The sequence below is a fragment of the Chlamydotis macqueenii genome, chromosome 4, assembly GCF_036417535.1.
Source record: "Chlamydotis macqueenii isolate bChlMac1 chromosome 4, bChlMac1.mat, whole genome shotgun sequence".
NCBI lineage: Eukaryota > Metazoa > Chordata > Aves > Otidiformes > Otididae > Chlamydotis > Chlamydotis macqueenii.
In genome coordinates, this window is record NC_141559.1 from 64,217,128 (window position 1) to 64,320,454 (window position 103,327).

At 37.9% G+C, this 103,327-nt stretch overlaps 1 protein-coding gene across 2 annotated transcripts; it reads right to left on the bottom strand.

Moving 5' to 3' along the window:
- Window positions 1-18,635: 18,635 nt before the first annotated feature.
- Window positions 18,636-87,308, bottom strand: STIM2 (stromal interaction molecule 2). Of its 2 annotated transcripts, XM_086746771.1 has the most exons (13): window positions 87,044-87,308; window positions 48,828-48,958; window positions 37,029-37,143; window positions 28,892-29,003; window positions 28,080-28,195; window positions 26,521-26,698; window positions 25,424-25,601; window positions 24,652-24,819; window positions 24,336-24,436; window positions 23,808-24,046; window positions 20,119-20,320; window positions 19,695-19,843; window positions 19,133-19,310 (listed from the first exon to the last, which is right to left on the bottom strand). In XM_086746771.1, exons 1-13 carry the CDS (start codon window positions 87,243-87,245, stop codon window positions 19,273-19,275), a joined length of 1,929 nt encoding a protein of 642 aa, XP_086602897.1. In that variant the 5' UTR covers window positions 87,246-87,308; the 3' UTR covers window positions 19,133-19,272. The 2 variants fall into 2 exon arrangements, with proteins under 2 accessions (XP_086602896.1, XP_086602897.1); XM_086746770.1 differs by lacking the exon at window positions 19,695-19,843 and having other exon boundaries at window positions 18,636-19,310.
- Window positions 87,309-103,327: the final 16,019 nt, after the last annotated feature.

A 103,327-nucleotide genomic window follows, 5' to 3' on the forward strand; every position in this document is an offset into this window, starting at 1 on the left:
TTTGACACTATTGGAAAAATAAGGCAGCTGATTTAGGCAACAAGAATTATTCACACTGGGGAAGTATACATCATTAACCATTTTTTGTTTCTTAAGCTGTTCATGTGCTGTAGATAGAACAATTCTGCCACCTAGAGTAAAATCCAGGACCCAGATGAAAAGATTTGGTGAACATACACTATCTGCTTGACTGATTTGAAATGGAAGAAATACCTTCCATGGCAGATAATGAAATGCAAATATTACGGAAGTATTCATTTTTCTTAAAAATCATGCTACAAAATATTTAGTAGGCTGCTTGCTATCAAAATCAGAAGCATTGCCAGAGAACTAGGTGAAATATATGATAAGTACAGTTGAAGTAATTTACATTTTTATTGGCCCTTTCATTACACACATCTCCAAATATTTCCAAAACTTCACAAAGTAGTCATCCATTTCCCCATACAAATGGGATAGAATTCCCTTAACAAGGTTTTAAATTAGGAATTGGTCTATTTGTGCAAATCAGGAAATCATAATCCAATTTAACAGAAAAAGTTCCAGTTCATATATATATATATATCTCTCACATTTCCAAATATTTCTATTTCAGGCCAAAACCTGCTGCCAGTTGATATGTAAAGCGCTGTCCATTAGCTGGGAGGGAAGAAGTGAGGTAGCAGCAAGCCAAAGCGATTCCTTACAGAGAGCTGATGATCTTTAGTTTAATTTATATAAATCTAGGATTTTAGCATCTTATTAATATGGATTAATGCATCTAACTCCAGTTCTCCAGCTCACAAGGGTGAACAACTGATGTCTCCTTGGATATGAATCTGTGGTTTTAAAGATTCAGATAAATTTAAAGCAATAAATCATCCTATTCGGAGTGCTGAAAGGACATATGCTGAGCTCTTCCATGAGCAGTTATGTCAAAGTAGCAAATAGCACATAATTTTTCCTCTACTGACTGAAATACATTTGTCATCATGGTAGATGGAGATTTACTTTCAACTAAATAGACTAAAAATATTTTTTTCCTGTAGGTTCTCTCTCTCAGACAGAGGAGGACACCCTATGGAGGGTATACAAGGTTAATCCCCTGACTCACCAAGTGCTGGTTGAAAGGGGTGGGACAAGGAATCCCTCCTGTGGCAGGTTCTGCATGTGATCTCCAGATCACAAAAAGTCTTTAAAATATTTGTTGCTAGAAGCCAGGAGAGTTTGCCAGATAAAGCATCTGTCTCTTGCAGTTCTCTTCCCTAAACACCTGCTATTCCTGGGCACTAGATAGCGAGGTAGTTGGACCTTAGCACGACCCATCACGGCCATCCTCATGTGCTTGGTTTTGCGATAGGAAAAGCATCAAGAACAAGCTCTTGCCAGAGTTAAAAATAGTCTGTGTTTATTGGCAGTAATACGTTGCACCGGATGCACATAGCACACTTCATCTGAGAATCTAAGTGTTTTGCAAACATTAATTAAGCTCTGCACTACTGTTATGATTCACAGAATGCCATTATCACACCCAAGGGATGCAGGAAAGAAAGGCATTGAAGCAAAGCATAACGAAGTGAGCCCTTGAACGCACAATGACTCTGGTTCCATTTCAGATGACATCAACCTACATACGTCCCAGGACAAACAAAGTCAAGTCAAGGATTACTCACAACAGTATTTCATTTTTATATGATTTATGAAGCATAGATACTTTTTAAAAAGTACTAGTTTCTTTTGACCATTCTTTCTTTTCTAGTTACTTGTGGGATTATATATTATTAACATCTCCCAGTCCTCTTATTATTTCTGTTTATTCTGATCTCTTCTCTTGCTAACCCTGAGTACATTCACCTTTCTTTTCAAATCTGCTAGTCTTGGCCTACTTCCAATCATTTGTCCTTTGAGTATCACATTTCCTCCAAACACCCTATCCCTCAGGTTCTTTCACTGACATACTCCCCCAGATGTCAGAGAACATTTTCCTCTCTGAGGCTTTACCACATTTCCCAATACTGCACTAATCATTTCTGACTCGCTGGGGAGCAAACCACTTTCTGTTTCTGGGAACAGGCAGTAAATAGACATAGTGGATCTCCGGAGTGGAGAGCAACAATCAGCATTTATTGTCCTCCACTACTTCCTTTCTTCTCATCTCCATTAAAGCAGAAACCTTGATGTCAGAGCACCGCAGAGATGCATGGAGCTCTGCCTGGGGATGGGCGATGAACCAGCTGACGGGTCAGAATCATTGAGCAGATCATAATCGGTAATGCTGTAGTGAGTGTCTTCTACCAACCATCTGATCAGAAGGAAGTATTGGATTTTTGCAGCCTTCTGCAGGCAACTGAGGAAGCCTCATATGCACAGCCTTGGTCCTCATGCAGACTTTGACCACCCCAGTGTCTGCTGGAGGAACAATAGAGCAGAGCACAAGCAATTGAGGATGTTTCAGGAGTGTATTAACGATGATCTTCTAATACCAGTGATCAAGCAGCCAAGAAGAGGAGATGTTCTGCTGGACTTTATACTTGTAAAGAAAGAAGTACTGGTCAGGAGTGTTGTGATTTAACCCCCGTAGACAGCTCAGCCCCACACAGCTGCTCACTCATTCTCCCCACAGAGGGATGAGGAAGAGAATTAGAAGGGCAGAAGTGAGAAAACTCATAGGTTGAGATAAAACTTAATAAGGGGTGGAAAAAGAGGGGGGGGGGAAACCACCAACAAAATAAAGAAAAAAAAATATGCAAAAGCAATTGCCTACCCCTAGACAATTGCTGTCTAGCTAGTCCCCAAGCAGAAGCAGCTCCTGGGAAATTCCCATTTTATTGCAGATAATAATGTCATATGGTACGGAATATCCCTTTGATCAGCTGGGGTCAGCTGTCTCAGCTGTGTCCTCTCCCAACCTCTTGTCCACCTCCAACCTACTGACTCTAAGGGGCAGAGTGAAAAGCAGAGAAGGTCTTGACACTGTATTAGCTGCATTCAGCAACAGCAAAAACATTGGTGTGTTATCAGTATTGCTTTGGTCACAAATCCAAAATACACACCACACGGACTGCTATGAAGAAAATTAACTCCATCCCAAGTCAGATCCAGTATAGGAGGTGTAAAGGCTGGAGGTAGCCTTGGCTGCAGCAACCATGAGGTGTGGAGTTCAGGATCCTGAAAGGAGGGAAACAAAGCAAATCGCAGGATCCTGAACTTCAGGAATGCTGACTTGGGCCTGTTCAAGGATCTGCTTGGATGAGTCACAAGGAGTATAGTCTTGGAGAGAAGAGGGGTTCAGTACAGCTGTTTCATTTTTTTCAAGGATCACCTCCTCCAGACTCAAGAATTTTCCATCCCAATGTACAGAAAGTCAAGTCAGGTTGGCAGGACACCTGCACGGATGAACAGAGAGGTCCTGACAAAATTCAGCTATCAAAAGGAAACATAACAAGAGATAGTAGCAGGGACAGGTGACCCAGGAGGAACAGAGAGACACTGTCCAAGGGTGCAGTGATGGGGTTAGTATGCCAAAGACCATCTGAAGCTGACTCCAGTGAGGTACATGAAGGGCAAGGCTTCTACAGGCAACTTAAGGAAGACTATGGGCAGTGTGGGCCTGCTGAATGGGACACACAGCATATGGTGACAGCCAGCATGGATAGGCCTGAGGCACTCAATGCCATCTATGGTTTGGTCCTTACTGTCAAGATCTGCCTTTCAGGAATCTCAGGTCCCTGAAATCAGTGGAAAAGCCTGGAGCAAGGAAAACTTACTGTCAGTAGAGAAGGGATGCACCCAAAAGTGCTGAGGGAGCTGGCACTGTCATTGTGAGACCACCATGAATTACCTTTGGAAGGTCATGGTGACTGAGGAAGGTTCCCGGGGACTGGAACGTAGCAAGTGTCACATGTTCCAGAAGGACAAGGAGGAAGATCTGAGGAACTACAGGCCAACTGATCTCACCTCAAACCTTGGCAAGGTGATGGAGCAAATAATCCTGGAAACCATTTCCAAGCACATGAAGGACAGTGAGGTGATGAGTCAACATGAACTTACAAAATAGGAATCATGCCTGAACAGCCTAATAGCCTTCCACAATAAAGTGAAGGGCTCAGCGGAGGAGGAGTGGCAGATACAGTCTGTCTTGACTTTAGCAAAGCTTTTGACAGCCTCCCATAACTTTTTTATAGACATACTAGTAAAATGCAGGCAAGTGGACAATAAAGTGGACTGAAAACTGGCTGAACTGCCAGGCTTAAACTGGTTGTTGTGATCAGCAGTGCAAAGCCCAGCTGGAGGCCAATCACTAATGTTGTATCCCTGAGGCTGATACTGGGCCCAGTACTGTTTAACCTCTTCATTAATGAACTGGCAGATGGGGCAGAGCACACCAACAGCAAGTTTGCAGATGATAAATGAATGGGTAGTCTGGTGACTGAATAAAGTGAAAATAAAAAAAAAAAAAAAAGGGAAACTGACTGCTGCCCAATATGTTTCAAAATCAACATATGGAAAGAGATCAGAGATTCTTACACATTCTCAGGAAACGTACTCTAACTGCAATCCACAAGCAGGTTAAGCCATCAATTATCTCACCCAGAATAAGGTCTCAGCACTTTTGAAATGCTAGGTGGGCTTACTGAGCATGTTGGATTCCAGTGAAGTCAAGCTACACGACTTTTTCCAGGACAGGAAACATGAACTCCAGAAACAGGGACTATGCTTTAGCAGAGTATGTATGTTAATGTCTTCAGCTAATAAGCAGCAATGACAGGATAAGCTTGAACATTCCTCTCATATTTTTGTGTAATCCATTAGAGCTTTTTAGTATAACTAGCAACACAGATGTGAAATACATACAGAACACTGCTGAAAGTCTTTGTGATGGTTCCATGCCACTTACGCTCTACATTCTCAGTACATTTGTATCTTTTCCTTCCCCCCCATCACATCACTTCACGAAACTCCCTGATTAAGATGAAGGAAGGTCAAACCTGCTTTTTATATTATACTTTTTCCTAGCTTTCCATTTTACTTGCCACTCACTTTCCTCCCCCCTGCAAATGAATATATTAGAGTATCCTGAAAGACAGAGCAGAGTTTCATGTAGCTTTGAAAATCAAGACTTCTCTTTGCAAGAGAAAATGCTTAGCTCTCAGAAGAGTTTTATCCCTTAACCTGTTGAATTATTAATATCTAGAATTCAGAACAGAACTTTCAATTAACAGAAGCTTAACTCATTCAACCCCTTGCAGGAAGCCAGTCACTATTGCCTTTATTTTACAGAACAATTGAACTAATTAAAAGTGACAAAGCAAGTAAGTGACAATAGGAACTAGATTTCAGCTTCCTGTTTGAAGCCTAACTATGTGTATCGTTTATTTGTGTTCATTAAAGCAAAGATCCAAAGGTACTACCGTTGTCAATACTCATCTCTGAAAGACTAGAAAACAATAGAAATCTTTCATTTCAAAGTGAAGATAGACAAAACAATAGATTTTTTTTTCACTTGAAAGATTCATTGCTGTAAGAGGGAATTTATATAGCTCCTTAGCTGCGTATTTATTTTATACATACATCCGTATGTCTATATAAAACCACATACACACAGTTAGTTGAGTTTGAAGCAGTCAATGTACATTTTCTTTTAAGGAAGTTTTTTGTTTGGTTGGTTGGGGTTTTTTTCTGTCTTATTACTGTGAAGATTGCTGTGCTAGGAAGTAGCTATTTCATTTAGACTGAACCGGGCTGAGCTGCTCTGGGTTGGGTCCTCTCAGGTAAGGCCCTCAAAATGTACAAAGCACCATCAGTAGCCGTCTAGGCAGAGCGATCAAATACTAACTTGGAGTGCACTGAGAAAGCTCAGCTGGGGCTGCTTTATCTGGCTGCTGAAAAACGGAAAAGAACAAAGTCCTACCAGTTCATTAAAAGCAGCTTTGAAAGATCTGTAGTTTTGTAGAGTATTTCCAGAGCAGCCATCACCACATAAGGTGAAGAAGGCTGTGTAAAGAAAAGTTTCTGAATCAAACTTCTTGATGGTTGTGAGCAAGACATTATTGTTATGTTTTACCACTAAAAAAAAACAAAAATAAAGACCACCACAATACCTCATTTTCACTAAGGACAGGTAAATGATTTGCAAAAGTGCAGAGTATATGTAACAGTAAGTTATATTCTTACACTATAAAGACACAAAGTACAGTCTTATACATAACAGCCATTTTCTATGTATTTCTACAATCTGATTCTACATTGCTGGGGCGGGGGGGAAGTATGAATAAAAATTCAATAATTGAGGTTTTGGTTGCACTTCCAGCACAACTTAACAAGAATTTGCTAGCTTCAGCTGACGGTATCATGATACCAGGGATGAGGGTACAGGTGTAATAGAAACATTAGTAATAATCTTATTGGAAGACACTTCTTTTGGGAGAAACACCCAAGGTAACTTGCATGAGCTATAATTTCAACTTGGCAAGTTGATGAAGCACTATTTAAGTGTTTCTAATTTATGCAATACTATTTCAAACAAACTTAAAACCCACGGGTGTTGGTAAATCTTTCTGGTGTCCATACCAGTAAGCTATAATTGGAAGTATGCTTGAATTTTTATAAATTCACAATCCAACAGCATTTTCCTGAAATGTAATACCAATGCGATCTTTGAATTCCTGCCTTTTCTATTATTCTCTCTCTCTCTCCCAAATTCTTCATTGCTCAAACTACACTCTACAGTATTGATCAAAGCAGGTGTCCTTTCCTGTGACAATCCCCTCTTTTCTTGCATGGAAAAGCATCCCATGATAGGACACACAGATTTCCCTGAAGTCTTCAGCAGGCAAATTAGGAATGTGATATATCATGAACACAGCAGTAAAACAATGATTTACTAGCACAAGACCCACAAGAAAAAAAAAAAAAAAAAAAAAAAGAGGAAACAGCTAGTTTTTCAGCAGTTTAGGCTGCATTTAAAGTGAGGGAACTATTAGTTTAATTTCCAAGTCTTTCTGTTCAAATGAACATTTGACTTCCCCCAGACAGGGAATAGAGTAAGAAATAAAAGGCTTTTTCACAAACAGCTAAGAAATTGAGCCGCCTGCCTAGTTTATATAAATTCTTTGTAGAGAAGTCATCCTCTAATGTGCATACTAATTTTCCCTTGTGAAAGGGAGCAGCAATAATAACCAACAAGTTGAATGTTAGCATATTTGCGACCTAGCTGCCAAATCAAAATGTGTGAATTACAGTGCTGCTTTCTCCATTGATGTTCAGAATTTAACATATGCCAGCTCACACAGTGCTTAGAGATGAAGAGTATCTTTAAAGGGGTGGAAAACATACATCCCTTCTCCCTCCGGAACAAAAGAAGAAAATTAATGTTTGGTTGTAATGCAACAAAATCAATCACAGCTCTTTGATAATAGGTTTGTCTGAGCTCCCCTGGAAAATAGGACACTTGAGAATTCTTAACTACAGTAGATACAAATCCAAAATAGCCTTTGGAGTTGCAGCAAATTAGTGCCAAGCAAGGCTGAATTATTTCCATACAAATCTCAGAACAGCTTGGTTCCAGAGGAATACTGAAAGATCTGGCAGAAGCCAAAAAGGCGAGATGATCACTTGGACCAAAATACATCACCTTTTACTTACAGATGTGTACAGTAGGTAAGCAGCATGGGACAAGTATTCTTCCCGAGCTTGGCAAAGGGTATGTCTGAGAACGTAGAGAAAGGAATGAATGAGTATGTGTTATTAGGGAATCTCACACTTAATTTCAATAGCTCTAGATAAGAGAACAGAATTTATTTCACTTAATTTCAATAGCTCTAGATAAGCACCAGAACTGTATTCTCCAGTACACACTCAGGAGCAAGGCATGGGAAAGTACATGGTCTTTATCTTTGTTTAGAGAAAATGCCACCAGGAGTTTCTGCATTTGTACAGCTCCCCTTCACAGGGCTCCTGCAGGTCCTTTATTTTTAAATTACAGGACCTCCAGATAATCCTCAAATTATCACCATTCAGTGTTACTAATGAGGCTCTAAGCAGACACGTGGAGGAGCCCAATTTGGTTTTCTCTTTAGCTTGCTCTAATGCTGAAGAGTAGACTACATCTCTCAACATGAGTGATTCAAAAAGAGCAAAGTTAGCTCTTACAAGATAAATCAGCATTATATCAGCTAATTATTACCTTGCACAACTGGTGATATTTTAGGGGTCTTTACCACTGTATTTTCTACACACTCTATTCCAATCCTGACATCATGCATGTTCAAGTTGATTAGCAGCTCAACATCAAATTCTACATTGGGCTGCCAAGTCTCTTTCCCAAGTTCTAAATTACATCTAGATGTAATGCATTCTAGGGATGAAGTAGTTGAATTTCTAACATACATCTATCAAAACTGATCATCTAATCACTCTTCTACACTTGTTTACATACATTCCATCTTTCCCATCTTTAATGAAGTTGAATATCAATAAACCTAACATGGAGCCTTGAGGTGCCTTCACTGTTTCCATCAGCTAGGCAAGTATGTTTCTTAACTCTTGTTTGCTGTGTGATGAACACTTTCTTTTGTAGCCCTTTGCAAGAGAAACTACTATGTTTTCCTTTATTCACACTACTTTGGGATGTTGAAGGACTAAGTAATACTAATTTTTTCTTTTCAAGAAAATAACCTGATTCAAGACTGCAGTAACTAGAGCTCCTTCAAGGATTTTCCTTAATTTATATTGGCATGATTTAGATAGAAAAAAACCTCAATATTTTGATGAATGAGAATTTTTTCCACTCTCTGCAGAGCTTCAACTAGTATCGTTGTCTATGGCTAACATTAGCAATGGCACTGAGTAGCTTCAGGAGTTGCCTCAGACACGTATCCCTAGCAACGCCCAGTAGCTCTGGTCAGACCTGCCAGGAATGAAATAATCCAGGTTCAACAAAACAAAGTTCCGATAAAAAACTTCGTACTTGCCAAAAAAAACCCTTAGGTTTGCCTGTAATATGAGGAGATACATTGACAATAGCAAAGCAGCAGAAGTACCCCAGGCCTGACTTAGACAATGGAGGTTGCAGAGGTACACTTAAGGGCATAAATTGCACTGCAGAAACTTTGCATTACACAAAACAAAAAGTCTGATTTACTACAAAACATAACTTCATGTTGAGGTAGATGCTGGGAGTCATGAGTTGAGCAGTTTACCAAAAGAAATCAAGATCACTGATACACAACTAATTGTTACATTCAGATATTTTATGCTAGAAAATTTGTCTTAAAAGGATGTGTTCTCTCCTGTTTGAAATTTCTCAACTAAGGTTTTTGAGCTTGGGTTTTTGTTTTGCTTTTTTTTTTTTTACTTCTATATATTAAATTTGGATGTTTAGCTGTTTACATTTTCATTCACAATCCTCTTTACGATTTTATCTCTACACCTTAAAAACAGAGTATATTTCATGAGAGCAGGAGTAAGTAGGAGGGGAAGAGCGCTTCAGCAGTTACATAGGGCATTCAAACCTCCCTCATGTATACCTCCTCTTTCCAATCATTCATCCAGACTCCTGCATTTCAGAGAACACACAGATAATGGTACACACTTTCTCCTGTGCCCATCCCCAGCCTCTTTCTTCATCCACAGATGTATTCACATGCCTTCACACAACAAGTTGTGACTTAGTAATAGGAAAATATTCCAGAAATTGTAAGCCTCCTCCATGTAAAACAAATGAGAAAAATTGGAGAATTTGGAGCTTTTACAAGAGCTAAGTAGTATACAAGACAACTGGAAATCCAGCATGACGTTCAGAAATTACTTCCAGAATATTATCAGCTACTAACTGAAAGATAAGACGCCTTACAATACAGACAAACCTTGGCCTTCAGAATTTAACTATATTTTAGATTCATGAGTTCACCATTTAGCTTCATCTCGGAAACAATGGGGGAAAAGTGATAATTTTAAGTACAGAAGAAGGGAAGAAAGAGGATTGAAGCAGACAAGTACTGCAGCATTAAGCTGACAGCAAACTCAGCTAAACTTTACTTCGAATACACAAATTCCTTGAATAAAGAAATATTTTTCCACTGTATAGCTATGTTAGCAGATCCTTAGCACATCCTTATAAGGCACTCAAAAAGAACAAGGGAATATGGGAGACCTTTATGAAACTGACCTAGAACTGGCTTAACCAGGAGCACTCTATCCCTAGGAACAGCTCAATGCCAAAAGGACCTTACAAAGAAATTACCTGTCCCATTTCAACTCTATTCCACCTCCTCATCTCACGGAGGGCAAGCAGGATGCTCCAGAATGTCACAAGCAATACCATCACCCAGTGGGGTCAGTTGAAAAGTCTAAATTTGGCAGGGTAAGGAAATAGACTTGAATTCAATAGTAATCAAAAGCAGCTCATCCAGGGGAAAAAAAAATAAATAATAATCTGACTTCAGTGACTGAATACCCAGCTTGCTGAAGTGGTTAATTAACCAAAGCTCAGAAGTATTCTGTGGGATTAGAATGCTCTGTGTTCCACTTGTTTGGTGCCAAATCTCACAGTAAAATAAGATCTTTCTTATAAGCTATGCTATAATAGCTCAATCAAAATTTGCAGGAGAAATTAATAATAGGTCCCCAGCAGGAAGGTATTTAGCTATCTGAAGATGCACAGTTGCTTTAGGCTTTGCCAGTCTATATGCTTTTTTCCAGAGATAAACACTCCACACAGTTTAATCAAGACCACTAACTGAAGTGAAACCAGCAACCAACTCACAGACACACAAAGTTATTGCTTCTGAAGAGGGCCATATTAGACAACTACAACTGAAAATAATTTATGTATAGATTTAATTACTAATATCCTATTTTTATTGAGGAAAAAGTAACTAATTTATTTTGCATTGTAATTTTTCTAAACAGGATTCACATCAATCTCATGGTCCACACCAGTATTGTCACTCACTCATCTCACTGCAATCTTGTCACCTCCGCATAGGTGAGACTTTTGGTTACAAGAGAAGCCATTTTTAAAAAGCTATTCATGATGTATAGCTAGTGCTTCTTCCTCGTCTGAGTTGCTACATGTTGAAAGAAATATTAAACAACAATAAGGAGGGATTTTTTTGGTGTTTTTTTTTGTTGGTTTTGTTTTGTTGTTTTTGTTGGGGTTTTTTTGTTTTTGGTTTTTTTTGGGGGGGGGGTGTTTTGTTTTTGTTGTTGTTGTTGTTTGGTTAGTTGGTTGGTTGTTGTTTTGTTGTTTTTTTTTTTTTTTTTTTTAGAGAGCCACAGGTTCTCAAACTAATCCTCAAGCTCAAAATCACAAGGCTATGCATTATTCCAACAGTCACTTGAAAAGGCTTTTCTTCTTGTTTGGAAGAAAAAAAAACCCAATCCCAAATCTTCAACACAGAATGCAACTTCAAGTCAGAAAGACTTAAAAGTCTTACTGCTTTCTCCAAGCAAAAGCAATAAGACTCAGGATTTCCAAGCCTAACTGTAGCACCCTACCTGCCAAACAAAACTGCCTCCACCTTTCCCTTCCCAGTAATATTGCTGTCAAGCTTTAATAACAGCATGAAGCAAAGAAATATTAGCCAAAATCCTAAGTAGAACAAAGAAAATTTATCTCAAGTTAAAAAAAAATAATAATTTAAATAAAAATATATCAAAGTTTATATACTCTGAGAACAGTCTACAATGAAATAACATTACATAACATTTTCACTAACACAGTTTCACTTTTCAAAATGGAAGTCAGATTTATTCAACATTAAGTGTAACAACACATCAGAAATCAATATCCACTTGTAAAATAAAGCAAAGTAACATGAATAAACACAGGAAAATACTGTCTGAGACTCTCCAAGCAGGACATTTCTCATAAGACTCACAGGGGGAAAAAAAAAAGAAGAAAAGAAAAAAATATTTTTATATGCAAACAGACTCAATTCCCCAAAACTCAGGTTTTTTTCCAGTTGTAAAGCAATATATAGCTAATGGGAGGTAAACTAGAAAGGGGAATGAAATGCATCATGCTGTACAACACCAAAGAAATACTCCAACTGCATTTGTGTACAGCATTAACAACATGCAGTAGATGAGGTTAAAAGCAAGTACAGTGTGCATATATTAGAGAGACAGAAACTAGTCAGTCTGAGGGCTTTGTTTCTTATTTTAGTTCAACTAATGAAAACAAACAGAAGCTAAGAGCAAACAGAGGAAGAGCAGAATCTGCATGGAGAACATCTCTTCCTAGAATAGTAAAGCATCTTAAGAAAGATTTAAACTGTGCACATATTTTCTTGTCTTGGTCCTCTTCTTGCTATGTCACTGAAACATACTTAGATCCAATGACAGGCTTTATGCAAATATCTACATTTTTATAAAGCTGTAATTAAACAAAACAATGCAAGTCATTCGAATTCTGCTGATCTTTTAAGTCAGACATTAATATGCTGAACACTCACTACAACTCAATGTTATTTAAATTAAAAATAAAAACAGGGCAAGACATCTCCCAAATAGCCTGCTGAAATGTAGGGTATTTTAATTATTTTTGTTGCTTGGAGGAGAGCAATGTGAAACTCTACATGCTACCCAATTCATTTCATTAAGAACTGTTTAAACAATTCTTTTAGACAAAAAGCTAGGATTTTTGTTGGTTCTAGTCAGGTCACAGCCTAACAGATTTCTCTTGACAGTCTTTTTTTTTTTAACCAGCAATTTTTTTAAACAAACTCCCAAGATCTCCTACAGCTTTATGTCAGCTAGTGAAAAGCAAGCAAGCATAGTGCACATGCAAGTTATTAGAATTAGATAGCCAAACATAATTAACTACAAAGTTCCAAGCAGTAAGTACATCTACATTCCCCTGGGGAGACTCGGTCTTACTGGGAGATGGATTTCAAAGCTAATAAAGAACACAGGTTACCTTGTTCACTTCAGAAATTCTCTGCCTTCCCACCTGAAGGCTTCCAGGAACCCATTCTACCACCTAACAAGCTAGGACAAATACTCAAGATTCCCATTCGTTTCAGAAAGAATGGACTGACAGCTGACAACTGAAGATTGACTTTTGTAGGGCTGGACATACTGACCTTAATTTTAAATGAATTCAAGTCTGAAAGTAATTGTGCAGCATCAAGTTAAGACACAAATAAAAAACAATGGAGAAATTAAGAAAGATTTTACCAGTCATACGCAAATTGCACCAGTCAATGCTGTACCTAGTTCAACTGAAGTACAGCAATGTTTCTACAACAATATCCAACCGTGATCTAGTCTTTAAAAAGCAACTATCTACCATGTATCTATTAATAAATCTCAAATTAAAAAAGATATTGTATTCTAAACATGAACATGAATCAACTATCAGTACCTGGTTTTTTTTTTTTTAACAGTAGAGGGATCAAAGAACTGAGCTGAATTAAAATAAAAGGAATGTAAAGGAGAAAGTCTTAGTTCAGATGTCTTTAGCACATATTAAACCAAAACTGACTAAGATACGCTACTGAAATCATTATCTGAAACTGCTCAGAGGTCTTGCAATCACCTAAGTTAGTGCCGTAACTACCAAGTTTAACGTTGGGTCAAAAATGGAATAGAAATATGAAGGTAATGCCCTGCAGAGTACGTCTAAAGAAGAATTTTTTTTTTTTCCCCTTGGATAGAGTTACTGATCTGAAAGCTTTGAGACTGAATGTACCTCTTATCTACAGCAGTGTGAGTCGTGAGCATTCCTTAGTCTTCTGACTTAGGAGCAGATAAAATACTTCTGAACTGTTTTTTCATCCTCTGCAATGAGCAAGAGGAATTTTTACCCTGCTCAACTGTGCTTTCCTTAACACCTAAGCAGAGACCAATCTTCCCACTTTCATTTCAGTGAAGCATTAAATATACAGAACACAAACACAATGTGGTAAACTTGAGATTGTTGTAGAGAAAAAAAGGTAAAACAAATTCATTTTATTTCTGAAAGACTGAAGTGGACTGACAAGTACTGCCATCTTGCTTACGTCATGTCAGATGCAAGAGCAACTGGAAAAACAGTTTAAAGGTTAATATTTTTACAATTTATATGAATCATTGCATTCTGTTTATGCAAGAGAGGACTAAGTGGAGTTTCAGCTCAGCACCATCTCTACACAGCTGGAAGAGAAAGCTATCTGTTGAAAATGTGTATGACACTGTTGAACTGCTACTGAAGCCATAAAGAATGGTTACCTAAACATTTACACGCTGTCAGGCAGTCAAACTCTACTGGCAAAAGCCTTTTTTGGTTATTGGTTAGAGCAACATCTGTGTTTAAGTCACTAGTAGAAAAGTTTACCAGTACTTAGAATCAAACAGCCTTAGCAGGCTTAACCATTATTCAATGAAGATGCAACATCCAGGATTAAAATGCCTACAGCAATTCAGGGCAAGCAGTGTGCCAAACGTGAGATAGTAATACATCACTTCAGTCAGTGCAACTGGAACAGATTAGAAAACTCTGTTCACCCTACTTAACATATTGTACAAGGAAATAAGCAAATAGTAAAGAGGTCCAAGAATCAGTAATTCCTATATTTAGCTTAAAATATGATTTTTTTTAAGTTATGCATTGAGTTTATTTACATTCTTCTCCCCTGCTGGTAAGTAAATGAACAATAAATGCTTCTTTGCATACATTATAAAATTAAGATAGTAATCCCTCTCCACCAATGTACCTTGGAAATTGAATGAAACTATCCTGAAGCTCTAAAAGCTGGAGGTATGAGAAATACTAATTAGAGTTCATCTCTCTCCTGTGCATGCTGTTTTCTGATATATTGGGAAGCAAAAGGGCAAAATTTTGAAAGCTTCAATTTCTAATTAATTTTATCTTCTTAGGCTTTCAATCAGTTGTTAAGTTAATGCGTAACTCAAGCTGGCATCCATAAATACCATAAAGTGGAAGGTAATCTACTACCTAGTTACCAGTGAAGTGCGGAAAGAAAAGCTGACATATGCCTGGAACTGCCAATGAGCAACTTTAAATTCCATCACTGAGCTGGGAAAAAGATTCGACTGTTTTATAAAGTCCACCCTAAGCTGGTCAAAAGCATTCCTCATGGCAACCAGAAATACCTTTCCTAAAATTTTTTATGCTGTTAGGAAAGAAGCGTCACAAAGCTTTACTAAGAATTGTGGAATGGTTTGGTTTTCCTCAGTTTCAGAAGAATTTGGAGTTATAGAAACACACACTTGAGACTTCCTCCTTCTACAGGTGAAAGGCTTAAATGGTAACCTCTTCATGCAGAAGCCTTTTAGGCAGTTTCCACAAAGAGGCTGCTGTCCTGACAAAGGACGCCAACAAAATACTTAAGCAAAGATTCTCATCCCCTGAAAAATACTGGAGAATCAAAACAAATACTCTGATGACAACCATTCTGAGTTTAGAGCTTAGGAAGTGCTCAATCATTTAAGGATGATGACACTAGGTGACTGTCTGGAAGGACTGACATGTCTCACAGAAATCTTATTGGCTGGAATGCTGGCTGGACTCACTGATGGCCAGACAGTTCAAGTTACACCCTTAAGCAGAGGGGAAACAGAGGACCTTTTAAAGCACATTATCTCACTTCTGAGATGTTGACATATGCCAGGTACTTCAACATGAAGACTGGATTTCATGTTTGCCAGTGAGGATCTACACTTTAGAGTCAGACAGTGCTTTCAACACACCTTAGCAAAAGGACGCTAACAGTTTGAAGACAAGCATTTCTACAGTAGCCATAGTAGGAGCAATGCAAGTCACTTAGATCATGGGCAAATTTAGGTGGCAAGATGTACAAGGGGTCTATTAAAATAATTTTTTAAACCCCCAACTCTATGAACTTAAAATTACAGTTTGTACTCCAGCACACAATACTCATCACTTCTGATCATATTAACGTAAGCTTTTAGTTCTATAATTTTTATTATGTAGCAGCTATAAAGTTACAGGACAGCTCGTGTTAAACTGAGTGTTGAGAGCAGTCTGTGCTCCAAAGGTTTGCCATTTTGAAGCCAAAATCTATCACTATGATCATCTCATTTGATTTGTTAGCACAATGCATAACTGTTTTTTCCCAGAAGATAGTTAAATTGTGTATTTTAAAAAGATACTTAACACTTAGAAAACTCACAGCCAATGAAGAGTCAAACACCTCCTCTATTTCAATTCTTAGTTATACTTACTATAGAAAACAGAATTGTCTGGTTTGGCTTCTCAATATTTGAACTTGCCTGACTTTGATGGTAGGATTAAGCAGTGCTGTCCTCCCACTCCTCAGTACCAGATTTTTTTTTACATGTAAATATTTACTGTCCAGTATGAAAAGACCACTTCATCTTCTTTGGTAATAATAGAGACAGATTTCCTCAAACCTCACACTGCAAGATCTACTTATCCAGCCTCAGATGTTATTTTAAACTCAATTATTGCTATAGCCTTCCTAAGTGCAGACATCAAAATTGAGCATTTTTCTGGTAGTACTCTTCTCCATGCTGTTTAGGAGGCAAAGTTAGTTCCCTACTTTTGTGTATTTATTCCCTTTGTACATGTCCAAGCACTTCTTCAGGCTTTTAACTACAACTCTGAAGGCTCAGCATCGAGGTTGTTCTCTGGAACAAGTCTTTTTGCATCACTGCTTTTTTTTTTTGTCTACCATGTACAGAGTGTACAATCTTTGTTCAAAAGAGACCAGTGTTACCTTGTGATGACTTTTTTGGCAGCTGTAACTGTTCAATCCGATGATTCAGAGAATACTGGAACAATATAATGTTCTCATTATTTTCTAGTCCGCTAATTTTCCTCTTCTCCAAACTTTACAAAACAGTTGATTCCCCTTACGCTTTTCTGTATACATGACACAATCATTCTTTGTTAGACAGTAAAACTCTGGATTCCTTCAGTTCTCTTAAGGAATTAATCAGTGTAGTAGAAGTTTTAAGGTACTTGCATATGTAAGGTTTCCACCCCGTTTTCTAATCCTCCTCTTCTAACCATTTCACTACTCACAGTAAATGCTTCTGTTAACATCACCACAACTTCTTGAGGACAGAACTAACACATCAGTTATGTACAGTGGAACTTAAATAGAAAGCGACAGAAAAAACATGTACCACTTGATTTCAGCTAGCTACAGGTTTTGAAGGCTCCTTACTAGAAAAAAAATTAGGTAGTCAGTGAATTAATTTTCTCATACAGTACAGCATGTACGTATTGGCAAGGAGTGGGCCCCTAATCACAGGTCCCTGGCAGTGGCACCTGTTACTGGGGCAACTAGAATATCCCTACGGAAGAGCTGAAACTGTTTAGTCATCACCGGGTAAATTGCTTGTGTTCACTAGAGCAAGAAGTATTTCTTTGGAATGTACCTCAAAAGAAATTCCTGCTCAGTGTTAATATTTTCAAACTGAATAAAAGGCACTGTTGCTCAAGCAGTACATTTGTTGTCTCCAACTGTTTAAAAAAAAAATTTAAAGATGGTTTTGAACAAATAGCTACCGTTGCCCTAAGAAGGCTTCCTTGTTACCTTGTAGTGATTTTACCTCTCCCTATAAAAGCTTAACACAAAAATTGCTTTTATCTGAAGTATGTCGAGTCTCACCTTTATATCTATCTTTAGATCCAAAATTATGAGTTAGTATAACAGTATGCATTATAAAATTATATCATTTACTTCAGACATGTCTGAACAGCTAGATCTTCAAACTATACAAAAATAAAGTGTATGAAATCTTACAAAAGGAGGACATTAAGACATTAATAGCTAATCCAAAAAATATAACAACTTATACACAGCAGTAAGCATAAGCAATGTAGCCTACAACAGCTTTCAATTAACAGGACCTCTGAAATATGTCTGAAACAAGCATTAGCTAAAATTGGAACATTCCCAAGCACAATAATGTTTCCAATTTATTATCTTTGCACAGTACAAGCTTTCACAAACCAAGTGTCCATTGTCTGTCAGTCTGTAAACAAAAGCTAGTATCCCCCCTTCTCATTTTAAGAGGGTGAATATTTTCAGTCCTCAGTCAAGTTTCATATCCATCACTTGCATAAGGAATCAAGAGCTTCTTCTCTTGTTAAATTACTTTTTTTTTTTGTCATACAGCCTGCAGTGAAGTAAAATCACAGTGAAAGTCCTGGGAAAAACATGATCTTTACAGCAGGACTTGAACCATTCTAATAATAAACGCATCTAACAAAGCTTCCCATAATAAAAGCATGGCATTTCCATTTCCAGAAATCAAGTCAATTAGAAATCCTAAGTTCTACTTAAAAACCCCGAAAGATCTAAAAGTGAAAAGATTCATCTTCTCAAATACAAGTCTTACAGTTTCACTTGCAGAGAGACTTTTCCAGTCTGTAAAACAGTAGTGCAATTCAATTAGTTTTACTTCTTTTGTTTTTCTTAAAGTCCAGTAGATAAATGTCCTAGCTCTATGGAAAGATAGGAAGATGCTCCGGTAAACAAGAAACTTTGGCAAGCCCAGGAAGGCTTACTAGTCCATTAAAGCTTAGAAGTCCAAAGTGGCTTAAAAATGGTTTACGAATAAAGAAAAAAAAAAAAATACCCAACAAAACTAAATTTAAAAAAAAACTAAAAAAGAATCTAAAAAAAAAAAAAGAAATAAATAGGCAGAAATGAATGTAAACTGTCTGAACTTTTTAATGATTTCTCATTGACAGCTGGCACGACCTTTGACAGTACAGTCAGTTAAATATAGTTGACCTACAGAGCATTCCATAAGAGCATCCAATCTGGAGTGCTCAAATGGAATTACATTCCTAAAGATTTAAAAAATAGAGTTCTTATAACATTACTATAGGTTTCTTCTGCCCACCTCACTTACACTTCTTCTTAAAGAGGCTTTTTATTTTCGATGGCTTTTTGTTTTTTTCATCATTTTGGTACAGGTCCTGTGGGATGCTACTTATCCTAGGAACAGAAGCAGCATCATGACTGGGTTTACTATCACTGCCGGCTGAAGAACAGGAGGTGTGCCGAGGCTTTGGGGCTGGGATCCCAGTTAAAAGCTGATTCATGCTGCAGGACTTCTCCAGGATTCCGTTATAAACTTTGCTTGCAGGACTAAAGATCATGCTCTTAGTTTCTGCCATGCCTACACAGTCAGGAGAGCCCCTAGAAATATCTGCAGTTAGAGAAGAGGAGTCTCCTGTAGATGATTCCTCCAGGGAGAAGTCTTCTGGGGATACTTTCTGAGGAGAAAGTGTCTGGTACATCTCAAGACTTGCTGGAGGAGACTGCTTCCTTCCAGTGGATGAATTTAAGGAGTCACATTCCGAACCTGTTTCCTGTACTTCCCTGAGTCAGAGCAAAGAGAGTAGAAAACAATGAAATTACTATTTCCCTTCTTGTGGTTAAAAAGGAGATTAATTTATAATCAATAACATTAGTCTAAAAGCACCACCCACACTTTTCCTTAGTAGTTAGTTAATAAAAACATTAAGTTAAACATTTTAACTTAAAACTCACATTACATCATTTTATTATCTAAACTTAAGATAATTAATTTGTGCGATCTTGTTTTTGTGGGCAGCAGCATTTGCCCAGAATCAGTAATTTGTATCTCACTTCAAAGAACAAAAACTATCTTTCTGGCACGTCAAGTCAGAAAAGTTATGAAATGAAAGAAGGAGATTTAAGCCTATCATATACAAAAAGTTTCTTCAGGACAAGTGTCCCTACCTTTCAACAAGCTCATTTGCTCCTTCCAAAAGGAATTTAACCTTTTCCTATGAGGCCATGTAACAAGAGTAGGTACACGCTCAACATGCTGTAAGAATTGTGTTACCATCCATCTTCTCTTCGCCCAGTAGCTGACATTGCTTTTGATCCTAGTTTCAGATGTAAAAGCCAGTAACATATTGTAATGGAGAATCAGGGTTAGTTCAGTGCACCCTGGATTGTAACATTACTTAACTGTATATGACATGCTAGCTATTTACATACACATACCAGACAAGAACTCTCTCTGATCCATGTGGACTACATTAATTTATATTATCCTACAGATTACTTTAACTTTTGGCTTGGTTCAACCTCTAATTCTAAACTGTTAGTCTCAAATAATCCTATCAGAGTTCCAAGTGCTGTTTGCTAATCTCCGTACCATTGTTTATCAGCAGAGAAGTAAATGGCTTCCTCCTCCTCTTCAGTTCGATAAAGAGCTGGGCAGCTCGACACAGAAAGGATGTCAGGGTCAGGGGAGTGCAAAGCATGCTGAGACTGTGGAGATGATGGCACAACATTGCGTCTTGATCGACACAAGCTACTGCTTCTTGCCAGTGTGCTGGGAGGTTTTACAATGGACCCTGAGGCAAAGAAAAAGCAAACCAAAACTCTCCAAGTGACATTGATGTTAACAATATCTACTCTGAAGACTAAATAGCAGGTATCTGATTCAGCCACAGTGATTCTGAAAAAACTTTGAAATTGCTTGACTGTTTAGAGAGAAAAAAGACTGGCAGTCTTTCACCTTATACATTCTCCAGTTAGATGAAGCAGCTAACCAAGATGCAACTGCAGCAGTTTTTTGCCTGCCAAGTACTACTCTGACCAAGCACACCAAAGCTCTGGCTTACTACGCTCTCTTGAGAACAAAGAGAAAGATTCTACAGAAACTCCCAGCCTTTTATAAACTAAAAATAGCCGTGCTGAAACTAGTATGTTACACAATATCCTGCATTTTACTTGTGTGGTGATTTAGAGCTTAAGAGTATATGTAAAAGTTTTGCAATGTAGAGATACCTAACCAAACAGCCAATTGAAATATGTTGCACTAGTTGAAAGTTACGCTAGGTATCAAGGACCAATTTAATTTATATAACATGATAGAAAAAATATATCATTCTACCTCATTTTAATCTCAGGAATTTCCTATTTGACAGCACTTTCTTTTACCAGGCTAACTATGAATTTCCGGAAACAAAAATACTAAAAATGGGTGGAGACAGCAATACAAGACTTGACCAGGAAAGTATCTAACAAAGCGACAAACTATAATGTTCCTAATCTAATTCCTCCTGCAAAAGATGATTAGGCAGCAATACTTCTATGGAAATAAATCTATAGATCTGTTTTCAGGCTAGCTGTTGTTATGAGCCTCAGCATTTCTCACACCCCTCCCTCAAGCTGTCCCAGAGAATACATCACTGCTTAGGTAAGACAGACCATACCCTTACTGATGCTCAAAATGTTTACCAAACAAAACACACTGTCTATAAAAATAATTGGATTTTTTTAAAGATGTCTAGCCTGACAAAACGCATTTTATTCTGAGATGCCCATTTAGCATCAGGTAAATTACAGTTTCCTTCCTGGAATCTCAGGAAAGGTTGAGTTGTCGTTCTGCTTTTAGTGCAGGAAATCACAACTTTCACAAAACAGCAAGTAACTGCACCTTCGCCAACACTTGGACTTTGCTTCCTGCTGGGCTGAGCAGAAAAGAAAGGTTTACAAGTCCCAACATGACAGTTGTCATGTAACTCAAACTTTTGATTTTACTTTCTATGAACTCCCTACTGACCTGAAAAGCAGGTGTTGGCAGCTCAAAAAGAAGCTTGTGTCATTACAAAAATATTCCTTAAAAAGCAAATGTGAACTGAGATAGGAGAATTAGAACCCCTTTAGGAAATTTGTACTATGTGTGCCGGTAAATCAGATGCCATCCTACTTGCTGGTGTGAAAACGAACAAGATTGCACCATCAGTGAATTTTGAGAGAAGTTACAAGCACTTTGGTTCCTTGTAGGTGTATATGCACAGTATGATGAAGGATTCAGCTATGACAATTTAACATGTAGAATTTTTTAGTACAAATGAAACTCAAAATCAAAGAATCAGCTGAGACCTTATCAGTCAATAGAAAAGTAGAAGTTTCACTATCACCTTCCTGTAATGACTTTGTTCCAGTCTCGTACATCTGTTTCTTTTTCCCCTTTTGTTCTTCAGCTCAGAATTGATTAAAAAGATCTAATACTTCCCACCATTTTAGCTTATCATCCCAGCTGCTGCAGCACAAAGAAACCTGTCTGGAAGACTTCAAATTTTGTCAGTCTTAAGAGACTGAAGGATGTCGCGGCAAGGTAACAGCTCAAACAGTTCACTTTAGGTCCAGACACTGAAACAGTCTTGCTCATAACTGACCTATCCGCATACTGATTTTGGCTGAAGCCTCATAGGTGAGACAAGCCATTTTGCTTCTGTCCTTCCTCATGTGCATGTCATTTTTTGTCTAAAGGATGGGAATAATTTAGCAGTTACCAAACTAACCTATAATAATTTGATTCCTGAACTGGTTTCAACAACAGATCAGTTAGCATATTTTCCCTCTCTTTCCCACTCCCAAGTGTTTCCACAGTTGTTTTTTTTTAGTGAATATAAATTTTAAAAGCTAGTAAATTAAGGAGAAGCCATTTCCTTCATGTGATCAACAAAATCAGGCTCTCATGCCTTACCAAAATTCAAAAGAACAAATTAAAATTTTTGTAATATTACTAAGATTTTGATAAGTTTCATCACTGATTAAGACAATATCCATTAGCGAAATACTTCCAAATGAACTGAAGATTAAAAAAAAAAAAAAAAAAACCACCAAAAAACCTCATAATTGCAACAGCATGCAGTAAAGTTTCAGCTAAGTCTGCTCTTACAAACTGTACAGTCCTTCACTAATCATAGTTCCTCTGAACCAACTTTGCTCTCTGGCTTCAGTTCCGTGCAAGACCTGAATGAGAAGAGTTGCAAAATCTTCACAATGAAGAATACTACAGAGAAAGTATTCTTGAAAAGTGATCAGAACTTGCAATAAGTAGTGCTGCAAAGGGGTTAATGAACTTTTCAATGTGGCCTGTAGAAAAAAGGTTGGTACATTCAGAAGAAAAATGTGTGCCCAAGGCAAACTAAGCAAAGTCTGCAGTAGCAGCTATTGTCCTTATACTATTATAAAATACAATTCTAATTTCTTCTGAGAATCTCAAACTTGGAAGAAAAATGTACACACATGAGACAGTTTTCTTCCCTACTCATTCCTCAGCTTGATATTGCTTGTTTGAATAGCTACATAGGAGCTCATCTTTTTGATTTGCCTCTAGAGTCCTGTTAATCACAACTTCCATGAAACAAGCTCTTGTATTGACGCAATGACTCAAGATACGAGGGTGGTCCGATCCCCAGTGTATATTTTTTGATCATAGTTCAACCAAAGCTAGATTTCCATCTCTCAAGCACTTAGCCTCTCTGCCTCACACTCAAAACAACTCACTGTATCCAAACATAAACATTCTGCCTGAAAGCTTCCCTTAGACAACAAACGGATTTTGTTTCAGCCGCTAAAGAATGTTTGAAAAGCTATCTAGCATGCGCCATCTCAAAGGCTGAGATCTTCCTAGTAGCTCAAGGGACCCTACACTAGCTCCATCCCTCCCATCTGAAAGATTAAATGTGCTAACAGAAATTACTGATTATAAATTTCTCTCTAAGTGGCAATCAAAGTATGACAAGCAGACTTTCAAAACCTTAGCTGGATTTGTCCCCCACCCCCAACTGAAACAGAATAAAAGCTTTTTCTTCATGTTATCTTTATTGCAAAACCCAGGTTTCAGTTTATGCAAGTCTAAAAAGATGCATCTGAAATGCAATGAAAGACAGAATCTTTCATTCATCTGCAATGAAAGATAGAATTTTGGTCCTTTTGACTTTGATCCAATCCTGTTTGATTTCAGCACCCTTCCGCCACCTGACTTTAAAATCCCATGCCTGCACAACTTTCCCCTTTCTTTTTACTGAGCTCACAACTTACCGTGAAACTGTGAAACTATTGGAGGAGTATCTTCATCTAAGTCATCAACTCCCCCTGCAATTGGGTAAGGAGGAATGGAAACTCGAGGCATAACTACCCAGCTGTGATCAGAGTAGAGAGAGGAGGTCAAGCTTGGTAGCCCAGAATTGTGTGCTATTTGAAAACCACAAATCTTCTCAATCTGTTGCCATCGATAAAGACGCTCTCGCAAACATGTCGTCAACTCAGAGAGTGCTTTCCTGAAGAAAAGCACACATTAAAATTACATAAGCTGTTCTTAATCATAAAGCAACACAAGTGCAGTCATTCTAGCATACAAGAAAATTCATCAGGACTGTCCAGATGTTCACATTTTAGTATATTTTAAACTTTTACTTAGAAGTGCAAAATCTCTAACACTAATATATTTTAAACTGTTTTACTTAAAAGTGTAAAAACACTAAAAGACTAAATTCCATAACTCTCAAAATTCCATTGTTCCAGGAATAAATAGTCACAAAAGAATATGCATCCTGGTAATAGTCTTACTTTGCTTCAAGGATTTTATGGTCCACTTCATCCAGGGAAGAGCTGTGTGCAACATGTAATGTTCCAAATACAGTGCTTCTCTTCTTTTTTATCTTTTCTGCCTAAAAAGCAAGACAAAATTAAATGCATAAAACTAGAAGTTATATACCTCACACAGATGACAAAACATTAGCAACATTGACATGTACCAAACAACAAGTCAGAGAAGAAAAAAAAATATCCAAACGCTTATCTGAATAATTTGTATTTACTATTTCATATATCTAGCAACAGATCAGAAAAGTCTTTAGAGTACCTGAAGAGTAAGAGTTAGTACCTCATCTTTGGCGATTGCTAACTGCATTTCTGCATGTTGTCTTTTGATATTGTAATACTGTACTTCAACTTCATGTGTTAACTGAAGCCACTTCTGTAAAGCCTCAGGAACAGACCAATTACTTCTCAGCTCAAACTCCTTCTCAGCCTTTTTTAAAGCCATGCGAACCTAGCAATCAAAAAGAAATAAAGGTGTCACCAAAAGTATCATGAGAACTGACAGCAGAAGAAAGTGAAATAGAAGCACCTTTATACTCCAAAGCAACATACTAAGGCTTTACAGAGCTTTGGTGTGTGCCAATTGCTGTCAGGAAGGCAGAGCAGGCATTTCTGAAATATAGCATATGAATTTCCATATACTATATTATACTTAGATTTTTTTTTTCCCTATGATAGATAGTCCCTAACTTGAAGCTTAAATATTTTTGTAAGACACCATTTTTAGTAAAATAAATCCAGTTTATTGCTACTCAGAACATTGAGACAAAGCTACTATCTCATCTGATAAGACAGAAAATAAAGCTTTTGTATATATTTTGTTCCATGAATCAAACAACATTATGATAAGCTAACATACTAGGTTATGTCTTTTCATAGTTTCAGGATTATTTTACTAGATAATGGCATGACTGGCAGGCAATCATTAAGTGCTCTTAGAATTTTTCCATTCAAATCTAGCATTACAGAAATGCTGCTTTAAACACTCCTAAGGATCTAATCAAACAAGGATTAATTTAAAGCAAACATTAAAATCATAAACAGTTTGCAGGTACCTGTACTAGCTCTTCCTCTGCATATTTGAGCCTGCTGAGCTCACATTCAGCTCCCTCCCTCAACTCCCTTAGGCGATGAGCTTCCCGTTTTGCATCATTGATCTCATCCATCATTTTGCGCTCCAGATTTTGCTTTTCCACAGCAACATTTCTATTCTCTTCTTGTGCTTTCTCAAGCCTTCACAATTGAACAAAAAATATGAGAAAATACACAGTATATTTGTTAAAAGTTGCAGTGTTCAGGAGAAGAAAATATATTCAGCAACAGGGCAAGAGGCAATGGGTACAAACCAAAACACAAGAGGTTCCACCTGAACATCAGGAAACGTTTTCTCACTGTGAGAGTGACTGAGCACTGGCACAGGTTTTGCCCAGAGAGGTGCTAGTCTCCATCCCTGGATATATGCAGAAGCTGCCTGGACATGGTCCTGCAAAACCTGTTCTAGATGATCCTGCTTGAGCAGGTGGGGCTGGATAAGATGACCTCCAGAAGTCCCTTCCAACCTCAACCATTCTGTGATAATAGACTGCAAGCTTCATAAAACAGCAGCAATCACACCACACAATGTGATGTATAGACAAAATATGCAAACTTACAGGTGAACCTTCATTAAAAGTGTAATCAAATACAAGATCAAAATACAAGTCTTCATAGACAACTGAGTTACAGGTGCACAGAGAAGACTATCAACTCTGACATTGCTAAATAAGGAACAGAAAGTGATCAGTCCAGGTCTGTTTCAGTTTTAAGAGCTTAAAAACAGAAGAAATGTTCTCATTTCCATGTATGTAAGTATTCCAAAGTAAACTGCAGTTATACGAAAATAGCAGTACATACTTCTAAATCTGTATGTAAAGAAGATTGAACCTCTATTCTCTACCTTCATCGTTAAGTTAATACTGTCTGCTAAAATACCAAGAAGCAATTTCTATCCAAAAACTCATTGTCACTAAAATCACAATTTCCATTCAAAATAAAGATGGAGAAAATCAAAAGGCAGCTTAATGCAAATAATTTATGACTGTAAAAGATCTATATTTGTATTCAATCTCAAAACAAAAGGGCAACTAAATATTAACTTTTTTAGTTTTTATACCTTTCCTGCAAGTCAAGAAGACTTTGCTCTGCTGTCTGGAGACTTTCTAAGTCCTTCATCATTTTTGTAATATGTTCTCTCGAGGTTCTGTTCTGTGTATATGCAAACCAGCAGCCTCCAAAACCAATAACTATAGAAACTGTTAATATAAAATCCTTCATCCAGTTGTGAGGGGGACCTGTGCAGAGAATAATATGATTAACTAGTTTAGTGGTCCAGATAACAGAATATGCACTTTTGTTTGTACCCACGGCCTAAAAGGTGACAGAACTTGATGCTAAACAGAATTCCAGCTCATCCATCTCAAACCATCTTCAATAACTACCTTTCAACCTTTCTAATGGATTCCAGAGCATTTTCCATACAACATAAGCAACTCTGCTGTAATACAATCTACTTATCTATACTAAAACATACATTAGATTGAGGAAACCTTAGTAAATTTTTACAATACATAGTATGTATCTTCATTTAAAGGAGTTAAGAGAGAGCTTCCCCAATTACACTTTATCAGTCCAATAAGAACTTCAGCTATGTTTGAGTAAGTTCTTTCCATTCTATGCCCTCTGGAATAGTCTATGCTGAGTTTAAAATGCACTTGTACAAAATAAAGTAGATTTTTAAAGGGTAAGTAGTTAATAGGAGCCCTTTTTAAAAGCAAAACCTGGATTGTCAAAGTATTATATCCAAGATTCATATGCAGTTCTTTGTTAGTATAACTTTTATAGTCACTTGCACCTTTGTAAAACAAACATTTAAAAGAGTTTCTGCTAGCAGTAAAGGTATAATGCAAACAAAAAGTGCTTCTTTTCCCCCAAAATCTCCAGCTCAGATCCATCAGGCTAACTTAGATCAATCAAGCCAGCTCAGATCTGGCCTGACTTCTGCAAAATCATTCACTAGTCTCTGAACTGACGACCAAGCTCTGGAAGGGCCTCCCAGTTCAGGAATACTCGATATGCGCAACAGATCTGTAACCATGTACAAGTAAGCATGCAGACCACTGGTGATGTGGTAAGGAAATACCTGCTTATGCTAAAATGCGTCAGATGTGGAACTGCTACATTAAATTTAACTGCACTTAAACTCAGGTCTGCACAAAATACACTAGTATTGTATTTGCACCACTAGCTCCTTTTTTCCTCCTTGGGGAAGGTTATCCCCCCCCTCATTTCAGCATCCCAGTTTACATCGTCCAAGCTAATTGGGAAGTGAATGTAACATTAGCTACAAGTGTAATTTAAACACTGAAAAACATTTAAAGGACATTTCTTGTGACACAAAAGCCAACATCCATCCCATCCATCCATCTGTCAAGTGGGGTTATACTAAAATTTCTACATAATCTTCTACACAGAAGCAAACCTTTGTCCTGATTCCAGCATCTTGACAACCTTTTTTAATTCACTGCCCTGTTTCACAACGCATGCCAAGCAATCCATCAGTGCATCCACAAAATAGATAAGCTGTCCTACCTACAGTATCAGGTGTCACTGAAAGTATTCTCTATTCAGTTCTTACAGATAAGAGACAAGAAAAAACTCCAGAAAGTTACTAACGTGTGAGAGGTCCAAATAAAACAACATCCAAGGCTTTAAGCTGAAGCTTCTGTCTATGGCTTCGGTCAATTATTTTCAAGTGAGAGATCATGAAAGCATGTTCATTTACTGCTATCCTGTTAATGATGAGACAAAACATTATCTATTCCACAAGCAGTCTATGGAAAGAAATACATCAATAACATTCCCCACAGTTATATAGATTATAGTTATGCAATTAGAGTGACAGATATAATATAATGCCAGTAGTGCTATTAAAAAAAACCAAAAAAAACCAAAAAAAAAACTCACACAAAAAACATATCAGCGCATACCAAAGGAAGAACATCAAATCATTTCCCTAGTATTTTCTTTCTGGAATAATCATGAAATAAATGCATTTATCATAGTTAAATGTAATGGCATATTTGCAGACTTTTGACGCCAACTGTCTGAAACACATGCAATACTCAAATTTAGTAGTTAGGCTCAAGAAAATGGATTCTACAGATAGTTTTGACGTATACCTATACAATAGACTGGAAGTTGTTCAAAAAAGTTTGATACCATACATAATTATGTGATCATCGATAAAAGCTTCAAAGGCAAGAAACAAAACTAAGATGAAAGGAATGACAAGAAGCATTTATATTTTGAGTTATTGTCAGGAAAAAAAAAATGCAGCCAGCTCTTCAAAATTGCAAGGATGCTTCTTTTTTATTGTATTTGACCATATCTTTTTAGAATTCAGATTCATATAGTTGTTTCCACATACAGACTGAAGCAGCACCCTACAGGGAATTATTTGAAACGAATCCAGAAGAAATGGTCACCTGGGAAGTGTTGTTCCATTGACATTGCTGTCTCTAAAATTCTTTTCATACTGGGGCAATTCAACAAATTCTGACAGCCACTGAAGAGTGTCCTCTTGAGTCCAGTTATGAACTGGAAGAAAAAAAAAAATCCATTCATTATCTTTAATTTTTATTAGAAAATCAATAGGAAGACATAGAAGACAAACAGTAGAAAAGCAGGTTACAATCAGCAAGAGGGTTTAGCCAAGTATAATTGCAGAAAAATTAGCAATAACATTCACCAAAGTGTTTCTGGCATTTTGCCTTTTTCATTATGTGCTTTTTCAGAGGAAGCTTAGGCAAATTATAAACAAACAAGCATGGAACCAATAGAAACAGTTCTTTATTAAAAACTCCACAGACTAATTTAGTGTTTCGCTTTAGTTTAAATCAAGACAGCATCTTGTGACTATTATCTACTTAAACTGATCTCAGTCTCAGTCCTTTTGTCCTTGCTACTCTTGCAGAACTAAACACATGTCAGCAGGTGCTGTAGCCATTTAAGGCAACGTACCAAGATCTTTCCCAGGATGATGGCTTAAGAACTTGTTTTTACAAGAATCTTCATAGAGGTTCATGCCTACTAACCACAAAATGGGAGCAGAGAAGAGAGGAAGAGAGGAGATTGGAAAAAAATACTGAAAGGCAGCAGAAACTTAACAGGAAAACAATTAAATCTGTCTCAAATATGCCCAAAATTATTTAAATATGTAGAGAATAATCAGCAATCTTCCTGCATAACAGCAACATAACCTTTCATGGCTACAGATGCTCTAAGAAAATAAGGAAATACTACACATAGATTTTACAGAAAGGAAAAGAAAAAATCCCACACATTTCTGGCTCTGACAGGCCAGCTGCTGCAGCTTACAGCTTCACACTGACAGAGCTGAAGGGAAATTGTTCACTCCATTTATAAAGTCTGCAAAAATTTGTCTGCACATGAAAGAAAAAATGACAGCCTCCTTCTGGACAGACATATCTTTGCATGAACAAATATCTTTTTCTTTAAATATTGCTCTCCCTGAAACTACTTGCATGTGACAATGATGGGCAGAGATTTCTTTAGAAACCTTATCACAGGGACACATCCTCAGTGGTGAATTTTGACAGTGATCCTTTAGAAAGAGCTGCTGAAAGCTTGGCAGGTAACCTGCAGGCAACGGAAATTTTTATGAGTTCAAATTCATATTTCAGTTCACACTGAAACTGAAATAAGGACTTCTAGGTCTCTTGCCTACACTCAGTGTAGTTGAAAACTAAGCTTAAACATTTCATATTTTCGCCATTCCAGATAACCGGAGACAGAACGCATTTCACAAACCCACTTATAGCTTTAAAAAATAAACTCACAATACAAACCACCTGTATTCTATCCATATGAACGGCTACATCTCCTTCCCAACATGATGTTCCCTTTCTTCCTCTGCTTTTGAGACATGAACTGTTTTTTCCAGGTGTTGATCTTGCAACAGATTCAGTTCTGTCATATTATGCTAAGCTTTCATGTAAAATGTTTGGACTTTATTTATAAATAGATCATTTTCACATTGCAAAGCTTCTGAACTATTTTGTGAATAACAAGTGATCAGATTTACAAGTCATTCTAAGCATCTGAAAAGGGTGGCAAGACCATCCAGAAAAACATGACCTTAACTGCAGTCTGGAAATATGTTCATGAACTGATCCAAAGCAAAAGTATTGTTTTGATGGAAACAGGAGGGGGGGGAAAAAAAAAAAAAAAAAACCAAAAAAAACACAACACCTAAAATAGTTACGACACACTACAGACTTTACCACTGCCAGCACAGAACATGCAATTTTGAAAGCTACACAATTCACTGAGTTTATAAATTGAGGGGGAGGGAGGAAAAAAAATATTGAGTTTTACTTCTACTGCTGAAAGTATTTTGTAGTCACTGTCAAAATCTACTTAAATTTGTACCTTTTTGTAATTCAGTAGTAATTTGAAACATATTATCATGTAGGAAATGAGGTGCATATCGAAGCTGTTTACAGTGAAGTCAATCACATCTGTCCTACTGCTTAGACTGATGTGATGTTTCGTTCACAGAATATTAGGGAAATTTTCCCAAACAAACCAGTTATATTTAGATAATGAACAGTAAAGCATTTTTTCCTATCACTGTATCAGATACCTCCACTAGTTCAGAAACTGCTAAAAAAAGCAATCAAAGTCTATTCCAAACTAGCATCAGAACTTGTACTTTCTATATTCATCTTACATTGTTACCTGTTTACATAAAAGTTAATATAAATTACTTTTTGGTATAAACTACAATATATACACATATATTTATACATACATATATAAATATATAATTCATATACAGGGCTCAGTATTGTTGTCAGTTCTGTTTAATATTTTTATCAATGATCTGGATGAGGGGATTGAGTGCTCCCCCAGTAAGTTTGCAGATGACACTAAGCTGCGCAGGGAGCGTTGACCTGCTTGAGAGTAGGAAGGCTCTGCAGAGGGATCTGGACATGCTGGACTGATGGGCTGAGGCCAACTGCATGAGGTTCAACAAGGCTGGGTCCTGCACTTGGGTCACAACAACCCCATGCAATACTACAGGCTTGGGGAGGAGTGGCTGGAAAGCTGCCCAGTGGAAAAGGACCTGGGGATGTTGGTTGACAGCTGGCTAAATGTGAGTCAGTAGCATGCCCAAGAGGCCAAGGCGGCCAGCAGCATTCTGGCTTCTATCAGGAATAGTGTGGCCAACAGGACTAGGGAAGTGATCGTGCCCTTGTACTCAGCACTGGTGAGGCTGCATTGTGAATGCTGTGCCCAGTTTTGGGCCGCTCACTACAAGAAGGACATTGAGGTGCTAGAGTACATCCAAGGAAGAACAACAAAGCTGGTGAAGGGTTTAGAGCAGCAGGTGAGGGAACTGGGGTTGTTTAGTCTGGAGAAGAGGAGGCTGAGGGAAGACTTTATCGCTCTCTACAACTACCTGAAAGAAGGTTGTAATGAGGTGGGTGTTGGTCTCTTCTCCCAAGTAGCTAGCAATAGCATGAGAGGAAATGGCCTCAAGTTGTGCCAGGAGAGATTCAGATTGCATATTAGGAAAAATTTATTCACCGAAAGGGTGAACACACTGGAACAGGCTGCCCAGAGAAGTGGTTGAGTCACGATCCCTAGAGGTATTTAAAAGCCATACAGATGTGCCACTTAGGGACATGGTTTAGTGGTGCAATTGCCAGTGCTAGGCTTACGGCTGTACTAGATGACCTTACAGGTCTTTTCCAATCTAAATGATCTGATGATTCAATGTCGTGTCCTTGTAAATGACAGTTCACCATTTAAGCTAAGCATAATCAGTACAGACAGTCAACTTGTATTCTGGGATTTCACAGTCTCAATCTCTCTCATATTTCACAAGAAATGTATATTTAGTATGTAAACTAACTCTGCATTAGCAGAATTTCAGTGTCAGTGCCCATAAATTGCCAACCTATCCTCTCTTTCCTACAGTAGCACAGTGGAGCCCTGGGAAATGGATTTATATCAGTGAAAACTTTCAGACTGCTTATTTTTGTTGATATCTTCTCTATGCTATATATTGGTAAGAAGTACTGTTTAACTCATCTCCAATAAGACCTTATGACCAACATAAATGTTTATTCTACAACAGCAGACAGTACTGTGAAGCAAACTGGCCTTTCTTCAGCAGAACCAGTTATAGCCTACTGAAACATGACACAAGACAAGTGGTACACGCAGGTGTACTGAAAGTCAAGCAGGCCAGCTGAAATTATCTCAATCAGCACTGCCAATTAGAATGTGCCAACTCCGACTAACTAGCTGAGGCTGGAACTTTTCCTTATTTTAAACAACCAAAAAAATACAACACTTCAGATGGTGGTGTAGCAGCTGACAATTACTTTACATTAAATGCATATAGCATTAAAGAGTCATCATTAAATCCTTCCCTCTCACACCTATTTTCACAAATAGCTATCTGCCTTAGGCAGGCAGATTTAGAAGCCACGGTGTTTAGACCCCAATGCAGCACTCAGTCTATAGACTTGCATCAGCTTTCTATTTCAGATCACAAGCTTGGTGGGTCTTTTTGGTTGTGAGGTTTTTTTGTTTGGTTGGTTTTTTGGGTTAGTTGTGGGTTGGGTGTTTTTTTTGTTTAAAAAAAAAAAAAACTACGGTAACAACATGCCTGAAGGTGAAGACAGCAAAAGCAGCTTCAAACCAGCCCTGTATGAAAGTTGTTCCTTCCTAATGGCTGCTATATATCACTTTTTCATGTGAAATTTATCATGTAGCACAGTGCCTCAGGGCAGGGAGGCAGAAAGTAAAACAACATTAGAGTATCAGCCCCAGTACTCCTATGGGCCTCCTCCTACTCCTTTCAGAAATCAAATTACATTTACTGGGAATATTTCATGGCAAGGAGTGAATGATAGCCGTACACTAGGCTTAAAGGTGAGAACAGGCTGAATAGACAATACAGAAAAATGTAAGATTGTTCTGTATCAAGCACATAAAAGGATTCAGAAGTTGGTTTTGTTTTAGCAGGACCTTCAGCAACATCAGCATGAAATATGCTGCCACCAGTAGGTTTTCTAACAGCATGAAAAAGCAAGAGAGGAGTGACCCTGACTATCTTTTTGACAGTTTAACATTACAACTTGTGTTTCCTTTCACACAGAAGGGCCAGTTTGCAGTACTGTACCAGTCCTGCCTAGAACAGCACGCAGCATTGTGTAACTCAGCCTTAGCCACGCCCTGCTTGTACACATTTCCGGCCTTCAGATATTTAAAACCTGAGACACCGAACAATTAAGAAACTGCAAGGCAACCTTAACATCTTTGTGGCATGCAGTTTAGTCCCAGTTGCTGCAGACACACCAGTGCAACACTACCTCTGAATACAACAGGTGATCACACATACAAACATAAAGTCATTTTTTTAATCTTTTTATACCAAATAAATAAGGTACCACACTTTAGGTCACCTTCTACTTTCCACAGAGAAGGAAAGAGTTAAAGAAAAAAACACCCACACATACAAGGCAGGGAAGAAGCAGTTTTGTACTATAGGGCAGTCTACAAGGCATACTAGACATTAAAGGTCACATATGCCAGAACAGTAAAGAAAAACTAGGTTTTTTTAAAGCAATTTCTAAAAACTAGTTTTTGCTAGGACTCAGATTAGTTTGACGATATTGAAACATTAATGAACTCCAGGTTTGACCACTGCAGTTTTACTTTGCTACAAAGTCAGGTCCCAAGGGACAATGTTACATCTCCAAGAATGCAGCACCCTACTTATTCACCAAGACAGGTCAGAGAGCTACCCAGCTGAAGGCTCCTGCACTGATGTTTCAGACTCCCTTACTATTGAGGCTAAATACCTATATATTTCTTTTCAAACAGCAAATTCATATGACTTCAACCCATTAGAGTGGCAAAAAAAAAAGAGAAGGCAGATACAATTGAGACACAAAACTTTCAAAGATAATTGTACAAAGACTGCTATTCAGACATCAAAACAAATGTTCATTTGTCACCTTTGCTGCACTCCTAGCTACCACCTCTTCAAGGTCCTTGTAGAAAAAAAAGAAATATATACTGAAGATGCACCTTTGATTTTAACCCAACAATAACTAAGATACTTAAGAATAGCTGAAAGGCTCTGTGTATAAATACTGCATAGTTAAAAAGAAAAGGACATAGTCAAACCAAATACCATACAACAAGCATACACCAGCATTTACAGAAAGAATAGACACACACAATACTAGAAGTCAGAGGACTATCAGTAAACAGTGTTTTCTGTGCTTTAAATACTATGCTAGTTCCTAGCCATTCCTCTAAACAGTGTTCTCTCTGTAGAATTAATTATGAGATTTAAAAATGTAAATGGTCACAAAACACATAAGTAACATCGACTAAACCAAGTGACAGTCTTGTTTTGTACTAAAGGACTCATTAAAACTGTGTGGCAACACAGCAACAATAGGGTAGATGCTTGATTCCTTCCATGCAAATAAAACCTATAGCAGCCTTGAAATTCCTCTAATTTGCACAAATACACACTATGCCTTAAGGATTCTGCACCAGGTGGGGACACCAAAAGCCTGTCCAGTGCCTTAAATATCAAAATGCAACACTCTGAAGCTTTTTATTATTTTATTAGGTAATTTTTAAAGTTTTGAATGAATCCTCAGGGTTCCATCCATTATACAAGACCCTTCTCAAGCAATTACTTAAAAAAATAACCTGTTTTTCTTAATTCTAAAAGTAAACACCAAAAAGCAACAGTGCACTTGCTATACCATAAACCGTGTTTTCACATTTTTCCCCCCAAACCTAATGTCTCACATTAGCAATATCTTAAACAGAAAGCAATGTTAAGCTATTTGACAAATACTTGAGACAATCACTAAAAAGGTAAGCTTTATGGGAAGGAATGAGCAATTCTACTCAGTATAAACTAAGCAGCAATAGATCCAGAAGACATTTCTGCATAAGCACTAACGGGCACTGTCAAAAGCACTATTTAGAGCTTGTAATTCTCATACAGATACCTCAACAGACTACTTAGCAAAGTTTCAAATTACTGATACTGTCATTTACACTACCTTCAACCCTCTTGTTTAATGCTGTCAAATTCCATTAAACTGGCACTATAAACTATCAGCACGTAAGAAACAAATAAATCAAAATTGCTAAAACATCTAGAAAGGAAATGCAGTATTTCCCACCTAGCCTAATATTAAATGAAAGGAGTTTATTATTTCAGAGGCTTCATTCTTTCTACCAGTCACCAGACCACTACTAACACCGCTTGGGAGTCTCATTCTAAGGGCCTCCCTGTGGTGCAACTTTAGTTTCCTCAACAGGATACACAGCAAAGCCATTATAAGCAGACACAATAAGACCAGACATTCCTCTCAAAACCTTTTGAGTCTTACTCACTCTGCTCACTACATTCAAGAAACCTGGAACAAAGATATACAACAGACAAATTAGATACTTCCGAAATCACTATAGCCCAAATTTTTGAAGTAATTCATAAGTTAGACTAACAATTGTAGGGAGATAATTTTCTCTGATAATTTAGTTGCAAAATTTTCATTGAACAAGATCTTTACTGAATAAGCATTTATAGGAGTATTTGAAGAGATGAGGCCAAAAATTGCTGGTTAAAACATAGTTATTTACTACACAGCAAACACTTAACCAATATAAACACTTAACCTCAGACTGCACTTAAATGACTTCCTACATCAGCAGAATGAACCAATGGTGTGTTCCTAGTTTCATTCCTCTTTTGTTCCTACTTTTAGTTGTTTATTAATATCAACTTTTAGATCTCTATATGCTCACAATTAGCACAACCTCTTCTGAATGGTGTGGGGGGAAAAAAAAAAATTAAGTATTTTTTGCCTAACTCCTCTAACATTCTGGATCACTGGAAATTTCTTTTTTAATCACTGCATCCTGGAATGTATTTGGCAATTAACACTGTACTGCTCATGAAGTATTGTCTTTTGATATTTGAAGTATTTGGCTCAATATATCTATTTCATTCAAATCAAAGTGGGGGAGGGATGGTCGTATTGAATTGTCAGCACATTTTTTCCTGTATCCCAAGTTTAAAAAGATTTTCCAAAATGCTTTGGACTAAGAATTCTAGCTTTTCAAAGCCCCCCAAAAAAGTTTACATAGAAGTGCAAGCAAATTGGACTTTCTACTTAATACGATGTATAACAAAGGTTTAAAACCAGCTTGACAGCAGCCCTTAGTGCTTACTAAATTAAAAACATACTTATCTGGAATTCAGCACTTGCAACAATTACCTTCATAAATTATGACCTTGTACTGATGAGTGTGTAGACTAGCTTAGTTTACTATATACTCAGCACATCAAGAGAAAATTAACACTAGCCAAGCTGAATGAGTTTTTAGTCAGGTTTATGTACACCTATAAATAACAATACCAAAACAGATTCATGAGGATGCTTTAAAAGAAGTCACCTATTTACTACTGTAAACGACTTGATGGAAAAATTGTTGAATTACGTTTATTTCAATAACCACTATCATTTTTAGCTACTCTTCTTCACTTACCTTCAGACGTTTTCCAGCGTTTCCACAGATCCTCAATGGTGATATGTTTGTCTTCTCTGTGCAAGTGACTATGTTTATTAGAGGCATCCTTGTATTGCATATCTTCCCTTAGAAACTGAAGAAAAGGGAAAACATCATCTCAAATGCCAAAATAACAACTTCTGAACAGAAACTACAAGAAAATCAGGCAGAGGAGAATCTTTATTATCTCTTCCTCACGCAAGCAACACGCAATTCATATAAGTTGACTACATCAAACACTCAGCAAGTTAAACACACTTACAGGACTTGATTTTCACAATGACTAAATCTTAGAAAAAACGAAGGTGCAGTTGATGGCATAGTAGGTTTAACATTAGTATGCCTTAGATTTACAGTGATTCCAAGAAGGCACCACACAAGACACACCGTGTACTTCTCTAGTCCGAACACATTTAACTAACTTCCCCTACTTGAAGATAAGGCCAGGTAAGATTTGAATGAAAATGGGCCAGTCATTTACGGATGAGTATTGCTATACCACTTAAATGCAACTGCTTGAGGGGTGAGCAACAGGTCTTAACTAAGTATTACTGAAGTCTTTTGATTAGACAACAAAAATTTGACTTTTATTTCATCAAATTAAAAAACAGAAGTAATCCTAGGGACAATTTTCTTTTTGCTAATCATTCCCTCAGTGATTACACTCTAAGCACAGAAGCATTACACAAAGCTGTTTCATTTGCAGCAATTGATAGGAAGCCTATGTCAAAATACTACACTTTGCCTTTTAGTAAACATGAGAAAAAGGAAGATCCTGCAATCACATCATATATAGTAGTGTTGTATCAGTATTTCAAAAGTCACTACAAACGGGTTCTCCAAATACATACAAGAAAAAAAAGCACTGAACTGTAAACTCCATTTTATTTTTATTTCACACATGCCTAGAAAAGTTGGAAAACAGATTGGCAAACCACCTCCCATTAGTAGTGGAAGCCTTTCAAAGATATTGCTGCAGATATTAGGAGTAAAAATGAATCACAGAATATAGAAGTGTTAAGAATCAACAGTAATTACAGATTATAACTTTAAAATAAGGAAACTGCCACTGACACCAATTTGCTGCTAGAAATCCCCTACCCTTTCCATCTCCATCTGGGAATCGAGGTAATAGAGATAAGGGAGATTAATGAGATAATTTTTATTAATCGCAGAACCGTAGCCGCATAGGGAGTGGGACCCCAGAGATCTTATAATACACATTTGTTAGAAGCTAGCCTAGCATATCTTTAATACAATGGTAAGTCCCAAACACCCCCAAATCCCACCCGCAGAAATAGGCCCTGAGCCATCACTTTGGAGCCAGGAAAACCAAGGAGCATCGCGACCTGTTCTCAAGACCGTATATGGAGATTTCAAGGAGGAGTTTGACCAGCGAATTTGAGGAGGGGGCGTTTTGACGACCACCGAGACCACCAAAAGACCCTCGACTCAAAAGACTGGGCATGCGCGAGTGGGTGGGGAAATGATGTAATGGTTTCTCAGAAAATTTATGTTTATGCATATTATTTCTTGGAATTTAATGAATATGTATAATTAATGTGTATTTAACCCGTGCTGTTGATCAAATGGGTGCGCAAGCTAGGTGGAGCGATCCCCCGTGCGCCCAGCGCTGCAATAAAGAAGTGCCTGCTTCTTAACTTCTCATTGCTGTTAAGGAGTTTTGTTCCAGATTTCGGTAACAATATCAGTCCCTAAAAGCACAGCATGAGCAGTCTCTGAGGGTGGGGACCTTAGTACTAGTACCAGAAGACTAACATGAGAGCTAAGTACTCTTCCACAGATTGCTTGCGCTTGCTTGCTTCAGTTCCTGAAGGATAAGCTGCTCAAACAAAAACAGCTTTAGATAGTCATGACAGCTAACTCAAAAAGCAGCTTTTTATATGGCTGGTCATACGTCATCCTTCAAGCAGAGGTGAGGAAGAATGCCAAGCTAGCAATGCACTGCAGAAGACTCCACTTGTTAAAATTTAGTCCTGGTAATAATTTATCTGCAGAGCTCCTCACATAGGCCCCATTTCTAAGAAATCTAGAGATTATATCATTCAGGAAACTGCAGGCGAGACTGAAGAGTAGTCATTGTTAAACCATAATATTAACTCTTAACAAAAAAGAGACAGTATATGGTAGCAGATATATGCAAGGAAAAGCTAACACATCCCTTTCCCCTTATTACTATTAGGAAGTAAGGGAGTCTAAAAATATGGGAAGGGATTCAAGTTTCTCCTCTAACTGCTAGACTTGGGATAAAGTATAGTTGCCTTCCCTAGTCCAATCACACATATCTTTTGGTTCCAAATACAGATTGGATGCAAACCTTCTCTCATTCATCTACCAATTCAAAACTTTTTTGATTGTCAGACATCAGCTTCCCAAAGCCTTTTGATTCCTAAAATAGCTCCATTTAGCCCATACAAATTGCATGAGCATTTTTAACTACTCTTGCCTATGTATATGAGAAAGGCATACATACACGTAAGAAATATAGAAGAAATTTATGAATTATATGAGAATATTTCAAAATAGCAGCCTGTTGGGGCAGAGGTAATTACAGAACTTCCAAAACACCACGGACCAACTTCCAAAACACCACGGACCAGCAACTGTAAAAAGGTGCAATAAGCACAGAAAAGAACTGATTGCTGCAACTATATGCAAATGTAAAAATATCTGCTGCATAACCTCTGTGGCATATTCCATAGTTCAAGTGTGAACTCTGAGTACTTCCCAAATTGGCACAACTACCATGAAGTTTCCACAGCTAACATGCAATGTGAAATCAAAGGTGGATTATCTTACTCATTCCCACTCCATGTTTACTAAAGGATAAACTGAAGAAAAGGAACCAAATAATAAGAAAACAACAAAAAAATATTATCCACTAATATATCTAAGCTTTTCCAGACTAAATTACAGTCTCAGAGTTGGAGCACCAGTAAAGTACTGATGTCTGGCCGCCTCACCTTTTCCCTTCAGACTGCAAGTACGTGCTATCAACTACGATCCCCAATGTGTCTTTTGGGAACTTGTGAAAAATGTAATAAAAAGACCGAGAAAACTATATTATAGGTCCCTCCCTGTAAAGACTATCTCCCTTCATATGGGGATTCACATACAAGTTACCGCTCACTCTTCAGCTTTCTAGTGACCGGTGACGGCCTGCCCTTGGAGACTCCAAATGTCAGGTGCGGACATTTGTTTTTAGGCTGATCAAGTTTCTGAAGAAGAACAGGATGGAATAAATATACGCTGTATGTAAAGGTTTTGGCACATTTTGCATCTCCTCAGCTAAAACTCAGACTTCAGATCAGTTTTGTTCTTAAGAAATAAATTTTTTCTATCTTTACTGCTAGCTGTCAGCAAAGGCCGTAAAATACTTTAGGACAAGAATGTTTGAACCGTTACAGGTGCTGTCAAGGAAAATCCGAATTGCTGCTAACAACACTATATACAGGGTTAGCAATAAAGAAAATGAATATGCCACCTGAGAAACAGAAAAGCTTCAGGGTGCTATGTTTCACCCCAAAGCACTATAAGGTACTATAAGAAAGAATTCTGATTTTAAAAATGGGACGGATATAGGTTCCCTTGGCACCCAGATAAGCAATGCAAATAACAGTTTATGGAAAGCTTGCAGCATTTCACGTCATTCTGCTATAGAGCCCGCAGAGGGAGCAAGAGTTAAGGTATGAACTCCCGCTCTCACCGCACTGCAGAGCACAACCAGCCACGGTAAAAAGTTAACGGGGAAAAAATGAAAAGCGCAATTTCAAATGTCATCTTGAATACAGAAAACAAACACAAGTTCAAAGCACAAGATTTCCCAGGAGAGAACAACGACAGTGGAAAAGATCTGTTCTATGCTGACAGACTGTTTAGACTACGTGACTAAGTCCCTTTTTTAAAAAGCAGACTGACAACACACAAACTTGTTGCATTTAGTAATCAGTACATGGCTGCTCCTCAGAGGGAGAGATTATACACTTATGAGAATTTGTTCAAGAAAAGAAGAGTCCCTCTTTTGTTCAATCCTACCCATATTGCACCCAGATTCTGTGAGAATAACCACGATGACTTCCTCTATGAGGTTCTCTAACAGCAGATGGTCACAACGGTACAGTTAGTGTGCACAGCTAGAAAGAGGCTGTCATGTTTCAAAGAACGCATGAATTTAATAATTAAGAGATACATGATATCATCAGACATCTTTCTTTTGTTTAAAAGATCTCTGTTTCAAAACTGGCCTAATATGGAAGTTCTCCTTTAAGAAAAGGCATTGTGTCCTAAATTGAATAAAGCCATAAAAACAGAACAACTCTGGTAAAAAGAGAGAGGATTTTTCTGTTCTTTGTCATGGCAGCTAATCTCTCTTCTGTCGCCCTGGTCATTAAGTATACAAAGAAAAGGTTAGAAAAATAACTCTAAATAGGGAGGTTAAAAGAATAAGCTCTAATAAAAAACATCTAAGGATTATCTTAGCCAACATAATTACTGAAGAGGGAGAAGGCCTTTTAAGACTACAAAGTTGAAACCAAGAAAGCAACAGATAAGTTACTCAAAAACTGTGTGAAACAAAAAAAAAAAACAAACAACCCCCCCCCCCAAAAAAAAAAAAAAAACCCCACAGTTTGTCAAAGTAGTTACTTCAAAAACAAGTAGAGAAAAAAACCCGCCACATCTAGACTCTAAACTGGAGTTTGGATACCGAAACTACCATAACAACTGTGCCTCTACAAAAATTCACGTCCCAAAGCCCAAGGTTCAGCAGTGTAATAGGTGGAGAAGACATTTTCTCCACTTGTGGAGCCCTGGAAAAGAGTTACAAGGTCATGCACACCACAACCTTCCTTCCTCTTCAGAAAACCTTTAGTACTGGAACATTCACCAAAATTCAGTCCACTCTTAACCATAAACTAATTTAAAATAAATAAATAAATAAATGCCACCAAACCACCAACCTTTCCAAAAGAGGAAAAAAAAAAGACACATCAAATTCCAGTGCCAGTTTGTCATGGAGAGAACAGTTACAAACTAAAGCTACATGCATTAATACAAAAAGTTGAAATATGTTAAAATATAAAAGTTGCAAGAGATGCTTGCTCCTTGAAGAGCAAATGAACAATTGCATAATTTTGCAAACACCAGTGCAAAAGTAAAAGTAACTACACTCACTAAATGCAGAAGGAAGTACTCATATGCTATGTTTATATTTTGTTCTGGGTGAACGCTCAAATTTATGATTTTCAGTTTCACCAACTTAAAATAGATGCTCTGACAAGTTTACTTTAAGAGCAATTAGTAACATCTCCTAAGTATTACTGTCTTACTTGAGCAGCTATTCCTTAAACAGTGTTACTTCCGTCAGTTTTATTCCTTCAAAAGAAAATCTGCAGAAGTTACAACTTCAGTTTTCTTATACTTCTACCTTCAGATACAGCCAGTCACCATGAGACAGCATTTTAGTACATTCCCTCTCGTCTACTGCTACCAGACCTGTTGCAGCTACTGCAGTGTCACACTTATTGATGAAGTTATGATGGCAAGTGTGCTTTCAAAAGGCAACATATTACGATTCAGGTATGACAGCACTCAACTGTCTACACTCTAGAAACAGCTTCCAAAGATGTTACACAGTAAAACAATAAAGTGTATTTAAGCATAATAGAAACATTACTAGAAAAATGTAGGACAGCCATGAAAGTGTTACCAAATACATCTTAAGTAATCTACAAATTCTATTGAAAAAAGATTATTGCAGCTCAAAACAAAGTTGTAATTATTCTACTGCAAAGTAAACTGCAATCTCTTCAAAGCCAAGTCAGAATTTCCAAGGGGGCATTTCATTGTAGCAGGACTAAATGCCCGCAGTGCTACATAAACAGGTGCAGACAGCTACATATTAGCTTAAATACCTCCAAGGAGGCAAGGCATGAGGTAGGTCTGATCCAAATCACATTGGAACAGGTTTCTATGCAACTGTACCCATGATAACGCGTGCCACCTCTCTACAGGACTTCTTTGCACAGGCACAGTCGAAGACTAACACGGTCATAATGTTTTCAGACAAGACCTGGCTCCTACCTATTCTGCTCTGATAAAACAGACTGTGTAGACATTCTCAGAGTTGCTTACAAAACTTCAGGAGGCTAAAGGACACCCTGCCTGAAGACAAATATATTAGCAGTTGAATGACAAACTTCAACGCAAAAAAAGACTTTTATCAACAGATGTACATCAAATTAAGGGAATCAACTAACCCAACAGCTTTGGGGTAAAAGTTTTGCTACGCTGCTTAGGAAGCTCAAAATACTCGTTTGAAAGAGCAATGTTCATAACAGAATGTTCTTGCACAGTGAGATATAAAACACACTTGGGAAGCATCTCTGTATTATGCAAAACAGTTACAAGTTTTCGGTTTCCGAACCACTGCAGCAGGTATTCTCTGCCGTACAGAAATTTGCCTAACCAGCTGACACTGAAGTATAAACTAATTTACACAAATATGAACACCAGTTTAAAAACCTTTTATTATATAAATAAGGATGAAACCAGAATACTAAGGGAACTTTAAATGACCTTTAACATCTTACTGAGTGTGTATTTGCAGACAATAAAATGAAGCAAGAGCTCAGTCTATAGCGGAACCTCTCCCAGCTGAAATTACAACACCTGGGGTAGGCTCCTGAAGTTTAACACGGTTCCAAGATGCACTAAATTAAGGAAAACCAAGCTTTTGAACTAAGTCATCCATTATTTTTTAACGTGTGTTCCATACATAGCTGTACTTCCCTTCTCTCCCCAAATCTTCTGCTAAATCTTTACTCCCTCCAAGATGTAACAATCGAAAGGAAGATAAATTCTGCACATAAATTTGCTTTTGCTCAAGAATACAGAAGAGCTATTCACTTATGAGTCATCCTGAGTTTAATGTTAAATTCTGAAAGTGTTTTTTTCACCTTGCAATTAATGCTCCTAACATTCAAAATATACTTACTTAAAATGGGAACATCTTAGTATCTAGTTCTTCAGGATTTCCTGTCATGGAATTTCTTGCAATTTTGCCAGAAGTACTTAGTACTCACTACTGTCCAGAACAGATAATTGAAATGAATAAATCTCTGGTCCAAACTACTAAGTCACATTTCATTCATCTCTTAAGAAATCAAAAAAACCAAAAGATATCCACAGACTTCTTTCACCAACTCATCTTTACACAAACTGAATAGGCAGCTCCATTTCAGCAGTAATTCAGAAAAATAACTAGATATTGAAAAATTACATGTTAAATTTTAGATCAGATTATTACCAGGAAGCATAGACAACTGAGAATATGACTAGCAAATTAGTTACATAACAAAAAATAAGTAATAAGAACACGCACTGGTTCTCCTTTATTATAAAACCTTTAGTCACAAATTAATACTAAAGGGAGGCATACTGACGCATAAGTTTCTGGACTCACCCTAGTTCTATAAACTAGTACTTTTTAACTCAGTTGTTTACACTTGACCTCCGTATCTTCTCTGTTTTTATTTCCTTCTGGATTCTCCATTTTACTTTTTTTTTTTCCTTTTTTAGACTCCACCTCTTCATCTTTTCTCAAAAAACACAGCATACTCCCTCAAGACACTGTTTGTTCCACCTCTCTTGGATTATTTGCATCTTGGATGCAAATATGACCTCAAGCCTTCAAACAGCCGCCTCACAGAGTCCATCTATCCAGAAATGGTCACTTCAAAGGAAGATCTTGGGTTGTCAGGTATTGTGCCTCTGTCAAACTTACTACAGCCAGTCAAACCTACTGTAGCCAGAATGCTATATTACTGTTGCCACTCCTGACCAGATAATACTAGCTACTTCTTTTGCTTTAATTGCTGTGTAGAAGGCAATCATCCTCCCTCTTTTAGGTCACTAAAAGCTAGATTCTTTCTGATTCTTTTCTCCAGACAACATTTTGAGTAAGGCACTTCTGCATATCACCCCAGAGGTTTCAACTTCTTTGACCATACTGTTAAAATCCATTCTCTGATCATTTCATACTTTCAGTACTGCAGTCTTTTCTTCTCCACATGGTGTTTTTGTCCTTTTTTTTTTTTTCTTTTTTGGTGGCGTTTTTGTGGGGGGTTTGTTAGGTTAAGTTTTTTTGTTAAATAATTATGCAAGTACAATCATAAAAAAACCGCAAACAAAATATCAAGATATTAAGTGATCTATCCAAAGATCCCACGCAAAGCTGTGGATTCATGCCATTAGCTTTATGTGACATCAGACACACAGCAAGATACTAATATTTCAATAACATCAAGTTATTCCATTTCTACAGAGAGATTCCTTGAGGAAATGACTTGATGCAGGATCTACATGCAGAGGTTCTTTGGAAACAGGAAAAATCTATGTAAATAGTGAACATATGATAAGTCTGTCTTACTGCTTGTGCCTCTTCATCATTAAAAAGAATCATGTACACGTGGTGTAACAGATGCTTCCTGTGGCAGATAGCCTCCCACAACACATGACTAAAACCTCAGTTAGTAATATGCTCTTCCTTTCAGCTACCCTTTTACAGCCTACCTCTTTAAACCAGTTTAAACAATTGCAATCTTTTGTACGTTAATAATAAAGTAATAATAGCAGGAGCTAGATTTGATAGAGAAATTTATATTAGCCTGCCCTAATGGTAGGTATAGTCATCTTCCACATTCTTCCTTTTTTCTCTTCTCCACTGTACCATACTCTCTGGTTTTCACACTGTGATAGTCTACTTTACAGAAATTAGTAACTGCACAGTAAAGCATATGCTACTTTAAAGTAATTATTTATTACTAATTTATTATCCAAACAATGGTTTGGGGTTTTTTTAAGTTATGCTTCTTCTTTTGAAGTACATAATTCTACATTGAAAATTCAAGGCAAGTATTAAAAAGTTATGTGAGTCCCGACTGCAAAAAAAATTCAAACATGTAAGTAGCTATGACAAAAGCTCATTTTTCCACATAATTTGTAATAACTAAAATTAGAAAAGTATATTCTAGTGAATTTAAAAGTTCAAGTTTTTTCACCTTTATACTGCTCTTAAATTATACCATCTAGTCCAACCTAGGTAACAGACCAAAGAATAAGGAAAAATTACACATAATCAGTCCGTGCTCAAACTAGAGCCCCTCTATCTTCCTTAGAAGACTTCAACAAATCCCTCATGTTTCAGTGACTAATGAATGCTGTGCTAAAAATGTAGATCAAGTTTTTACACATCAATTTCATCAAGGTCAAATACAAGCTTCTTTCCAGTCCACACAAGGTAGATCCAAAAGGCTTCCAGTATCAGACAATTTCTGAGCAAATATTTTCTTATAAAAGTTCAAATTTTCTTCTATCACAGAGAAATTCTCTCTCTAGCGAATGATTTTATGTGAGACTTCATTTTACAGAGGAAAAACAAGTAAAGCATAAAAGAAGGCATGAGGAACATTAGGAAAAATAACAGGCAGTGTGCAAACGAAGTGCCTGGAATCACTGTTGGGAGTTCTCAACTGGATTAGCAAATTAAAATAAATAGTTCAACATCTTTAGCTCGTTACCTTCCACTCTCAAAATAACTTATTTACAAGAACTTCCTTCCTTGGTGTAAGTATACACTTGTAATTTCTAACACTGCTTTACTGTTATAAAACAGCAGAAAGTTATTATACATTGTCACATTTTTCCTGCCAAATAGAAAGCTGAGGAACATCTAATCAACATAGTGCTCTTCCAGGAGTCTTGCAAGCAAAAAGAATGCAGCATGAAACAGGAAATCTATTACCCTGCTGTTAAGTAAAATCTCTGTATTTCACACAAGCTTTACTTCTAATCAAGTTTGGGGTTTTTTTTTAATTAACAGTCTTCATTCTTAATCAAAGCAAGTAGCATTACCCACTGTGACAGAAAAAAAAAAACCTGGTTTTGAAATAGTGCATATTAGGACATATTTAGTATATATTCAGACCTACTGTAATAAGGTAACTACGAACTAGATAACTATGTCATTTAAAATGTCAGATCTTTTAAGATCATGGTAAAGACACTGTAAGAGCACTACAACAAGAATACACAGGCTACTAGTTGAATTCACAATTACGTTGCATGTCTCATTAATTTCAGGTTTGCTTTTAATGTCTTAGAAGAAAGCACTCTATGAAAATACATATTCATCACTGATGTACATGGAAACTGTACCAAAAAAAAGCTACTTTAGAAGGGTTTTTAATTAAATATTTCTTCAGTAATTAAAAATGAGCTAGCAGAAGAAAGGGCTACATTTCAGTCATCTTATTTTATGCACAGTGAGTAGTTTGAACATATAGTTTCACTCATCTCATTACAGCTATAACAGCACCCCTCACGAACTGTTCTAATTTCAGCCATTTAAACAAGTTTTAAGAGTAGCTTCTGTTGTTTGGATTTACCTCAACATTCCTCTGGAAAAGGAAGAAACTTAAGGACAGATATAAAGATGATTCACTGGAAACCAGGACAGATCTTTGGAATACTAATAAAAAGTTTCCAATGTACAAATATTTCAGTATTTTCTTTTAACTTTCACGTATAACAAATGCAGCACAAGTCAAGAGGATCACACAATGCTGAGAAGCTCCTCAGAAAGCTCACACTCTATCACTGTTTCAGTTTGCAGACTGGACTGTGGCTGTCCTAAACATTAACAACAATAACAAAGCATTTTGCGATAACAGAGCCAGGCTATTTCTTTCCAGTGCCTGAACTGCCCTACCATGACACCTCCTAAGGTACAGAGATTTTTTTCCTCCAGAGTTAAGTAGTACATTATTTTATCCTGGATCATTCTCTCTATTGCACTGTATCTCTTCAGAAAACTTGTATCGACCAAGCATCTATCATTTCCGAAGCTGTTTGTACATAGTCACACAGAAAAGTAAGTAGCATCACATTAAACTTGACAACGATAATTCACAACTTAACTAATTCAGGGAGAACAATCTTCCCTGAGATACTATAAAAAAGGGACAGGAGATCAGGGGACATCTTCAGTCCCGTTCCTTTCTCAAGCCTGTACCTGAGAACTGCCAGAAAGTAGAACCAAGAACAATGAAACTACATGAGTATTTCCATTTCTACCCAATAATTTTGAGAGTCCAAATGGTAAAGTTGAGTAAGGGCAAGTCCTTTGCCAGGACCACCAGGAGCTTGCCTACCAAACTCATTCGAGCACAATCACAAACTCCAGGCAGGTCTGAATAACCTTCCTCAGTTCATAGCATCTAATCTACCATTAACCTACAGCAGGAGGTGCTTGCTACTTCCCTGTATAATGTAAGCAAAAATACACGAGAAAGCTTTCTAGACTGCTGTCTGTAACAGGTGTTGTTTTGCACCATGAAGCATCTGGAACAGATCTAAAATAAACAGGAAAGCTCAGCGATGCCTTAAGAAAGAAAATCTTAGAGTAAAGAAACTAAAATACCAGGTGGCAGACCATGCCAACTCATAGCATTATAGTCATATAAAACCTTCCTTTAGTCTAGAACATTGGACAATAATATTCCATTTCAGACAATTCTAGAAATCAGACTTTCCTTCCACATTTGGCTGTGGGAAGGGCTGAATTAAGAAAAATCAGCAATGACTACTCAAGTGGTGAAACATAAAGAACAGCTACACAAAACAAAAGGAGGGGAAAAAAAAAAAAAAAAAAAAGAGACAGACCTCATGTATGCATAAGTCAAGAATTTTTGCTCCTACCTCATCGCTTTCATCTACTTCAATACCACCATCTTTGTCATCATCCATTTGCTTATGGATCATGCGGAGAGCTTCTAGGCTGAATCGGTCCTCCTCAGTAAAGCATGGCGGGCTGAGTGAACTGCAAGGATCTACAGTGGAGGGAAGGAAAAAAAAAGGAAAAAAAAAACCAAAACCAGAAACATTAGCTACTGTCACTCTAGAATATAAAGCTCCCAAACAAGAGAAACAGCTCAAAATTCTGTATTTGTCTATGTAATTCACTGCACATAACCACCCAGTCATAGACGTCAAAAAGGACGCTGTAAAATAATCATAGAATCATTAGGGTTGGAAGGGACCTTTAAAGGTCATCTAGTCCAATCCCCCTGCAAGGAGCAGGGACAATAATAATTCTTACCAAAAAAAAAAAGTGAAAGGAGGAAGAAGAAAAAAAAAAATAAAATAAAATAAAGGAAAGAAAAAAAATCCATGAAGGAAGCCCAAAGAATAGGCCAGAATAGCTTAACTCTTAGATTTTAATTTTTTTTTTTCCCCACCCTGGTAACTGCTATCTCTACCTCTTCTTCTATCATCCACCTTTATTAATACATCACTGCAATAGCAAATGAAGTTATTGCATTTTCCAACCTCCTTTCTGAAAGCCTGGGCTAAACAGAGCAGTGGAGGAAGAGAAAAAGAACAGTCATGTCCTATAATCATAGCCTCATAGACAGATAACAAAGGGATGGTAACCACACTGCAAATCAAATTCAAAGTAGACAGTACTATTGAATGCAAAATACTCAAGAAGGACTGCAAGAGAAGAAAGCACATCAGAAAGAAAATTGAACTGGTAATAATACATGATATCTCAGTCCTATATGCTCTGACCAAAAACAGGAATCACTGTGGAGCAGGATTTCAGGTCAAAACCAGGATGTTTTCACTTGCATTCATTACGGAAAGCTTCTGACTTGTGTGTATCTGATGGCTGCTTCCACCATGTCAGACCGTTACATCTCTATTTTTTCACCTACACAAGGCACAAGTCAAGTGCTCCAAAACTCTACAAAACATGACAATCAACCATCAAAGACTGGTCTTTCACAGACCTTGGCATTAACTAATAGCTAGCTATTTCATTTAATTCTGATGTAGCTGACAGCATCAAAGAACAGAACATAGAGAAGAACACAGAAATCATTTTTGAAAGTTCAAGTTCACTAAGATAGTGAGATCCCACTGTAAAAGCCATTGTAAAAATGCACTGACTATACCCATAAACTGGTACAGTCCACTTTAATCGTATCAATATAAATACAAATTGAGGCAGCATATGAGTAATTTTTGCTTCTTCTAGCTTATCAAATGATTAAGATTCATGTGACTACAGAATTTATTAAAGGCTCATTTATGTAAGTAATGAAAAGGAAACACACATAAAAGGGGATAGGATCAAGAATTTGCACAGCAAAATAGATGCGTTAGTATTGAGTTTGTACAATTTTGCCTGTCTTTATTATAATGCAAAATAATAAAAATAATGAATGCTGATAAGACCCAGCTTGCATAAGGCTTCAAAGCAGAAGCACGAAAGTAGCAACCATGGCACAGCGGGAATCTCAGACGCAGGACTGATCCCTAGACATGACTCAATACATTCTTACTTTATACACCAATTGTATTATACAGAAATTAATGGTTACTTGCTATCTGTGCTCATGTATCAACTAAAAACAACAACAAAAAACAAACAAACAAAAAACCAAACACCTCTACTGACACTGTCCCAGCAATGAGATATGCTAGTGTTAGAACTACTTCATATAAATCAGAAAGACAAATTACTGAACATTAAACCAGGCCAACCACAAACAGCTCTCAGCTTTTGAATGCAACCAATATTTCTTGAAAGAAAGTGAAACTGTGGAATTTTTTACATTAAAAAAAAATTATGTATTTTATTTGTCCACCTTTGTTTCATTAGAAAAGGTTTAACTTGCATAATACCCAGCCTTTACATTTTTGCCTTGCAATGAAAAAATTACTATTATTGCAGGGCTTAAGGACTTATCCCTGTAATAGAGTGCTTGGTGTAGAAAGGCTTCCCTTGCAATAGTAATGAAAGTTCTGCTAATAATTAAATCCCAATAGTCATGAACTAAGAACATGACACTACTTATATACAATCATATATCAGAAGAATCATCCTTGTACTGCAAGATTAGATCTATACTGCGTTTTAGATTAAAATCAAGCATCATCAGAACAGATAAACAGGTCCCTCAAACACACTCAACTACTTTAATTTGTAATTAGCTCAATTCTTAAATAGAAGAAAACATCAGATAAACAAGGTTCACAGTTTGCAAAGACCCACTCAAATGCTATTCCACTTCGTTCAGCTGAAAGCCCAGCTTTTCAAATCAAAAATGTTTTCTCAGACTACATTTTCTCAACACTGAGGTGGAGCAGTTTCTTAATCATAGTACTTATTTATCTTAAATATGCCCCTTTTGGTTATTTAGGCACGAAGGCACTTTAAAGAGCTACGGCTTTTCTTGAGAGAAGTAAAACAGCCTGCTTGTGCTTCAAATGTCCCATGCGCTGGCTCCAGGAACACTTGATCTCTCTTAAGAGACTACAAGGAGTTCAAATTGCTTCTTTTGAGACGGAGAAACACGAAGTAGGACCACATTTCAACTGTAACAAAAATTAACCCACTCTGAACAGAATCCAGATTTACCTTCAGGCTTGTTTACATATGGTAAAATTAAACATTCCCAGACATTTGTCATCCCCCTCTTCAGAGAGCAAGCTCAAAATAAAAACTTAAAAAGCCACAACCTAAAGAATAAGTGAAAAGCATTCCACAAGCATACCTACCGAAGCCCTACTAAATCCAAAAATCAGCTGATGGAAATTTAATCATCTGCAGGTCTGCAGAAGATTCTAAAATGAAGTATTTTGCCCAACTTGCACAGCAGAAACAATTCGAATTAATACTAGTTAGAAACTTCTCAAACCTACAGTTAAGATAAAAGCCAAGAGGAAAGTTCTCAAGACAGAGCAAGCACCACAAATATAGGCCTGAGGCCTTGTAACAAATTATAAGACTAGTTGATAATTTATTTTTCACTTTCAGTCCACCCTATTGAAGGTGTTACGGGATTCTAAAACTTCTATTGTAATTTAAGGAGAAACTTAATTTCCTCTCTGAAACAATTTCTCCACCCTAGTCTGGTGTGTTGTCATAAATACACTTAGTCCAAAATCATCATCACAGGAAAGAGCACAGAGATAATATCAAGAAGTCTACTCACAAAGTGAACCTGGCAGCTTAGAATTTGACCCTTCCTTTAACAAACAGCACAGAGCAATTAGCAAAGCAAATAAAGGAGATACAGTTTAGATGAGGCAGACAAGAGGCCTACCAGCACACCATATGTCGCTCTAGGCAGGAGTTACTTTACAGCCCAGTTTTTAATGCTGCTCAGAAGAGAGGAAGTTTCAAAACTTCTGGTCATGATAAGGAGGGAATTTGTTACTAAAAAAAATTAAATGTCAAATTTATGGCTCAACAAACTTGGCAGAGGCTTTTGAACCAAAAACTTTCCTCCTACCTTGTAACTGCCTCCTAGCTCTGAGGCAAGAGAAAGTGGTGTTCACCAGTTTCGGGAGCTGTGCAAAGCCATGGGTACAGACCAGTCATAGGAGACAGCTTGATCATGAACCGAGGACAGAGTTATCCAACCTGGTATGCAGGAAACCTTCTATTTACAGACAAGGGGAAATTAACAGCATGCTTTTTTTTTTCCTTCCTTCCTTTTCTCTCCCCCCCCCCCCCCCCCGCCTCTTTTTCAATAAGGTTAAAATAAGGTGAGACTAGAAGGAAAACTTCAGTTCAAAATTCTCCTAAACTTTAGAATCACAGCTTTTTCATCTCATTTCCTGAAGGTAACGGGAGTTAAACTTACAAAGCGACACTGTCAACACAAATCAGTACAGAAAATTAATCACACTCAAGTGTTCATGTTAGCAAAGCCCTTGAAATTTGTTAGGAATACACCATTAGATACGGTTCCAAAGCAAAAGGGTATATGCACCTCGCAGTCTTTCATCTATCCCACATTTACTTTTCCGTAAACTGTTGTGATTATAAACAGTCTTCAGAATGAAAAAGATTGAGAGAGTAAAAAAAAAAAAAAAAGCTAAATTCTGCAATTCTCTTACACACATCCTTTTACATACGGACACTGGAGCATAAAAGCTATGCCTGTGCCAAAGCCTGTGACAGAGGGACCCTGGCGTCCAAAGCACTTGAGCCCTTCAGTCTTATTGATGCCTCAGTGAACCGTTTTAAGAATACGGGGACACACAACCTTTATTATTTTCAGAGGCACCTGAAATGAGCTATGCACCTCCAAACTTAAAATTCAAATGCTTTTAAATCTCCTCATTAGTTCACTCAGAGCAACTTAGCGCCTGGGAGTTATTTGGAGAGACTGGCTATTACACCTCATTATTTTTTTTTCTGTAAGGATGCTCAGCATTCACCAAGAAGGAAGACCACTTTTTTACGCTAACATATGGCAGTCCTATGGAAGCCTGCAGTGTTTCTGCGACTGCCTTTTTCTGATGAATTCAGCTAGCATGTTCTGCTAGTTTTACGAGTTCTTATTCCTAAGAAGCCATCTGGGATAAAGGGAAGCCTCACAGAAAAGGCAAGCACTATACACAAGTGTCAGCTTCCTAAGTACATACTCCCAGCTTAAAATAACTGCATTTCAGCAAGCCATGATGCCAGAAGTAGGATTCCTTTGTATTCCCCAGAGCCAAAGCAGGTGGGTAAAATATCCCCAACACCTCATCAAATGTATCCTCATCTAATTAGGATTTTTATTTCCTTATATCTCTTTTGTGCTTTGGTTTTACACTGTACTTGAATACATTACATTTTCTTCATCAATTAAATATGATTCTTCTCAAGGTAAAAACTGTAAGAGAATAATGATTTTTAAGGACCTGAGGAGAAACGTGAGTGTCAGGTATAGTAGGGATTATTGAAATTACTGAAAAGCAAGTGTTTTCAAGAATTTCACCAGATGTTCAGAACAGCTATTCACACTAAAGGCAACAAACATATTGCTTTTATCTCAAATCCTTACATAAGGTGTCATTAAAATCTTCAAATGCTTGAAGAGACAGCCTCAGAGTGAGCTTCATTTAATCTTTCAATTAAAAGCTCCCAAAGCAAGTCACTCCTACTCTTAATAATTAAACTCTTCCATATGGCAAGTAGGCTGAGCAGGATATAACAGTTAACTTGACAATGTCATTTGTGATATTTACTTAAATGATTAGAGTGAAAAATAAAAGTTCATCACAGCAGCACATCTTTCCACTAAAAGCATTTTAAAAAACAGACAAAATTTTGACAAAAAGGGCAAAATACACTTATCTTCTAATCATAACACTGATGTTACTTAAATGAGTTTCCTGAAGAGGAAAATGCAGTAACACTAGTAACAGCAGGGAAAGGGGAAGGGATGCAATAGAAAAGGAGATTCAGGACACAGTTGTCTTCAAAAAATTTTAAAATGTCAAGTTTCACATTAGGCTTTTCCACTACTCCATATTAGAAACTCAAGTAATTTCTGAAATTGTGTTTATAAACTTATGCAATAACGGCAGATGAGATTCACAGATGAAACTCCAGACTACAAAGTCTGGTATCTGAAGAGCTTGTTTCTGATTACACATGTAATGGTCAGTGACTAGCAACAATTGAGTTAAAAAAATAAAAAAACACCACCAACACAACTACTTGCAGTTCAGCTCCATGAAAGCTGCCACAGTTCTTTTAAAACCCACATCCTTCAGTAAAGGGGTGACATTTCAGACAATCTTAAAATAAATCATTACCACTTCAGTATGTATACAAGGGATCTCTGCACGAGAGATCCAAATACAGTTTTGTCACTATTGAGAAGTATCCCTTTATTCTGCTATTTCAGTATCTGTTAATATATGCAGATCAATTCTATTTCCAACCCCCTCATGGAAACTTTATATTTGATGAGGCAAGAAAAACCTTGATTTTTCCTTAAATCACCATTAGCTCATCTCTGCTTTCTCCACACCCACAAAAAAGCTGTCTAATTCCAAACTTAAATTTCATTTTTTATATACAGAAAATAAAAAAAAAGTAAAAACCACACACAAACCAGCAAAATAACAGTTTGTTTTTTAAAAGCAGAAATTAGTCAAATAATGCCATTAGCAAAATCAAGTGTTGAGAGGTTTTGATCAAAGCTTCTCTAATATTTCCTAGATAAAAGGCTTTGAAACAAACTGCAGAACAGCAGACACCATTAACTTTCTGATCATCTATTAAGACATTCAAAACATCACACGCTGTCTTAGCAAACTATTTAAGAACTTCGTAGCAATAAAAATGTTTACTCAAAGGAAAAGATGGGAAAAGAATTCTCTAGAGAATTAAATCTGAGGTTAAATCTAATTTTGCTTTAATTTAACTGCATTAAAAGCAACTGCCCCATATCAGCAATGCTTGTTTAAAAAGGAAGTTACAAAAAGGGGTTTGAATACATTAATTACGTCAAGGATTATTCTGACAAGACAAAATATCAGTATAAACATCTCATTTAGACTGTTAGGATATTAATTATTAAATTACAACATTGCTCTGACTAAACAAAAATCAAGAAGCTGGATTCATGGCTTTTCCATCTCCTTCCCACACCCTCCCCGAGCAATGACACAGTGTGAAGGGAAGTCGGACAATTATTGTATACAGCGGTCAAAGTAGACTGATTTAGAAGAGGAACTCCTGCCAACTCTAACAAAGCAGGACAAGACGAAACTTGGAGATTCATCTTATGCAAGCCATCAAAAATTCACCCTCTTTTTCTCCTTCCAACTTTACTTGTACTTTAAGACTTACTATACAAATCTACAAACACATGAGCATTTGGTAAAAATAAATAAAAAAAAAATTAAAGGCAGACATCTGCTACCTACTCTCAGCAATAGAAAAGTCTGCGTCACTTTACTTATATTTATTAGTATAACAAGAACAAGAAGGGAAATACTTAATGCAGTTTAAATCTAACTTTTCATCCCTGTATCTTGATTTGGTAGTGAAGATTATTCAACACACCTTTAAAAATGTTACACTAATTATTAACATCTAAAACTAGAATAGCTCCAAGAAAAAAACCTAAATTCATAACTTTACCTGGAATAAAAACACATCCTTAACCCAGACAAAATGATATCCCCTATGTGTTTAGAAGTTACAGCTATCAAAGAAACAAGACTGTGAACTTACTGCCCGAGTTCATTTGTCAGCAGAACATTAATTAAGCTGATGAAATAAACTACAGATGTGTATTCATATATATTCAGTGACAACTAATGCATAACACATATCTAAGCACGTATAGCAACACATATCTAAAAGCTTTTTGTGTATTTTAGGTCTGACTTTCTTTTCTGATGTTCTAACAACTTTCTCCCTTTCCTAACAGCAGGAAGCTGGAAAAGATGCAGTATATGCCTGATCATATACTTTAATCTCCCCAAGGATTTGTCAGCTCTAAGGAAAGAGTAGCACAGCATTTAAGCCACTTTCTTAATTTCATAGAATCATAGAATGGTTAGAATTGGAAGGGACCTTCAAAGGTCATCTAGTCCAAACCCCCTGCAAGGAGCAGGGACATCCCCAACTAGATCAATTTGGTCTGGAAATCAGAAAAGCGATTTACAGGTGACCTTCAAATGCCTGACAATATGTCTATGTGATTTCTGAAGCAAGATTAAAGGTTGTAAGATTTAAAAAGCATCTTTTAAGACCTAAATCCTTACACTTTTAGGCAAATTAACTGAAATACGCTAAAATTATAAATTCAAGGAGTGTATTAAAGTCATATTTTATGTTTATATAAAATTATATATACTTTAAACTCATACTTTTAATTACACCAGTTCTTCCTCTGATAAATTTGTTTTCACATGCAATTCATAATAATATCCCATATCCATGAATCAGGCATGTAAGCACGACATTGCTGACATTACTGAATTACTTCAGTCTTGTACACCATCTGATCTAGTACGTATATTATTAACTGTTCTAACCAAGGAATCAAATTTAATCCTCTGTGAGCACCATCTGTAGCATCATCAGTTCCCTCAGAGTTCCTGTTGTCAGGATGTATTTATACTTTAAGAAAGCATATCAGAACTACACAACTGAAATCTAAATTAAAAAGATGTAACACTGTCCTCACAATAAAGGAAGTGCATCATGGCACTCTTTTTTTAATACACAAGCTATTAAGATTCTAGCATTTAAGTATTAGATTTGTCACCCTATGTAATGTTTATACTTTCAGAAATACAAAGGCACTGAGAACATACTCATTTTATTTTATCAATAACACCATAATGAAACACTCCCTTTTAGCATGATTCGACATACCAGTAATTTTAAGAATATATAAACATCAGTTACGTGAAGATTTAGTAGTGCAGATTGCTAGCTGCTTAAGGACTATCCCCCTTCCAGAAGCTTACATGAACTGCTCTGCAGTTAGCACCCGCATCCAACTCCAGACTGCACAACTGGCAGTTTCGCTCCTACTAATACACTGCTAAATATTTTTCTCATGATGAATTTCACCAAGTGATAAACCAGGCTGACAAATCTAATGATGGTGTCCCAGTTCACCTTGGTTTATTTGATGCAAATAAGATCTAGAGAGCTCTTAAAAAAGCTTTCAGAACGTAAAGAAAAGAAAAAAGCGATAGTCACAGATCTTTGGACGTATCATCATTATGCTATTGCTTAAACATAACATAGATATTGATAATTATAGTTATCAGAACGTTAGAACAAATCATAGTTGCGCCTATCTTAGATATATCTTGGTTGATATCTTTGTCGTAAATGTATTTTTGGGCCTATAAAAATAGTAGCAAATGGTGTAGTTTTCCAACATGTATTCCTTAGTTGTTCAAGTGGTCAATAAAACAGAAACCAGTTCTTGCACAATGAACATATACTGAATGCTCAGACTCTGCATGAAGTCGTGCACTGGAACCACACAGAGTGGAAAAAGAGGGACAAGAACTCCAAAACTTAAAATAAGTCATATAATGTTAGAGAGAATTAGCTCAGATTATTAAAAAAAAAAAAAAAAAAAAAAAAAAAAAAAAACACCACAATCAGTTTCATACTACAAACACACGGCTCTTCCTATCAAAAAGGAGTTAGATACAATTTGCATACAAGTTCAAAGCAGTAGTCTTCGACATCTAGACAAATCTCAAAGTCACATGCCAAAGAAAATCTTAAGGTTCCCAAGCACTCTACATTTTCCTGAACAACACACACGGCCAAATACTACTTGTACAGCTCCAAATACTGCCAGTTGCTCCTCAACAGCATGAGCATGTTCAGGATAGAAGGAAGAGCCAAGACAATAATTTCACATACGCTCTAAAGCAAAATAAGTTAAAAACTAATGCTAAAAGGATTCCTAACTGGTCGTGCCCCCATCGCTCATTCCTGTCCCTGTACTATCCCCTTCCTTGTACCAACATAAGCACATTTGTGCAATCATGCTGCAGGAAGGATCAGGAAACCGATTCTGCCTGAATTGGTTCTCTATATGCCTGCATAAACACTTGCAACAGCAAAAGCACTGGGGGAGGAGGAGGAGGAAACCCATGCAGAAGCAGACTGAATCACACTTTACAGCCAGTGCTGCTGCTAAAGCCTGGTCCTGACGTGCCCTATGTTACAGCTGAATCTAGCCAGCAACACAGTAGGTGAGCAAACTGAAAAATGGAAGTAATGCAGTGGAACAACATCTATGCTACTTGAGCAGAAAACTCCAGCTCCATTTTTTAGATCCTTGTTTCTCTACTAGGAGGTATAGGACCAGGCCATGTCCTAGACTATTTGTTGCAATTAACAACTATCAAGGCGAAAAATTACATACACATTTATGTACAAAGTTGACATCACAGCTGGACTTTAAATACAAGAATGAACTCTCTACTTGAGGCAAGCTGCATTTTTTCAAGTAGATTTTGTGCCATATAAAACCTAATCTAGACTTTTTTAACACTACAGCAGGAGTTGGAGTAATAACAAAACACAAATAAAACACTCCACAAGACTTAGCAAAACAAGTTTCTGACATCACTTGTCGCCAAGCTCAGAATTTGTCTTTTCTCCAAGGCTCTCCCCATGAGCCTAGCGAAGTCACAAGCTCCAGCCTGTAGCCTATGTTGGCTGCAGCAGTCCACATAAACAGTAAGTCTTCAGAGACACCTCATCTCTACAAGTTTACAGCAGCGAGCTCAAGGTGTCTGCTAAGTACATCTGTCCCAAATTCTGCTACAATTTATGTAATTCATCCATTCAAGCTCCATTTTTTTGATCATTTTCCAAAACTTAGGAGCCAGAACATGTATTAAGAATTCAATACACAGGACTATAAAAAAGCGCAACATAATAGGATCTCTCTCAGAGCTGACAAACTATGACACTTGGCTACTTAAAGCCACGTGAGTTTTCGTTTGGCTTTTTTTATTCAGGGGCTTTTCAATTTTTTTATTATTGGCAGCACAAGACAGTTTTCTGAAGAGAAGAAACAGCCAGGAAGATACTCAAAGCAAAGAACAATAAAGCATAAAGAATTTTTAAAACTTAACACTGTGACAATTGAGGTTACAACCAACCACAAAAGAATATTGGTGTAAGGTATGTACAAAGGTAACGAATGACATTGAGATATATAATTCTTGTGGTTTTGTTTAGTGAGGGGGGGCCTAAGGTGGTAGCTTCTGTAGGAAACTGCTAGAAGTCGCTCCCCTTTGTTCAGTGGACTCGGACAGGCCTAGGGTGGACCTGCTGCTGGCCAAGGCTGAGCCAATTGGTAGCAGAATATTCCATGATTACGCCTCTGTGATAACGTATTTAAGAAGGGGAAAACAGGAAAAAAAAAAAAAAAAAAGGGAAGAAAAGATGTGAAGAAGCTGAGCAGGGGCAGAGGTGCAGAGGGGGAGGTGCAAGCCTTGTGGGCCTTGCAGGCCTCACCCTCTGGCCTCTCGCCAGGGGGCTGACTGGGCCTGACTCGGCCCAGCCCGGCTGCAAGAAGTGGAGAGGAGATGAGCTGGATGATGTGAAGGGATCCTGAGAGGCATCTGCCAGCCTGTTGTGAAGAATTTTTCTTGTGAGAGAAACAGCTGCAGACACCAAGGTCAGTTCAGAAGGAGGGGGAGGAGTAATGCTGCTCCTGGCCAAGATTCCCCTGCAGCCTGTGGTGACGACCATGGTGGAGCGGGTTGTCCCCCTGCAGCCCATTGAGGTTCACGGAGGAGCAGAGATCCACCTGCAGCCCGTGGAGGACCCCACACCATGGCAGGCGAATGCCTGAAGGAGGCTGTGGCCCATGGAGGGCCCACTGGGACAGCCGTTCTGGAGGGACTGCACCCCGTGGAAGAGATGACCCACGCCAGAGCAGTTTCACAAAGGACTGCAGCCCGTGGGAGGGACCCCACGCTGGAGCAGGGGAGGCATGTGAGGAGTTCTTCCCCCAACCATGATGCAGCAGCGTAAAACAACGCATGATGAACTGACCGTGACCCCCATTCCCTCTTCCCCCCTGCGCCGCTCAGAGGGGGAAGGTAGTAGAGATAATGTTAAGCTTGGGAAGAGGGAGGGGTGGAGGGAGGTTATCTTCTTCTGTCTCATTCTCCTACTAATATTAGTAATAAATGAATAGTTTTCCCCAAGTCGAGTCTGTTTTGCCCGTAACGGTAACTTTAAGAATTTTCTCCCTGTCCTTATCTCAAACCTCGAGCCATTTTTTCTTATATTATCTCTCCCTGTTCTCTCAGAGGGTGGAGGGAGTGAGAGAGAGACTGCGTAGTCTGGTCCTGATCAGGGCTGAACTACGACAATAATCTACTCTTAACTCCTCGCTTAAGTCCCAGTATACGTTCCTGACATATACTGGGAAAAATCAAGGTGCGCAGTAAGGGCAGTAAATTTTTTCCAGATGATGACTACTTTTACTTGTGAGAGTCATTACAGGTACTTTATGACATATATACATATAGTTTATTTTTAAAAAGCTGCAGTGTCTATTTTAGAGTCTTTCACTAATACATATCTATCAAATTTGAAAAGGCTAAAGCATGAAAAATAATATTCTAGATTTTTTTTTTTTAGTCTCCTGGATACATACTGCAAATGGAACTGGGTATCTCATGCACAGAATTACCAATGCTTCTGTTGCTATTTGCTCTCTACAACAGACAGAAGTAGGAAAGCAAATCAGAACCACAAAAGATTAATTCTACTTCAATACATTCAATTAAACCCTATTTTCAGAAACCCCAGAAAGTTAATTTCACATGAGACCTTTCTGTTTCCCATAAAAATACATTACAAACAGAATCATAGAATGGTTTGGGTTCGAAGGGACCTTTAAAGGTTGTTTGTTGCACTGTTTGACCATATGTATACAAATGAACACACAAATACTTGCAGCATGCAGCCTTTTTTTTTTATTTGGAGGCTCATTTTGAAGCCATTAATATTACATGTTCTCATTACTTTTGCCTTCCAAATCTCATGCTTAATGAACTTGTTCCATTTTATCAGGATTAAAAGAAAACAAAGTTTCAATCCTAAATAATTTCAAGGAGATCACTGTTTTCAGAAAGCTGGGCTTGTTTAGTCTTGTAAAGAGGAGGGCAAGGTGATCTAATAGTAGCCTGTAACTAACTACTTGACAGCAGATGGCAAATCCTTATCAGTAGGTGCAGGCCATACAACACGGGGCAACAATCCAACTATGCACTGGGACGGTCAAGTTAGACATCAGGAAACTTTTTTGCTAGGAGGGCATGGTTGCACCATGACAGCCTACTCAGGAGATGTGTTCATCCTTAGATGTTTTCAGGAGCTGGCCAGACAACCTGTTCTTACAGTGGTGACATTCTTGCTCAAAACAAAAATTTGCCATCCTTTCAACTAGCATCTCCGTCATCTCTTTTGAAAAGTAGATTCTAGAATAACAACTGTCCCAATACTGAGGGTTCCAATTCACAAATACAAATAAAAATGTGATACCAGTATAGTCATACTTATTTATGAAATGTTAATTGTATCCTCATCATATGTTCCTAGGATGCTCCTAGGAAGCATGCTATTGTGAAGAAGTTGCTGACCCACAACATTTACATTCCAAAGTATTAAGTAAATATCTAACGATAACAAACAGAAGAAACAAGGCAAGCCTGAAGAAACCCTTGGAAAAAACCTGACCAAATCCTAAATGGGAACTTACAACATTGACTTTTGTGCACAGGTTTTACTGCCTTTCTACGTGCATATGTATTCCTCATGTCAATAGTACAGAATGTTTGCATTCATGCATAAAAATGAATTTCTGCTCAGGAATGCCTTTGCAAAATGTTTTTACTATCACATCAGATTAAAGCAATACATTGTATATAATGAAGAGATGTGAGTTTCAGCAGAATTTAAGGCATGCTGAAACACAATAAAGAGAACAGGCTGTCAAAAAATTGTATGCTTGTAGAAGCCCAGAGCTTGAAAATAGGGTGATAATCATTCAGAAGAAAGAATTCATCACAACTAGACATGTTCATTCAAGAATTAGGGTTTTTTTTTTTTAAAGCTACACTATGTTGTATAACATTGCTTTGCATCTTGTAGTTCCATAAGAAATACTTTTTGTATTAGGAGACGTTTTGTACACACAACGTTATGCAGGCAAAAAAGTTAAGACTATTTTACATGTCCATGTTTAGTTCTAAATAAATGACAACCAGTACTTTTAAGCAACACATCTATTGCAAAAGTTTACACCTTTTTGCCATGGCTAAAGCAAAGAAGCTTACTGACACTGTTCATCTTCTAAAGCTCCAATAAGACTCAGCATTGTTTTGGTAAGAAGCCTCACCTTTCCTTTCACTAACTTAAAATTTGAAACATTTGAGATTCTCTAGGGATGAACATATATTTAAAAAAACCCCACAGTTTAATGGATTTATTGACATTTACACAAGTTCAAAGCTAAAGATGTTGAGAAGGGTTAAGAACTTTCATATGCAGAAGGAGAAGGGATGAAGAGAAAAAACAGTGTTGTTTCAAAATGCTTTCACTGTTTTTATAAGCAGAAAAAGTAATTTATGAAGAAGTGTTACATGAGTTACTGCACTACAACTGCAATCTTGATCAAAACTAAGATTCAAGATGCTTAGCTAGGGCTAACTTGTAGTCAACAGCTGGGGGAAGGGAAAGAGAAGGGTGTGGAAATGGTAGAAAAGGAGGTAAGACAGCAAGCCATCAGTTTTATTGACCTGCTTAGAGCAGTGTAACAAAAGCACCTTACAAAAACATTCAATCTATTCACAGAAAAATTTATTTGTAACCTTAAGTCTTTGGCCATATTGGAAAGCTGTAGAAATGATTGCATATATTAAATACACCAATACAAAGAAGCAACCAAAATCACGTAAACTGAAGAGAAATTAAGGAGATGTGCAGAACTGATGCAACCAGTACCCTGAAAATGTACCCAGTTCTATTCCAATAGAGTTCAATTCCTAAAGCGCAAGAAGTTCTACTGCAACAGGAAAAATATCGAGCTTAGAGCTCATTTGTGTGTAATTACCCGTGGCAGCACCTTACAAAAGCTGCAAACCCTGAAGCAAGTTCAGAATTTAAACAGAAACACTAACAAGAATTCATTCCAACCTTTTCTGAACAGTATCAGCTGTTCCACGTATCTGCACACTCAACTTGAGTATTATTTATTGAAAGGTGGGCTTTAATGCAATTAAAACATTTTCTATAACACTTGCCAGGAACAGCTTACCTTGTAAGCTGCGTTAAGCTATTAACATTTTAAAGTAATAGTACTATCAGTCTCAAGCAGCAAACTGGCATGTAAAAATGAACATATGAAATATTATTTAAATTTATTAATTTTACTAATGTGAACAACTGGAAGTTTTATTGTGTGCTTTTAAAAAAAAGTCCACAAGTTTGGAGAATATAGAAGCCAGTATGGCATGTAAATTACTGGTCATAAAATTTAATCTCTGCACTGTATAAAAGATTCTTTGGTTTGCCTTTTTTTTTTTTTAAGGGTAATTATTTCAACTCAATAATAAACAAACTTTAACACTAGAGTTCTTTAAATTCCCTTGTTTCATATGAGGTCACATGGGTTACTGATTTAGTGATCCTTTACAAAGGATTACCTGTTGTAGTAAAATCTGATTAATAGAATAGAATTGTTTTAGCTTGGCAATTAAAATAAATATTACACCACTATTTTAAAGCTATAGACAAGACTGCAAGGCTAAGGTTGAGGCAAAAATTAATTATCCACTATTCCAAGTCTAGAATGTCAAAAACAGAAGTTGTCAAACAAACAAAAAACCCAACTTTCGTAACAGGAAAGTTGAGAGGCAAGTACAATCTTTAAAATGACAACAGAATTCTGCAAATATCTGCACAGTTAAAAAAAGGAAAAAAATCTACATTAGTAAAAAATGCAATCCTATGTTGCTACCAAAGCACTGCCCTGAAAAGAATCATTCCTTTCACTATCATTTACGTGTGCCTTTCCATAAGAGGTCAAATGAACAGAAGAAATTCCACAAATCCAGACCAGTGAGGTAACAAATGAAATACCTAGCTCCACAACATGCATTTTCACATACTTTTTGCAAGTATGTGAAGCAAGTATTCAATTTATTCTAAAATCAAGTAACAAGTAATTCCTGCCCACTCTCTATAATATGCAACATCATATTTACACTTAAAAAAAAAAAAAACACGAAAAAAAACAAAAACAACAACAACAAAAGAAAAAAAAACGCAAACCTCCTTAAATGAACACAAGTATACTCTTTTCTTACCTGAAAGGGCTTTCTACCTGCAGGTCAATTTGAAATTACTCCAAAAAACAGACAGCAAGAGGGTGAGGGCTGTCATAAAAGGAGATAATCTTTCATATGTTTAATCACCCACTTGCACTTCCCAAATTAGATCAGCATTTGTCAGAACTGCATACTTCTATGTATGCACGAAAGCCACTGCATTCATGAGGGCAAATAAACATGTACATAATTGCTAAATAAAAGATATCCAAAGTAACAAAAAGCAAGCAACTAGATAAAATTAAAATGAAGACAAGAAGATCTTAGTTGCAGCTTTTCAAAGAGACATCTTGACACAAATGGCCTCTGAAGACTTACCTTTTCCCACAACACTTTTAGTTTTAATCACATAGGTATCACTAAATAATAAACTACATTCAGATAAGCCAAGTTCATATACCAATAACTGAGCACAGGCCTATCGACCTATTTAAGAAAGATACCAGCAGTAGCCCAGTCAAACCTGCAAGGGAGGGAGAATTTGAGAATGGTTTTCAACCTCATCCAAACTAAGCTGAATGCCAATTTAAGAACAACAAACCTGGGCAACAGTTTCATGTCACATTTTCCTTAAAAAAAAAAAATGCCAGAGTTCAGAATTTGTTCGGTCACGCCTAGCATCTTGATCCAAACCTTACAGTGCCACCCCAGCTCTGCCCGCACACTGTACACTGGGTTTGATTAATCAGTTTCTGTATTCTAGAAATTATCCACCCACACAAAGATGTGGCTGATAGAAGCCACACCTCAGAGAGGTTTCAAACAGAAACAAGGAAATCAGGCCAAATATTCAGCCATGTCTATTGCATTATGTCTTCCTCCCAACTCTCAGATTGCAAACTAACTCAAAAATCTCATTCTCATTAGCACCTTCCCTTCTCTGAGCAAAGCTCCACTGCCCAGCCACCCCAAGGTCCCTTGCATGAGCGTGAGACAGAAGGATAAACCGCAGCACGAGCCCAGCGCAAGCTGAAGCTGCAGGCTCTGTGGTATGTCATTAACTGATCAGGAAGACAATAGGAAGCTGATTTCATAAGCCAGTCCTGAGATTTTCTGTATGGGTGCAAATATTTAACTCAGCTTGCATACGCCTTGGGCAGGACTTGCAAAGCAAACATAATGACTTTTAGCACATCACTGAGCAGTCTAGGGCTAGAACCACCAGCCTGTGGTTTTGTATGCTCAGTTCGGCCAGGAAAACAGCACGATTTGAACAAGCAACAGAAATATTTAGTCCTCCAAACACTCAACTTGTTATCTAGCACAAAAGCAAGTTTACAAGACACTACATATGCTGTCAGGTAGCTATGACTACTGACAAGTATTACAACGTAAATTAAGGTGACAGGAGAAGGGCACAATGCTTACTCCTACTATATAGAAGCTTAACATTTAAAAATGAAAACCAACTATAACTTGTTACTTTCTGCGTGCAACGTTGTCAATTCCTACAATAAACTGGGTTACTGCTTTTCCCCATTTGTGTCATTTCTCCTTTCACCTCATCACACACACATAACTATTCCCTGCTTTGCTCATATTGTTCTTCCATGTCCAGGTTTTCTCTTAATATCTTCCATGTTTCAGTTCAAGTCACAAGGTTTTAGTTCCAGTTTCTCATTCTTCTCCTTTTCCGTGAAAGGGGTGTTATCAAACTATTGTCAGATAGTTCTGACACTGATATCAAGCCATCTTCTTACTGCATCTTCCTAAGCTTTTTTAAAACCATAAATATAATTTGTCACATGTAGCAACCTATCAGTTCACTTATTTGATTACAAAGACCGCTACTTCCCTCTCCCTTCTCAAAATTCAGTTCTTCACTTTCTAAAACTACTTTGCTTTAAAAAAAAAAAAAAAAAAAAAATCAATTTACTTCTCTTTATCCTCCCCACCCCTGGCAGCATTGCAACATTACAGTGGTTCATTCTGGTTAGTTTCCCATTTTATCAGCAATAGAATGGCAGATATGCATAACTAGAAATTGTTGATCAGTTAGGGTTTTTTTTTCCACTGAACCAGCCAAAGTAACTTTCACACACACACTGCTCCAAACAAAGTTAAGAACCAATTTGGGGGAGTTTATGTTGGGGGTGGGGAGCTCTTGGGGTTTTTTCATTGTTGTTTGTTTGTTTTGGGATTTTTTTTGGTTGGTCGGTTGTTGTTTTGTTTGTTTTTTTTTAATTCTGAAAACTATTTCTTCAAATAGGACATCACAGAGAGGAGAATGAAGGAAATATCACAGGGGCAAAGACAAGTTTCTAGATGCACAAAGACAATTGGCACTCATTTTAAAGGAAGATCATCTTAAATTGGTATAAGTCTGCCAATGCTGTTGATACAGGAACATCCTTATGCCATCAGGGACACTGAAGAAAACAAGGGCAGAAATGCTACAGTGATACATAAAGCTGTCTTGCTATGGTAGTTCATCTGTTTAAGTGCTGTACATGAACTAAAGAGTCCTGCCTTTCAAGCTCATCTGAGTATGGGCAGTTAGGATTGCAAGATGCTGTGCAGATCCCCAGATAAAGTTCACATTAGCTCAGAGGTCTCAGGAAAATATTCCCTCAAACCATAAAACTTGGTCCATCTTGCACTTATTTTTCACCCCAAAATGGTCATTGTGCTCTTTCATAATAAATTAATATTTCTGGTGGAAGATGCTAGAGTATTCTTGTTAAAAAGACAAAGAAGTACATCAAAGTCTCATGACTTGTTTATCCCACCTAAAACTTTCCTCCATTAAACCAGATCACATTATAACAAAAAAAAAAAAAAAAAAACACCTGTAAGCATTTTGCTTTCCCTATTTGTTTTTGTTTTCCCAAAAAGCAACAACAGATTTTCATTTTTGTGTGATGAAAGCATGTGTTTATATGGTATGGTTTGTTTTGGTTTTTTTAAAGATACTTTCTCTTCCGAAGAGAGACAAGAAATGAGATGAAACTAAAGGAAATAATATTCCTATAATTACTTATTGGATTGGAGATACTGTAATTCACTAGAATCTAAGCAACATTATCAAAAAAATATAAACATCCACAATATGTAAATTTACACAATAGGTAAATAAAATGTTGCTTCTTAATAGCAGTTACTCCAAAAAGGTGATAGTACTCATCATTTGGCAGAAATAAACAAAATTTTGCTTGTTCATTTCAGTTTGGATCCACAGGAATGCTTAGTCACACAGAGCCAATAAGTTCCTGATAGAATGTCCTCCATTTGTTTGCTGTTTAGCATAAAATGTTTACCAAATAAGGAAAAACTACACTTCCCCTTAATGCCTTCCTTTACTCAGGCTACCAGAGTGCCTTAAGTTTTCTCTTCCCTTATCAAAACAATAAATACTGCATAAATATGTTCTAGGAGAAAAACCAGCTACATTCAGTTCTGTCTAGAAAAAGTTGATTTTGTTTCTTGAAAGTAATTTAGTATTTTACCTGAAGTCAAATTCAAGCACCAATATTTCACATAAGATCCATTTCATAAGCTGTTGTACTCAATAGAAGAGATGGTACAACACACAAAACCAAAAGACAACTTTTCAGAGCCAGGATACAAATGCAGCAGAGAAGTACTGAACACTACATACGGAGCAAATCTTTTATACTCAGAAGCTTTCTCAGTTTATACCTAAAACAAAAACCTGAGATTTCCCTTTTTCCCTGTCAATGCTGAAGAGCTACAAGTTCAATTGCAGAAACAATACCAACCATAACAATCTTCTTCCTTTCTACTGAATTTTTCTCCTGACAAAGTGAAGCACGTTAACAGCAAATGTCATCTATGACAACCTGAAGAGAAATTCAAGTCTGAACTGTGGAGAGGGAGATGCAACGGGGAAGGTGCAGAAAAACTGACCATTGCTGATCAGCGCAGTAAGTCACCTGAGGTAATTACACACATTGGAATGTTTTAGTAGAGAATTTCTTACCAGCAGGATTGCTAATTGGTCTTAACACCATTAAGTTATTTGCTTAATAAGCAGCTATTAAAAGTTACTAAACAGAGAAATGTAGAGGTAATTATACCTTCCTTGTTCGAGTACTGTGTGCTGTACTACTCTTCTCCAAACAGAACGAGCATAATTCCAGAAGAAGAAAGTGGAGATCTTCATATGCAAAAGGCATAGAATAAAAAACAAAGTAGAGAAAAATAGTGAAAAATCAAATGGTGATTTTTTTTTCTCAAATTGATAGTATTTTGAAAAGCTACTAGCTAAAAAAAAAAAAAAAAAAAACAAACAAAAAACCCAAAACAAAACAAAAAAAAACCACCCTGCCTTTACATGGTGTAATACACAGTTATGCCAATGAGTTCTACCAATCACCAATGTTCAGGACACCAAACTATTTTCAAAGTGAGATCTACAAGATGGAACATAAAGCCATGTTTACATTAGGTAAGATAAAAATCAGCCTAGAACAAGTCTTCATACTTCAGGACATAAGGCAACTAGTAAATGGCTTTTGTTATGAAGAGTTACATCGAATCACTGTGCTTGCAACTATGTGCTAGACTACTTACTATTTCTCTTCTCAAGGGCAAGTAGATGGTCATTTCAAGATGTTAGATAAGTTACTTCTCCGAATTTGTAAGATAATGCTTGTGTACTTAAACAAGGTTTTAACTAGCCACTTCTGGACTAAGAAAGGGAGAGAAGCACACAACAATATGCCTAAAATCGTATTTGTGAATAATAGCATTTGTTGTCTGAAAGAACCATCTCGGGGGGAAGACACTAAAATTCTAATATTCCTAAAGAGCCTCCATGCATTTCCATATTACAACACCATGGATAACATACATGGCTTTTCACTTAAAGAAGCAGACACTACTGTCTTAGCAAAAGTTGATGCTATAAGAATTGAATCCTCTCCTGTATCGGGAAGTGAAATTGCAGCAAAACAGTTCTGAATAACAGACGACAGTGATAGATGCTCGGCAGAAATGCAAGCAAGTTTGTTCTTTTATAAAAGTAGTAGAAATATTGTCCAAGATCACTTTGTTCCAAATACAATACTTCAGTGGTCTGTAAAAATCTATGGTCATATTCAAAATTAATTATTTTTAAAAATGAGGTAACAGAAGAATATGACACATGCATACAATCCTCCTAGTCTGTTATCCAAGTCTTTGAAAGTAACTGAGTACTCATAAGTAAGGCTAAATTACTTTTTAAAAAGTGAAAAAAAGCCTTTCGGGTTCCTTGCAGCGTAACTTCAGTAGTATTAACTTTTGGACAATCAGTTCTCGTGCATATGCTGACACAAATTCTGATAAATAAACTGGGTTGTTTGAGTTGGTTTTGTCTTGTTTGTTTTAAAGTAAGCCAATTACTAAATCCTACCCTAAAAACAAAAGGTGCTTTATCAGTGAATTAGCTAACAACTTCCAGTTACATAACAAAAGTATGCAAGAGTATGCCATAAGAGGAATAAAGAATACACACTGTAACCTGTGAGGCACCCTCAGCCTGGAAAATTTCAGAATCATCACATTTCTCATATAAAAATAAACCACAAAATTAATGATGTGTCTTAATTTAGCATTTCTGTTTTGCTTTATACTTGCTTCTTAAACAGCTATGACAAAACATTGTTTATTTACATGAACAAACACATCAAAAGAATGAGACACAAGGAGTAATCCCAAGCAATATTTCCCAGCTTCCCCAACTTGTTTACTGCTGGGAACTGGATATGCAACCCTTTAAATGCGACACAAAACAAATCTGTTGCCACCAGTATACTAACGACTTGTATGTCTAAATGCCATTAATGCCAAGGTATTTTTTTCCAGATAGATGCAGCATTTTTACAAGGCATTGTACAGCATGCACGATCTTTGCTACCCTCCCTGGACAGAGCTCTCCCCTGGCCCACAACTCATTCCACTGGCAACTTACCTGGTTTCTCTGTTGATGCTGTTCAGCCAGCATCCATCTTCTGTTGAACATTCATGAGGCCATACTTGCAATCTCTTACTAGTTACTCTTACTTGCCTCCGATTTCCCTATTTCTTCTCTTCTTTCTACAATCTGGTTGAGCAACAGTGCCAGCTGGTTGGCACATTAAATATTACGCCAAGCAGGTGCATGGACAGAACAGAGGAGGTAATTTTGATACATCTTTTGCTGAAAGCTGACTAGGCTGCTTTTAATCATGGAATATTTCACATTCAGGAAATACTCAGTTATTTACCAGCATCACTATACACAAGTAAGGTCCCAATTGAGAGGAGATATTAACACTATTATACCACATATAAAATCCTTTCGCATATCCTAACATTAAGTGTTCGGTCAACCATCAACTCTGAATGCAGTGATACAGGCATTCATTAATTAAGCAGAAAACACAAAAAGTCAAAATAAATTCAGACAGTAATAAGGCCTTAAATAACCTAAATGGCTTTGCATCATATTTACTAAGAACAAACTCTATATTTCTCAAATACTCACTTCCATATTATTCACCCCCTGTCTGAACTGAATCACCTTATAAAGAACGTAAAAGAAACAGCTGCACCAAGATCTACTTCGGTTTTTTTTTTCTTTTGAATTGCTTAACAAGTTCCATTGGACATTCAACTGAGAAGGTAAATAACAGGTGTGACCAAAAGTGAAGGTGTTGGACAGGCATCCAAAGCCAGAGTTTTGCCCAAGGGAAAAAAAAAAAGACATTAATTAAAAAAAAATTACATGACACTAAGTCATGCAGTAAGTAGACAAATCACTACTTCTAAATATATTATTCAGTTATTGAAAGATTTGCATTAAAAGTTATTTACAGATTTCTAGAAGTCTTAATTACACGGAACACATTCAGCTGTGCTTATAAGTACTTAAGCATAAACGTTGATTTATTCCAACTTGCATTAATCAGACATAACAGGTAAGAGTTCTCCGTAGATTCCAATGTTAGCCCAAACATGGAACAGAAACTCAGGAGAATCCTACCAGATATTCTGAATAGCTATTGAAAGATCCTCAACACAGGACAACTGTAGCCTCCTAACAAGCTGCAGATTATGTATTACCAAACATTCTTGAACATTTGGGGTTTTTTTTTCTCTCTCTCTGATATCTTTCAAAGACAAGCCTATGCCATGAGAAAAAAAAAAAAAAAAAAAAAAAAAAGACATTGCCCACAACTATCATCCTTCCTACTGCAAAACACATATGAATAGTAACAAACCACTAAGAGCAACTTCAATGCTATGGCAGCTTGCAAAGACAGAGTAGGCAGACCAGTATTCTGCTTGTGACTAAACCAATCACAGTTGCATGATACTGAACAACTGTGGGCGAGAATATCACAATTTCTAATTTAGCACAACATTCTGCTATGAAGTACAAAGTGTTACTTGAAGTTCCCAGATGCAATTAATGCAGAGGTGGAATTGTTCTTTCCTTTTTCCATAGCTATGCTTCAGTCTTATCTACAGATCTAAAATATTACTGTTAAGTGTTTCAGAACCACATTAACTGATGGCAGTCTGCTCTTCACTTCTGGTACTTACTCCTTATGAACACAGGCAGATCAGTCTAAAACCAGCTGATCACCTTATATCTACAAAAAAAAAATTATCTATCAAAGCACGGAAATTCTTTCTGGAACCTACACAGCATTTTCAGTTATATGCTGTTGCACCCAGCATTTTATGAGATCCACACAATTCCTACAACAAAGGTTTAGCATTAGAGAATGGCTGTATTTAGCTTTTCAGTATTCCTTTTCCATTCTCAAACTGGAGCAAAAAATAAGTAGTGGATCAAATGAGGTGAGAAGGCCTATTAAGGAGGTTGGGGTATATAACTAGAACATACAAAACATGCACAAGATTTGCTGGGGTGGAGAAAGCGAGGCAAGACAAATGCAACAGCATGACTCAACAGATAAGACATTTAGAAGAATCTTACAAAATAATTTATGAAACATTACATCCTTAAAAAAACTGATATCCTTACACTGCAATCCAACCATTCAGATGAAGCCTATAAAACAGTCAAAAGCTGAAGTGAATTCAAGCACAGATCATCTTCTCTAGGAAACAAGTCATGTACTAAGAAGTCTCAAACCTGAAAGTAATAAATTACAGCTAACAAGGCTATCAAAGATGGGGAGAAGGAGTTAACACCACCTCTCCTCCCCAGAATAACATATTAATTATAGCTTCCTAGGTAGTATTACTGATTGGCTGAAACCTAATCCTGCAACATTTTAAAGCTAAATGACACGGAAAACAAAACTTAAGTGCACTTAAGAAGCACTGTGAACATAAATACCAAATTAATATCCAACCTGAGCAGTAATTATTCATTCTGTAGCATTCAAAAAATTTAAACACAAAGAAACATGGCAAAAATACCTGACTCAAAAAGTGTTTAAGCTTAGATACAAACTTAAACAGGTTAGAGGCTCCTTAAACAGCATGAGGCACTGCTGCTAGAACAGTTCTCATATAAAGGCAGGAGAACATTTTTCCCCTGTGTCTGAAGTAAGTGTCCACTTCACACTCAACAGAAATCAACTGACACAGCAAGTAGAATTAGTGGTGTGATCCACATGTCTGAACAGGGCTTTCTACCTCATGGCAAAACAAGTTTACTGTGTTATAGAAGGAGCCCAGATTCCCAGCTCAGATGCTGACACCTCAAGAGATGTGAAATGAATCCCATCCTTAAAGCTTCTGATCAAGTAACACTATGGGTAAGCTCTTCAACACCTCCAGGCCCTACGAACTCAACAGTGCTAAACAACAAATGAAGATAATGAATAGGTGAAGCAGGAAACTGCTGTGCATAGTAATTGCTACTCAGGTGTGCTTTTCCCACCACATCTTGAAGTTCGCATGTTCTTAAACACCAGCTCCCAAATGATGCTGCATTCTCAAAGTCCAGTGTAACAACAGCAGCCTTGGCACAAGCAACAGGCAGGCAGAAAAGCCAAGGAGGAGGAAGCAGGCTCACTTCTGGAAACCCAGGGTGGGCAAGCAACAGCTACTGCTGGGGCTGGCTGCTTCCCTCTGCTTTGGACCCCAGTTACCCCCCCCAGCAACCATCCCACATGTTTCAACACCTTCTGGAAGCAGCATTGAGGCCAACAGCAAAGCTGTCTGTCTGCCCTGACAAATGCAAAGTGTTATTTCCCTATTTCCTCTGACAGGAACAACAACAGGACAAGACCTGGAGGATGCCCAAAAGTCATCCTTTTGGTGATGACACCTTAACAAAAATGAAATACAATTTCTGATAGCCTAAGTATTTAACTCATATTCAGATATCTAAGTATACCCAATTATCTTTAAGGTTAGGAAAGAAACAGTTAAGGTTGATTTAATTACAACTAAACTTCATATCCATTTCAATTAGTAAACAGAAAATGGCTAACATGCAATCAGTAAATTCAAGGCGTTTTGCCTATTTAACAAACCAACTAACTAGAACTTGCACTTCGAAGTAATCTGTGTGTAACAGAAGTTTGAGATAGGCCAAAGAGGAAACAAGTTTCAAAATATTTCTACGTGAGAAATCTGAGACCATCAGGTGAGGCTATTTCATACAAATGAACATGTCAGAGCCAAAGGCTCATTATTCATGTAAATGAAACAGGCTACTTAAAACTCCTCGACAAGATGCAGAGGAAAAGTACAGTATTTACCTCGCTCTAGCATGTAAAACTGCAATACTTTGAGAACTTCACAATTAGTGTTGGCACCTATACTTGCCACCAGTATGAACGTCACAATTAGCTATCTACCATGTCTCTAACTTATTCTTACTTCACATACTAACATTAAGAAAATATCCAGGAAGTATGCACTCTTAGGTATCCAACAACCCTGGGGTTAAGTAAAATATTTAAGAGAAATGCCTTATATGCTTTAGTTCCACACAATACAAAATGCTTTATATTCAAGTTCTGATCTTAAACACTACCTAGACAAACAAGAGGAGCTCCTTTACAGTTGTACAATTGGCAGCTTCTGCAGCGATCCCAAGACATATGCCACTGTTTTCCACAGCAGCTTACAGTCGATGTTTCCAGTTCTCATCTGTGTGCAGGAAGTGCCAAAGAATTTCATATTTATGTCAGTCTTCTCCAAAATTCTGAATGCAAAACTTGCCAAGGAAAACATAATTACAGCTCTGTCTTGATAGTGAAATACATGCTCCTTCCTGCTTCTAACAAGTCTCTTACTACACTCCCAAAAAACAGATCACAATGAAGCCTGTCCTTTATGATCACTGAAAATACAGTATTGACCCGGAAAAGCCAGATGAATTTTGACTCCTTTGAACATCATACTTCTCTTAACTTTCATGTGCAAAATGTCCTTGTTAGTAGCAGACACTTTCACTTCTACTTTCTTTGTTATTGCGTACACCAAAAAAAATTTTGAAAAAGACAAACTGAACCAGACACATTCGTGAAACATTTCTGCAGTCAGTTTTCAGAGCAGAACACACGACAAGTAGATAGTTTCACTTAAAAGTATTCACAACCATATGAGAAGCAGCGAAACAATAATTTTTATTCCAATAAGCCTTAGAAATTTTTTAGAGAAAAGAAAAATAAAATAAAGAGAGAGACAAGAGGCCACAAAGTCTGAAAAGTTATTTAAAGTTAATTTCCCTCAACATCCTGCAAATAAGAGTGGCCTGGTAGGAGCTACAGAGCAAAAGCCTGTTTTCCAAACCAAATTGGGCTGACTGATCTTCAGCAACAGGTTGATTGATCTTCAAAATCATCAGACTACTACCTAAAACACTACAGCTGCCTGAAATCTTCACTTCACCCACAGTCAGGCCTGACAGTAAGAAACTAGAGACTGGTTCTTTCACCACAGACAGCAAGGAACTACATCTAGACTTCAAGCAGGTTAACAACATGATAGTATTCTGAAAACTCATATATTCAGATAGTATTCTTAGTCCTCTGACTAAAGTCTTGTCAAACGCTCCACAAACCCAAAAAATTCAGTATCAGAACAACAAACAACAAGATTTAAAGAAGCACTTACTAAAACATTTGTGCTAAAATTAAAAAAAAAAAATTCAAATAATCAACTGCTACTTTCATATTTAAAGAATAAAAGCAATTTGGGTAACAAGACAATGGCTGTCTTGTTTTTTGGCTTCTCTAAGAATGTTAATCTGCTGCCGACAGCACTTTGGGAATAGAAAAGTAGAAGTGGTAAAGAAAAAAAAAAGTAAAAAACAAAAAAGTCATTGTAATTTTACTAACTTCTGGCAGGAAAGAAATTTCAGCCTTAGGATACCACTTAGGAGACTGCAAACCAATACAAATCAACAGAAGAAACACAGTTCAATAAAATCAATTTACAAAGTGAGTCAGTGCCAGCAAAAATTTTGCCAGTCTTCAAGTTGAGAACTCCTCACTTAGTAACACTTCCCAAAAACTTACTGTATGAATTATGATGCAGCTTACCACAACATTATGACATTCTCCTCTAAGCATTTTACCCATATTCTATGTTAGCACTCACTTTAAACATTTTCGCAAAACCAAAAATGAAATGCTAATGGAAAGCAGCAAGTATTTGTCCAACTTTATCTCAAACAGCAGAACCACACTTTGCAGTTTCACAGAACACTAGCAAAACCATATGACTTGGCCACACTGACTCAGAAGTGTCCATCTAGTTCAACCTTGCACAGCGCCAGTTAGCAGCAGGTGATGTAGTACAAAGGGTGATGGCAAGAACAACTTTTCCCTAAAACAACACAGTTTTTGGTTTGCAAAACAGTCCACTAGCATTTCCTAGTTTAATTCTGCCTATTCATGCAGGTGTGCTCTCTCCTTTCCCCTAGGCAAATGGGAGGCAGGGGGAGATACATCTACTTTTAAACCTTCTTCTGTTCTTCAATGAATGTCCCCAGGTCTCATAGCATGAAAATAACTACCAGTTTTCCTATAGTTGCCTCCTTTATAATACTCCTGATTTCAAAGAGGTCTACCACATCCTCACTCGCACCTCCTAAGACCTGAAACCCATTTGGCTGCCACAGTGCTCTTCCATTCCTTCTCCCCTTCACCTCCTTGGCCTTCCTTGCTTCCAGCCCAGGGTTCGTTCGACCTTTAGCCAATTTCAGCAAATTATTCCAGAAAAAATGAACCCAACAACTAAACTGAAATAGCTCAGCATAAGGAATAGGACAAGGCTGAAAGCCTAAACCAGACCTGTAATATATCTTGGCTTTAGTTTCTAAAGAACTACTGCCACAGGTCGGGCCTGTTAAAAACAAGAAGTCCTACTTTCTTTTCATACACAAAAATGTATATACAAAGCACTGGTAAGCTTTATTCAAACCTTTTCTACTTTCACCTATCCTTCCAAGTAACAACAAGTAGTATACAATTACCCTTTCTTCAGAATTTGTAGTATTTCTTCCTGACCAACAACAAGGCTTTTTCCCAAGAACAATCCACTATTGCTCCCAAAAATATCAACTATAACAGCTAATCAGAGCTCCAATTATTCAGTTAAATCAAGTCCGAGTATACACTTGACAGTATGAAAACAGTGAATAAAATAAGCTCCTTCCTCCTTTTTCTCCCTGCCCCCCTTTTTTGCACTTCAACACTACCATCTCATCACCCTGTCACACAATATCATAAAATACCGAGATCTCGGCAAGCAACAGCAGTTTATATTACGTCCCCCTTCATCATCCCACTACACTTCAAACTGCCACTCACTTCTAAGTTAAACAGTATAACGCTTCATTTGTAATCATCTAGTACTGTGAACACGCATCCTCTTTCTTCCCATTAAGACAACATTTTACCTGTGTTTGCTTATCACTCTTTTGTAAGGAAATAGTAGTTTCTTTGGACCTGAAGGTTGTTGTGTACAGAGCTTCCATTTTGTAGAAATAAGGAAGTCTTACCACTCATCAACATCAAGAGAAACCAGAGCCTTGACTACTGTTCACAGGATACTATAAACAGACATGAAGCAACATAAAACAAGTGTCTGAGTTCTTCTGTGACAAAAAAGAAATGCATCACAGATGCACAGTTTCTTAGGAAGGACATTTATTTAATAAAGGAAACAAGCCAGTTTTACTTTGATTCCTTTATAATAAAAGTTTAAAAGCAGTCAATCGGATGCATTCAGAACTCAGATAAGTGTTTGGTTTTTTTTTTCTTTCAAACATCTACAGCTGAATAAGAATGGGACATTTCTTCATTCTTCTGTATTAAGAAAATCACATTAAATCGGTCTTACTTTATAAAAATAATAGTTATGCCAGGTAAGTTATTTTAGTTTTGAGACATGAACACTCTTTTACAATAAATCAACTGTAAAAACCAAATTAACTCCTGAAACAAAGGTTTCATTCAAAAACGTGGATTTTTCTATAAGCTAACTTCTTATCATCTATGATAACTAATCTCTTTAAGAAGCCCTACTAAATATTGGCTGTACTGCTAATCTAAAAGTCTCCCTTCGCAAGTTTTATGGATTGCTGAAGTGTTTCCTGACCAACTTTGAATGCCATTTTTCAACTTCACAGTTGGTAACATCTGCGCAAAACATTTGTTTTCATGACTAGCTAAATCTCCCTTACCCACCTTTCTCAATCACAATTTACTTGGCATGCATGGACTTCTGCCAAAATGAGTAACACTACCTTTCTCCAACACTGGTATCTTCTCACAGATGCCCTTGTGCAGCTGTGCACTGACCAGAAGCAAGGATCTGATCCTGCTGAAAAAAAATTCAATTAATTCCCCCAAACCAGCACACCTCCAGCCACAAAAATGTTAAGGGAGCAGCTGGAACACATGAAATAGGGAGGGCGGGAGAGAAAGTAACAAGCACAAAGCAAAAGAATCCCTTTCTGCAGCAACAGCCCACACCAAGGTCAGTTAAAATTGACAACAACGTGACATCCTTCAAAGACTGCAGAGCTACAGGTCTCATATCACTGCCTGCAACACAACCAATATAAGACCAATTATTGAGAGTGCAGTTCCATAAGACCAAAGCATTAATTTACTTAAAATGCAGTCTTAGAAAGAAATACCAGAGAATATGTAATACAGGTTCATACACTGAAGTCAACTGAATAAATTTCATTGTCTCTTATCTGTACTTTAGACTGACATTCCTTCACTCTTTCCAAAGTAACTACAACACCCTCTATGGCTCTGATAGCAGCGTTTCAGTAGATTTATTCAGGGAACATGAATCAGGTAGGAGAGAAGACATTGAAGCAGCCATGTTCCAAAACAGTACTGGCAAAGTTAAGTATTTAAAGGAAAAAAAATTAAATATACTCTGGAGAAGACAAAGCTGTCTTGCTGCATTTAATTTGCAACTAAAAATTCCAAGTAGAAAAGGATATAAATATATTTTTTCCTTCCTGTCACATCATTATGTAAGCTTTGGAGCTACATGATATTACATAGTCTAATTCTCATATTTAGCAAAACAGTAAACAATACTTAGCACTAAAAAAAAAGGAACTTCATTTTCACTTCAAAATAATTTTTAAGTCTTTAGGCAATGAAAATTACTTAAAACAGCAGTATTTTTCATATAGGCATAGAACATTACAGCAAGAAGTTATCTTGCAACCTTCTATACATAGCAATCCAGAATTAAAACTACAGCAGAAGGAAGTCTCCTACTCAGAATAATTAACTTTTGCAATTGTTTCAAAATCATCACAGACCACGTGGTTTGAGGTGTTTTGTTTATTTGTTAACAATGTAATACTCATTGTTTGCTGTTCCTCAACAAAAAATACTGGATAGCATTTCAAATTGAGGAAAAACTAATCAAACTTGTCATTTTCAGACTATAGCTAGAAAAAAAAAAACAACATAAGACTTACTCTTTTTATTTGCTTTAGATCTAGGGATACAAACAGAAACTTCACCTGTTTGCTGCATCCAGTGAGGGTAGGAGGGAGGAATGCATTTCAAATAAAATCTTGTGGTTGGGACAAAAAAATTTCAGCAGATTGACAAAAGGTATGTTGATAACTTCCTAGCAAAGCTCACTGAACATATTTCTACATGTAAACAGAGACTGTAGTGTAAATCTCAAAAGGAAAACAAAAATCACTTATTGAGCCATTCACTCAATTCATCAAATGCTACACACCAAAAAAAAAAAAAAAAACCAAGAAACATTCAGGAGTTATTGATGATCAATCTCAATGGGAGCCGAGAGGAGTTATTTACTATTAAGAAGAAAACAACATCTGTGTGAAAATTTCCTTTCTGAAGATCATATTTAGTTCTAATTCAGTCACTAATTCAGTTCAGAGTCACCTGATGGAACTGAAGAGAAAGGAAAAAAAAAAACACAAAACAGCAACAACAACAAAAAAACCCCACCAAAACAAAAAAAAACCACACATACGTTTACTTGCGTAACATTACTACATGTCATTAATAATTACATACAGCTAACCTCTTCCTTTACTCTAAACCACAAAACAAAAAAGAACTTTCATTCCACACCTTCACATATGGGAAATTTCCCGTTTTAAGGAGAAAGTACTCAGAGCTTAGAAATCCAAAATGTCTACACCAAATTTTTATTCCACAAAACCCTGTTTAAATTAATACTACACCACAAGGTTGTTTGCTTTTAAACACTGCTTTAAATAGGTTTAGATAAAATACTGTTTAATGTTCATCTCCGTTTTAGAAGCTGAGCACATGAACATTTGTTACAAATGAACAATAACCACAGAAACAAAGTACACACTAAACAAAAAAAAAAATCAAGTATTAAAATTTTAACTGGAGACAGTACCAGAGGGCTGGGCTGCTTATGGTTTTTAAACGCCTCATGATGCAGAAGAAAATGTAGGAAACAGAAAGCATAGCCTCGAGGAAAAGGATTAAAGCTATCTTTGCATTCCTATAGAGTCTGAGCTACTGCGAAAGTTAAAGCTTCATAAAATCCAAGCAGCCCCAACCCCCATTCCAGTTTCCACAAGTTTCTATGATGTTGCTTGTGGTTTGTGATACAAACTGCAAGTCAGTGACAGGTTCCCTCCCACCTCTGCATCCAGGAATCACCAGAGGGGCAAGATTTGCCTGCAGTAGTGTAACACTATCTGCATACAACAGAAGTTTTCTCCTGATACACTTCAGAATCTTCGCTAGAGACCACAAGAATTAGATTTAAGAGAAAAGTTCAAAAAGGTCAGTGGTTCTTACCTCTTAATTCAAATTCTGTTGACTCAAGTGAGTTACCAGTGCTGTTCTAGTGAGTGCTGTTAACTCAAATTCTTAACTGTTCTGACAAACACATTATCTTCAATTTTCAAGACAGATTTTATTTAAAATTCTGGAGTCCTTTTCATTATACAGATTTAAGAAATCATCTGACAGATCTCTGAAAAATGCGTGATTTTGGAACTGCCAGGAAAGGGAGCAAGGTCCAGAAGAAGCAAAAAAAGAGGAAAAAAGTATGAAAGATATAGAAATAAAATCTCTTCAGTTAAGTTTGAAGTGCTTACAGAAATCACATTCTCTTTATGCTTATTCTAAATCTTAACAATGCATTACCATTTTATTCACCCCCTCCCTCCCTCAGAAATGCAAAGACAGTTTCCATAGTAACAGGAGAGACTTAGTAGTATCCAAAGGCAGCGTAACACTAACTTATGTAATAACTTGGAACTCACCTTGGTTTGTAAAATGCTTACGTGCTTATTTTAAGACAACATACATAGTGGTTATTTACTCTTAACGCACGCCATATGTGGTCAAGATAAACATCTCAAGTTCCTGTATCTTAATAAGCCAGTTTCACAGACAGGCTGTAACAGACTAATCCCAGTGAAGTCTTCTCCTATATTGTGATTTTTACAGTAAACTGAGTCAACTCTGACAAAGTAATACACTTTTGACTTCTGAGTGTTTGATAATGCATTAAAAATTACAAAAAAAAAAAAAGCTGTAGTAATTTTCCTAGCTTTCCCACAATTTCACAGCTCTTTGCAATATGGTCCTCTCCTCCAATGCCGATTGAGAACAGACATGAAATACAAAAAGACGTACAAGTTACAGCACACAAGCTACAAATCAATTAAAAGGTTATCAAATTGCTTACTTCATACAAACTTCTGAAAAAGGAAAACAGATTTTTAGGTGTTTTTCATAGTGATACTATCATTATGGGAAATCTTACCAAGATCAACTGCCTCTGCTATTTAGTCCAGTCCTCCTTTGACAAATACATGGCAGCTCAACCCAGTTATGATAGATCAGTATCACTGAGGTTAGTTAGAAAAAAATGAGTCATGCCCAAGTCGCGTAGGAGCAGCTAGCCAGAATCTGGTAGGAGGTCCCCAGAAAAGCAGAACTGTCTTCAGAAAGCTTATAGCTGAAAGGGCAACACAAAAACCTGCTCATGGAGGGATGATACTGAGTCAAAGAATTTCATGGAAGAAGACTGAGGGGTTTTAAGAAAAGGTCAGCTACAGACTACTGTAAGACAAGAAAAAGAAAACATCAGCTAAATAGCATGTCTAATTCCCAACAGTAAGACCAGAGAAATCTTCAGAAGAGGTGAAGTTGACGGTCAAGGAAAACAGCTCACAGGACAGCAGAAGGTGCAGAACGTTCTAGCAGAAGCACTGAAGAGTTACAATGAAAACACCAGGCCAAGATTTTTCCTGGTTGACTGGTTTTTAATATTAGTTTCAAAAATCTCTACAAATACAGCCAACTAAAGCCATTTCAGCTATATCTTGTAGTTATGACAATTCACCAACTGCTGATGGAGCTATCAAAACCCTGAAATCTTGTTGCACAAGATTTCTATGCTGGATTTCTCCTATTGCTGAGTTTCTCCTATTCTTTATCACTAAAAATAAAAAATACGCGTAGAAATTAAAAACCCAACGAAACTGAGATCAGAGCAGAAGCTAATAATATTTCAGGGACAGATGACTGCATTGAGATGCTGACAGAAAGTAAATGACAGCTTGACTTAGACTTTCATCCTCCCAAAAGAAACAGTAAGACCAGATCTTGAAGAGCTTAGAGATAAACAAATAGAAGTAATGGAATAAATAAAACCTGAAACAGTCAGTTTTCATCACTAGAGAAGTCTACCAGCCTTAAAAAGTAGTTTGCTAGGGAAGCGATAGAAGTCTCACAGCTCATAAACTTTTAAGACCAGTGCGTGCCAAAATAATCACCCAAAGATCATTTTGCTACATAACCAAAAGTCACTGCACTCTTTGTATTACTCCACCATACATGAAGTCTTTTACACAACCACCAAATCCCAAATGGATTATTCAAGCCCAGAAAGGTCACTACTGCCATTTCACAGTCAGCTTGGTGATGCAATTTTAGGGACATCTTAGGCTCATGCTGTCACAGGTGTCAGGCCACCCTTCTCTACTGCCGACCCCACCTGCACATCCCATCCTCTCTTCTCTGCACTGGTGCTAGCGCTTAAAGCATGTCAGCTATGAAATTCCACCAGTTTTTCTGTTGCCTGCATTTATTTTCACGTTCCTGCAAGCTAAAGCAGCAGACAGTGCTCATCACAACACCGGGGGCAAACAGAGTACACAGCAGAAAGGCAGCAAGAACTCCCTCCCTCCTTGTGGACTGCGAGTATTGGGATGAGGGCACCTATTCCTACCAACTGTCTTGTGCTAACAATATTGCTTGCATGGCCAGCTGGAGCCAACTCCAAAGAAGAAAGCCACCCAACATTAGAATGGCTTAAACCCATTGTGAAGCTGCAGCTAGAAATACATGTTTTCTAGAAACTCTCACTTCTCAAATGCCAAAGTCTGATTAACTTGAAGAGCTCGGAGTGTTAAGATGATGGATAAGCTCCAGAATGGGAACTAAATTAAAAGAAAAAATATTTGAATGACTTTCAGGAAAAGGTTACATTACATTGTCCATTGTTTCTTCAGTAAATCCAATGTAGCACTGTAGTTTAAAACAGTCTAGCTCAATATTATAAGCCATTATTTGAGAGAAATTTATTAGCCAAATACAGGTCCAGGTTCTCTGTCTCATCTGAAAGGTAGCCAAATTAATCCATGATCATGGATTCAATTTAGACTTTTAAACAAGAAAAGAATCCACAATTACTCAGAATTGCAAAGCAACTCAATTAAAAGTCAAGGAACAAACAATGTGAAAACCCAGTGTTATCTTCAGGCTCAGAACACAAGGTTAAAGCTTAAAGCTTTCTAACAAATTAAGTAGTGAACGAGCAGAGCTAAATTAATAGAAAATAGTTTCATGGTGTTCCATCCAGTGGAAACAGCTTTGTTGATCTGATCTTCAAAACTGTGACTAAATACCTTCAGCACAGATGTTACATATGCACTTGTCACTTATAAATTACTATTTAAAGGGAACACATACACAGGAAAACAGTAATGATAATCTATACAAACAACCAAGTAAATCCCTGAATATCTGATGAAATATGTCAGGAGTAGAATCTTAGGCTCTATCCTAGTCCTACAATTCATTGTACACCTCTTTTTTGTCAAGAGTCTAGACTATCTTTGCCAGCTTCTTCTCTAACTCAATAAAACCCTCCAATAATGGGAACTCATTGAACAGTCTATGTAATTTGACTGTTACGGGTAAAAACTTTCCAGCCTGTATTTAACCTAAATCTCTCCCACTATAACTTACTTCCTCTTAAATGACATCTTAACCACAGAGAAAATGGAAAAAAGTTTTAAAAAAAAATCAATACACTTCTGTGAATTATTTCTAACATACACACCCCTCCCACATTCTTTTCTACCCCTCAAAATAAAGCAATACTTTAATTTTTTTTTTTTTTTTTTGCATCAGTCACAGGTTCTGAGCCTCTCAATCCAGTTTGCAACTTTGCTCTGTATGATTTGGATTAACACTCAAAACTAGACACAAAAGTGTAATCAGAAAGTAAAAAAAAATGAAAGCTTTCTGTAATTTAAACTGGATCAACACATCCCAGTATAGCACCCATTTTTGCCAGCTGCATAATGTTGCTTCTTCAGATCAATTTGTGACTAGAAGTCCTGTATTACTTCCTACAGCTATGCTGCCCATACACCTCTATTTGAGCATCCGATTTTCTAGTGCAGCATTTTATATTTAGCAGCTTTTTCTCTTCTGGATTGTACTTCTCAAACCTATCCAAATGACCAAATTAAAACTTTATTCTATTCTTCTCCAGATGAGTGTTGGCAATTCCTCCTAACTTCATGGCACACCTGCAACTTTTATATTTTGATGAAATAATGATAGATAATGTAACTAAAATCACCCCCTGAACACGTCGCCTCATTTTCTCCTCCCAACCTTCAAGAGTTCTTCCACCTTTGCAAGAGTAATGTAAAACTATTTGGGGGTTAGTTACCACAAAGAGGCAAACAACTTGCGTGATCAACTGAATCACTATATTTATCAAGCAGGTGAAGATGCAACTATGTTAAAAACCTGCTAAAGATTTAAATTGATTCTAAGATGGCAAGACGGCTCTTAATCATATGTATTTTCCAGACCAAACTGTCACGTAACACAATAAATCCACTTACAACATGTTAGATTTCTCAAATAAATGTATTTCTTTGCCAGATTCATTGCTGGGAGTGGGAAGGAGGCACTCTGACAGCTGACAAGTATCTCAGTACTTTCACAGTCCATAAAAAAATTATTTTTTTCCATACAGACTGACACATCAAAATTGATCAAGCGTGAAATGTAGACAGCATCAGCACTATACATAGCAAGAACCGTTTAATACCACCTACAACCAGATTAATTACGGTCTCGAGAAAAAAAAAAAAAAAAAGAAGAAAAGCTGTTCCAACACAGCATTTTCACAACACCCTTGGGAGGTATGAATGCTGCTTTACAGAGTGCGGATGTTCCAACTTCCTTAGTTTACACGGCAGGCCAACACATTGGACAACTTAAATTTCAGAAATGCTGTGTCCTCAAACAGTATCACTAGATCATGCAGCCTTGCATCTCCATCTCAGAGCTACTTCAGGAATACTGGAAAAAAAACCTACTGTTTCATTAATTATGATCAAAATTCATGGTTTTAAACTGTTACGTTGAGAAGAAACTCAAGCATGTCTCACCCACTGAAGTTCAGTAATTTTAGCTCAGGATGTCAAGACTATTCTAAACAACATCAGAAGTTTTTCTCTATTAACAGATGCAAACTACTTCGTTTTTTTTTTCCTCTTCCACCTTCGGCACTGTCTCTCCAATTAGAGAGCTTTTTGAAAAGCACATTATGAGACATGACAAACTTCTAAACGTTTTGGAGTGTTTTCTAACATAAAAATCCCATTTTCCTAAATGAACAGTCTAAAGACCATAAAGCTTTCCTACTGTTCATTACAAGATAGATTCAGCATGTGTAGAAGCAATTCGGAGCCGCCAAAGCCCGCTGAAATTAGATTTTAAATGTTTCAGTGCAACTGCTGGTTTTAACTGCAGGAATTACCATTTGCCGTAAGTACGGTAGCACGAGCACCTTCACTTTTTTAAATAAGAATTGAGTGAAGGCGAAAAAGCTTTCCACACCTTTCCGGCGAACTCAAACCCCGCTGAGGGCAGGGGACGGGCGGCTTTGTCACCGCAGCACCGCGCTCCCGGGCGGCGCGGCAGCCGGCTGTGGTGCCATATGGCAGGACCCGCAGCTTCGCCGGGGCGGGTCCCCTCACCTCCTCTTCCCTCCCCCCCGCCCCGGGCCGCGGCAGCCGCCCCGCCGGTGCGGGAGCCGAAGCGGGGGCGCACGGCGGCCCGCGGCCCGGCTGGCGCCGCCCGAGAAGCCCGCCTGCCCGGGCGGCAGCCGACGCGGAAGCGGCGGCTCCGGATCTCAACAATATCGCTATTCAACCGGATCCTGCGAACACCCTGCGGCGGGCTCCCTTCCCGGGAGGGGCGGCGGGGCCAGCCCCCGCCGGGGCAGTACCGCAGTGCCGCCGCCGCAGCCGGACCCCCTGCAGACCGGCCCGCCGCAGAGCCGCAGCGGGGCTGACCCCGCGGCGGAGGGGTGGAGACGGCTCAGGGTCCCCCAAAGCACCGCGGGCCCGGCCGGGCGGAGCAGGGTCCCCGCAGGAAGGCGCCGTTTCCCGTCCCCCCCGGCCTCCCCCGCCGGCGGGATGCTCCCCCCGCCCCGCCGGTGGCGCGCGCGGGAGCCGTTACCTGTCACAACCGCCTCCGCCGCAGAGGAGGCGGCGGCGGCGGCTCCTCCTCGTCCTCCCCGCCGGCCGCCGCCAACGTCCGCAGCCTCCAGCTCGCATCCCCCGCCGGAGGCAGCGGCGGGCAGGAGCAGCCCCAGCAGAAACAGACAGGTCGGCACCGGGGTCGCGGCCGCCCGCCCGCCGGGCGCTCGGAGCCCGCTCATCGGTCCCGCCGCTGCGGCCAAGCGAAGGGAGGGAGGGAAGGAAGGAAGGGGCTGGAGCTCCGCCGCTGCAACGCTGCCCGCTCCGGCGGCACGAACCCGCCTCAGTGCCGGCCCCACGCTGCCCCCCGCCGCTTCCGGCGGCCGCCACCGACCCGCCCGGGCGACACGTCACCGCGCCATGACGTCACCGGGGAGGGGGCGGGAGGCGGGCGGCCGCGGCGGGATCGGGCCCGCGGGCGGGGGTCCCCGCGGAGCGCGGATGGGAACCGGCCGCTGAGCCGGGTTCGGGAGCGGCACAGCGCCTTGCAGCGAGGGTACGGGGAGGGGAAAAGGAGACCTTGGAGTCTGTTAAATGTGCCCTTATCACAGCAACACCGCGACAAATGCGGTCACCTGAGGGGAGCTTTCGGAAGGGAAAGGGTGCCTGAAAGAAGTTACGGTTCGGCCTGTGCTACAGCTCTTTCTAAAGGAAAAAAAAAAAAATAGAATTATGTTTTACATATGATCCCGTACCACTGAAATTCGGAAAACTAAGCACTCACAGAGATTAAACCCTGGTTTAATTGTGTTGAGAACCTCGGCAAAAGAATCCAAAAAAAACCTTTTGCTTAAGACATTCCCGTCAAGCCCCTGAACGGGACTAAAATCTACATCGTGCTTCGTCCTGTCCAAATCTGTGGGATTTTCAACCAGTTTGTTTTGAGTCATTTAACCAAGAATAACACAGCTTTACAGACCAAAGCCAGCCCCAGGTGCACAAGGGAAAACGATGCAGCGTGGATGGTAAAAGCCACATAAACGTTATATTCACTATTAACTGTTGCCATCACCTGAGAAAGAACAGAAGTGTTTTGAAAGGGTCCTGAGAAAAGCCTTTCCCTGCTTCACAAAGCCCACAGGAGATAGGAGCATCAAATGGAGTGGCACAAGCTGATTTCACGGGTCAGCAGAATCCAGAAAGCTAACTGTGAAACTGTTACAACATTATTAAATGCCGCAGGAAATAATTTCTCTAGCAAGACAGTTAACATGCACATTGCATCCCAGCTGAAACATATTTGAATGCAAAAAAAAAAAAAAAGACCCACAGAACTTTAAAGTAGTCATGTAGCATATGAAGATTTGGAAAATGTGTCTAAACCTAACAAATTGTGTTTGAATTGTAAAGCCTGTGTGTAGCCTTGTAATTTCTGCTGTGGAATACAACAGCCTTTAAGGACCGTCAGCATCTGTCCAGGTCTTGTGCAAAGAGAACAACAAAATGCCTGCGACTTAGGAAAGCTTGTTCAGTGTTGTTTACCTTTAGGGAGGGGAGCTGGAGCAGAGTAAATGGAAACAAAGAAACCAGCTGCTCAATTGATTAATTAGTTAATTTTAAAATACAAAGAGAGAGGTGTTTGTTGGAGGGTACATGAAGGAGGCAAGTTTCTTGGATGAGTGGGAACTGTTTTGATCAAGAGCCACTGAAGTCCAAGGATGTGGACTGTATGAGTGCTATAGAGGAATGCCATACGTCAGAACAGCTGTGAGATTAGGACACTGACAGAGCACTTCCGTGGGCCTGAAGTAGAAAATGAACCTTGTTAAAATGCCTCTTGCAACATCAGTTCATTTTCACCTCTTGCTTTCAACTACAAGTCTCACAATCAGGAAGCATGGAACAGATTGTTTTCAAGCAATGCTTGTGTTCTGGGGATGGGGTAGGTCACTGCTGGTCAGGGCATCTTAGCAGAAGATCTCACGGTGAGAAGCGTATTAACTGGAAATACCTCTTGGTACACTTCGTATTGTGCAGACTCAGCTGCATAAGCTCAGAATCAGGGAAGGTACCAACCTTGGGCTGCAGCCTAACCCATTAATCCTGAGAAACCTGGATGACTTGTGGTTTCAATATGAGGACCCAAATACTGCAAGTGCCCTGCAAGGCTCAATCTCAGAATCACAGAATAATTTGTGACCTCTAGAGGTCATCTGGTCTAACCCTCCTGCTCAGCCCTGAGGAACACCACTCATTACCACATGCCAGTTTCACTTTGAACTGCTGACCACTACTTTTTGAGTAGAGTGATCCAGACTCTTTTCCACTCACTTATCCAGTCCACACCTCCTCTGCGGGACTACAAAGATGCTGTGTGGCCATGTGGATACTGTGGCAAAAACCCGGCTAAAATCTTATCACCTCATCCACAGAGCCAGTCATCTCATCATAGAAGACAATCATGTTGGTAGAATTGTGCTAGTTTTTCTGAATGAACTTCTTGTCCTTTGTCATCCTGGAAATGGCTTGCAGAAAGATTTGCTTCTTGATCTTCTCTAAGAGCAGGGCTGGGTAAGGATGACTGTCCTGTAGTTTCCTGCACCTTGCTTTGACAATAGATGTGACATTTGTTTTTTTTTTTTCCAGTAACTGGAAATCCCATCGGATTGCCACAGCCTTTTAAAGGTGATAGAAATCAGCACAACGGCTTTCAGTCAGCTTCCTCAGCACCTTCACAAGCACCTCCTGTCCAGCCCTAAGGACTTGTAAATGTCTGGTTTGCCAAAGTGGCCCTAATTCAATCTTCCTCTCCAGCTGGTAGTAATCTCCTACAGTAGTCTCCTAGTACTACTACATTTAGTAGTGGTCTCCTCCTCTAAAGTTTGCTAGTAGGCATAGAGATCTGTGAGGCCTGAAGGCTGACCTTGCTCATAAAGGACAAGGGAAAGAGGTCTTTGAGTATCTCAGCCTTTTCCTGGTCCTTCCTCACTAGGTCACCTACCCCATCCAGCAGTAGAGCCTGTGGTTCTTAGGGTTAGTATGCTTGTAATGAAAACAATTCAGATTGTTCACTCTGACTCTGGGTGTAGACAGCTGTAATAGAAGGGCTGGAATTGGTGTGAATGGAGAATGAATGGTGATGTCTGGGCATGAGGGCAGCAGATGCAGTAAAAAAAGTGGCCTGTGCTAAGGGCACGCAAATTATCGGGTCGTCAAGACCCCAGGGCATCCGTGTGCAGTTTCACAAGACACCCAGATCTAGAGAAAAACAGCAATAAATAAATCCTGATGACTCACAGAGGTGGGACAGGATGGAGACACTGATCACTATCAGCTGCTCAAGGCTACAGAGAGAAATATCCAAAAATCTGTGCCTGGCTGACAGCCTAAGAAGAACCCAGGAGACATCACTTCACCTCCATGAAATTGCAGTGGATGCTGGACCTAACACCTGGTCATGGGCATCGAAGCGCTGGGAGGGCAGCCTGATCACCGCTGCCTTGGTGCTCCGTGGCTGTGCAGACTTGCTGGACAGGCCCATCCCGGTGCTCCTGAGTGCAATGACACCCTGAGGGTGTGAGCGAGAGTTAAAGTGTTTATCTATTATATGTTTATATGTTTATCTTTTTGCAGAGAGAAAACTAGTCTCAAGGTCTAGAGTGCAGCCATTTATGTTACTTTCAGTCAGGAGTTCTGCTCCTACAGTCCTGGTCAAATTTTCCATTCTCTGAGTGTACTTTTTATGGATAACCTGAGACACTTTCTGAGTCCTGTCCTCCATGCTTCCACCAATCTTCAGAGTAGAAAGCTATTTTTTTGTATAGTGTATATTTTACTGCTTTGAGTTGCCATTTCTGTCAGCAGTTTTATCACCTACCTTGCCTTGTTGTGCACATTGATTTATCTAAACAGAAAAGGGGAGAGGAAATAATCTTCAGAGATGTTGAATGCCCACAGTTCTTTGCAATACATACATTAGACTGGTCATAAAACCCCCTGGAAGCAGGTTTGAACAGTAGAATAAAGAAAAAAAATATATATTTTTACTGCTATTTACAGTCTTTCCAAACTACAAGCTGAGAATGCTCTGGCTAGATGTTGAGAACTCAAGAGGAAAAATATTAACCAGGTAAAGAAAGAGACTGATAATAACAGATAAGAAAGAAACCTGGTGGGCAAAACAGAAACAAAGCACAAGCTGAAAAAAATGCTGGGAGATCACATTATAGAAAAGGAAACTTGGAAATAATAAGCAAAAGCTGAGGTAGAAATTAATACAAACAGATTTATTTATTTTAAAAATGGTGCAAATACAAACTGACAGCAAGTCAATGTAAATTCAAATAAGCGATGACCACCAGATTGTTGGTAAATCATCCAGAAAGCACTGGATTCTATAAATGCTGTCAAAAGAAACAATAATTTTGAACATGCATCAGAGTAAAATTCAAATGTCTTCTCTTGATTAGGGAAGTTACTCATATTTGCACCCAAATTATTAAAAAATGTACTAATTGTGACATTCTAGTTTTCTGACATTCTGCTAGTACCAATAAAATCTGAAATTAAAATTGAATTTTGTAAGAACTTTATATTTGCCAGGATGAGAGGACCAGTTTAGAAACCCCTTCTCAGTTTTTTCTGAGTTACCAAAGTTTATATTTTGAAGAAGGAAAGTCGTCAGCTCAAGAGGAAACTATACTAAGTATTTTAAGTGGTCCTTATTCCCAGCCTTTAATGGACCAAGAAACTATGGGCCTTAGATGTTATCTTGTTCCAATAATGAAATTGAAACTGAGAGAATGGAAGCGAATTAAACATTTTGCTTATCTGATGAGAGTGTTAGCCCTTATGATCTTCTTATCAATGACTGAGAGCCTAAGTATCTCTCAAATGAGAAAATTGCCTGGTAATAGTCTAAAATGCCACTAAAATGACAAAATCTCTTTCTATCAGTGGGAAGGAACAGTCTTTAACTGCAAACTAGGACTGTACTTCTGTGAGATTTTTTCCATTACGTCTCCTAATTTTAGATGTTTTTCAATCACAGGCTTACCACTATTATTGTAGATTTTTTTTTCTATAACACTTCAAAAGTAAAAATATATAAAAAAAAAGCTTTGAAAAACACAGAACGTTCAGCAAATGTTCATTGCAGCTGAGTCTCCTATTCACATGGAAGTTTTGCTTATGCTTTTTTCAATTTGTTGAGTTCTTTATGGAGACAAAGATGCCATTCCAGCTAGAAGATGTTGGCTAGGCAGACTGTGATTTTGCTTATTTCAAAAATAAAGACTCAATCTTTTTACACAAGATCCAGAGGCACATCCAGAGATACGAAATCTGAAAGAAAACAATGGCAGAATGAGTGAATAAAATATTTCAGGCAGCACTTTGATTTCTGGAATCTGAAGTAGGAGCCAAACATCTTGCCAGGACACAGTCTCAGTGGTGATGGAGGAGCGGGAATCTTGCTATCTGACTATTATTTGGCATGTCAGTTAGGTTACAACAAAGCGATGGGTTGTTATGTTTTGACAGCTAAAGGACATTCAAGAGTAACAAAAAACAGTCATGAAAATGAATACATTACAGATTAAGGTGATCAGAAGTATGTTAAAAAATGCCAAGGGACAGTCTTGGAGATCATGATGTGACCGAGTCCCTCTCCTCATCTAATCTACTTAGAGCATACTGTACTGTAACTTTTTTTTTTGCCAAAATTGATTGCCAGTCTGTAAAAGTCCAGACATCTTATTAAATCTTAGGAAGCCTTTGATTGTGGCAATTTTACATCCCCAGTAAAGTCATATTCAGTTCATTTGTAGTTCAAACTGTCTTTAAAAGATCAATGTAACAATTCTTGATATTTAATGAACAGTGGTATTACACGACTAATACATACACTAAAAATAATTTGCTTGCCACCTTTCTTTTTCAGTTTTCAAGCAATGTAAGAATTCAACTCATTTCAACACAGAAGCAGGAGCTCTGAGATTACTCACTGAAAAAGGCTATCTCAGAAGGAAGGGAGTACAGATAATTTCATTGTTATATGAAAAAAAATCCCAGTATGTACATAATCTTTCTTTCGCCTTCTCTGAGTCTCACTAAATCTCTAAATCCACTCTTACCTTGAGCAGAGACAGTCAGTGCTTTGTGTCTGCTTTTTCCTCCCCCGTCCTGCTAGGCAGCAAACAAGGAAAAAAAATACAGTCAGGAGGTGATGAGAGTCACTACTACAGATGACTAGCTTTTCCCTTACAGCAAGCTGACCAACCGTGTGAAAAAAAAATAGAATAAAAGTAACAATTGAAAAAAAAAATCATTTGGGCATAATAATGTTGCACATGCTTGTGACCACATCCAGTATTGAAGACTACCTCCTGGGCATGTTTGGGTGGGTTTTCACTGGGAGAAGAAAGTTCCCACTCACTTGCAGCAGGAACTGTCAGGACTGAGTCTGCCTATTCAGGCTAGTAGAGTTGTGCTGCAGGTTCAGTTGTAATCGCCTCAGAGGCTGGAAAGTAACTGTTGCATTAAAAATAATATAAGTAGTAACTTTCAGAATATATTTTTTTTTTCTGCCTAAAGAAGGAGTTAAAGCCCTGTTAGCTCATAATATAGAGCTGCTCTTTACCTGAATGAGCACGGTTACAAATGCTGTCGGATTAATTCTTTATAATGGAAATAATTTGCCCCTTTAAGTAAATATTTGGGATAAGAACAAATATTTATGACCTTATGAAGAAGCAAGAAGGAAGTGACCAGAGCTTTTACCTCAAGTGCAGTTCTGGTAGTTTTAGCAGCTGTTGATTGAAAAGTAGAACAAGCAATCACTCATTCAGAGGCCAGAGCTTGAGCGAGTGGAAGATTATATTCTCATGATCTGTAACTAGCAGGTAGTCTAGTGAATAAAAAGCCTAGTGAATGTGTGTATCATGTGTAAATACAATTCTGTTGTCAGATGGCTTGTGGTGGATTGAAATGGCTGCTCTGAGGTCATAGCAAGCAGACTGCTTCCTGGAATTTCTGCAGGCAAGTTGCACATCCTGTAAACAGGAGATCTCTAGGTCCGTGGTGTGCACTGCCAGGTACTGTGAGCAATGGGGCACCTAACAAACAAGATCATTCTGCAGAGGCAGAGACAGCTAGTCTCAAATCACTCAGAAAGTTGAAGGAGATATGGAAACTACTGCTGAGAAAATCAAATAACAGGTATTTTGTCTTTGTCTCAATTTTTTTAATGTTTTGGTTTGGGTAACAGGGAAAAAAAGCATCAGAGACCATATCCTCAGCTACAGGGTCATTGGAAACAGACTGTCTTCCTACTTTCAAACACAACCTGGGGCATTTGGCATTATGACTTACTACAAACAGCTGTATTTCTCAGAAAAAAAAAAAAAAAAAGTGAGATTGAAATTTCATCCATTGCTTAGATCTTTGGAAACAGTACGTACAGTTCATTTTTGTTGCTGTTTGTTTTATGGGTTGTGATACTTGGAGGGTTGTGTGGAACGCGCCAAACCTCTCTGAGCACTGCGGTTGAACAAGCTATCATGATCCTTCTTGGATCTGGACATTTTCATTCTTTTAACTGCTTTCATGGTGAAATTGGGAGAGTTTTGGTTAGGGACAAAAAAGTTTTGCATTCAGTGAAGTTTGCCAGCTTTCTCTGACATGACCTGTGTAGGACTTATTTATCTACTATTTAATGAGTTCTAGCTGTTCTTTTTAAACTGTTCAGAGTAGTTCATAGGAAACATGAAGAAGGGCTCAACTAAAAGTTAGACATCTGAATCAGAAACAGTCAACTCCTAATCCCTTTAGAATTAATAGAGAGTAACGGGAACTTCCAGAAGGTTGCTCATTCCCTACTAAAATAAGCATGTAAGATCAGACTTTTCCTTTTAAACACCTGTTCCTCTTCACTGACAATAAAGGGAGCCTTGCGAAACTATTTGAGCAATTTAACTGCTAGATTTCAAAAATTAGTTGAACTAGATCCTGCTCTACATGTCTTACCATTAAAAAAAGAAAAGTTGAGAAGGGAGTTAAGAAGGAAGAGAAGAGGACGAGGAAGAGAAGAAGCAAAACAACTTCCAGAAAAAAAGAAAGTGAATCATCTTTTGTCTCTTATCCACTAGGGAATGACCCACAGAAAGTGATCTTGATGCTTTTCCATATGCCTTGTTTTGTGTCCTTGGGACACAGGAATCAGTAACTTTTAGGCCTTACTGGAGTGATACACCTGGAAAACAAACGTAAAGGTAAACTTAAAGCACGAAAGAGTTGGAACACACATGCAGCAGCAATGGGTAAAACTCTCCTAAATATTTGCTATCTGCCATCATATTTATGCTTCAGTTAGTTCAGAGAATATCTTCAGAACCAATTTTGAGGGACTAAAGAGAGACTTAGAGAAGTATTTGGCTCCAAAGATATATTCCTAGTGGAAGTAGCTGTGACAATTCATTACTGAAAGTTTTGATATTACTCCAGGACTGGTACCTTCTATACAATCTTCACATCTTTGTAATCTGAAAAAAGAAATAAAGGTTCAAGAAAGAGTTAACTACAAGACAAAAAAAAAATAGGTTGCTAATTCCTCCTGAATTATAGAGGCTTCAGGTAGATGGAACACCTATCCAAAGTTACTGGAGAGAGACTGCAGCAAACTGTGAACTGTGGCAGTGGGTGTTGTTCCTTAAAGCAGGGCGGTTGCCTTGTCCTGGGAGTTTTAAGATGGAAAGAAGAGCACAATGCATGGTGTACTTCTTAAATTCTAACAAATCCCCCTTTTAGGTCTAACAGATGACCTGAAAACTCACACTGAAATAAGGGGGCTAGTAAAAATTTAAAATACATATTAGGAAGGAAATAAAAAGCTAAAATGCCTGGCATTAATCCTCATTAAAGTCTTAATACAGCATTGAGTCTTGAAAGCATGTCTCTGTCCCATAATAACCGTGCCTTTGAATGGCCCGGTCCCACCAAAAGCAAAGCGTACAGCATTGACCTGTTTGCATTGGAACAATTTCCTGAGCAGTATCAGTAACCATCTCTCTGTTTAAATGTCTCAGCTGAAGTCAGGAAAGATAAATTTATCTTGCATTGGGATTTAATAATCTCACCATGGTGTTTTCAAAAAAGGCAGCAAAATTTCAGCCTAGAGAAAACTGAAAAGTTGCCTTACATTTGCACTGAGAAGGTACTCATTTCAGTTGGGTAGTGTTCAGTTTTCTGAGAGATCTACAGTAAATTTTACAAAAACAGAACTAAAAAAAAAAGGCCAGTTCAACTGCAAATATTCTTCATTAAATTCTTTAGAACTTGTGAACAAAATAAAATCTGTATCTATGAAAGGCTATTTCTTCAATAACATTTTACATTGCATTTATCTGTGTGCTGCTGAAAAAAAGGTGATCTTTTCCTTTGTAAAACTGAACTGAAATTTTATAAAAATGTTCAGAATTGCACACCTGTATGAATACTAGCCTTGATTTGAAAACACAGCTAGAATAAGTGTAAGAATTACAGTTCCTGCTTCTGAACAAGGAAAATGCAAATACGTATTTATATAAATTCCTTTATTCAATGGTAAAAAGAAAATCACATCTGAAAAGGGAAAGATGGACCTTACATGTCTGAGAGCGCCTTACTTTTCATTAAAAAACCAAACCAAAACAAAAACACAGTTTACCTAAAATACGTCAATATTTTTATCAACCTCTGGGAGAAAATGTTACCATTTTGCAGAGCCCAGGAAAGATCTGGCAAACTAGAAAAAAGTGTAAAGTCTCTAACATCACAGATTTCTATTGTAGATATATAGGATGATTTTTTTTGTTAATTCTTTGCCTAGCTTTCACCATCCTCTGTTTGTTCTCTTGATGCTTTTCTTTTATCCTATCCTCATGTTCTAGAACACTGCATAAAGATCTAGTGCACACAAACCACAGAAGTTTATTTGTACAAACTACCTTCTTGACCCCGCCCTTAACCAAAGCCTAGTATAAGGATGAGTTTTATGAGTAGCATAGAATAATGGGAATACATTCCATGACCTGCTTGACAGTACATACACCAGCGTGTGTGACTTCCTTCAAAGCCAAGGTGCTCACTATGGTCTCAGACAGGTTTTTTTTCCAACTTTGAGCGAACACATAAGCTAATATCCAGCCCAAGAATATTTACCCTCATTGTGGTGTCTGTAATTTCACTGCTTCTCTCTCATTATCTCCTAACCAAAAACCTGGTAGACATGCAGTATACCACCTGTCCACACAGTTTCTCCAGCGTTTGCATTCAGAACGGTGACGTAGGAGGTTCAAGAAAACATCCTGGGCATCAGTCCCAGGATGTTTTGGGAGGGCTGTACTGACAGGAAGATCTTTGATGGATTTGACTTCCTAAGATTTCAAATCTCTATTTACATGTCTGTTAACTTGGATTGTTGCAAAGCCCAAACATCTACTACTTAAATCTTTAGTTTTGTGTTTTCAGCTCTGAATATTGACTACCTGCCTAAATAAATAATACCTGCTGTAAACCGACTCTCCACTGTAATACTTACCCATTATCCACATCACCACCTAATGCAGGAATGGACTGATACTGAATCTTTAAAGTTTTTCCAGGATTTCTTCATAACAGATTAGAAGCATTATCTTTCTCAGGGAAAGATAAGAGTCCTAATCAGAAAGGTCTGTATTTTCTGTAAGCTGTAAACTGTAATTCACAAAGACAGGAAAACCAGATTACACAAAACTATGTAAAGATCATGAATATTGCAAAAAGAGAAGAGAGGAGAAGATGAAGGTCTGGAACAGAAACATCTAATGGTAAAAGTTTGAATTTCAAAATTTATACAAACATATCAAAAAGGCATTTTCTCTTTCATATGATTAACAAAACTTAGTCAAGCTTGTAAAATAAAAAAAAATGAATAATTCAGAAATGTTTTTTTACCTTTTAATTGACATACATGTTTTAATTGCTGAATAAAGATGCCATCCAAAGTCAGTAGAAGAAAGTGTACTTTGCTAAATACACAGAGAGCAAATTATCCCTTTCTGTGTTGCAGAGATCATAGTCTACAGACTTGGAGTGTTTTTTTTCCACAAGCCCGTTCTTTCAAGAATCACTTTCCACATAGTGGAAGTGCGTTTTGTAAGAGTGAGGCAGAGGTGGGAGTATATTAATGGTATATATTGCCTGTATATTAATGGTGAGGGGTATTAATGCTGATAACGCTACTTTCTCATGTCTATCAGTTATCTGTAATGTCTTCAGAAACTGGTGATGGTTAGCATATCTCAAATGTATCACAAACTAAAATTATATACCTAAATATGTTTTTAGGTCAGAAACTATGAAGAGAACTTCTTTACCGCTAACGTGAATGCTGAAAGCAACTGGAACTTCCTTCACAAGCTGTAACAATGCCAGTTTTCCACAGTCAGAACTTGATGTTAACATTAATGAACCAGGACTGGACTTCAAAGCAATGCTTATGTTTTTGTAACCCAGAAGCATCAGAAAAAAAAAAAGAAAAAAGGGAGAATGTTGTGTCACTAGACATCAAACACATTTAGATAATAAATAATTCTGAAAAGATAGAAAGTGAAATATTATTGCTTTTTACAACATATATTTGTGCTGATTTACTCTTTATAATTGGACTCATTAGGAGCATAGCTATCCTAAACAGAGCTTTTCAGAAAAAAAACCCACGGACTATACCATTCATGGAACACACAACTGTTGAATAGAATGAACTATCCAATACCTACTAAAACATACTATGTGGCTATAATGTAATATTTTGTCTTTGAATATCGAATTCCAGTTTGTCTCTTAGCAACATAATACAGACTTTTTTTTTTTGTTTAAAATAAAGCACAGAAATTGGTCGCATGCTTTGCTTTGCACAAATTGTGAGCTTTAACTCCTTTGTTAAATATTCCATTTCTTTTGGTTGTAATCCCAAAAGAAACAATTTGTTCAAACTGTTCCGCCAAACACAATGTCATTTGGCAAAGCACCATCGTTCTCCATAACGCCAATTCTCTACAGATGATTGTTTTCACATATCAGTAGTCCAACATCTAGAACAACAGAGTGATTTTGAAATATGGGCAAATAGAGGCTCCGCTACGTTTTCCTCCACCACCCCTGAAGTTCACCTTCAGCAACCAGCAACATCTGACAACACATACAATCAGGTGAACCTCCTCGGGCTTAAATGTGAACTCAAAAAACCATGGTTTCCCAAAAAGCAGTATTGCCACCCTGTAATTACTTTAAGGCTGGTCCCCAGTCAGTAGTTAGCACAGTTAGACTGCATTACAATCTATGTGTTGCAGTCTTAGAAACCCTGCTGAACCCAAGATGGACATCCTCTTCTAACGGTGTATTTGTTCTGTCCCCATTAACATCTGCAGTCTTTGCCATCCGCAGAGACACCAGTATCCTTGGATGCTTCTCAAAAGCGTAATTGGTCTGTATGGCCATTGTTTGGTAGGTATGACCTTTAGATGGCCTTCAAAGATCCCTTCCAACCCAAACTATTCGATGATTCTATATATACTATTAATTGCCTAATTAAAAATATATTAAGATGAGACATTTTAAGACTGTTTTAAAGCACTGCACAACCGTTCCACTGCTGGATCAAAATGATCTTCAGTGTGTTAGCAGTTTTGTTAAGGTATTGAAAAAGCTGACCATGAAGCATGCAGGAAAAAAAAATTCCTTCAGTGATTTCAGTTAGCAACACATCTTATTCCGGATTCTAGAAATTTTGGATTATTCTGTGGTTATTTATTACAATAAATAGTTCTTGCAAAACTGCTCGCAGGTGTGCAGCCCCTCATAACAAGTGTGGCCTTGTGCTAAAAGCCTGAAGCCTCCAGAAGGGGTATTTTTTTCCCTCCTGTAATAGGCCCTAAAGCTGTAAGAAACCCCCCCCCAGCCCCAACACAGTTGTCCTTCAGCACTTCTTCTGAAACCCAGTATTGTTATCATGGCTACATGGAAGGGGAATTATTCACAGGGATGTTTCTCCTGCTGATGCTGCCCAGGAGGAGGGGAAGGCTGGCCAATGCCCCCACTGCCAGCCATTCCCGGGAACGAGGCCTTGGCCCTGGGCCTGGCCCTGCTGCCTTCCCCTGCCTTGTAACTGCACATCAAGCAAGTTTTTTTTTTTCGGGGCCAGAGGAAGCTAGCTGTAGCTGGCCCTCGGAAACACAAAGCTCTGTTGATCTCAAACAGGCGCTTCAGCTAATTGCCTTTTCCTGCGTGGGCTGTGGGGATTTCAGCAGCCGGTGCAGCAGCATCTGCCAGCAGCCAGGCCGGGACAGGAACAGCCCTTAGGGAAGGAGGGAAAAGGAAGAGCCCGGCAGCTCCTGCCGCCCCTGCTGCATCCTCCCCTCCCTCCCCCGTTTCCTCACATCACATACTGGACAGAATATTTTTACCGATTTGTTAAAACAAGTAGAAAGGCTCTTTCCCTTCCTTACTGAAGACACAGCCCTACAGTTTTGCAGTGTATTTCAGTACCTTTTAAATAATCTCTTATTTAGTGTTCATAAGCAGCTCACGGAATTGCTTTCCCCTAGCTGATCTTTATACAGTAATTCTGTTTAATGAAATCCCCTCAGTCTCTTGGAAGAATTTTATAAAAAGACAGTAAAAGAGGCATATACTTGGGCATATTTTTTTTTGCTGGTTTCTGGTAGCAAGTAGAAATGTGTCTTAAGCTGGTGTCTCTTTCCAGCCTTTTCCCCTTTACTGGGATATCTAACTGTTTTACAGTCTCCATACTCTCTCCATTTCTCATAATAAAATTTGTTACTATGACAAAAAAAATTCCACTAAAAAGCAGAAACTGTTCCAGTTATTCAATTGTTCCATTACCCAGCCATCAAGATCTAAGTTTCAATATATTTTTGGAAGTACTGAACAAAGATAACTTGGGTACATTTTTAGACAAGCCTATTTACTTTTGCATTTATCAAACAGTCTATCTGAAACTTTTGACAGGCCATAACTAGAATCCTAAGGTCAGCAGCAAAAAATTGATCTTTATCTATAAATACAGAGACAATTGGTTCTTGTACTGAAATGTCTGTTTATATTGATTTCAGATAGGGAGGAACAGACCAAGAAAAACAATTTGGATAAATTGAGCCATTGAAGGTTCAGCTGAGACTCTTTAAATCAATGTAATTATTAATTTAGAGAAGACTCCACTATCAAAATCTGGCCATTACACAAAACAGCAAAAATGAAACAGGAGGTTTAGGAATTTGGAAGTCAAATGATAGACTACAGACACCAGCAGGTTTGAACTGGTCTCTAAAGTTAAAATATTAAGACTTAAATAATTGATAATACCTATGCATACAAAAGAAGTATCTAGCTGTAAGATAGAAATCAGATGTTTTAATACTAAAAAAAAATATTTGAAATGAAAAAGTGTTATTTAAGTAAGGGAGATTAAAAATACAAGTATCAGCCAGAATCTGAAACACAATATTTTGTTGGAACTAAAATGAGAAACTGAGGAGAACATGAAAACAATACCTCCTCTGTAAAAACAACTTTAAAAAATAGATTAAAAAAAAAAGATATAAAAATCTAACAGTCTAGTTGAAGTCTAAGGAGAGGATCTGCTTAATTTTAAATCTCATCATATCTCATTTTTAAAGCAATTATACTCATTATTCCTGTATGTATGTCTTTGTGTGTTCATCTCTCCATGTCTCAAAAAAGTCAACTTAAACATCTGACAAAAGGCAGCAGAGGTCTTCAAGAGATCTGCTGCTACAGCTGGTCCATACGATGCCTGGTTCAAGAGCTGCATGCAGTCTATGAAGCCTTTGGCCAACTCTGAAGTAAGAGGGAGAGCATCAGCCCAGGCTCACAGAGCAGCCAGCCTGGGCAGTCAGCACGAGTGGTCTAGCTGAAGATGTGTGTTGGTCTGCACTAGTCGCAGAGCATAAGGTCTCCTGTCCAGCCATCAGGAGAAATGAGGGTGGAGGTCAGGAAGAGGAGTTTAAGTACTCCAGTGAGGATGGCAGAGGGGACACAAGGGAGATGCAAGGTTGTTAGGATGAAGAACAAGATGCCAAGTCAGAGGAAAACAGACCATATACTGGTAGTCACAGAACTGCTTGTTCAAACAAGAACTAACAGGCTCTATCTCTGCCTGACACCATTTTGAAAACTACTGATAATGAAAAAACATCACTCAAAAAACCCAATATGGAATGGGTTAGGGTAATGTTCAGATTCTGCACAAAGTACTTGCCCAGAGAAATGGGAATTAGAGGCTCAGCAGGCCTCGAGGGAATCTCTCTTGCTATTCAGTAAATACTTTTAATTCCCTAAAAAGCCATGGTAACCTTATAACGACCTTACTGAGCCACAATCCTTGTGATGGCTTTGTAACATTGCAATTTCTAAATTGCTATCCAATCTTATGGATTTTAAAAACTGCAAAACGCTGCATTTTTAGAGGCACATGTGCGTGATGTGTTGTTCTGAAGATGAAATAAGGTCTTGTGTTTAATACACAAACTGAGCATCCCAAAGTATAAACAGGAATTCAGGAGAGGGGATACTGCTCACCTCTTTTAGGAATTTACTCTGTAATCTTTAGCAAATCACTTAATCTTTCTATGCCTCCATTCCCTATATATAAAACAGGGTAATACTTGCTGTAAAGACAGAAGCTGTCACATGTGTCCTCTTTGTAAGAACTAAATGTCATAGAAAAGCCTTTAGTTAAACAGTTAAAACAATTTCTTGCAAGTATTAAGGAAAAGATCGATTTTCTTTGTTATTCAGGACAAAATTTCTCCAAATATTCTTATTCAATACGTCATATCTATTACGTAGTTTGGTTCTTTATACAAGAAGTGATCATGCTGAGTCCAGAACTTTGCTTTTTTAAAATTAGCATTATAAATTTACTAGCAGTCTATAATGATTCAGTAAGTTTCTTATTACATTATCCTGACAGAGACAACAAGAATCACAGACATAAAGCTCTTAACCCTGTCTGAGACTACAGCTTAGATCACTTTTCAGACAACATTTGAGCAAACTATGAAGGATTCATGTTTCACTGTCATATATTCTGTATGTATGACAAATGACAACAACTACATGTAGGTAATGTAGGTGAATATAAAAGTCCTATGGCAAACGCAGTGGCTATATTACCCATTATGTTATTTTGACTTCAGTCCTTTTTCAGGTATTAAGATATGCTTAATCAATCAGATTGATTCCAACTTTGGTATTAAACAATCAG

Coding starts and splice junctions, on each gene's coding strand:
- STIM2 (XM_086746770.1), bottom strand. CDS start 87,245: ATGAGCGGGCTCCGAGCGCCCGGCGGGCGGGCGGCCGCGACCCCGGTG. Junction 28,196..28,891: donor AATGGAACAACACTTCCCAG/GTGACCATTTCT, acceptor CATCATTAACAG/GATAGCAGTAAATGAACATG. Junction 20,321..23,807: donor AATAGTTTCACAGTTTCACG/GTAAGTTGTGAG, acceptor TCTTTGCCTCAG/GGTCCATTGTAAAACCTCCC.